This window comes from Meriones unguiculatus, chromosome 16 (assembly GCF_030254825.1).
Source record: "Meriones unguiculatus strain TT.TT164.6M chromosome 16, Bangor_MerUng_6.1, whole genome shotgun sequence".
NCBI classification, from domain to species: Eukaryota; Metazoa; Chordata; class Mammalia; order Rodentia; family Muridae; genus Meriones; species Meriones unguiculatus.
The window spans coordinates 59548809-59650565 of record NC_083363.1 but is presented as its reverse complement, the minus strand read 5'-3'; the positions used below and the strand labels follow the sequence as shown (position 1 = coordinate 59650565).

General features: G+C 39.8%; 1 protein-coding gene across 2 annotated transcripts; it reads left to right on the top strand.

The window, feature by feature from the left end:
- Positions 1-4642: 4642 nt before the first annotated feature.
- On the top strand, positions 4643-99735 carry Tsga10 (testis specific 10). Of its 2 annotated transcripts, none has more exons than XM_060369885.1 (20): positions 4643-4710; positions 16721-16849; positions 24320-24535; positions 30850-30915; positions 32391-32558; positions 33068-33226; positions 38886-39056; positions 39143-39220; positions 41683-41834; positions 56517-56632; positions 59945-60099; positions 65345-65400; positions 68615-68783; positions 70905-71015; positions 73260-73445; positions 83705-83914; positions 91839-92041; positions 93583-93687; positions 94019-94165; positions 99027-99735. In XM_060369885.1, the coding sequence occupies exons 5-20, from the start codon at positions 32508-32510 to the stop codon at positions 99049-99051; spliced, it is 2094 nt and encodes a 697-aa protein (XP_060225868.1). In that variant the 5' UTR covers positions 4643-4710; positions 16721-16849; positions 24320-24535; positions 30850-30915; positions 32391-32507; the 3' UTR covers positions 99052-99735. The 2 variants fall into 2 exon arrangements, with proteins under 2 accessions (XP_060225868.1, XP_060225867.1); XM_060369884.1 differs by lacking the exon at positions 4643-4710 and adding an exon at positions 4834-4987.
- The last annotated feature ends 2022 nt before the right edge of the window (positions 99736-101757 follow it).

The window sequence follows — 101757 nt, the reverse complement described above, 5'->3', positions numbered from 1 at the left end:
GTATTAGTGGTCTGGAAGCAGGAAGCAATGAATGCTAACACTCCTCTTGCTGTGTTTTTATTTGGTCTGGGATCCCAGCCCATAGAATGACACCACCCACATTCAGAATGGATCTTTCTGCCTCAAGTCAATTACCCCTTTCTACCTTTCTAGAAACTTCCTTATAGAGACACCCAGAGTTTGTCTCAATGACTGGATTCTGCCAAGATGCCTGTCAATGACAACTATCACAAAACAATGGATGATTTCTGCATTTTCCCCCCTCTTTTCTAAAGAATTATGTTCTGGGGTCTGGAGGGATGGATTAACAGTTAAGAGCACTGGTTCCTCTTCTAGAGGACCCAAGATCAATTCCCAGCACCCATATGGCAGTTCACAACTGTAACTCCATTCTGAGGACATCTGATGTCCTCTTCTGGCCTCAGTGGGCACTAGGCAGCTGCATAGGATAAAGGTATACATGCAGGCAGAACATTCATACAATAATTAAAATTAAAAATAAAAGGAGAGCTGGTTAAGTTTTGTCAACTTGACACAACCTACACATATCTGGAAGGGAGGGGATCTTGATTGTGGAATTGTTCATCAGACTGCTGTGAAGGTAGCCTGTGGGGCAGTTTCTTGATTAGAGATGGATGTAGGAGGGAGGGCCACTGTGGGCAGTGCCACTTCTGGCCAGGTAGTTCTGGGTTGTATAAGAAAGCAGGCTGAGCAAGCCAGTAAGTGGCCAAGGTTCCTGACTCTACTCCTGCTTGAGGGCCTGCCTTGACTTCCCCTAGTGATTGTGATCAAGATGGATAAGCCAAATGCGCCTTTTCATTCTCAAATTGCTTTTGGTCAGTGTTTAGCTCAGCAATAGAATGCAAACTAGAACTCTGTGGGAATTCACAGAGAAAGTATCAGGCCAGGACCCCCAAGACCAAGTTCTCAGCACAAAAGAGCTTTATCTGCCCCAGAGGGACAGAGGGCAGGCATATAAGGGACGAAGACAGGAGATAAGAGGATGAGGGAGAAGGGGAAGGGAACAAGGGGGGGGGGGGAGGAGAGAGGCATTTGTCCTAGAGGACAAAGGACTGCCTTGGGATAGCGGGGAGACAGAGGTGGCTCATAGGCAAATGGCAGTTTATAAAGGTAAAGGGGGAAACCCTGAGTTAGGATGAGGCGTTTAATTTTGATTGGGCATGTTCATTAGGTGAGCCAAAGGAGGCTTTCGATGCTGGGCTTCAATACTCTGGTAGCTGGACCTTGGTGGTCTGTCTCAGGAGGAGGAAGTGGCCAGATAAGGGAGGAGCCCTTGGTGGCCAGCTTTATCGATGGAATGTAACAGTGTTTAGCAAGGCAGAGGGAAAGGGAAAGAAGGGCAAGGCCTGCTGCAGCCGTGGTCACCACGCGCAAGCTGGCCAGAGTCCCTCCAGGAATTATGCTCCTACTCTAACATTAATTACTTCATTCTCTGTAGGTGCTAGTTTTAAACTCTACTTTATTTGGGTTCCTTAGTGTGTCTACCTCCCTTCCAGCATCCCACCCCCCCAACACCACCCTAGGTAGGAGAGAAAGGTTAGAAGGGAAAGGGGACATGGACCTCTTTACACTTAGTTCCAGCTGGTTAGGGTCATCGGGTTCTTTAAGAAAATACCAATTTCGGTGGTCAGGATATCCAGCAGTCCAGCAGCAGTGGAACCAACTGCCTCCTCCTCCGACTGTCTCCCAAAAGCCCTCCAGAATGTCTCTAAGTCTCTCTCTCTGCTCTCATATTTATATCCTCTCAGAGTCCTCCGAGTTTAACTCTCTATAGCTGGCAAAGGACCACACCCCCCCACACTAACTGGCACAGACCACTTGTGGCACAAGTCTCTTATCAGCTGTGGATAACTAAAAGCATCTTCATATCCCAATCTTGGGATTAAAACAAAAACATATTTACAACTGAGTTTTTAAAGAAACCAAAACTTCCACCATAATTCTATGCCCTCAAATCTTTAGCTTCAACCAAGTGTGGTTTTTATGGATCAAAAGCAGGTTTTCCCTAAGTGCGTATTCTACCATTGCTGCACTCAGGCTGAGAGGTTTGAAATTGGTACATTCTCCCAAGCTTTCAAAACTAGTCTAGATTCCTTAATTCAATTTACAGGTTACATATTATTTCCCCTAACTTTTCAGGGTGGTCTTTGGTAGCCCATGCTTCTTCATTACTTTTTTTTTTAATCAATTACTGTAATTTCAGAAGAAACATGCTCTCTGGGTCTTCTGTCCTTTTTATCTAAAATAATGAGGAGACTAAAATTAATTTTATAACATCTGGTTATGCTCATAAAGTATATAATTTATGAAAATAAATGGTGTAAAGTATATCATCGAAAGACAAGACAGTTATATTTCAGTGTACTTCCCTGAAAAAAATTAACAAATTTGCTTGCTTGTGACACTTTATGGAAACGTGAGTAGGAGAAACAAGAATTCTTATGATTTCTCAAACATGGCCTTACTTTTCAAATGCATAAGCTTAAACTACAGCATCAAAGACAGTTGTAAATTCTTGTATGGTCACCTGTAAGGAAAGACAGGGAAATGGGATCATGGACGCTCTCAGGTTCATTGTGTGAATTTAAAAAGCTTCTGCATGGTAATGAAAGCAGCCTAGTAAGAAGGCGTGTTCGCTACAGTGTGATTTTTGCCAGCTGTATTTCAGACAGGAGGCTAAAAGCTAAGATTTACAGGCTGGAGAGATGGCTCAGTGTTAGAGCGCAGTAACTCCTCTTCCCGAGAACGCAATTCAGTTCCCAGCTCGCACATAGCGGTGCACAGCCATACATAAGTACGGTTCCAGGGGCTCCAACTTCCTCTTCTGGCCTTTGTGAGCATCAGGCATGTATCTGGCACACAAACAAACACATGTGGACAAAACATCAGTATACATAAAATAATAAAAAGTTTAAAGCTAACATTTACAAAGATCTTTAAAAAAATTACACTCCCTAAGAGATTAAAATGCCAATCAATAAATGGGCTAATAAAATGGGCCACTCTTAAAAGAAGAAACATACAGGAGCAGTAAACGTTTTAAAAAGTGTTCAACAGCATTAGCCACTAGGGAAACGTAAATTAAAACTACTCTGCGGTTCTATCTGACCCTAATCAGAACAGCTATCATGACAAAAACAAGTAACAAGTGCTGGCGATGTGGAGGAGCCCTTTTACAGTGCCGGTGGGAGAGCAAACATGAAATCAGAGCGAAGGTTTCTCAAAAAGCCAAAAACAGAACTAGCTTAGGACTTTGCTATACCGAGGTCTCCACACGCTACCATGGGGACACTTGCACATCCATGTTTACTGCTGCTCTAGTCACCAAAGCCGGGAGGTGGATCCAACCCAGCCGTCCTGAACAGACGAATCAATAATGGAAACATCATTCACATTCCATACAATTTTACTCAAGCATAAAGAAAAGCGAAGTCATGAAATTTGCAGGAAAAGGGATGGATTTGGAAGTTGTTTTAAAGGAAGATAACCCAGACTCAGGAAGTCAAACACCACGTGTTCGTTCTTCCAGGCAGATTCTATCTTTAAATATACAAGTAGTAGGGAGCATGTAAGGGCGTGAGTGGGGATACATAGGTCACGAAGCTGCAAGGTGAGCAGGAAAGAGAGGTGTAGCGGGAACGGAACACTAGTGACATGAAAGCAGATAGGGGGGCCACTGGAGTGGGAAAAGAGGGGAGGGGATGGGGAGGAAAAGGGCAGGAGGAACAACAGAAACAAATTCCGAACTCAAATGCAGCCGTAAAACTCATTTGCTTTGCATTCTAGTAAAAACGAGAAAGAAAAAAAAACGGATTAAAAAAAACTTCCGGGCTAAGATGGGTATTAGAAGTACCCAGAAAGAGTAAAAAAGCAAAACAACCCTCTGCCCCCCCAAAAAAACCCCGCGGCATAGCACATGCTTATTTCTTTCCGCTTAAAAGATCCATTTCAAGATGCAATTTTAACGCAGCTTGACAGCCAAAAACACCACACTGGTTAAGAGAACGCGGCCAGATTGGGGTGAAAACTTAGACACAGTATTTAATATCTCGCGAGGCTCTAAATCCTTCCTTGCTTTTCCATCGCCAGTCTGCTGGAGAGGGGGCTTGGGGAGAAGAAACGCCAGCCTGGAGTGTGGGGGTTCATGGCTGGGTCCACACTTGCCAGTTCCATCCTCCCGGGACGGGCAGACCTGACCAGAGGCAGCGCTCAGCCGCCACACTCACCGGCACAGACCGGCTCCCCTGGGAGGCTGCAGCAGGGGACCCCATCTGAGGCTCCCACAGAACAGCGTCCCGGTTCGCTCGGCTGCGAACGCCGCTGGGCGACCCCGGCACCCCAACAGATGGGTCAGCGCGAAGGCCTGGCCGCCGCGCATGCGCGTTCCCGCAGCCTCCGCCGGGCGCGGGCTAGAGGATGGTTACTAGGAGACGGGACGCTCGGGGTCGGCCATCTCGGCGCTCCGTGGGCGTGCGCCTGCGCGGCGCGGATGGGCCAGGGAAAGGCCTCTGGTCGGAGCCCTGAGAGGCGGGCTGTACAGGTCGCTACGTGTTCGGGTGCGCGCGCACGACTCGTAGTCCCCGCGGGAGGGCGTGTCGAGCCAGGTACGCGTGCGCACGGGGGGCTGGGGGCGCGCCGGACGGAAGTGGAGCGGAGGCATCGGGGAGGTGGAAGGACAGCCCTCCTCAGGTACAGAGCGTGCGGGCGGGGCGCCGGCCAGCCCGGAGCTAACCGCTCCCGCCCTCTCCCCGGCTGCGGCCCGCCGAGCCCCCGCCTCCGTCTCCGCCTCCGCCGGGGCGGGGCCCGCGGCCTGGGAGGGAGGCGACGGGGCGGAGGATGGAGGCCGGGGCGGGCCTGGAGCTCCCGCCCGGCCCCCGGGCCCTCAGTAGCCGGGATGAGCGCCGGCGAGGACGACGGCCCGGGAGGCCGGGGGAGGGCTGCGGAGCTCTGGGGACAAGCGGCGGAGGTGCGCGGGGCCAGAAGAGAGCCGGCCCCGGGCGGCTGCAAGCGGATGGGGAGAGCCTGGCGGGGGCCCGGGTGGGCTCCGCTGCGTGAGCGGCTGCGTCGCGGGTGGGTGGGCGTCCCGGGGCAAACCTTCCCTTAGTTTCTGGTGAGTTGAGGGTTGAGCCCAGTTCCTATGGTGACCGCTTCGCTTCCTGCCTCGGCTTGGTTGTTGGGGGACTGTTTTGCTTAGAGACACTGTGAGGGGAAGCGAAGCTGAGGCATTTGGAAGCTCAACCTGTCTTTTCCTGAACCCCCTCGGTCTCCCCTCAGCCTCTTCCTTATAAACTGGGAGGCAGGCGAAGGCAGGGATTGAGGTTTTTGCATGAAAAACTCCCTCATCCTTAATTTAGAGTTTATGTAGAGGGACGGCAGAGTAGGCTGGCTTTGTTTGAAGAGTTATTTAAGTCTCTAATGGGCGTCTGTCGTGCACTTGTCAGCCCCAAACGCCGACGTGTATGTGTACATAAGCAGATATGTTCTTGTATATACTCCTCAGTCAAGGATTTAGACTTTTAAGGAAAGTTGGCACAAGCGACCTGTTCTCTGTTTTAGCCCCCGCAGATCTGCGTGTCCCACAGTAATCTTCGTTTTAGATTTATTCTTCTAGTCTTAAGGATTTCGAGTACATTTTGTTCACTCTCAGGAAATAGAGGCACAGTAATATCAAGGTAGAATAGTTTGTGAGTATAAAGGGAAGTTATCGCGTTTAACTCTGCTTTGAGAACAAGACAATTGTGTTTTAATTGAACAGTGAACTAAATCCTTCCAACTTAATTATTGAGAAAGAAATAAGGTAAATATTCCGTCAGTCCGTATTGCTTTTAAACCCCAAACCTTGCTTTTATTTATTGGCAGTTTCAAAAACTTTTTTTTTTTTAAGTTACTTTCCCAAGAAGAATCGCTGTTGGAGCCCAGAATATAACCAGGCAGAGAGATTTGGAGTTCTGCTTTCTCACGGGAATAAATAACATGCTGTTCTGTTCACTCCCCAGATTGACAATGTCTGTCATTTCCGTACTTTTTCTAATAGTTTCATTATCTGCTTATGTGAACACACACCTCACTGTCTGCCTTGTTATGGGGCTTTATGTAAGGGTAATTGGAACAGGTGTTTACATCTTTACTGACACTTAAACTTATTTCTAGTTAGTTTGCTGGTCAGTGTTCCATTGCAATAATACACCGCAGTTTACCCCTGGCGGACAGTAGGGTTTTAAAATTGTTTTTAGCAATATGCTTTGACAGGGTTATGGATATTAAAATATACACATCTCATTTTTTTTTAAAGATTTACTTACTATGTATACAGTATCCTGCTTGCATGTACACCTGCACACCAGAAGAGGGCACCAGATCTCATTATAGATGGTTGTGAGTCACCATGTGGTTGGTGGGAATGAACTCAGGACCTTTGGAAGAGCAGCCAGTGCTCTTAACCTCTGAGCCATCTCTCTAGCCTGCATCTCATGTTTTAAGGGGAGGCAATGTGAAAGGAAGTTCTTTTGTTTTGGTTACACTGTTAGTTTCAGTCTTGTATTACTAAATACCTTTGATCCAGAAAAGCCTTCAGGAAACAATTGAGCCATTTCTTACGTTTCTGAGAGGTCTGGATAGACACTGCCTGTCCATTGTTTCATGCTGTATTAAGGAGATAACTTGTTATTTAAAGACTGGATTATAGAAACAAGATGAGCTTAAAGTTTGAATTGGAGTGACTAGAAAAACTTTCTTTTGTTATTTTTTACCTTAACAGTTTGAATATGGCTTTAATACTTGGTTTGAAGTAAATACTTCATATTCAAAACGTACTCACTTTTTTTTATAAATATGACATTCATAACATTTTTTTTGTATGGTTATCCAGATCTCCTGGTAGGGAATTCTATCCTACTTTGAAGAGTCTGTAAATCTAAGCTTTTGGAGAGAATTGTAAGAAGAGAAAAGAAAGACTTAACCCTGTTTCAGCTTTGCAGAACTGAGTTTCAGAATTGAGTGGAAAATATTCCAGTTTTTTGTTTTGTTTTGTTTTGTTTTCCTCTAAGACAGGCTTTCTCTGTGTAGCTTTGGCTGCTCTGGACTCGCACTATAGACCAGGCTGGCCTTGAACTCACAGAGGTCCGCCTTCCTCTGCCTCCAAAGTGCTAAGATTAAAGAACTGTGCCACTGCCACCACCACCACCTGGCAATATTCCAGTGTTTTTAATTATTGTATGACTATCATAAATAGGCCCTTGCCAGATATATATTACGTGACTTCGTTTGCTTAAGAGCAGGGATACCTGGTGTGTATGTGTGTGCCGTGTATGTGTTATATACCTGTATACACGTGTGTGGAGGCCACAAACTGACATCGTTTTTTGTGGTGGTTGTTGTTTTTAACTCAGTCTCACTCTACCTTGTTTTTGAGGTTGCATCTCTCACTAAGCCTGGAGTTTGTCAGTTCAGCTAGTCTGGCTGACCAGCAAGCCCTAGTGATCCTTTAGTCCCTGCCTCAGTACTAGGATTACAGGCACCACTGCTACCGTTGTGCCGAGTCCTTTTTTACAAGGCTTTTGTGATCTGAACTCTGACTCTTATAGTTGTACGGGTACTTTCCTGACTCTGATGATATATTTTTAACTGGTTTTTAAAAGTTAGTGTACAAAACAGTCTGTTTCATGATTACATTTCATACACACTGTTGTATCTTGGTTTTAGATACCTTCCTTTCTCCCCCCACCTTTTGCTGATTTTTTTTTTAAACATATAATCTTAACTTCTATTTCACTGAAAATTAAAGTCCTATTAGATAGGACCTTTCTCAAGATTTTTATCTCTTAAAATTTCCCTTACCTTTGCTTTTCTCATTCTTGTGTCAGAGTACAGTACACATTTTTTATGGATTTTCTCATTTTATTCACCTTTTCCCCCCTCTACTAATAAACAGTAATTTATCTCCTAGTTGTTTCTCTGCTGTAGCACTTTGTCATCTGCAAAGACTGTTGGGAATCCCCCCTTTTTTTTCAAATTCATTTTGTGTGTGTGTGTGTGTGTGTGTGTGTGTGTCCGTCCGTGCATGCGCATGTGCCTGCCTGCCTGCTTGCCAGGGTGTGTCACAGTGCACACCAGGAGGTCAGAGGACAATATATGTGTGTGTGTGTGTGTGTGTGTGTATGCACACTTGCTCTCCAGGGTATGCCACAGTGCACATACAGAGATCAAAGAATAGCTTGTGATAATTGGTTCTGCTCTTTTACTGCCTGGGTCCTGGGGCTCAGACTCAGGCACAGTGTCTTTATCATTTAGGCCACCTCACTGGTGCTGGCCTGAGGAAATATTGAAGTGGTTTTGTATATACAGGTTTGATGTGACTCAGAAATGCTTACAATCAGAAGTGTTGCCATTTCAGAGTTTGGGGACTCTGGGACATTACATGTACATGCTACATCCCAGGGATTGGGGCTGAATGTAAACAAACAATCCATTAATGTGTTCTGTGAGCCATATGTGTATGATCAGAAGGTAATTTTCTGTAACACTTTTGGAGCCCTGGGGTTTGACTTTAGCCACTCGTGTGAGATCAGGTCAGGTATAGAAGTTTCCATTTGTAGCATCATGTACTTGCTCAGAACATTTTCGAATTGGGAGGATTTCAGATTAAATGTTCAGATTAAGGATGTACAGACTTTATTTGCATTTTTTTGAGAGACCCAGTTTTTGTTTAGTTCTGAAAGGGGTCTCTTAAAAAGAACTATGCATGCCTTTTTCCTCTAGGCAGTGAACCTTCCTTAACTTTAGTCTTCCTCTAACTTTTATTCTGCATCTTTGGCTCTTGCAGGTGATTCAAAGCTTACATTTTATATTTTTAATCCTTACTCATTTATTAGTCCTCTTTAGATTTTCTTTCATCCCACTACAGAAACTGCTTTGTTTAATCAAAATTCATTATTTTGAAAATGTCTTGACTCTAAATATTTCATTGAGTAAATATAGATGTTTCATAGAACAACTTTGTGGTGGACATTTTCCAAACATAGCAATGAGACAACAGCCTAGACATCTTGAAACTTATATTCCAATAGAAGGAAATAGACAGTAAACAGGTGGACAGATAATATAATTTCAAGTAGTGACAAGTGCAGTATCCTAAGTAGAGAGTCACCAAGACAGAACCTACTTTAAGTAGAAAATGAGGGAGAAAAGACGTTTTCTGTTTGAACCAAAGAGCTGATGTTAAGAAGATGTCAGTCAGATAAAAGGCTGAGGAGAGAATGTTCCCGGTAGGAGAAATGGGCAGAGAGTGTGAGTCAAATCAGAGTGGAGCATGTAGTTGTAACAAAACATCGTAAACAACAAATATTAAATTCTAACAGCTCTGGATGCTGGGAATTCTAAGATCATGGCAATAGAAGATTTAATTGTGTGTGTGGAGGGAGGTTCCTGGTTCTTAGATACCCTACTGTTGTTTCCTCATGATACAAAGCGAGAGAAGTCTAAGGCCTCTTCTATAAAGGTAATTAATTATGACCTAGTTTGTTTATTTTTTGGGGCTAGGAATTGAACCCAGGGCTTTAGAAATGCTAGGAATGTGTCCTGCTATCAGCTGACCCTGGTACCTCTTAATATCATTCCGGGGATTAGGGGTTCATTGTACAAACTCAAGGGATATACAATTTTTCAGGTCAGAGCAACACATTATAGGAACAGAAAGATAAACACTAAAGCTGATTGATAAATGAAGAAGGAATTACCAGATCTTTAAAGAGAAGACACCAACATATATGGGACCTTGAGAAGCTTAGATTTTATCCTAATTACAGTAGGAAGCCATTGAAGTGCTGTTGAGCAGCCTCTCAACAGTGTAAAGTGATTAATTTGCTTATAGGGTGAAGGTTAAGTTTTATGAAGCAAGGGAAGGAGAAGGAAAACCCATAGGAAACATACAGTAATCTGGGGGGTGGGGGGAAGGCACCTGAGTATAGGCACACCTGTAGAGTGTAGGAATGGGTGATGTTTTATTTTGGGTTTCTGTTACTATGAAGACCTACCGTGATCTTGGCAACTCTTATATAGGAAAACATTTAATTGGGGCTGGCTCAAAGTTCAGAGGTTTAGCTCATTATCAGTATGGTGGCACACAGGCAGACATGGTGCTAGAGAGGTAGTTGAGGTTCTAATCTAGAGCTCCAGGCAGCAGGAAGAGAGTGAGACACTGGGCCTGGCTTGAGTTTCTGAAACCTCAAGGCACCCCCAGTGACACACTTCTTCCAACAAGACCACACCTACTCCAACAAGGCCATACCTCCTAGTAGTGCCATTCTCTGTGGGCCTTCGGGGACCATTTTCATTCAAACCATCACATTCCACTCTCTGGCCTGCACAGGCTTGTAGCCATATCATAATGCAAAATGCATTTAGTTCCGCTTCAAGAGTCCCCGTAATCCACTGTTTAAGAGTTCAGTCTCTTCTGACTCTCTTAACTGTAGTCCCTTGAAAAATGAAAAAGCAGATCACATACTTCCAAAAATATAATGGCACAGGATATACATTACAATTTCAGAAGGGAGGAGAGGGAGCATATCGAGGAAATACTGGACCAAAGTAAAACCAAAGCCAATTTTGGGCAAACTCCAAACTCTGCACCTCCATGTCTGATGTCAGACACTCTTCAGATCTCCAGCTCCTTTGAGCTTTGTTGACTGCAATGCACTTTTTTCTCTGGGCTGGTTCCACTGCCTCTGGGCAGGTAGCTCACAAATCTGGCATCTCTAAGATCTTAGGGTCTCCAAGACAATTTAGGCTTTTTCTGGGCCTCCATGCAGGGACACCCCTGCTACATGCCTGGCCTTTTTTTTAATTGCAGAGGAAGAGTCTGTAGCTCCTTTCTTGACCAACCCTCCCAAGTTCTGCTGCTTGCTGGGGTTGGATCATAGCCTGTCATTTAAATACATTTTCACTAGCTTTCTGTTTTTGATGGTTCCTTCACTGTCTAAACTTGGTTGTCCTGAAACTCACTCTGTAGTCTAGGCTGGCCTTTTAACTCTGAAATCTATTTGCCTCTGCCCCGCCAAGTGCTGGGATTAAACGTGTGTGCCACTGCCCCCAACCCTAAGCTTTAATTCTTATTTGATTTTCTTTAATTCCTTTTCATAGGTTGGAAACTTAGCTGGATGGGACCTTGCTCCTTAACCCCATTTAATATCTTTAATCTATGTATCTCCTTTGAACACAAGATTTAACTCCATTCCATTTCCTGGTGCCCCTTTAATTCTTGAACCATACATTTTGTATTTTTCCTGTCTCAGCTTGCTACGTTTGATTAAAATGGTTTTCCTAATAATGAACTACAGTACAGAGTCAATGTTAGGCTGTTTTGAGATTTCCTTTGCCAATGAAATTAATCTAAATCTCTTCACCTTAGCCTCAAGCAGACAAAAGCAAATAGCAGTCACATTCTTTGACAAAATCTCACAAGAACAATCTCTAGAACACATACTAATATTCTTCTCTCCTGAAACCTTTTGAGCCAGGCCCCCACAGTTCAAATTACTTTCAGCACCATTGTCTTCCAAGTTCCTACTAGGATGGCTCATTAAGCCCCACTTAAATATCCAATCACTTTTCTAGTCCAAAGTCCCAGAGTGTTTCGTATTCCTTCAAATAAAAACACGGTCCAGTCTTTGGTACCAACTTTTGTCTTAATTTCTATTACTGTGAAGAGACACTATGACCACAACTCTTATATAGGAAACATTTAATTGGGGCTTACAGTTCAGAGATTTAGTCCATTATTGTAAAAGGCAAGAAGCATGGTGGCACTCGGGCTGACTATTGTGCTGGAGAGATGGCAGAGAGTTCTATGTCTATATTGGCAGGGAGCCTGTCAGGGCTGCTGGGAGCCTGGGTAGTCCCCTGAATGCAGCTGTCATCTGACATCCCCCTGCTGGGCGTGGCACAGGGTCTGCTGGGTTCCACCCCAGGCCTGAGTGCACCATGGCAGAGATCTAAGCTAGAGTGCTTTAGAGCAAGGCCTGTGGGCTAGGCCAGGGCAAGGAAAGAGTTTTACAGGGAGTGTTGCAGTTAGATCTTTTAGAATGAGATTGTCGGTATCAAAGGCAGTAGAAATTAGGGCATTCCAGAAGCCTGTGATGATACCTAAGTGTTACAACCCTTTGACTAAGTTGCTGTGTTAATAGCAGGGGTGCGGGTGAAAGCCAGTGCCTGGTGGTCTTGCAGCTGAAACACAGGCCTGGCAGGCTGGGAGGCAGGTCAGGTGAGATGCAGGCCTGGTGGGTTGCAGGTCAGTGGCTGCCGAAGCGAAGCAGTTCTGCCCCCAGTGAATGGCAGAAGCTGACTGTGGCTGGCATGTGGCTGAACAACTGACAGTCAAGCCTAGTCCAGAAACTCATGGCAGCTGGGCAGGCTCCAGCCAGCTTAGCTGGCGGCCAAGTCCTGGGAGTTCAGAATCTCCAGGGAGGAAAGGAGCTCTCCTTCCCCAGAATAATTGACAAATCTCAGGTGGTCATGGAAGGCTGATGGTATCATGCAGTGCACAGCACGCAGCACCCAGTACATTTCATGTGGAATCAGGGACTTAACAAACCTTGGGCAGTGAGGGAGGGATTTTGAGGATGAATGTGTTTGATTTGCCAGTGTCGTGGGTGCCAGGGATACTTAATCTACATGTACCAAAACAATCCTATCATGAGAGGGAAAAGGCAGTACTTATCCCTATGGGTTGGGGAAGAGCTCCAGGTAAAGTCAAAGGTCATTGATGGAAAATCAAGACACCAGGAATCTTATTTAGCATAGGGTGGGTATCTCCAGGAATACCCAGGTACTTGCTTATCAGGAAAGGGTCTGGCCTGTGATCTTTCTGTAAGGGCTATCCTTACAAGATCTTGAGTGTCCAGAGCAGGTGGAGAGAAAAGGGAGTCCACCATCATAGACTGAGTGTGGAAACTATCCAGAAATGTCAGACTTCAGCCTTGTCCATCAGAGTTCCACACAGGAATCCTGAGATGGCAACACTGGGCCTGGCTTGAGCTTCTGAAACCTCAAATTCACCTCCAGTGGCACACTTCCGACAAGGACACACCTACTGTAATAGGCTGTGGCACTTGTGCCTCCTCATAGTGGCACTCCCTGTGGACCTAGGGGGCATTTTTGTTCCAGCCACCACAGATGGATTTAGGATCTACATTGTAGAAGTGGAACCAATCTAACTTAATGGCATAGTAGATGAGAGTCAGGAAAAGATAAAAGTCAAAGATAACGCCCCCTTTTTATTTTACCTTGGGCATGTATACACTTGATTGCTCAACATGGAGAAGAACTGGAAAGAATGGGAGGCAAGGCTTAGAGTAAGGAGTAGTGAGAGATTTTAGAGGTTTGTTTCAAGACATCTTAAAGTTGCTATGGCAGTGAATGTCCAATAAAAGTGACACAGTGTTAAATTGTTAGGTTTTGGGGAGTGGAATGTAGTAGATTCTAAGCCTTTTGGGGAAAGTAGAAGTTGGAATTCCTATTTGCCTACACTCTCATACTATAGTGTATCACTATAGTACCCTGTAATGTTAGGGTACTAATACTGCTGTGATATACTTTATTTATGTGTTCTAGATGTCGTAGATTAATTGAAAGTTGAACTTACATGTTTTTTTTTCTGTGTTGTCCTCATACATGATCATTGCTTTTTAGTATGATTATATAAAAATTTGTGAATAGATATGACTATTATAGTCTGATACCATCAACTGAAGCTGATTGTGTATTCATGTATATGTGTAATATGTGTGTGTGTGTGTGTGTGTGTGTGTATATGAAGATATATTTGAGAAATGTTCTGGTGTAAAGGTTGGTAGAACTTTATGGCTGATTAGATCACTTGAATCAGTGGGAGGAATTAATAGTAATAATGTTTAGTGCTTACTCTGTGCCAGGCACTTTTTTAAGTCTTTATACATGTCATTTATATTAATTTAACCCTTATACTTCTATGAGGTCTAGGTACTATAATTATTATTATCCCTAGTTAATAGAGGAAGAAGCACTCTTCAGAGACGTAGTATGCTCATGGCCAGGCCTTTAAGAAGTAATGGAACTAAGATTATGGACAGAGGAAGTCTCACATTAAAATACTGTTACCACTGTGTCAGCTTACTTCCCAGTTGAGAATGAACATTTTATTTGTCTTCTCTGAGGTCTGTTCAAACACCAAATGCCATTTTGGTTGATAATAATATGTGAGATCACTGACATGTGGAGAGCAGTCATGTGGTATGGGATGTGGATATTGGCAGGCCCGCACTGAAGTTTCAGGTGAATGTTTCTCTTTGCTACCCACAGTCTTGCCTTGAAAGCTAGGGAGGGGTTGGTAGCAACTTTGGCATGAATTGTCAGGTAGGTTTTTCTCATTTAATTCCTCAACTAGCCTCATATCTAATTTTGTAGAATCCACACTTGAGTATTCATTTTACCAAAGTGAATAAAGAGAAATTTAATTTTGTTAGTGTAGCAGTATTCTGAGACACCTTCCTGTCAGATAAAGAGCTCTAGAGGCTGCAGAGATGGCTCAGTGACTGAGATGATAAAGACTTGAGTTTAGATCCTAAGAACCCAGTGTGTTCTAGTTAGATTTCTGTTGCTGTGATAAAATACCTTGACCAAAAGGAACTTGGAGAAGAAAGGATTTATTTCTGTTTAAAGTTTGTTTTAGTTACCTTTCTGTGGCTGTGATAAAATACCATGACCAAGACAACTTATAGAAAACAGTGTTTATTTGGAGTTTACAGATCCAGGGGGTTAGACTTGAAGACCACCATGGTAGGGAACATGACTGCAGACAAGCGAGCCTAGAACTGGAGCATCTGAGAGCTCCTATCTTGACCCATAAACAAGAAACAGAAAGCACGTGGCAGAGGCTTTTAAAACATTAAGCTCACCCCTAGTTTCACGCCCCCTCTAACAAGGTCACACTTCCTAATCCTTCTCAAGTATCCACCTACTGGGAACCAAGTATTCCAGTGCCTTAGACTTATGGGGGACATCTCATTCAAAACACCCCACACTGTCACAGTCATGAAGAGAAGCCAGGGTAGAAACCTGAGGCAAAAACTGAAGCAGAGACCATGGAGGTGTGTTGCTTACTGGCTCGATCCCCATGGCATGCTCAGGCTGCTTTCTTATACCGCCTGCAAAGAGTGGTTCCACCCAAAAGAGCTGGGTCCCTCCCACATCCAGAAAGTCCTACAGACTTGCCTACAAGCCAGTCTGATGGAAGCATTTTGTATTTGAAGTCTCATCACATGTGACCTTTGGCTTGTGTCAAGTTGACAAGAACCAACTAGCATGTCATGTAAATTTAGATGGTAGCATGTGTCTGTAATTGCAGATTCTGTGCAAGGATGGGTGGGAGAGATAGGTGAAACCCTGGAAGCTATGGGCCAGCTAGCCTGGCATATGCAGCAACAGACAATAGACCCTGTGTAAAGCAAGGTGGAAAGGCTTAGGCTGACACTTGAGATTGTCCTCTACACATGTGGACACACACAAACACACACATATACAGACTCTAGGCAGGCTGTTGGAGATATAACTTTCAGACATTGATTGTTTTTAAGGTTTAAGTAAATCTAAACAACATGAATACCTGAACTGTTATATATCTATATCTATATCTATCTATCTACCTATCTATCTATCCATCTATCCATCTATCCATCTATCTATCTATCTATCTATCTGTCTGTCTGTCTGTCTGTCTGTCTGTCTATCTATCTATCTATCTGTCTATCTATCTGTCTATCTATGTCTCATTGATGACATCATCACAGCATAAAAAACAGAAAAGATCTTGAGAATTTAGGGTTCAAACTGATCCTTAAAATGTTAGTGAAGAAGAGTATTTCTAGGTGTATGTATTAAGAAACTCCCTGATCCTCTCACTCTTACAATCTTTTTGCCCTCTCTTCTGCAATATTCCCTGAGCCTTATGTGAGGGAGTGTTTTGTAGATGTGTCCGTTGGGACTGGGCTCCACAGTTCTGCATATTGATTGGTTGTGGTCTTCTGTAGTGGTCTCCTTCTGTTGTAAAGGGAAGTTTCCCTGATGAGGGGTGAGGATTACATTTATCTTTTGGTTAAAAGCACAAACTTTTATAGATTATTGTTAGAGATTATGCTGGTTTAGAAAATTTGTAGTAGATTAATATTATTAGTAGATTCTCCTCCAATAACCATGATTTCACCAGCACTGATTAGAAATCTAGGTTTCCAGTGCCAGGCATGGAATCTTTCTTTTTGAACTATCTCTTTGTTCTGTCTTAAAAGATTTGTTTATTATTTGTGTGTGCGCATGTGCATTTTTGTATGTTCATGTGCACACATATGCATACATGGGAGCCCACAGAGGCTAAAAGGAAGCATCAGATCCATTGGAGCTGGAGGCATGTGTGAGCTGCCCCCTCAATTTCAATGCTGGGATCTGAACTCCAGTCCTCTGACTAAGCACTCTGAGACATCTCATCTCAGGCTTCATACTATAAAATCTGAAGAAAATATCGCTCAGTAAACTCCGCTTTCCTGATGGGAAAGTTAAAGAAATAGAAAATATGAATGTAATGGAATGCTACTAATTTCTAAAACTTAACTGATGTGAAGTCACAGCTCTGTTTTAAATGAAATGCCTCTCCATTATATTTCATTCTTTGTACTAGTTTACCACCAAAGAACATCAATTTGGTCTTGGGGCTCCAGTTTCTGAAGCTGGAAGAAAACAGAATACTCTCCAACTAGAACAAGAACTGAGAACCCAAGATAGAGACATCTCTACACTGAAATTACAGGTTGGGTTGGTCTTAGTTTATATATTAATAAATACTTCTCTTAATTAATTTGGCATGTGAATGTATTTTAAAAGAAGAAAACGGGAAGTAAATAAGTACTAATTCAGTGGTTGTTTAAACCTAATGATTCTTTTTCTTTTCTTTCTTTCTGTTTTTTTGTTTTGTTTTGTTTTTTTGTTTTTTTTTTTTGTGTGTGTGTGTGTTTTGTTTTTTGGTTTTTTTTTTTGAGACAGAGGTTCTCTGTATAGCCTTGGCTGTCCTGGAACTCACAGAGTACTGGGACTAAAGGCGTGCAGCACCATTGCCAGCATAAATCTAATGATTCTACAATCATTCACATTTTATAGCCACTTTGATATAATAGATTCAGAGTTCATGGGTTAAAACTATGTGTCATATGGTATCTTTTTTTCTTCAGGATCTCGGTACATAGCCCAGGTTGGCCTTCAACTCACAGCAGTCCTTTTGGGTTGGCCTCATAGATTGTTGGGTTGCAGTTAATGAGGCTGTGCTGGGCACATCAGCTGTTTTTAACGCAGACTCTCACTTAGCTATTCCCAACCAGGTGAAGTAGTGGTCATTTCTGTTGACATACATTGCTGTAAAATTCCAAGTGGCTAAAGAGTTAAGATATTTAATTAGGAAATGACGAATAGGATTTCTTTGAACTTCCAGGTTAGCAGACAGTTGAACATAGTGCCCTGTACTACAGGTTGGGACCATCTGTTCTCCTGGTGCCTGACACATGATACAATAAAGGCTCTCAAGACAGACCACCTAGGAGCTGGGGTTGTAGCCCAGTTGGTAGAGCACTTGCCTCACACCCACAGAGCCCAGTTTATGTGATCCCCAGCACCACATAAACTGGCCATATTAGAATGTGTCTGTAATCCTAAAACCAGGAGGTAGAGGCAGGAGGATTAGAAGTTCAAGGTCATCCTCAGGCCAGCCAGAGCTACAGGAGACTCTGTGCGGGAAGGGGGGGGCAGGAAAGCAGGGGCTTCCTGTTCCTCCTACTAAGTACTGCTTCACGCTGCACCCACTGTATATGACACAGCCCAGCCCTTTCTCCCTTTCATTAAACATAGAATATAATCTGAACAGTTTCCCCTCTGTTCCTTCACACCTCCTCTCATCCAGATTCACTTCCTTTCTGTCTGTCATTAGAAAAGAATAGGCTTCTAAGAGATAACAGCAACACATAAAAAAATAAATAAAACAGAATCCATCATATTGAAAGTTGGATAAACAAGCCATCAAAAGAATAAAAGAGCCCCAAGAACAGGCACAAAAATAAAAAAACCCACTCATTCACACATTCAGAGGTTCCATAAAAGTACTAACTGAAAGCTCTCTAATATGTGCTGGGGACCTGGTGCAGGTGTAGGCTCTGTGAGTTCATATGAGCTTTGCTCTGTTATTTTATTGTTTTTGTTTTTGAGGGACTTCTTTTCCTGGTGTCCTCCATCCCCCTTTCCTCCCTTACTCCTTCTGCCTCATCTTCCATGGAGTTCCCTGAGATCTGAAGGGAGGGATTTGATGATGAGTGACATCTTGTTTAGAGCTGTGTATTCCAAGGTGTGTGTGTGTGTGTGTTTGTGTGTATGTGTGTAATGTCTGGCTGTGGGTCTCTGTGTTTGTAGCAATTTGCTGTAGGAGAAAGCATCTCTGATGATAGCTAAATACAGCTCTGATCTCTGAGTGTATCAGAATGTCATCAGACACCATTTTATTGTTACTTTCCCACTGCACTAGGTTTCCGTACCACCCTCAAGCATCCTTCAATTTTCTCCTCATTACTTCCCTCAATTTCATCTCTCCTCTTCCCCTCATCCTTCCATTTTCATGCCCCCTCCGCTCCATTCAACTCATAAAATCTATTCTAGTTCCTTCTTCCAGGGAGATGCATGTGTCTCCCTTGTCCTCTCCTCTGTGTCTATACTCTATGGGTCTATGGATTGTAGCTTGGTTACTCAGTATATCCCAGAACTGGTAGGCTAGCAACTTGAATTGACCTTTGGCACTTGAAGTGACAGTAGGCACCTGCAAAAAAAAAAAAAATCTAGAAAGTCACAAGGCAGATGACTTTAAGATAGTAACTACCTGCTCTAAAATAAGCACATTAAAAGAAAACTAGACTTTCCCTGCCAGCATAGGCCAGCGTGTAGACTTTAATCCTTGTTAAGCTGTGACAAGGAGCCTCAGTTGTGCCTTGTCTTGACCTCTTTTCCTTACCTCTCTCCCCAACAAGAACTGGTATCAGAGAAAGTTGAGTAGGGAACCAAGACTTTCCTCTCCATCAAATAGTAGGGAGGTATGTGGTCGTCTGGTCAGCAGAGACCACAGGTGTGCCAAGACATCTGCTTCTGCCCTGTAGGAAGAGACCCTTCTTGCTAGGGAGTGTCAGGAGAGTTAGAGAGTTAGGACTTCACCTATAGCAAGGCCTCCCTTGTGATCTGAATCTGAATTGTTCCCCACAGGCTCTTGTTTTGATTGGTCAGTCTCCAGCTTGTGGCGCTATTTTAGAGGTGGAGCCTTTAGGAGGTGGGGCCTGGCTGGTGGAAGTAGCTCATTAGGGACTGGCCTTTGAAAATTGTAACTGTCCCTGGTTCCTCCAGTCTACACTCTGATTTCTGGTCCACCAAGATGTGAACCAGCCCATTCGGCCTGTGTCAGGATCATTTAAGTAAGGCTGAATTAAAAGGTAATGAACGAATTTATTTGGTGGAGGAAATTTCAAGTGTTGTTGTTTGTGTGGTGGGAATCAAGCTAGGGCCTTGAGCATGTTAGGCAAGCACACTAGTCACTGAGCTGTAGCCTCGGCTCTTGGAAGAGCATGTTTCTAGACTGCACAGTATTCAGGCTCCAGCATGACTATTATTTACTGCCTTCCGACAGCTTGAGAAAGAAGAACAGGAAGAGCAGGAAAATATGGGGAAAAAAATGTCATTTGGGAGCATGCAGTGTGTTTAAAACTGTAGCAAAAGTGTGAACAAAGTGGCTATAATTGTTAAAGAGATTAGCAGGATTGAGGAGAAGCCATTTACTTTGTTTGCACTGGTGCAATAGGAGCAGTACCTTGACAGGGAGACCCAACTCATGAAAGGCTTCAGGGTGTAAAACTGAAAACCTGCTTGAGAGATTTTTCTTTTAGAGAGTGCCTCAGGGGTGTCCTTTTAAGTAAGGTAACCCAGGGAAGGATCTTCAGTGCGCAGGACCCAAAGCTACTCGAACTCTTGTCCATGGGGTCCAGAGCTGGTAACACAACATAGAATCATCAACATGATACTGATTTTGGAGGCATGCAGAATGCAAGAATTCTAGTTATCTTGGAGGCTTACACCAGTATTTTTGACAAAAGTCTTCTGAGAAGCCAAGCAGTGTACAGCTGGCTCAGATCTCCTGCAGGGAGTCAGTCCTCCAGTGGGCGGGGCATGAAGCCTTGAGGGTGAAGTCCAAGTTGTGGTAGAGGACTCAGGATGTTGGAGACACGAAGAGCGTGAGATAGCTGCTGCAACGCGGAGTAGACTTTGCCAGAGTCCGCGCACTGCAGGCAGCCCGGCACGGGCGCAGAGCTACCGAAGCCTGTTGGAGCGCAGTGTGGTACACATACACACACTCCAGGCCCGGAGAAAGTACGTCTGTCATGAATTGAGTAAAAGCAGGGTTTAATAGCCAGGGTAGGCAGGCTATTCCTGTATTCACTGGGGGTCCATTTGTTTTATTTTCCCACTTAGCAATAAGTTGAGCATCATGTACAGAATATGTGATAATAATTCATGATTCATAAAGGAGTTCTTTGTGTTGCTTAGAAGTCAGTGGAAAGGACAGGTAAAGAAATGATTTTAATGCATCTTATAAAATACTAAGAAAAGGCTGAGAGGTTAACCCAGTGAAGTGTTTATACAAAGACCCGAGTTCAAACCACAGAACCTGTATGAAAAAGCCAGGCATGGTAAGGTTTGCTTGTAATTCCAGCTCTGGGAAGGTGGGCCCAGGCATATAACTGGGGTTCTCTCGCCATTAGAAGCCAAAGTGGATAGTGCTTACGGTATGACATTTGAGGTTGCCCCCCCCCACATACACACATGCATGCACATACAACCAAACACACATACACACAAATTCACAGCATAAAGTGTGGGTTGCTGAGGGTATTGCTCAGTAGGTGGAGGACTTGCTATGCAAGTGTGAGAAATGAAATTCAGATTCCCAGCACTCATGTAAGTAACTGCTGGCTAGGCTGGCAACCCTGCAGTTACCCTAGTGCTCAGGAAGTATGGTCAGGATCTGAGGAGCCAGTTGGCTAGCTAGATGAGGCAAACCTGGGAGCACTGAGTTAAACTGAGGGAGTCTGCCTCAGTATACATAAGGTGGAGAACAATTAAAGCAAACACTGTATCAACCCATGTCTTTCACATGCGTACCCATGTGCCCACTTACCCTTTTACCCCTGTCTGCTCATACGTGGGACTACATACACATTCACACACATGCACATGTACATATGCCCACCAGAAAACCCACACAACACAACCGTGAAGACAGATGGATTGGAATCTTTTACACTCGCATCGTTTGATTTATTAAGAAATGGCACACTATTGATCAAAGTAGCCGAGATAAGAAGGGGGACAATAAAGACATTAGTGTAATGGCTTGAATGGGAAATGCCCTCCATGGGCTGAAAGTTCTTGGGTACCAGGTCCCTGGCTGGGTACTGTTGTGAAACTTTTGGGAGGTGGGTTGAGTTTCAAAAGTGTGTGACTGTGAGCATGCCTTTAAGGTTAAACCTGCCTGAGTGCTCTGCTTCTTGGGATGGCCTTGATGTGCAGAACTCTGCCCTGTCCTTGGTAGACTCAGAAACTAGAGTCCCAAATAATTTCCACCCATAAGTTTCTTCTCTCAGGTAATTTGTCACAGTGACCAGTTTGATTTGTGAAGACCTGCTATGAAAGTGGTGAACAGAGAGTTCAGCACATGCTTCTGTTCAAGTGGGCTGTACATTTGGTTTAAAGGGAGCAGAAAGAAAGTATTAAATGCTCTTTGGCTAGTAGGCCAAGAATGAGCCAGCTCCTCAGAGAAGTGTGCTTTCCTACTGTGGAGGCCTAGAGAGATTTCCTGAGGCTTCTCCTGAAGAGGATTTTGTGACATATATAATATTATGCTGTAATACTTAAAATGTTCTAAAACCAGTGCAGAAACACTCTCCTACTGTGTCTGCAGCTTAGGTGCACACGCTGGTGACAGTGAAAACCAGGCTGGACAGATGAGAGGGGCTGGGGCCACAAATGGCAACTTGGCGTCACATTCTCAGTGACTTGGTGGCTTCCAATATATATTTTCAAAGAATTTCTTTTGAAATTAGAATAACTCTTTTGAAATTAGAATAGCTACATACACTATTTTATAGCAACTTAATGTACATTCAAATTTCATATGTGCATTCTTAGAGGTTCAAAGGACTTTCTTTAATTAGTATATGGCGGTAGGCCCAAAGAGAAAGGAATGGAAGATACTTCTGAAGTTTAGGCCAGTCATGATAAAAGATTGAACTAGGGAAATATTTTGTACATTTATAGATATTCTTCCTTTTTTTAAAAAAAAAGTTCATTATTTTTGTTTTCTGGTGTTGATAATGCATATTTTAAATCTGACCTGTTAGTATGTTTTACAAAGTATCATAGCAAAGGTTTTGATTACCGTAATGACTTCTTATGTTTCTTAATATGATTTATTTAGAATAATAAATGGCATTGTAACATATTTAGTTAAGATAATTCATTGTTGAATATGGTGATGCATACCTTAAATTCCAGCACTCAGGAGATAGAGGCAGATGGAGCTCTTAAGTTTGAGGGCACCATGGTCTACCTAATGAGTTCCCGGTTAGCAAAGGCTGTGTAGTGAGGCCGTGTCTCAAAAGAAAAATATCTATAGCTATAGCTATATGACCTATGGGGTAGTCTTCATAGAGGGACACACACAACTTATGTTTTAAAAGTCAACTGTCAGTTTTGAAATAAATTATTCTGTTATTACTTAAAATACTCAAGGTTAAGGCATGACTGACTAAAAACTAAGACTATGTATTTAGCAATTTTGGCTGCTGTTTAAAGGCTTAGACTGGATTTTTTTGGGGGGTGGGTAAGGGTTGCTTGTATTTCTTATTTAAATTGACTAATCTTCTGAAGAAGTCCATCATAGTATCTTGAATATACTATGTGTTCTATAGATAATTGTTAAATATGCTTAATTCACTTAACACATTGTATCTCTTCAAGTAAACAAATTCTCTGAGGCTAGGCACCAAGTCTATCCTTCGAATATTTGGAATTTAATGTACTTTCTGATGTTACTGTTGTTCAGTGACTTTCCTATGTGTGTGTGCATGTGCCTTTTAAAGGCATAGATACATGCTTTTTACACCCATTGATAGTTTGATACCGAGTTTGAAGAAAGTTATTGTCCTTATTAATCAGCAGATACTTGGTTGATGAGACATTTGGTTTAGGCAATTAAGTAATTGTATCTAAAAAGACTTTTCTAAAGAGTTAACATTTTTAAACAGCAGGTAGAAATTTGATTCTTGAGAAGCAAAGGTAATTAATTATTCAAATTAACTTTAATTTCCTTACTGCAGATAAATATTTGGCCTTTTTTTTCTTCTTGAAACAAGATCTCATTCTGTAGCCCGGGTTAGCCTTGAACTTATGATCCTCCTGCCTTAGCCTTCTGAGTGCCAAAATTATGGGCATAAGCTATTATGCTTGGTTATTTGGACTTTGTTTTTTAATAGTCTGATTACAAAGCAATAGTAAGGGGTAAGTGTGGAATCCAGGAGGAGTTGGGGAGGTTAGTGTGATTGAAATATATCGTATGCTTGTTTAAAATGCTCAAAAAATAACTTACAAGTATTTTTAAAAGCTATTTAAAGTACTAATTTTGTTTTGCTTTGTTTTGTTTTTCGAGGCAGGGCTTCTCTGTATAGCCCTGGCTGTCCTGAAACTCACTCTGTAGAGCAGGCTGGCCTCAAAATCAGAGATCGGCCTGCCTCTGCTTCCAGAGTGTGCCGCCATGCCAGGCTCAAAATACTGTTTTTAAAAATAGTATTTCTATTAAAAAAAAACCCTGAAATTTGACTTGATACAGTTAATTTTTTTATTATTATTATTATTAATTTGGTGGCTGGGAATGTGGCTTAGTAGTAAGCTGCTTGCCTGGCATGCATGGTGGCCTAGATGTGATTCTTACCAGACTGATTAGTTGTTTAATTAATATTTTCATTTAGTGTTTTTTCCAAATGGGTAACACATAGTGCAACATGAAGAAGACACAAAAGATTGTACCATCAGGTATTCTTGCCAGCAAAGCAAACGTGCCTTTCTGATTCTAATACCTAGTTGTCTTTTCTCAGAGGGAAGATAAGGGACCCTTTTAATGTGATTATTTTCTTTCTGATTATACCAGATTGAAGATCTCAAACAGACAAATCATGACTTGGAAGAATATGTTAGGAGACTGTTGGATAGCAAGGAGGTGGTGAGCAGTCAAGTAGAGGACCTAACCAGCCATAATGAGCACCTTTGTAAAGAGTTGATTAAGGTTGACCAACTAGCGGAACAGTTAGAGAGAGAGAAAAGGTTTGTTGTGGATACTGCCGACAAGGAACTTGAAGAAGCAAAGGTACTTCATTTACTACTGTAATATTTTAAGCATGTGATTGTAAAATTAGGTTGGAAAAGTGGAATTTTCACACCATTTGGAGGCTTTTTAGTTTGGCATATGTTAAGTTTATCATAAGGATTAAATTACATTTCTCTCACATTTTATTGTTTCACAATTTTTTGCTCATATTTCCCCCTTAGTTTTATGAGGCTTTTGTAAAATTTCAAAGCAACAATAAGTCTGTACACACAATATTGCTCTTCTTCCCCATTTTTCTCTGTGTGTTTCTACAGACAGATAAATTCCTCACCCTTTTTTTTAAAAAAAAAAAAAAAGAGTCTTGCTCCCTAGCCCAGGTCTACCTTGAACTCTGGGTCTTCTTGCCTCAGCTTTGTGAGTATAGGGGTTGCTGTGCGATGCCTGCCTCTATCTGTACTTTATACACAGTGGTTTAACATCTACTTTTAACAAGAATGAGAAAGTTGTTATGTTGTTAAGTTTCTTCATCCTGGTTGACTTAAGGGAGCATCATAACCATGTTGAGAGCTGTAAACGTATCTTCTGTGGTTTTCCTTTACATTTTCAGCATAAGGGTGTGTGCTGTACGTTTATAATTATTGATGACACACATCTTGTCTGGGTTTTGGGATAGAACTTGAAGTAGTTTCTAATTTGATTGTTGGAAAGGAATGCTTGTGTTCTTACAACATCCTCACATATTCTGATATGTACAAGTAGAATCAGGGGCTAGTGATAGGATTAACTTTATTTACTGAGAAGAATTTACTTTGGGTTGGTCATATTTTTAAATATTTATAAAATAATCTCTTCCATTTAACTGTTTTGAGTATTCACTATTGTGGTTTTTTTTTATTGTTATGCAACATGTTACTTCTGAAGTGAGTGATTTTCAACAACAAACTCTTACTTATATTTCAGGGTAGTTCTGGTTCATTGTCTCAGGAAATTGTAATAAAGGTGACGGTCAGATTGTAGTCATGTCCTAACTAGTACTAAAAGCATCTTCTAAGATGGCTTCCTGCAGATGGTAACTGGCTCTCAGCACAGCTCTTCTGCAGAGTGTCAGGCTGGCCACGTTCTAGATGGCCCATGAGCGATGACAAACTGGACTCCGCAGTGCACACTGTGAGCCAATCGAAGATACATTACAGCATTTCCACCATCTCTGCTTTTTAAAAAGACTCACTAAGCCTGGCATGGTGGCACATGCGTATAATCTCAGCATTGGAGAGGGCAAGGCAATAAGGTTGTAAGTTCATGGCAAGGCAGGGCTGCATAGAAAGACTGTCTTGAAAACACCCACGCTCAAGGGGAGGCTTGCATCTTTTAAAGCAGCAGCATTAGAATTTGAGCACACAGTAAAGTGCAGCTCTTCCTATGTCTTCACATCTTAAGTGACCACTCATACTCTAATACAGCACTTTCCCAGGCAGTTGAATATGATTTTCTGTAATGTGAAGAGCAGAATTACAATTCACTATTGTTAGTTTCTTATACTATATATGTTAGTATGTATGTGTGTGTGTGTGTGTATCTGTCTGTCTGTCTATCTATCTATCTATCTATCTATCTATCTATCTATCTATCTATCTCAGCTTTTCAGTAATAATGTTAAGGAAAAGTAACCTAAACCATACATCACTGAAAACTCACTAGCTATTATGATCAGTGGTATTTGCAATTAAACTGAACACAACTAAATTATGACTTTAATTAAAAAAGATTTTCTAGTGAAAAAATTTAATAAAAAATGAAAAGATTTTCTGAGATGGCATCAACATGTTTAAAATTTAATACATTGTATATGAGATATTGGAGTTATTAACATAAGAGCTCCTTTTTGTTGGCATATTTTTTAAGTCTATTTTATTGGATACTTATACCTTCCAACTCTTATTCCACCGTAATCCCTTCTAAACCCCTCGAAAGGGGGTATTGAGATCTTTTTAGACTACTTCCTGCTACTTAGGAGCTTTGAGTTCCTTGAGGCAAGTCCAATCTTCATTTCATCAGGATATCTCCAACTTCATGTCTCTTTTTCTCTGGACCACTTGACAAACCACCACCAGCAGCAGCAGCAGGAACCAAGAGGAGGAACAGCCACGCCTCCTCTCTTGGGACTCTGGTCTTTTTATACCTTCTCTAGAGTCTTCAGAATTAAACTATCTTCAGCTGGCAGAACAACACCCCCTGCCAGAGCATTCACGAGGCAAATAGTCCACTTCTGTGGACATCTGAAGCAACCCAGACCCCATACCTGAGATTAAAACAAACGTTTACGTAACATAACTGGGGTTTTAAAGACACCAAAATTCTCACTACACCTTTTTTATTTTAGAGTTATTTATTTTATGAATATGAGTGTTTTGCCTGCACATACATATGTACCACATGGGTACCACCTAGTACCTGCTAAGGTCAGAAGAGGGTATCAGATCTCCTGGAATTGGAATTACGGATGGTTGTAAACCACTATGTAGGTGCTGAGAATTGAATCCAGATCCTCTGCAAGAACAACAAATGCTCTTAGCCTCTGACTCATCTCTCTAGCCCCAGCAGGTGCACTTTAAAATATTTTAAATGTACTTTAAAATATCATATATGTATAAACTGTATTTCTATAATTTTCCCCCCTTTCTCCTACCCCTTCCATATGTCTCTCCATCCCAGTTACTTTCAAACTCATGTCTTCTTTGCCTTAGTTGTTATTATTATTACATATCGACATATACACAAACACACATACAGGAATAAATATATAAATACAATCTGAGTCCATTTAGTGTTGCTTATATGTACATATTTTTAGGGCTGACCATTTGGTATTGGGGAAAACTGATTTTCCCTAGTTGACATGGAACATTATTGAACTAGATCTCTGAAACCCTTCCATTATTATTATCTTTGCATGTGATTCAATTAGCCAAAATAATTGAATCTACCACACAGAAAATAGTGTATAAAACTTGATATTTAAATTTGTAAATTTTTTTGGATATATACATACCCTCCCTGTCCTGCTTTTGAAAATATATATATATATATTTAAAATTTATTTTATGTATATGAGTGTTTTGACTGAATGTGTGTCGATGTATCATGTGTGTTCCTTATACATCCAGTCACCTGGAACTGGAGTTACAAATGGTTGTGAGCCATCATGTGGGTGCAGAAAATCTAACCTAAGGATCTTATGGGAGCAAAACTCTTGACTGCTGAGCTATCTCTCCAGCAACCCCATCTGCCTTATTTATTTATTTATTTATTTATTTATTTATTTATTTATTCATTCATTCATTCATTTGTTTACATCTTTAGTGTGTAGCTCTTTCCCACACTGTTCTCCTCCTCTGCCTCAGCAGCACTACCGCCTTCCTGTTCACTGGTATGTACGTGTTAGACATTCTTTTGCCCTTGGACATTGACTATAACAGTATCTTTTTCCTGAAATGTTCACATAGATTATTTTTTGTGCCCTTTTCTTTAAACCTTGTTCAAAGGATGCCTTTCTGTGGCAACTCCCTGACAACTCTGTTTCAAATTTCAGTCTTGTTTTCCATAAACACAGTACCCTTAGCTCTGCTTTTCTTTGCCAGTGTAGTATATAATTTGATGTTTAACTAACTTATTTTAACTTAAAAATTGTCTGTCTTATTCAGTGTTCTGTTGCTGTGAAGAGACACCATTACCAAAGCAGCTCTTATGAAAGAAAGCATTTAGTTGGCTTGCTTACAGTTTCAGAGGCTCAGGCCAGTCCAGTTTCATGTTGGTGAGCACAGCAGCAGGTGTGGCCCTGGAGAAGCACATCCTGAGTTACATCCTGATCTGCAGGGGAGGGCCTGGTCCACAGGGACAGAGGAGACTGACCGTGTATGGCATGGGCTTTTTGAAACCTCAGAGTTCACCCCTAGTGACACACACTTGCTCCAACAAAATCATGCCTCCTAATGTTTTCAAATAGTCCCAGTCCTTGGTAGCTAAGCATTCAAATATATGAGCCTATGGGGGGGGGGGGTTTCATTCTTTGTGGATGGGTCATTCTTATTCAAACCATGACAGGCATCTCTCTCAGGGACAGAAATCTTTACCTGTTTTGTTCACGTAAAAAAAAAAAAATCTCTTGAGGGATGGAGAGATGGCTCGTGGTTAAGAGTACTGGCTGTTCTTCTAGAGTTTCTGACTTCAATTTCTAGCACCCACATGTTGTCTCACAGCTGTTTATAACTGTAGTCCTAAAAGATCCAGTGCCCTTTTCTATTGTGCAAATGTACATAAAGACAAAATACCCATATACATAAAATAAATAAATCTCACAATAAATTCAGATGCCTTAGAGTGATTATTATGTGGGGTTTTTTTTTGGGGGGGGGTGACATAGACAGTATTTGATATATGTTTTGACTATTTTTTGTCTTTCTTTTTTTGACTAGATTATAAACTCCCCAGGGCAGAAATTTGTGTTTTGTTGCATTCATTGTTTGCCAGCATGAATCAATATCACATTATCTGGCACACAATAAGCATCCATTTACCAGTTGTTAGGAAGGCGAGAAAATACTGGATTAACAATTGGTCCTTTGGGCCAGTATGTAATTATTTTTCAGGGTAGGGTTAGCACTTCTGTTATGGAAGGTCACATGTGTTTACTGTAGAAACGTCAAGTTGAAGGCTGTACTCGGTGGTAGAGTGCTTGCCTGGAAAGGCTCAACCCCTAACACCACATGCACAACAAGATTTCAGTTCACCTGAAAAGCCAGAAAGAAGGAACTCATGTCCACCACTGCCATACTTGTGTTTAGACTCACCCCTTCTTCTACTTGCATGTTCATGGTTGTGTTTTATCTGTAGCTAGGATATGAATGCTTTCACTTTTTGAGGAAGTATCACAGGATATTCTGTTTTACTGAGTTTTCATATTTAAGAACAAAAATCTTTACACTAGACTTATGCCTTTTTAGTGTCTGTACAGTAGCTGTATTAGTCAGGGTTTTCTTTTTTCTTTGTTTTTTTGAGACAGTAGTCAGGGTTCTCTAGAAGAACAGACCTAATAAAATGAATCTGTATTTAGAAAGGGGGATTTATTAGAGCGGCTGGCTGGCTGTGGTCCAGTCAGTCCAGTGATGGCTGTCTTCCAAGGCCAAGTCTAAGAACTCAGTAGCTGTTCAGTCCATGAGGCGGGATGATGCTTCAGCTGGTCTTCAGCATATGCCTGAATCCCCAAGAAGTAGGAAAGCAGAATCAAGGAATGCTTTGTTCTCCAGTGGCAGGCAGGGCAAGCTGGCAGAGAGCAAGTACTTCCTTCTTCCATGTCCTATAGAGAGGTAGCCACCAGGTGTGGCCCAGATTAACAGTGTATCTTCACATCTCAGGAGATCCAGATGTAGTGGGTCTTCCCACTTCACAAGATTTAAGTTGACAACCAAGGATACCCATCACATTAGCATAAAATAAAACATTGAAAATGAATAATTCAGAGTTGCACATAAGTTTATGCAAACTATAAGTTATGTTTCAAACCTTAGGACCTCTTAATATTTTATGAACTTCAGCATAACTTCTAGAGGAATCTTAGAAAGATAATAAAGAAAAATGGATTGTATTGAATTTTCCTGATGGAGTTCTTAATTAGTGTTTGTGAGGCCTGGGGCTTGGATCCTAGTAAAGATAATTATTCCATGAAATTCAGATTTAAAATGTAACATCAGTTCAGGATAATAAGATAATAATGAGAGGATTTAATGAATTACAGATATATTCATTAAACTAATTTGCTGACTTTAAGCAAAGAGCTTTACTATCTGTCAAAAAAAAGTCATTTGTTTTGAAACACAGTATAGATGTGTTACATACAGAGCTATGGAAGATTACTATAAAACTGAATATATGTACATGTCATAAAATTGATGGAAAAAGTGTTTTGGGGGTTGGGTGAAGTGAAGGCATTAAACTAGTTCAGCAGAGGAGACTGAATGGCCAATTTGAGTATGGTTTACTCCAGATTTTATATTACTTTTCTGTTGTAATCCTCAGAATTATGGTTAATCTCAACATTTTGGTTCAGTTAAATAATTTGGTACAATATAATAAATTAATATTTTATGAAAAATATTGGGTAAAGGAACCACTTCTTTTTCCACCTGGATTTTTTTTTTAACTGTTGAAAGAAGGTGAGTATAAGGGACAGGTTACCTTCTGCTTAAAGTACTTAGTCTGTGTGCTTTTATTTTTAAATGCATTTCTTCTTTATGTGCTTTCCAGGTAAATTAGTTTAAGCATCTTCAGTATAAATGACAGAATTTCTGATTTTTCAGATTGAACTCATTTGCCAGCAAAATAATATAACAGTACTAGAAGATACAATCAAAAGGCTTAAATACGTAAGTACATTTTTCATAAATACATGGTGAGCAGTCATTTTTATTTAGTAAGCTATTAAAAGAATTACATATACCCTTTGACTCATGCCTTTGTGAACAATTAAAACATTTCTGTTTTCTAAAATGAACACCCACTAAAAGATGTGGGTACCCTCATCTTAAGAGTGTGCCTTCTTTTTTTTTAATTTTTATTATTATACTTTATTCACTTTGTATCCCCCCATAAACTCCTCCCTCCTTCCCTCCCAATCCTACCCTCCCTTCCCCTTCTCCACGCATGCCCCTCCCCAAGTCTGCTGATAGGTGAGGTCTTCCTCTCCTTCCTTCTGATCCTAGTCTATCAGTTCTCATCAGAAGTGGCTGCATTGTCATCTTCTGTGACCTGGTAAGGCTGCTCCCCCCTCAGGGGGAGGTGATCAAAGAGAAGGCCAATCAGTTCATGTCAGAGGCAGTCCTTGTTCCCATTACTAGGGAACCCACTTGGACACTGAACTGCCATGGCCTACATCTGTGCAGGGGTTCTAGGTTATCTCCATGCATGGTCCTTGGTTGGAGTATGAGTCTCAGGAAAGACCCGTGTGCTCAAATTTTTTGGTTCTATTGCTCTCCTTGTGGTGCTCCTGTCCTCTCCACATCTTACTATTTCCCACTTCTTTCATAAGATTTCTTGTCTCCCTTTCATAACCACTTTCTTCTCCTAGAGGTTAACAATACTTTTGGTTGTTTTTAGCAAAGAGCTCTTTAGCTGTTACAAGCTCTAAAATGGTGGCTTCAGAATTTTTAATTTTCAACATTTAAGGTACATTCTTCTATACTTTAAATATTATGCTTTTTATAATTAATAATTTTAAGTTATAAATTATACTTAGCAGCAGTTGATGTTTTATTTATTTAACAATATGAAGTGAAAAATCTGTTTAAACATTTTAATCTGTCATTTAAAATGCTTAAAACACCATCTGAAACATGTCAACTTTTTCTCAGTATTCATAAATCAAATATAAAAGAAGTGTGTCTAAATATATCCATGTGAATGAGAGTTCATGGGAAGGCATTTAAATGTATGGACTGTCCAGGATTCATTAGTATCTCCATTTATGAACACACAGACAATGGGCCATGTGCTTTAATAGCATATAAAGATTTCCCCAGTCAGTCATTCTGTTTCCAAGATCTCTTTCAAGTCTGGATATTTCTAAAATCCCTAATTTTATATCTATCTATCTATCCGTCTAATTTTTATAATTTACATATACTATATTACACATAATATAATCATTAATTATATATTTATTATACTTTTATATTATATTAATTATATAACTATATATATAAAATTATGAGTAAGTTTTTAGCTGTTCTATTTTTGTACATATTAAATTTCATATTTTGAAGATTCCTTTGTGTTTTTATTTTAGAAAGGATGCTATAATTTAGTTTGAAATAATTGCTTAATTTTTTTCCTTCTTGGCAAGATAATTTTAGAGACTGAAAAAGCACAAAATAAATCTCCATCTAGACTTGATTCTTTTGTCAAGACTTTAGAAGCAGATAGAGATTATTATAAGACTGAAGCTCAGAGTTTGAGAAAAATGATCAGAAATAGATCTAAAAGTCCACGACGCCCATCTCCATCATCCCGGGTAGGTTTGTAGGAAATTCTTTAATCTTTTAGTTTGTTTATCAAGTACTGACTTTTATTGTTTGATTTATCTAATTTGGGAATAACTAATTGATTTTTTATGAATTACAGTATCAAAGAGGTTGAGATACAGGTCTCCAATAATATGGTGAACAATGAAGTTAGTTCTTTATTCCTAGAATAAGTTGTGGGTGGGAGATACTTAGGCCAGTTGAGTGCAGTTTGAGATGAAGTTGTAAAAGAGGTGATTGTTTGTTGTCTAGTTAGTTCACTTACGTGAGGCTGTGCTCTGCCAGCAGCTGGGTTCCATCAGTGCATAAGTGAGGGGACTTTAGGCCAGGCCTGCTGCTACACACCAGCACTGTCAGCAGTGGGAGGTGGGCAGAGGATCAGGAATGCAAGGCTAGCTCTAGCTTCACAGCGAGCTCAAGGCCAGCCTGAACTACATGAGACTGTCTCAAAAGCAAAAAATAAAACAAGAATTTGAGGTGTCTTAAATAATAATTCTAGGGTGCAAACTGTGATATAGACATTTTGAAGTCAACTACAAGAGACCGTGAAGAACTGAAGTGTATGCTGGAAAAATATGAGCGTCATTTGGCAGAAATCCAGGGCAATGTCAAGGTTCTTACATCTGAGAGAGACAAGACTTTCCTTCTTTATGAGCAGGTAAGTGTATACATACATGGATTGTATAAGGGATAGCAGTCACTTCTAGAGGTTTTCAGTTCTTTAGGTTTATCACTGCAAGTAAACATTCCAGTCAAATTAATATAACAATTATGTAAACAGATTACACTTTTTCCTAAGATATTCTTTTTCCTGTTCTTTTATTGTGGTGCTGGAAACTAAACCCAGGACCTTCTGCAGGTATTCTAATATCTACTGCTGAGCTGCATCCACAGTCCTGGTCTCAAGATACTCTTAATGCACGGTGACATAGTTCCAGTATGAGAAGTGCAAGCACACATATATGTTATTCTTAATAGCTCATAAAAGATTATATACATGCATAAAATGTTTGATTTGGGGGATAAGACATGAGAATGGGGCTAAAGTTGAAGCTTACTGATAGAGTGCTTGCGGGTATGAACAATACCCTAGGTTTCATTCCCTAACACCTAAAAACAATAAAACCAAAACAAAATGACAACAAAAACCTCAAAGAGAAACAAGTATCTCAAATGATAGGATGTGGTATGTTCAAAGGAAAACCTATAGGATTTTGTCGGGAGGGGGGAGGTTAAAAAAATTCTATTGTATTACTTTGGGAACTGCCATATGATTTGCTTCATAGTTTGTATCTACCTTCTACTTAACATTATATGTGTTTATTAATAAATTGCTTACCCAGCTACAATTATATGCTGTTTGTCAAAATATAATTTCTTTGATAAACAGCTACAATTTTATTTATTTATTTTAGAGATCATTTTTATTTTTTTAACTTAAATTTTTTATTTTTTTAATAATAGTTATAATTTATTAACTTTGTATCCCATCTGTAGCCCCCTTCTTATTCACTCCCAATCCTACCCTCCCTCCCTCATCTCCTCCTTGCCCCTTTCTAAGTCCACTGATAGGGGAGGTCCTCCTCCCCTTCCATCTGACCATAGCTTATCAGGTCTCTTCAGGACTGGTTGCAGTATCCTCCTCTGTGGCCTAGTAAGGCTTCTCCTCCCTCAGGGTCGGGGGAGAACCAGCCATTGAGTTCATGTCAGAAACAGTCCCTGTTTCCCTTACTAGGGAACCCACTTGGATACTGAGCTGTCATGGGCTACATCCGAGCAGGAGTTCTAGGTTATATCCATGTATGGTCCTTGGTTAGAGAAACAGTCTCAGAAAAGACCCTTGTGCCCAGATATATTTGGTCCTGTGGAGCTCCTGTCCTCTCCAGGTCATACTAACTCCCCCTTCTTTCATATGATTCCCTGCACTCTGTCCAAGGTTTGGTTATGAGTTGCAGCATCTGTTTTGATTCACTGCTAGGTAGAGTCTTTCAGAGGCCCTCTGTGGTGGGCTCCTATACAATTTAAAAGAGAATTATAGTTGCTATATTCAGGGCTCTTGAGTTCATGCTTTCAAACCACTGTATGGGTCACGACCCCATATGCATCACAGAATATGGGAGTGTAGAAGTTTTACTCGAGTGAAAATTTGCTGAATATACAGCCAAGAAATTAATTCAGAGTGAAGGGCGGAATGGATTTGAGATGTGGACCTGTGTTTCACTATTGGCTCTACAGACAGCACGTACACTTTGACCTCTGCACCCCTTTGTACTGTGGAACACTGATGCTGCTTCCTGAAACTGCACTCAGGTTTGACATCTTGTCCATGAGGAGTTGCAGTGTCTTACTGTGCACATAGTGTCCTGCTTCTATACAAACGTACTGCTTTAATTTCAAAAACAAGCACTTTCAATACTTTCCAGCTCTCATTCCTTAGCATCTCGTACCAAATTAGTGTAATTTTGAATTCTATTATATTAGAATGTTTGATTTTTGTTGTTGTTGTTTTTTGTTATTTGAGACAGGCTTTCTCTGTGTAGCCCTGGCTGCACTGGACTTGCTTTGTAGACCAGGCTGGCCTTGAACTCACAGAGATCTGCCTGCCTCTGCCTCTGCCTCCCAAGTGCTGGGATTAAAGACATATGCCACCATGCCCAGTTAGAATGTTTGATTTTCCTTCTGTCTGAGGCTGTGCGTTTTGGCATTGGCCTTTAATCTAGCACTTGGGAGTCAGAGGCAGATGGGTCTCTGTAAGTTTGAGGCTAGCCTGGTTTACATAGTTCCAGGCCAGCCTGAGCTACATAGTAAGACCCTGTCTTAAGAAGTAAAATAAAAAGAAAATAAGAATTATTTGAGTTGGTGACTTAAGTTTCACAAAAAAATATTGGTTTTGGCTTTGGATTTGTATAGAATTTATAACCATTTCTAAGATGGCTCTAAACATAGTTCTGTCATTTTGTACTGAATATGTTTATGCAAAGCAGCATCCTAAGCGTTGTCAGTGGTAACTCAAACCATCTCTGAAAACACTGAATGTGCTCTGCACCCTGAGGGATAAAGATTGAACTATTTACAAAGGCATAAACAAGGACCTCCATCTCATTGCAGATTTGCTCCCAATCTCTAATAAATTATATGTATGCCAAAAGAATTATTTTGAAATATATTTCTTGCTGATATATAATCAGGAAGTGTCTGGTTGGTATGCTATACTTATTTCATATACCCAGATACATGTAAATTTTTCTTAGGTGAAAGAAGTGAGTGGTAAAAGTTCCCAAACTCTAAGGGCTAGAAAAAAATTAAAGGAGAGGGTTTTTTTTCTCCATAATTTAATTTTTTTCATTAGTTACATTTTGTTAATTCTGTATCCCAGCTATATCCCTCATTCCCTCCCCAATCCCACCCTCCCTCCCTAATCTCCTCCCTGCCCCTTTCCAAGTCCACTAATAGGGGAGGACCTCCTCCCCTTTCATATGACTCGCTTTTGTCAGGTATTTTCCGGACTGGCTGCAAAGTCCTCCTCTGTGGCCTAACAGTACTGTTCCTCCCTTGGGAGGTGGGGAGGTCAAAGAGCCAGTCATTGAGTTCATGTTAGAAATAGTCTAAAGGAGAGCTTTTTTTCATTAGCATATAATATAGTTGGAGAGAAAAGGATAGCATCTTTTATTGTTTGTTTTTGTAACTATAAGCTATCTGCTTAAAATGCATTGTAAGAAATAAAAAAAGTTCTGGTGATCAAGGAAGTTTTGCCGGAGTATGTGGCACTTGAGTCCAGAATTGTGATTTGGGACTTCTGTTATTCAAAAGGGACAAGGAGGAGTATTTTGAAGGAATCGTGTGCGGCAGGGGAAGGTGGGAGATGGCAGCGGTAGACAGGCCACTTCAGAGTAGGACGGGCTGAGTGTGTCTGCGGGGCAAGGGCAGTGAAGGCTTGGAAGGTGGCTTGACCGAGGCAGAGTCTGCGCCTTGCTGTGTAAAAGGGTCCTGCAGCATCTGCAGCTCTGCAGGCCTTGTGGGCTCTGTGGCAGCTACTCAGTCCTGTTGCAGGATGAACATGGCCACTGACAATGCATAATATAACACATTACAGTAACCTTCATGCACTTGGACATTTGAATTTGATAGTAAGTTTATCACATTATGAAAAATTGTCCTCATTTTCTCTGATCGTTCAAGAGTATGAAAAATATTCTTAGCTTATCAATCTAAAAACCAAAGAAGAAGGATGGTTTTAACCTGTGAGTGCTGTGTAATTAGCAACTTTTGACCTTTCGTGATTCAGTGGTCCTAACTAGGGTCTCATACATTTGGATTTGTTTGTTTGTTTTTTGGATTTTTTTTTTATTTTTGGGACAGTGTTTCTTTGTGTAATCCTGGCTGTCCTGGAATTCACTTTGTAGACCAGGCTGGCCTCAAACTCAGAGGTCTGCTTGCCTCAGCCTCCTGAGTGCTTGGGATTAAAGGCGTGCACCACCATTGCCCGACACTTAATTTTTAAATAATGGGTAATTTATTATTTATTGCAGGCAGGAGAAATATAGCCAAAGTAGCTTTTTAAAAAAAAAATAATTTTGATCTGATGGCACATCTTACGTGATCTTTCTGTATTAGCATAGCATATTCTCCAAGAGAATAGAGGACAGGACCATGGATTCCTTAGAAAACTCTTATAGAGGTCCATGCATGAAGCAAAGGTATTCTCAGTGGAAATAAATACAGGAACAGATGCCAGATAGTGTTAAGGAAGATTTGACAGGATTTAGTTTAGGGAAAACAGGCAAATGGAAATGTTTGAAAATGTGTCTTGAATGACAGAGAATTATGGAAATAGAAAGAAGAGAAATAAGTCATTGAAAGTTTAAAGGAAAGTTGTGGGTTTGGTTCAGGATGCTAGAGTAAGATGTTACACATTCAGTGGGTACCTGCTCCCTAGCATAGAGATATTTAGAGCTGGAATAGGGGAAGAGGCAGGTACTGAATCTGCAGCTTTAGAAGTTACCTTCTTAGAGTTGAGTTCTGAGCCCTCAGAATAAATGAATTCTAAATGAGAAGGCACTGCAATAGAGCAGAGAAGTCAGGATATAATCCTCAGGAGGCAAGAAAGCTTTGAAAGATAGAGAACAAGGACACAAAGGGTGAACGGGAGCCTAAGAAGGAAGGTCCTGACCAGTGTGGGTGCTGCCACAAAATTAAGGGTAACAGGAACTGAGAAAAGACCATTACAGTTGGCAAACTCCTTAGCTCAGGTTTTGTAGTGGTGGCTGAAAAGAGGCAGCATGCCTTACAGGTAACAGTGTGAAAGGCAGCTGGCAATGTGTGTAGGTTGCCTTAGAAAACCTGCTGGAGGAGGAAGACACAGCCTAGGAGAGGGGCAGTAGCACTGGATAACAGGTTAGTAAGTGTGCTTCTCAGGCGAGGCTAGATAATTGAGAAACTGTCTCTCTTTCTCTCTCTCTCTCTCTCTCTCTTTTTTTTTTTTTGCAACTGAGAGACAAGCTGACTATATAATGTTCAAAACGGAGAGTCAGGAAGCACAGTGGGATATGAAATCATCTGTAGATGTGCAGCAGATCTGGGGCCTCAGGATTGTTGAACAAGTGTTCAGAGACCATGTTGGATTGTAGTTGGGTGTGCTAGAACACATAGTAACAGTAGCCGAGACATGGAAATAGCTTATGTAGAGATACAGTGAATATAGAGAAAGGTAAGCCCTGTGGAGTGGTCATTGGACAGGTATTCCGCCCGAGGTGTGCTGAATTCAAATTCGTATTTCCTTTAATGGAAACACATCGAATCTGTTTCTTAGCTACACACATACACTCATAATCATAAATACATTTACATTTATACATTTATACATATATAATCATAAATACATTTACATAAATACATATACATTTACATATATATCATTTGCTTGCACTTATTTGTGAACTCTTGCAAATAAAAATTCTACCATTTCCTTATTTCCTTGCTGCTTGCATATTATTTCAGGTTTCGGTTATTTTTTTTAACAAAGATTGTTTTTCTTGTTTATTTTTTAAAGATTTATTTATTTATCCATTGTGGGTATATGAGTGTCCTGTCTGCATGTATACCTGCATGCCAAAAGAGGGTATCAGATCCCAATAAGGATGGTCATCAGCACCATGTGATTGCTGGGAATTGAACTCCAGGACCTCTGGAAAAGCAGCCAGTGTTCTTAACTGCTGAGCTATTTCTCTAGCCCTCAGGCTTCAGTTTTAACCATCTGGATATACTGTATGTGTAATTTCAATTTTTCTTTTAAAAAATTGTGTGTATTTCTGTCATAGGCACAGGAAGAAATTGCTCGACTTCGACGAGAAATGATGAAAAACTGCAAGTCTCCCAAGTCAACTACAGCGCATGCCATCCTTCGTAGGGTAGAGACGGAAAGAGATGTTGCCTTCACTGATTTACGAAGAATGACCACAGAACGAGACAGCCTGAGGGAAAGGCTAAAGGTGTGCGAGGGTTTTGTCTGTCTCTGTTGGTTCAACACAAGTGCCCTTGACACTGAGTGCTTTGCTGTGTTTTGTGTCTTAAACAGATTGCCCAGGAGACAGCATTTAATGAGAAGGCTCACTTGGAACAAAGGATAGAGGAGCTGGAGTGTACAGTTCACAACGTAAAACAAAGCCTCTTTGGTTCTACTTCCCATAGTCTCTCCCTTTCTCTTTTTACTGTGTTAGGAGAATTCTTATTTTTCTAAGACTGTTTGTAGTCCTAAAATGCTTAAGGTGGTACGATGACATGCTGCTTTCACAATCCTCCGTTAACTTCTCTCACAATTATTTTACTCTAGAAACACGAGTGCAACTTTTTGTTTTTGGTGTGTTTGGTTGCAAAGCTTAACTTTTCCTTGTCCCTGAATCTTTTTTTAATATAATTTTTTTATTTATTATAATTTATTCTTTGTTTCCCAGCTGTAGCCCCCTCCCTCATTCCATCCCATCCCACTCTCCCTCTCACCCTCATCTCCTCCCATGCCCCTTCCCCAGTCCACTCTTAGGGGAGGACCTCCTCCTCTTTCATTTGACCCTCGCTTATCAGGTCTCATCAGTACTGTCTTTCATAGTCTTCCTTTGTAGCCTGGTAAGGTTGCCCCCTTCCCCCCCCCCCATCACTGGGAGGTGATCAAAGAGCCAGCCACTGAGTTCGTGTTAGAGACAACCCCTGTACCCCTTACTAGGGAGCTCATTTGGAGATTGACCTGCCATAGGCTACATTTGTGCAGGGGTTCTAGGTTATCTCCATAGTCCTTGGTTGGAGTATCAGTCTCAGAAAAGACCCCTGGGCCAGATTTTTAGGTTGTGTTGTTCTCCTTGTTGGAGCTCCAGACCCTTCCAGGTCTTTCTATCTCCCCCTTTTTTTCATAAGATTCCCTGCACTCTGCCCAAAGTTTGACTATGAGTCTCAGCATCTGCTTTAATAGAGTCTTTCAGAGGTCCTCTGTAGTAGGCTTTCACCTTCTTCTGATGTCTATCCCATTTGCCTTTCTGAATGAGGATTGAGCATTTTATTCAGGGTCCTCCTTTTTGCTTAGCTTCTTTAGGTGTGCAGATTTTAGTATGAATATCCTATGTTATATGTCTAATATCCACTTAGAAGTGAATATATACTATGTATGTCTTTCTGCTTCTGGGATAGCTCACTCAGGATGATCTTTTCTAGTTCCCACCATTTGCCTGCAAATTTCATGATTTTCTTGTTTTTAATTGCTGTGTAGTATTCCATTGTGTAAATGTACCACAATTTCTGTATCCATTCCTCAATTGAGGGACATCTGGGTTGTTTCCAGATTCTGGCTAATATGAATAAAGCTGCTATGAACATGGTTGAGCAAATGTCCTTGTTGTAGTGCTTGAGTGTATTTGGGATATATGCTGAGGAGTGGTATAGCTGGATCTTGAGGAAACACTATTCCTAATTTTCTGAGAAAATGCCAGATTGATTTCCAAAGTGGTTGTACAAGTTTACATTCCCATCAGCATAGGAGGAAGGTTCCCTTTTCTCCACATCCTCTCCAGCATGTGTTGTCACTTGAGTGTTTGATCTTAGCCATTCTGATGGGTGTGAGGTGAAATCTCAGGGTCATTTTGATTTATATTTTCCTGATAGTTAAGGGTGTTGAGCATTTCTTTTAAGTGTTTCTCTGCCATTCGATAGTCCTCTATTGAGAATTCTCTGTTTAGCTCTGTACCCCATTTTTTAATTAGATTACTTGATTTGTTGCTGTTTAACTTCTTGAGTTCTTTATATATTCTGGATATTAGCTATTTATATATCCTGGATATTAGTTGGTGAAGATTCTTTCTCAGTCTGTAGGCTGTCGTTTTGTTCTGACAACAGTGTCCTTTGCTTTACAGAAGCTTTTCAGTTTCACGAGGTCCCATTTATTGATTGTTGATCTTAGAGTCTGTGACAAAGCATTTTTGTTTTTTGTTAGGATGTAGCCTCAAGAGTTTTAATTTTAAATAATTTATTTATTTATGGAGCAGAGTATAGGGTATTATTATGTAGCCCAGGTTGCCCTTGAACCCATGGCTCTGCTGCTTCAGCCTTCTGAGTGTTGGCATTATAGTACCACTAAACTTGGCTAAATTTTCAGTTTTTTTCATCTCCCTGTTCTGTTAAAGATAATCTTGCCAAATATGACTATATCAAGCATTTGAGATGCTCCAGATTCATGTTTGCAGTGTTTCAGGTATGTAAACAGTTAAGGGTTTGAATGTACTGATGCATTCATTTGAGGTATTTTGCTATAATAAGTGAAAAACAAGCAAGAGAAAAGGACTTTTATTTTCATACTCCTACTTTATATGTAATGTACTAATCTTGGATAACAAATGAACCTTTTTGAAAATTCAGTATGTGTATAGTGAGATTGAAGGAGATTGAGAGAGGTAGGCAATACACTGAGACAGACAGGCGTTAGAGAAAAGCTGGTTATGACTTGTTTTTACCCTCTTAACATTTTGTCTATAAAGCCTTGTCCTGTGGTCTGTAGGAGTGTGTCCCACTGCTAAGACTAACTCGGCTGCTGAGTGACAGTGGTTAGTGGTTAACTCTGTCGCTCTGCTTGTGTAGCTTGATGATGAACGCATGGAGCAAATGTCAAATATGACTTTGATGAAGGAGACCATAACCACGGTGGAAAAGGAAATGAAATCATTAGCAAGAAAAGCAATGGATACCGAAAGTGAACTTGGCAGACAGAAAGCAGAGAATAATTCTTTGAGGTAAAAACTACATTGCCAATAAACAACCAACAGTTTGCTGTAGCTCACTACCCTGCTTTGTAGTGTATTTCATAATGAAAACTTAATTATTGTTATCTTCAGCTTATGAAAAGGTTTTTAGGAAGCAGTTGTAGAAACCTCAGCAACATGCAATGGTGTCCCCAAAATCACTTAGCCAGGACACACTCTTCCACTCATTTTAACCTTACATTAGCAACACATGCCAACTTTAATCAAGCAGTTTTGATACTCCGAGAACTGAGCTATTTAACCTCAGTATTTTATTCTTTAATGTACTTTTATAACTTTAAATTCTTTTCCAAGATCTGAACAGTTTAAGAAAGCCCAGACTTAAGAACTCAAGGAAAGGATGGTTTCTAACACAGGGTGAACTGATTAGCCCTTTGATTCCCCTGGGATAATGGTGCAGGGGTGGCCACTGGAGCAGGGTGTGAGCAGGAAGGCACCTCTGCCTGACGGATTTGCTAGTATGAGACAAAGCTACTCAGATTTCAAAGTCCAATTTCTCTTTCTCTGTAGACAAGAAAATTGTTGGTGTGAATGTAAAATATATCATCACATCTACAGATAACAATTGGGACACATCTGAATTCCCAGAGTCTCTTCTTGATCTTTCCAAGACCTGTGGCACATAGTAGGAATCACTTGTCAGGACAGATAATTGCTTAAACCCTCTTCTTTTCCTGGGAAAATCTCTTCCTTATAATACTATTATATCTTCACACAAAATGAAAGTGATACCAAAGCAAGAAAACAACAGCAAACCTTCGAAAATAAAAATAAGTACAGAAAGGTTAAAGCCACCTATAATTCTATAACCCATGAAAAAAGATTAGTGTAGAACTGCTTCCAGCCAGAAATATGTTCTTGTGTAGCATGGACGTGTCCTGTGTAGCTGAGCTCAGCCTGTGGCGATTTCTGTGCTGTTAGAAGTTCTTACAAATCTTTTTAGTGTCTGTAACATTTTCACAGAGAGATGTGACTAGTTTGGGTTGTAGTGGATGTTTGTTATTCCTTTGGTGCAAGATCTTGCTGTGTGCCTCTGCACTTTCACAGTACCCTGCTTCTGTAGGCTGGCATTGTGCACCCTGCCCAACAGTTTGGGGGGATTTTTTTGATGTATGCTTATTTGGAAACTTCTACTGATATATAACTGAAGCATATACACTAAAATGTCAAAATTTTATATATTAATGTTGGAAAATTTTGAACTTCAAAGCTATTACCTCAAGATTCTAGCTTATTCTGCACTCTCCTGTAATTTTTTCACATGCTCTGCTGATTCCCAGGTGACCATTGGTTTTATTTCAGGCATATAGGTATTTGGATTTTCTGTAAATTTAAACCAATAATATTGTATATGTTACTTAATCAGGCTGCTTTCCCTTAATGTGGTTATTTTAATATTTATTCTTCATGTATTCATATCGTGTATAATTTATGCTCTTTGTTGAGTTGTATTCTATTGTGTAGGTATGCGCATTGATAGTTCATTATTTCCAGTTTGGGTGTATAATAAATAAAACTACTAAGCTCTTTCCTATATAAGTCTTTGTGTGGAATATGTTTTATTTCTCAGATTATTATCTAGAGTAAATGGCTGAGTCATGGGATACACTTTCTTTCAGGAAAACCATGAAAGTCTTTCTCAGTGTGCCTTTCATGCTGTGCATTTGCTCTAGTAGTTACGCATCCTCACTGACGATTGGTATGCAGTTCTTTTTTTTTACACCAGCTCTTATTTGGTGTATAGTTTTATTTTAAAATTTTATAAAACAATGTTAGCTTTTTTGTAGATTAATACATATTATACATTTAAAGAATACAGTAGAATGTTTTGATACACATACGTTGTGAACTGATACTTTGTGCACTTATCTGCTGTATTCACTGCTTCACAGCTCCTGTTTATGTAGGTAAGTACCTAATTTTGCCATTTTGGCAGTTCTTTTCTGGCCCTTTGTTCCTTTCTTGTTCTTGTGAGCTAGTGGTTTTCTGTATTGAGGCCTCAGTTCCATTGTCTTTTGTGTATTTTATTTGGTCCTTTGTGGTTATCATGAGGTTTAAGGTTTACGACTATGTTTTATACTTATGACAGTCTTTTTAAACTGGTAACAATATCATTCACCTGGAAGTGCAGATGTCTGTTAGAGATGGGTATACTTCAGGTGCATATGCATGTAAGTGGCTTTGCTAGATCATTTTGGTAGCTATTATCCTTTAGTGTTTGAAGCACTTTTTTTAAAAAATGTAATGTATTGCACTCATAGATCAGTGTCAGAGAAGCTTCTTGCAGCAGATGGGAACAAACACAGACCCACAGCCAGATATCATTCAGAGAGTGAGAGACCTTGGAACACTCAGCCCTAAATGGGATGTCTCCATCAAATCCCTCCCCTCGGAGCTCAGGGCACCCAGTGGAAGAGGAGGCCGAGAGATTGTAAGAGCCAGAGGGGATTGAGGACACCAAGAAAACAAAACCCTCTAAATCGACATGAGCAAAGCTCCTATGAATTCAAAGACTAAAGCAGCATGCACAGGGTCTGCATGGGTCTGCGCCAGGTCCTCTGCAAGTATCTTAGGCTTCCAGTTTGGTGTTTGTTTGTTTGTTTGTTTGTTTTTATGGGACTCCCAAGTATGTGAACAAGTGGGTCTCTGACTCTGTACCTTCTATTGGACTTTTTTCCTTCTGTTGGTTTGTCTTGTCCAACTTCAATGTGATGGTTTTTATTTTATCTTATAATTTTATTTTGTTATAATTTAACATTATCTCTTAGAAGCTTGTTCTTTTCTAATGAGGGAAAGAAAGGGAGTGGATCTGGATGGAGGGCAAGTACGGAAGAACTGGGATAGGAGTAGAGGGAGGGGTTGAAAACAAGAAATAAAAAATAAAGAAATACATAAATAAAATGGTAGCTTTCCTTATAGGAGTGACATGGCATTGACGTTTTTGATGTGTATTGTGTAACACCATGCCTGCTTTTGCTAAAAGACTTTTGAACTTTATATGTAGATGTTTATGTATTTCCCCAGAAGTGGGGAGTTTTAGTCAGTGTTCGCCTCTTCTCTTCACCCCTGCAGGGGAACATTAGCTCTCCTGAGGGTCCTGTGGTCCTCTATTCCTCTTCACTCTTTTTCTTCTCTAGTAGTTTTTCTAAATGCCATGTCTTGTAGTTCACAAGTAATTTCTTCTGCTTTGTCACATCGGCTGCTAATGCTGTTTCACACACAGGTGTGCCAGCATAGGCTGAGGGTGTGTCCTCAGCAGCCACGGCTGTGGGCGTTGAGTGATGGTGAGGGCCAGTGCTGTTCTTGTGCTTGTTTTCTTCTGTCTGCGAGGAGAGATGATGAATGAGGTCATCTGTCTTGACACTAGTGGGGAATATGTGGCGCGCTTGGCCCCAGAGCTGAGGCCCAGACGTCGCTGTGCTGGGCTGCTTTTGCTCCAGGGATGGATTCTCAGCTATGTCTGCCGCAGCAGTGGTAGTGATCTTTTTGGGATGATTGGAACTCGGTGTAGAAGTCAGACATGTGAGTGACAGTGACTGTAGAGCTTAGGGCATCTGCTGGCTCACTTTGGTGAGATGCAAGGTGTTTGTGGAGCACTGGTGGAGTTAGAGTGTGTAGTGTAGGCATATGCACAACACATGGTGACAGGCCCGGGGCAGTATTAGCCTGCCCTGGAGGTGCGGTTTGGGGTATCTGAGCTGCCCAGGTCACTTACGGCTCTGTGGTTTCCAAACCACGTGTGGATTTTGGAGGAGTGATCACAGTCCAAGGGCAGCAGCATAACAATGGCTGCTTTCTGAAAGTAAGGTCCGAGCAGCTTCTTCCCACTTAGCCAGCCTGTGATGGGGATGGATGGTGGTCACCTTCATTGGGAAGTTGCTCATGTCTCAAAGTAGGCCAGAGGAGACCAAGGCAGCAGCCATGTGCTGATACTTGTTCTTGGTATTCTCCAGATATCCCAGGTATGCTTTCTCCCAAGAAACTCTGTCCCCCTTTCTAAATGGTCACGTGTGTGTGTGTGTGTGTGTGTGTGTGTGCGTGTGTTGTAGAAAGATAAAAGTTGGACTCTTCTGCCATATTGTCTTTGTCACTGTTTTTTCTGCCTCAGCCTTCTGATTTCTGGGATTATGTCACGCCGACCTGCCGTGCTATTAAAGTACTGTTTGTTTTTTTTATTTGAGAATGAAATTCTATCCTGGTTTTTTTATGTTGCTTTCTATTGTTGTAATAAAGGCCACAACCAAAAGTAACTTGGGGAAGAAAGGGTTTATTTGGCTCACATACCTTGGGTTACAGGCGCTGAGGGAAGTCAAGGCAGGAACTGAAGCAGAGCCCCTGGGAAATGCCGCTTACCGATTTGTTTCCCATGATTTGGTGATTTTTCTTACGTACCCATAATCACATGCCTAGAATGGCACTACCTACAGTGGGCTAGGCTCTCCCACAGTTCTGATTCTCTCTCCCAAGACATGTTTAGGTTTGTGTCAAGCTGACAAAACCCAACCAGTACACTGGCTTTCAGAGGGGCTCTGTCTTATTTTCACCCCAACAGTGTGCAAGGGGTTCAGTTTCTACACATTCATGCTAACATTTGTTGTTGTTGTTGTTTTTCTGTTGTTTTTGATGCTCATTTAACAGGTGTTAGGCATCGCATTGTGGTTTGGTTTTACATTTCCTTAATGAGTAATGATATTGAGCATAATTTCTTATGCATTTTGATTATTTGTATGTCTTCTTTGGAGAATTGTCTTATTTCAGTCCATCAACTCCCTCCCTTTTATTGACTTTTTTTCATTGCACATAATGTTAGGTTTAGTAAATATACTTTTATAAACATATATAATATATACTTTGACTGTGTTCCTTCCCCCACATATAGCCCTACTTTTCCTTTTTTGCTCTCCTCATTAGCCCCATTGTTCCACTAGGCAGTTTTGTTTCTACTCTCATATCATGTAGATTTTATGATTTTACATGATTTTATGTGTCTGTATAAAATCTAGGGTCTATAGATGAGAGAGAATATGCTATTTTTTTTCTGGGTCTAATAGTTCACTTAATATAATGATCTGCAGTTGATTCTATTTTCCTACAGGCAACATAGTTTCATTCTTCTTTATGACTCCATAAAAGTTTAGTGTGTATAGATACCATGTTTTCTTTCTCCATTTCTTTGTTGATGGGCACTTAATTGGTTCCATACTTTTCTTTAACTAATGTAAACAGTGCTTCAGTAAACATCAGTAGCAAGTATGTCTGTGATATGTCAACTTAGAGTTCCTGTGGTAAATACCCAAGAATCGTATAACTGGATAGTATGGGAGATTGATTTTAAATTTCCTTCTATTAATTTCCATACTGATTTCCAGGGTGGCTGGAACCTCCTTTTAATATGCTAATGTTACACGTTACTCTTTAGTATATCTTATGTTTTAAAATACAGCGTACTCAAGCAGGGTGTTGTGGCTCACTTCTTTAATCCCAGCACTTGGCGAGGTAGAGGCATAGGATCTCTGTGGGTTCAAGGCCAGCCTGGCCTACAAAGCAAGTCTTGGACATCCAAGGCTGTATAGACAAACCCTATCTCAAAAAACCAAAACCAAACCAAACCAACACCCCCCCAACATACTCAATATGCTTGCTTAATGTTGTAATTCCCTAGTATATATTTATGAATAATAACAAGAAAGTTACAGTTTGACAAAACTTTCTTTTTTTGTTGTTTTTGTTTTTTGAGTCAGCGTTTCTCTGATAGCCCTGACTGTCCAGGAAGTGGCTTGAGAGACCAGGCTGGCCTCAGACTCACAAAGATCCACCTGCTTCTGCTTTTTGACTGCTGGGATTAAAGACCATGGAAAATTTTTTAATGGATTATTAAGATCTTTCTGTATGGACTTATATACAGTCATTTTCTGGTCTTATGGGGATGGAGACTAAGAGTGACTACATGTGACTGGGATAATATGCTTTTTAGAAATATGGCTTATTTTTGCAACATAATGCTGTTTAGAGTCATCTGTGCCATTGTTTATGTAAGTGATTTAATCTTTTTATTTTAATTGCCAACTACTAAACTATATGTTGATTCTGCTGGTGAATGTTTGGATTTATTACTTTTTTTTCTTTACTGTAAGAAATGTCAGGTTTAATTATTTTTGTTTTTTATTTTTGTTTTGTGTATGGGTACATTGCCTCTCTGAAGGTAGAGTCACAGGCAGTTGTGTGCTTTCTGATCCGGGTGCTAGGAATGGAGCTGCTGATCCATTTTTCTAACCTCTGGTTGTTTCTAGTAGATTTGCATGCTGAAAATTGAACTATAGCCATTGAACAGGTCTCCCTTTCCCCTTACCGTTCTACTTTTTTCCCCCCTAAGGGTTAATTATTTTAGATAATACATCTAAGTTGAATCTTACAATATTTATATATTTATGACTGATTTGTTTTCTTCAGCATAATGTTTTAATGTCTTTGGAGTTCATCCATGTTACAGCAAATGACATAGAATCAATCATTTTTGCCCTTTCTTTCTCTTACTTTACCCCTCTAGTTAAGACCTTAAATTTTATTTTGTATTGAATAGAAGTATCAAGAGTAGACACCTTTGTCAGAGATGATGAGCCAATGCTTTAGAGGTTTTTCCCTCATTTAGTGTAATGTACCTTTAGGTTTGTTATTTATAACCTTTCTTATGTTGAGGTGTGTTTCTTCTATTCCTATTTTTTTCAGAGCTTTTATCATGAAGGGATGTTTAGCTTCCTCAGAGGCTTTTTTCTGTGTTTGCTGAGGTTACCATCTGATTTCTGTCCCTGAACCCATTTTTTATGTGCTGTGTTACATTTACTGATCTATCCTTACATCCCTGGAATGAAGCCAGTTGGATCATAGTATATGACCGCCTTCCTGGCAGACCAGTATTTGTTTTCAGGTTAAGCTCTTGGCTAGAGATGTAAGGTCATAGAAGCCAAATATAGTACGGGAGCCTCACAATTCTTGACCCTACAGCAGTGATAGAAGGCTCTAGAGCAGTGGTTCTCAGCCTTCCTGATGCTGTGACATTTAATACAGTTCCTCATGCTGTGATGACCCCCCAAGCATTAAATTGTTTCATTGCTACTATAATTTTGCTGCTGTTATGGACTGTAATGTAAATATGTGATATGCAGGATATCTGATGTGTATCATCTGTGGGGCCGAGGCCCACAGTTGAGAACCACTGCTCTAGAGGCTGTTCTACTCTCTGACCTCAGGCTGGGGATATAGCATTGCACGGTTATCCTCAGATGAGGGGCTCCTCTCCTAGCACAGAGTTAAGGCAGTGTTCTCCCGCACCCATTCTGTGAGGCCGTTGGGCTTGTGTGGCTAGTGGTTTTCTCTGCTGAGTCACCTGTCATATGTTTACAGAGCCTTCATGCATTCCACCTGGGGGTGTTGCAGCTCTGAGGTCCTTTCTGTTCTTCTGGAATGGTCTTGGGATTAAGTCTTCTGTCCAGGTTACACATAAATGAGGTTTAAAATTATATTTGTTGGTGATGATGATGATGAGTATGATGATAGTGATGGTGGTGATGATGATGGTGGTGGTGGTGACGATGATGACAACAATGATGATTGTGATGGTGATAATGGTGATGATGATGACGATGATGATGACGACGATGGCGAATGACAATGATAACTGGCATTTATGTGCATGAGCCATAGTGTATGCTTAGAGGTCAAATGCAGGTAAGTAGCCGGAGTGCTGAGTGCCTTTATCTGCTTGAGCCTCCTTGCTAGGTCAGTAGTTGTTTTTAATATGCAAACATTTGGGCATTTGAATAAATAGCATAATTGGTAGCTTAGCCAAACATCATGAGGGATTTTCTTTGGTGTATTTTCTGACATTTGAATCAGGAGATTCTGGAATAGTTTTTGGGTTTTGTTTTGTTTTGTTTTTTAATTTGAAAGTGTCTCATGTGGCTCAGGTTTGCACTTACTCTGAGTGGAGGGTGATCTTGAACTCCTGATCCTCCTGCCTTCCCCTCTCAAGGGGTGTAATTACAGGGATTTACTGACGTCCTACCTTTGAGTGCCTACTTTAAGATTTGATTTAGTTGTTAGTGATTTATTAATTTGACTATTTTGATGACTACATACAGTTCCCATTTTCTATTCTTAACATAGGTCACAAGTGTTCCATAGAGATCTTTTTATAAAAGAAAATATATGGTTGTAGTATAGCTTTAATAATGTAAGAATAGTTAATGTATGCAGCAATGTTTTACATATGTGTAAGTGTGGGAAATAACCAACCTTTTACTTTTTATAACATCTGTTTTGTCATATTTGGACCTTTATGCTTCTTGATGAAGTAAATGAAACTTTAGAACTTTTAGATTTATTTGTTTTATTTTATGTTTAGGTGTTTTGCCTGTGTGTATGTATTTGCAGTGTGCACCTGTGGTGTCTATAGAGGCTGTAAGAGGGTCTGACATCCCTGGATGTAACTTCCTGGAACCGGAATTACAGATGGTGTGAACCAAACTCAAGCAGTGTAGGAACCTAGAATAGGAGCTGATGCAGAGACCATGGAGGGGTGCTGCTCACTGGCTTGCTCCCCATGGCTTGCTCAGCCTGCTTTCTTATAAAACCAGGACTGTCACCTCAGGGTGTGGCCCCCATTCACAATGGACTGGGCCCTCCCACATCAATCACATAACAAGAAAATGCCCTACGTGCATGCCTACAGCAGAATCTTGTGGAAGCATTTTCTCAATTTAAGCTCCTTTCTAATGTGGGACTTTTTTTAATTTTGAGATGATAGTATAATAATATTTTCTTTTCCATTTCCTTTCTCTAAACCCTCCTGTATAACCCTCTTTTTTCACTAACTCTTATTGCATGCATATATGTATATACATATAATCTCTTTATTCTGTATAATGTTGCCTGTATGTATGCTTTCAGGGTTGACTGGTTAGCACTGGACAACAAATTGGTGTGCTCTTCCCTGGGGGAAGACCATCTCTCCAACTCCCAGTTTGCCTCAGTTGCCTCTAGTTCTTTATGTAGGATTGAGGTCTCATGGGCTTTCCCCTGTCCACTTTGGCATGTCTATTGGTGTTATACTTGTTCAGATCACACTTGGATGCTCATGTTGGTGAGGCTTTATAGGTGTAACGTCTGGTGTTATTGGGAGAAACAATTTCACATCCTGATCTTCTGGCTCTTAAATCTTTCCACCTCCTTTTCTGCAATGTTTCCTGAGTCTTAGGTGTGGGAGTGTTTTATAGATGTAACTTTGGGAACAACACTGCATTTTTATTGGTTGTGATTTTCTGTAATGGTCTCCACTGTTATAAAAGTGAACTTTCCATAATGATGGATGAAGTGTGGGTATAAGACAAATGTTTAAAAATTGTTAGGGGTCATAGTAAATCAGTCGCAGGTTCTCCTCTAATAACTGTGACTTCACTAGCACTGAGTAGTTAGCCACGTGTCCAGTACCAGCCATGGAATCTCTCTTGTTGAGTGGCTCTTAAGCCCAATTAAATTGCTGATGGTTGCCACCAAGCCATGTGTGTCACTAGGTTTATCGTGTCATGCTGGTCAATGATGTGGGTTACAGGCATCAGTGCTGTGTAGGACTATTGATTGTCTTTCTCCTTTGGGAGCTTGCTTGATGTCCTCAGGTACCATAAAGCTAGGAAGAACATTATGACTGCCTTCAGTTTGGGCCTATAAAAGTTGAAACATACTCATTTACTGTGATTATAACTTTGGCTTGATTCATTTATTTTAATTTTTGTTTCCTCCCTCTGTTTTCATTTCTTCTGACTTTAAGTGGGCTATTTGGTATTTAGAAAATTCCATTTTGGTGTGTGTGTGATATTTTTACTGTTTGTAAAGCAATTTTAGTGATTAGGTATTACTTGTCACATTTAACACTTTGAATAAAGTATAAAAATCTGGCTCCCTGTGAAGTTCTTTTTTACTTGAAATTTTCATATATATATATACATATACAATATGTATTAATATAATCTAATCTCCACTCCCTTCTACTAACTCTTCTGCTCCTTCCCCAATATATTTCCCTTCAAGTTTCAAGTCTCTCTCTTTCTCTCTCTCTCTATATATATATGTATAAATGTACAGATATATGTGTGTATGTATATATATGTCCTACACACACACACACACACACACACACATATATATACCCAGTCAGTGCTGTCCATTTGCACATGGCTATGGGGTTATCTACTAGGGGTATGGACCAGCTACCAATGGCCACCCCTTGAAAAAAAGTAACTCTTCCTCTCATATCAGAGATCGACTGGCAGTAAATCCTTGGCTAAGAGTTTGGCCTTGGGAGGCTCTCTCCCCACCCATGTTAGAATTTTTTTAAATAGTTTTTTTAAAAAGATTTATTTATTAATTATGTATACAATGTTTTGCCTGCATGTGTGCCTGTACACCAGAAGAGGGCACCAGATCTCATTATATAGATGGTTATGAGCCAACATGTGGTTGTTGGGAATTGAACTCAGGACTTCTGGAAGAACAGACAGTGCTCTTAACCTCTGAGCCGTCTCTCTGACCCCACAAGTTGGAATCTTTAACTGCCTTTATCTTGTGCAGGTAAGCATAGTTGTTGTGAGTTTGTATGTTCAACACTCACCTTATGTCCTGAGGACAACATTTTGTAGCACTCTTTTCCACCCTCTGGCTTGTACATTTTTCTACCTTCTCTTTCATGATGTTCCCTGAGCACTTAAAGTCAGTTATTCTCATCCCTTTGAACAAGTAGGAGTCTTTACATTAACTACTACCCTACTGCAGTAAGTTTCTCTGCCAAAGGTTCAAATCTATGGATAAAACCAAAAATATTTAGAAGGCATTTAGACAACATGATCATTTAGAAAATCAACACCAAGAGATTACTTCCTTGGGACTATCACTTTCCTAGCCATAGGTTTTAACCATGTCTATAGTACTAAAGCATGAAATTCCCCTCTGTGGAGCAGACCTCAGATCTAGTCAGGACAACAGTTGGTTACCCTGTAAGTAACCTTGCCACTATTGTATCATTGTGTACATCTTGCCCAGTAGGTCAGATATTTAACCTGCGTAAGACCATTCATGTCATTCCCCAACTCCACCAGAAGCCTGCATAGCATTGTTTAGTACTGTGAAAGCTAAGTCAGCAGGGAGACAAGTTGATTGTTGTGTCCTGCAACCAAAATATTTGGTATCTTCACTGCCTAGTTATGGTGGTCAATCAAAAAGTAATGACAATAGCCTGTATTGTTTGAGGTGTCTCTGGGGCAGTGGTTCTCAATCTGTGGATCATGGCCCCTTCTCAGGGGGTCATCTAAGACCACTGGAAAAGTCAGATATTTACAGTACAGTTCATAGCAGTAGCAAAATTAGTTATGAAGTAGCAACAAAAATAATTTAATGGTGGAATTCATTATAACATGAAGAACTGTATTAAAGGGTCATAGCAAGCTCTGGGGTATCCATAACAATTCATAGGGCATAACACAGAGATTTTCTTTTAATAACCCATGTCCTCTAGAGCATGTCTGTTCAGACGGGATACCTTAGTTCAAGATTCTTTTTTGTTGTTGGGATATTCTTTTTTTAAAAATATTAAGATTTTTATGTTTATTAGTGTTTTGTCTGCATTTATGCGAGTGTACCACATATGTGTCTGGTGCCCATGGAGGTCAAAGGAGGCTATCAGATCTCTGGAACTGGAATTACGTATGGAGGTGAACCACGTTTGGGTGCTGGGAACTTACCTTGAGTCCTCTGCAAGAGCAACAGTGTTTCTACCTCCGCAGCCCAGCTGTTATATTCTTAGCTCACTTTCAAGTGTGGTTTCATAATATTTGTATAGCCTTAGTTTTGCTTAATCTACCCCAGCTCTCCTTTCATTCTTTGAAGTTCTTTTACTTTTAGAGACTTGAAATTGCCTTAATAAAGTCAGATTAAAGCTTCCTTGTTCTAAGACTTCATCTTCTATTAGCCATTAGTCCTTTGAGCATTGCCTTTATTCTCTCCCTTTGATTTGACTTGGTAAATAACAGACCTTCTCATTTTCATCTTTATATCTCTTCCTCTGTCAGTTTCCCATCATCTTACCTGTGTTCTTGATAAGGGTGGTTTTCTCTGAGCTGTTTGTTACATTTTGCTAGTTGTCTCTTTAGCTTTATATGTTAGCTTGTCCATTGAACTTGTTGTTTTTAAAGTTTTAATGGTATTAGTTTAATTTTGTGATTATGTTTTTTAAAAGCTATTGTTTTTCTATTGATTTTGTCCTATTTTATTTTAAATGTATCTGTTTGAAAGTTTCTGTTCACTAGTGCTGTACTCTGAAATTTGAGATTATCTAATTCAGTTTTTATACTTTTGGTTTTAACCTCTTATTTGTATTGTTTCCTGATATAATTTGTGATTTGGAATGGGGGATCATTTTCTTTTTTAAAATTTTTTACAGTTTATTATATATCCCAATTGAGGCCCCCTCCCTTAACTACTCCGATCCCACCCTCCCTCTTCCCCCCATCCCCTTCCCCTAGTACACTGAAAGGGGGAGTTCTCTTCTTTTGCCATCTGCCCATAGCTTATAAAATCTTATCAGAACTGCCTGGATCTTCTTCCTCTGTTTTCCTGGTAAGACCGCATCGCCAGGGTTAAGTGATTAGAGAGGAGCAATCGAGTTCATGACCGAGGCAGCCCCTGCTTTCCTTACTCGGGAACCCATGGAGACTAAGCTACCAGTTGGCTACATCTGAGCAGGGGGTCTAGGTCCTCTCCATGTGTGGTCCTTGGTTGGTGCATCAGGCACCCCTGGACTCAGATTTTTAGCTTTGTTGGTCTCCTTCTGGGACTTCTGTCCTCTTCATGTCCCCCAATTCCCACTCTCCTCTTCTTCAATAAGACTCCCTGTGCTCTGCCCAAAGTTTGGCCATGATGAGTCTCCGCATCTGCTTCAGTCCTCTGTTGGGTGGAGCCGTTCAGAGGACCCTCTGTAGAAGGCTTGAAATGGGCATCATTTTCAGCCGGACTGTTTGAGCATTAGCTCTCGCCTTGGTTGAGAGTGTTGTCTCCAGAAAAGTTTGCCAGTGTCACGAGTTTATCTGTCCAATTTGGAACCAACTTTGACTTTTCATTTCTTTTAGTAATAAGAATTTTACTAGGAAGAATTTCCTGAGCGTTTTAACAACTGATGAGTTCTATAGGCTGATCTACTAGAGGCATAACTCAGTGGCCTTATGTGGGCTGTTTTAGTCTATTTTTTTTGTGATAAATTTGTCTGTGGTATCCTTTTTACTCTAGGCTGCTGAGACAGACAAACTCAACTATGATGACTGTAAGTGTCATGGCTTTGATTATGTGGCAGGAGAATCCCTTACAGATTACTGTACATTTTGTCATACATGTAAAATGGTGCTTTCCGGGTGGTGATGGCACATACCTTTAATCCCAGCACTCAGGAGGCAGAGGCAGGTGAATCTCTTGAGTTTGAGGTCAGCCTAGTATACAGAGCAAGTTCCAGGACAGCGCAAACTACATCAAGAGACCCTCTCTCACAAAACCAAAACAAGCAAATAATAAATAAAAATAAGGTGATGTCACACGTTATCTTTTTATCTTTTATCATTAAATACCTAAGTGTGATTTTGGTGAAAGGACTTTGGTATTTCTAGACATGGAAGTCTGTTTATTTACTTGTGGACTATGAACTTCCTGAGGGTATGGACAGTGCCAACTTAATTCACCATTGCTTCCTGGACACCTAGTGCTTACACATGCCAGACAGTAAATGTTTGTGGAGTGAATAAAATGCTGCTCATGAGAGATTTAATTATAAAAGTGAAACCCCAGAATAAATGTAAAATGTAATAGCAAGGAATCAGTGTATCTGCATAAAAGCAAATGATTTTTACTCATATGATACTTTTCAGCCAGAAAATCATGATCTAAGAGCTGCAGTATAAGATATTAGGTGTAGGTAAATGTGATTCAGTTTAACTTTATAGTATAACTGTAAAGTGTGCATAACAAAATACAATAAGGGGTTGGGGATTTAGCTCAGTGGTAGAGCACTTGCAAGGCCCTAGGTCCTCAACTCTGGAAAAAAAAAAAGGTAAAACACAATAAAGCAATAAACCTCGTGTGTGTTTGTGTGTGTGTGTGTGTGTGTGTGTGTGTGTGTGTGTGTTTGTAGACCAGAGGTCAACAGTGGGAGTCCTCCTGTTCCTTTCCATCTATTTTTGAGTTCCAGTCTTTCTCTTCCTGAATCTTGAGCTCACTGATTGGGTAGGTTGTCTGACCAGTGACCTCCAAGAATCTGCCCTTCTTTTCCCTCTCTCAGCCCCAGTGCTGGAATTACAAATGCATGCTTCTAGGCCAGCTTCTTATTCACACACTGGGGACCTGAACTCAGGTCCTCATGTTTGCACAGTGGGCATTTTACTGACCAAACTATTCTTCTAGCTCCTTATTTTGTAAATTCCCTGTGGTGTGTTTTTAAAATAATGACAGTATTAAAAGTGAAACATATATTAATGTCCTTAAAAGCTTTTAGATTTAAATATACTAAAAGTTAACAAAACATAAAAATTCCAGAATTAGTTTTTATTATTAAAATATTTGCAGACTTTTATATGAAAACACAGAAAAAGATCTTTCTGATACTCAGCGACATCTTGCTAAGAAAAAATATGAGCTACAGCTTACTCAGGAGAAAATTATGTGCCTGGATGAAAAAATTGGTAAGTTTTTTTTTTCCTGTCATTACCTTCTATTTTCCATAAGTCTGGTAGAAATACACATTTTTATTTTCTTTAGCTCACTTAGGGAGAGGCCCTTAGCCTTAAGTGATGGCTTGAATTTGTCAGTGAAGAGAGAGTTAAAATCACAACTTCTTTTTCTTGATGATAATTACTTGTAATACAATACAGTTTATATAACAGCTTACTCAGAGCTATTGAAAGGAATTGTAATGTATATGCATTTTAGTTTGGATAGAGAACAGTCACATATTCAGTCATATCTATAACAATGTTTGAGCTTAGAGAAAAAAATCACTTTGATAAAAATTCCCATTTATGTTGATGTGATCACAAGTTACTGTTCTTTGAAAGAACAGATAAGTTTTGTCAGGATTATAGAAGACCAAAGAAGAGGAAATGAAAAGCAGGTAGTGGTGGCACACCCTTTTAATCCCAGCAGAGGCAGAGGCTCTGGGAAGCAGAGGCAGGTGGGTCTCTAGGAGCTCAAAGCCAGCCTGGTCTACAGAGTGAGTTCCAGGGCTGCCAAGGCAGAAAACCCTATCTTGAAAAATGCCTCCCCACCAAGGAAAGTATTTATTTGGAATTCTCAGGAAAAAGTCTTTCCCAGAGAAGAGTCCACTACTTGATTATCCAATACCTAATAGCTAGCCCTAAAACATACATACAAGTAATACTGTATGGTCTGAGCAGGTTGTGTTTAAATGTTTACACACATACATATACATAACAATAGTTAAAGAAAAAGAATTTGAAACACAGCCAGGAAGCTACATGGGAGGGATTGGGGAAGGAAAGGTAAGGGGGGTGATGTAATTATATTATAATCTCAAAAAATTACTTCTGTTTAGTAAATGTTAGCATGAATAACTAGGTAGGTGGAATTGCTACAGATTGAGACAAGAAATACTTGAAGAGAAATATGAAATATAGTAAGATACCATATATAAATGACATTTTTAAAGCATGAAGTCACCTAGGGGGAGGGAAAAAAAAACAGAATAAGGAGAAGAGAAATCAAGCCAGAATAAGAAGAAACCAAAGAACTAGGAAGAAAAGCCAGACATGAATTTATTTGGTAGGGAAAAAGAAAGGGTGTTTTAAGTAGAGGGTGGGATCTCTTGTCAGATACTTTTGAAAAAATGGAATAATATGGGCTTAAAAATGGACATGAAATTTAGCATAGTGGCAGTTTTGGTAATAGCGACCAATCAAGCTCGGAGTGTTATTTGTTGAAGAGGAACAAATGAGAAGACAAAATATGTACACAACAAACGCATTCACAACAGGAGGTATGGTCAGAATCCATGAACGGAGGCCAGGACGAGGCCAGGTCTATGGGATGTCCACTGGTGGTAGTGGGTGTTGCGAAGTGCAGCCAGCCTGAGCCTTAGTGACACGCTGGGGAACGCACATGCCTACACACACGTATAGGGCTATGTAAAATAATGGGCTAGACTCTTGAGACCTTTTGTATTGGATAGCCAGTTGGTGTGTGCTTCCCTGGAGAATTCTATTTTTCCTGATAATTTCAGATGTTAGAAATAATTTCATCCTCCATAAGCCTAACAGAAATTTCCTGCTATTTCTAAGAGTAAGATGTGATGACATCAATGCACATAGGAGCGTTTATCCAACTGATTTTTTGTTGTTGTTGTTGTTTTTGTAATCCCAAACAATTAAACAACAACAAGAATCTAGCATGGTAGTTCATACTTACAGTCTCAGCACTTGGGAGGTTGAAGTAGGAGGATCATGAGTCCGGGCAGTCTGGGCTGCATAACAGATCCCAAGTCTGTGGGTTATGTTATGAGACACTGTCTCAAATCAAAAATACAAAATACAGTGAAATGAAAAGTAGCAAGATAGTAAAATAGTTTGAGTGAGGTACGAAGCTAAGGACTTGGATTTCTCGAGCTAAAACTCACTAGAATTCTAAAGAAGTGGGTATTTGTGGTTTTTCTCTCTGTTGCTGTGCTGAAGTACTCTGACAGAAGAAACTTAAGGGAGGAAGGGCTTATTCCTGTTCACAGTTCAGAGTGCCAGTCCATCATGGCAAGAAAGGACAGTGGGAACTTAAAACAGCTAGTCAAGATGTCTGCAGTCAGAAGAGAGCAGATACATGCTTGCTGCTCAGCTTGCTTTCTTTGCTGCCTAGATGTTCCCACTGGCAATTAAGGAATATCTTTCCACATCAAGACAATCTCATGTAGGTATGCCAAGAGACCGTTCTCCCAAGTGATCTTAGATTGTCATGTTGACAGCACCATGACACCTAGATGATAGATTGCTTGGTGTTCAGTGGAAATAGATTCAGATGTAAAAACAACAAAACTTGTGTTGCCTGAGAGTCATTACTACCTATGTGACATTGTTAAATCATGTATAATCTAATAGAATGGTCTTAATAAGGCTGCACTGAAATGGCTCTTGACAGGGATTAACTCTATAGGCAGTGTCTTAGAGGTCTGGTCTACCAGCGCTCTCCCTGTAGAGTACCAGAAGAGCAGTTCTCACACTCCCTAGAAGCTAACAAAGATCCCGAGAGACAGATTTGAAGCTTTGTGTCAGGTAATTCTGTTATCCTGGAGCACCTCTCTGTTCAGCAGTTCCCACCACTATGGATTGGAACCATTATGGAGTGTGGGGCATGGGGTACTTGCCAAAATACAAATTGCTTTGCCCACTACCAGAACTTTGGTTCAGCAGGACCATGAAAAGCCTACAAATCTATATTTCCTAGGTGGTTCTGACAGAGTTGGGTGACAAACCACAGTTTAACAACTTCTGCTTTGTACAAGTTAGTCATGCCTTCAATATTGACATCAATTTGTCAGAATTCTCATAAATAGAATACCATAGATGATTGTCTTCCTTAGCAATTGTAGAAAAATAAGGAAGAATCAAAATCTCTAAAACTGATTTAATTGAGTATTTTATTAAATTTTGTTGACAACTTTACATTCAACAGGCATTCTAGGCTAGAGGGGAGAGGAAGTTAATGGAGAAAGTCCACAGGTTGCTTTGGTACCCCACTTGCCTCATTCGTTCTTCTTGTAGGTCAGTCTGATCAGATGTTGATCTAGAGCTTTTCTTTGCTATAATTTTAAGACATTATTGTGCTTTTACATTTATGGGCATTTAGAACTTATGATTCCTTATTGTTTGTAATCACAAGCAAAAACAATTTATGATACTCTTAAGTGAGTCGATAAATAGTTGGAAAATATTTCAATCTGATGAACTGGAAAAAGACTTCATCTTGATTAAAATGACACCTTTATGATTATTTAGATAATTTTACGAGGCAAAGTATTGCACAACGAGAAGAAATCGGCATTCTTGGTGCAACCCTCAATGATCTGGCTAAGGAAAAGGAATGCCTGCAAGCATGCTTGGATAAAAAGTCTGAGAATATTGCATCCCTTGGAGAGAGTTTGGCAATGAAAGTATGTCCTGAGAACTGGTAGACAAGATATGCTTAAATGAGGTGTTTAAATATTAAACTGTAATTTAATGGTTCATTTAACTGAATAAAAGAATAAGATTTTCTCAGATTTTTCTAGAAAGCCAAAAGTTTAAAATCTGAAATGTTTGAAGACGAGTGCATACAAATCTACTAGCTAATGTTTTAAACTTACTTTTTAATCACGAATTAGTGACTATGTTCACTGATAATAATTAAATTCAGTATCAAAATAAAGTAGTAAGTGATTTTTTTTTCTTTCAAACATTTTAAGCCCATCACTTTGGAAGGTCATATGTTCATTCCATTAGAACTGCCTTTGTGAGCTGGTTATGGTGGTGGAGGAATGTAATCTCAGCACTCCAGGAGACAGGGGCAGGTGGAGCTCTGTGATTTTGAGGCCAACCTGGTCTACAAAGCAAGTCTAGGACAGCCAAGGCTATACAGAGAAATCCTATCTCGAAAAAAAACAAAAACCAAAAACAACAATAGCAACAACAACAAAACTGCCTTTGTGGTTGTAAACTATAAACATGCTTCACACTTTTCTTGTTTAGTTTTTTGAGACAGGTTTCACCATGTAGCCCTGGCTGGCCTCACACTCCCAGAGATCTGTTTGTCTCTGCCTCCCTAATGCTGGGATTAAAGGCGTGCACCACCAAGGCCCCTTATTGAAGGTATTTTGGGTACATGTTTTAATGCCATCATCAGTCTTTGAGAATGGACCATGTGTTGTTCCTTCACAAAGCTGGGTGATAATGGCAACCATGAATTTTTTTTCTTGTTAAACAATAACAAAAGATTTTACAAGGAAGACAGAAAGAAACAAAAGCCCCCTTAAGCCCATAAACTGATTGTGAAGGCAAGTCTAGTCTGTTCCTTACTAATGTTTTAAGCAAAGATTGTACTACTACTACTACTGTCTTTCTTCTAAGAGGACTAATTCATTAGCATAACCACCTGTCCATGCAGCTTTTCAGCAAGTATTTAGTGCTATGTACTCGGTGTTGTGTTAAAGGCTGAGGGTGAGTGGGGCCATGGACTGATTGGACAGGTAAGCACCATAGGGACGTAGGCCCCATGTGTTAACTGGAGTTTGGCAGAGGCACGGCTAATTCAGCCTGGGAGTTGGGCAGGAGAAAGATATAGGAAGTCTTCTAGAGAGTGACATGGCTAAGTTTTCATTAAAAAAAAAAAAAAAGACTAGAAATGCCAGAGAAGGACTTATGGGAAGAAGACAGTGGGAGTGTAATAGACAAGCAGAGCAGCTTACACTAGAGTCCACTGACTCTCATGGGAGAATTTCAGGACGGTTCCAGATAGTTTACCGTCAGAGCTGCAAAGAGCTGTGTAAGGACAAAGATACACGTGGGGTTGATTGCTGTGATAACGTTGAGTTCTGAAAGGCTGCAGCAGTATCTCTTTTAGAACAAATATTCTAGCAATTATAAATCTGCAGGAAAGATGGACTGTAAGGAGCCAAGACTAGAGATAAGGACTGGTAAGGAGTAAAATGATGAGACCTGTCTTCAGAAGCTGCAGAGCCATGAGAGAAACAGATGTGCTGAGGAAGCGGGACTGAGATGTGCTTTCTGCCTCATCAGTGTTCGTGTGCATGAAGAAGAAACGTAGGCAACAGAACACGCCTGGGAAGGTTGATCATTTACCAGCTGAGCTGGGATTGGCTTTGGGGACAGTGTAAATGTAATATTTGTGGGCTGCTGGAATTTTAGGTTTGGAGAGAAAATTGAAATTAATAGATGTGAAATCGTGAGCATAGTTGAAGTCATAAGGAAATGGTATGTGCTTTCTGAAAAATTATCTTTTAAAAATTTATGACTTTTTAGGCATGGTTTTGATTATCCTTATATTCAAAACAATAGCATTATTTTCTTTTAAAACACTTAACATTTAGAAATAACTTTTTGCCTCTTTCAGAATTTATTTTTCCTGCCATATATACCATTTCAAATTCCTCTGATTCTGTGAACAGCATTGCTTCCCTTACAAGGAAGACAGATGCAAGTGCATTTCAAAACCAGGAACTTTAAGTTAATTTTAGGAAATGTTTGTCCTCTGAAGGGAATAGTTTGTAAGACAGCATTGGAGAGCTAGAAGTGATTGCCAAGCATGCTGGCACCTGCCTATAATCCTGCAGAGGCAGAGGCAGGAAGATGGCTGTGAGCTTAAGGGCAGCCTGTTCTACATAGCAAGCTACAGGCTAGCTAGAGAAACATACTCTGTCTCACAAAACTCCAAACGAACAAAAGAGATAATATTCTCTGTAGTGACATTTTAGAACTGAAGTAAGAAATGTCCATAAGTAGAAAGCAAGACATTGGTCTAAGGTGGAGATACAGGGGTGTGCTAAGCTAGAAAGCTCTGCATTAGAGTGAATAAGGCCATTTTCCCTCTGGTAACCTTAGCCATTATTTTAAAGGTTTTATTTTTATTTATGTGTGTTGTATGGCTTAAGGAGTCCAGAACTCCTCTAGAACTGGAGCTACACAGTTAGTTGTGAGCCATTTGACATACATGCTGGTAATCAAACTCTGGTCCTCTGGAAGACTAGCAAGTGCTCTTAACTGTTGAGCAAAATCTCCAGTCTTGGTAGTCCTAGTTTAAAGAAATGTTTTGCTACTTGGTGTCAATTAATATTAGAAGATTGTAGCAAGATTATAGATTTTTGAGTACCAAGGAGAGCAACAGAACCAAAAAAATCTGGATGTGGGGGTCTTTTCTGAGACTGATACTCCAACCAAGGACCATTCATGGAGATAACCCCTGCACAGATGTAGCCCATGGCAGCTCAGTGTCCAAGTGCATACCCTAGTAAGGGAACAGGGACTGTCTCTGACATGAACTCAGTGGCTGGCTCTTTGTACCTCCCCCTGGTGGGGGAGCAGCCTTACCAGGCCACAGAGGAAGACAATTCAGCCAGTCCTGATGAGACCTGATAGGCTAGGGTCAGAGGGAAGGGGAGGAAGACCTCCTCTATCAGTGGATTCGGAGAGGGGTATGAGAGGGGATGAAGGAGGGAGTGCAGGATTGGGAGGGAATGAGAGAGGGCCTACAGCAGGGATACAAAGTGAATAAACTATAATTTATTAAAAAAAAGAAAAGAAAAGCTAGAATTGGAAAGTTTTAGGGTTTTTTTTGTTTGTTTGTTTATTTTTTGAGACAGGATTTTTTTTGTATAGTGGTCTTGAGTGTCTTGGACTCCCTTTGTAGACCAAGCTGGCCTCAGACTTACAGTGATCCATCTGCTTCTGCCTCCCTGAGTGCTGGGACTAAAGGCATGTGCCACCATATCTGACGTAGGTTTTTGTTGTTGTAGTGTATTTTTTTTAAATAACTGTTTTAACAGTTCACATGAATATATGTCCCTCACTGGAAAAACATTCAGGTTGTACAAGGAATATTAAAATTTCTTTTTAAAAATAATAAATTTTCTAATGTTAGTAGGTTTGAAAATTGGTGGTATTACGGTTCTACTAAAAGAAAACTTGTCTGAGAGAATATATTACTGAGTTCTAGTCAATAATTTTTGCCCTGATTATTTTATAATGTTCCTACAGCATCTCACATTTTTATCCCTTTGATTAATAAAAAAAGCCCTGTTTAGGGTTATAAAGTATATTCTGTGCTTAACCATATAATGACTTTTAAGGCACTAGACAGGGAAGCTTTCAAAATCCATTTTTTTTTATTTTTTTATGTCCTGCCTGCATGTACACCTGCATGGCAGAAGAGGGCACCAGATCCCATTACAGATGGTTGTGAGCCGCCCTGTGGTTGCTGGGAATTGAACTCAGGACCTCTGGGAGTGCAGGTAGTGGTCTTAGCCATTGAGCCATCTCTCCAGCCCCCAAATCCATTTCTAAATGTATGACATCATTCCTTAATTAAAAGCGTGTAAAAACTGCTTTGTTTTACTTTTTAAAAATTAAAATTGTGTGTGTATTTGTGTGGTATGTGTACACCTTAGGTTTTGATCTTCTCACTGAACCCAGAGCAACAGATTTGGCTAGGATGGTTGGTTGTCCAGCCTCAGGGATCACCCTGTGTTCACACCGCAGAGCTGGGGTTACAGGTGTGCACTTGCCATGGCTGCTGGTCCACAATCATGGTCCTCATGCACATGTAGCTCATGCTTTACAGAGTGAGCTGCCTTGCCAGTCTCCAGATTCCCCACTTTAGTGTGTATGTGGGGGGTGGGTGGGGGGTATCTTCAGTGAGTTTGTTCTTTAAGGGATGAACTGTTTTGTTAATGGATGTTTTAATCATACTCTGTCCAAGTATTTTTGGTCACACACTCACATATAGTCTTCATTATTCTAACCAAGAGTGAAGCTGAAAAGACCCTAGAGTGGGGCACATGAATAACAGATAGTGCATGTTTACTGAGAGTTTTAAAAGTATGATAATAGTATCAAAGACAATATATTCAAATACATTCAGCCTCAACTGATTCCACTATTTCTATTTTTTTTCATAAAAGCTCTGAAATATATTGGGACAGATGTTTGAAGTTTATATTGCTAATATAAATACACTCAGTTATTTTTTTCTAAGAAATAAACTTAGTTGCCTACAGTTCTCTATAGGATTAAGGCAAGAGGTTATCCAATACCAAATATCAGCCTTGAAAACATACATGCAGATACCATTATACAGACTGAGCAGTTATTATTTATGTGTTTAGGAATATATGTGTGTATACACATACATACATGTATGTGACAAAAATTTTAAAAAGAAGTCCATGAATTTGAAAGAGAGCCATGGGAAAGTTTGGAGGGAGGACAGGTAAGGGAAAATGACACAAATATATTGTATTATAATCTCAAAAAATAATTAAAAAGAAATGAATTTAGTTATATATTTATTTTACCAAGTTTTATAACATGAGGAACCTGTGGAGATAAATTAGTACAATTTACTGTAGAATATTTCATTGCGAAACCATGGCAGTTACGGAAGTCTTATATAGCTGGATGATCACACAAATCTTTTAAGACATTATTAGTTATGTGATCTCATGAATATATATTAACCTCACCCAGTACAAATGTGCACACTGATGATAGGCTCTAAAGTATGGAAAAGAATATGGCATAAATGTTTAAAACCAAATGAATATTATGGGGCAATTTATTTTTATTTGTTCAGCTTTGGTAGAAGTGAGTTTTAAACAATTTTAACTTAATATTTGTGTTAATTTTAAGGAAAAGACCATTTCAGGCATGAAGAATATCATTGCTGAGATGGAACAGGCATCAAGGTAAATCATTCAAGACTATTTGAGCACTTACTGGAGGTAAAACACTATTTATGTGTGATACAAGGGGACTGAAAATCAAGGGGTTTATGTTATATACCAGATGGTCATTCTGATGTCCAACAGAGGCTTAGGCTGGCTCAGGGAGTAAAGGAAAGTATAGCTTTCACCAAGTGAAATAAAGGGCAGGGCTTCCAATAGAAATAATAGGAAGGACCACAGCTTGTTCAAAAGCCCCTGGAACTACACGTGGGTGAGTGTTGTTGGGCCCTCAAGTGAAGAAAAAAATTGTTGATGATGACAGATTTTAGGGAAATGTCAGGCTGCCAGGTCCCCATTGCACATGACAGGAGGAGTGTTCAGAGAAAGATGACTTGCTTCTGAATTTAAAGAGCCTTTGAGAGAACTGTTGTAGACACGACCAGGAAGGAGTCTGCAGTGTTGACAGGAGCTAGTCCTGCAGACAGCGAGTCTGTGGCTCCTTGGAACTAGGACCTATGTCAGGTTCTCTAGAGGAACAGTACTCTGTTAGCAGCCGTGTGCACGCTACAGGAGCAGAGAACTCCACAGCTGCCCAGTCCACACAGATGAATGCCTCAGCAGCCTGAAGCCAGTGTTGGGGACCCAGAGCTCCGTGCAGAGCTTCTGCTGTTCTGTCTACACTGAAGGACCGAAGAAGCTGGCAGCAGAAGACAGCAGCAGCAGCTGTCCATTCAAGATGGGCAGGGGCCAGACAACACTGCCTCTTCCTGGAAGAGCCATTTAGAGGGTGCTGCCCACTGTGAGAGTCGGCTTTCCCCAGTCAGCTAAGCTTAGAAACACTGTCACACATTTCCCGAGGTGTGTTTCCTAGGGTGTTTAAGTGTCATCAAGTTGATAAGACTGGCTGTAACCACTCTACCTCTTCACAGCTTGACACACATATCTAATGTCTTTCTTAATTTTTAAATGAATATTGTAACAAGGTCATATTTGAAATGATGTGAAATAACTATCCCATGTCCAACTGAAAATGCACTAATTCTTCCTTCAGGAAAATAGCACAAAGGCCCTTGAGGAATGCTTGTTGTGATAACTCATGAGCTAAGTTTGATAATATAGATATAATGGCACAAAGTACTGAGAGCAACTCAGTGTATTTTATGTGAAAGCTATAAGACAAGAAAGAAAAACAAATCTGCTTAATGAATATGTATGTCCATGTGTGCACATGCGCACATGTGCGGACACGCACACACACAAAGTCAGGAAATAAGTGTGACAATTAACAATCCTGGTTTCACTGAAATGTGGCTGTAGCTGATAATGTACCACTCATTCTACATTTTCTCTGCCTTCAAAAAACAAAAACAAAAAAACCACCTGAGTAAATCCGGATTCTTTCCATTTGAGTCATGACCTATGCCTTCGCTCCTGAAGGATGTAGGCTTTCATCATCCTGCCTGGGTTGAGTTGTAGTTTCCCCTTTACTTTAATCAAAGGGCATTGTAACATTAAGAGATGCCCTAGAGGATCTGCATTTCAGACATGCTTTTATTTTCCTTCATTGTAGGGTAGCAGTCAATCTAGTCAGTCTCCCCCTGGTAGTCTTAATCACTCCTAATACTTTAATTCCTTTCTTAGCATGTTGACTCAGGAACCCAAAGTGACCAGGGAGCTGCCTTAGCTTTCAGATCAGTTGAATGGCTCTTGTATCTCCTGTTTGAAACACTCTCCCCTCTCTCAACCCAAAGCTTGTAGGGCAACTGAGCATAATTGTTGTGGGAATAGGAAGTAAACATCCTTTAGTGTGTCATTAGGGGTGATGGTGAGTGGTGTCATTCTCATTTACATTTCTTAATTTTGGACCATGAATGCTCCCTAGGGGGAAATAGTACCATACATTGGACATTGATTCAGAACATGTACAGCCTTTTGAAAAATCCTGCTCTAGCCCTTGGGCTGTTGCTACATATTTGCTGCTATAACTTCATCTTTTAAAGGTTTTTCCACTGTTTTGTCAATCAGCTGCTTTGGGATGGTCGGGAACAAGGTAAGACCAGTGGATTCCATGAGCATAAGCTCCCTGTTGGATTTCTTTGGCTAGGAAATAAGTTTTCTGGTCAGAAGAATTCCTGTGTAATACCATGACAGAGGATATGCTATTTCGTAAGCATTATGTGCAGGAGAAGCAAATCTACAACCAGATATGTATATGTTCCAGTAGGACACAGTCCTGGTCTTTCTGTGATGTGATACAACATAGTAAGAGCCAGCTCCAGGTATCACCAAGCCAGTTAAGGACATTCGTTGCCATGGTTCTGTTTCTTTACACCCATTTCTGGCACAAACTCTTTATCAGGCAGGATTCTTTAGGGAACATAACCAATAGAATGTATATATGTATATTAAAGGGGAATTGCCTCACAGGCCAGGAGCTAGGTATCCAGCAGTGTGACTATGCTTACCAGAAAGGCATGGAACTTGGTAGCTCCCCATCCCAAGAAACTGGATGCCTCAGCTGTTCCAAGTTGGTGCTGGAGGGCTGGAGCTCCCTGTGGAGCCATTTATGATCAGATTATATTGTGAAAGGCCAAAAAAATGAGTGTGATAGCGGTAGAGCAGGGGGGCAGCAGGCATGAATGCACATTTAGAGGGACAGCTAGTGTGTTGCACCAGCTTTCCTTCAGGTGACACTGAAGCCAGTTGGAAGGGGTCGTCCACTTTGAAAATGAGTCTTACCCAATCACCTAGTTGTCTCTGGGGCCACTCTCACAGACACAAGGGCAGGTGTGTCTCCTATCATTTAATTCTCTGTAGAGTTGAAAATTAAGACTTGGAGGAGTCATGGACATGACAGAGCATACTCTGAGAAGTAGGACTCAAGGGAGAAGAATGGACTGTGTGCCCTGAAAAGCAGCTTTTAAGAGCACAGAGGAAGAGAACTCCGCAGGCAGAGTCAACTACAGTAGCTAGAAGTATGGTGAAGGCCTTCCTGTGCACATGGGACGTTTTGAGATGTGGCTGAATCGCCTTGTGTCTGTTTAGAATACTCTTCATATTGAAATGATGGGACTGCTAGAGAAACTGTAAAGGTCGTCTTTGCAGTGTTTGTTCCTTCAAGTTCAAACGTTTTAACTGTTTTCATTCTAACTGTCCCACCTTTTGTCTTGTGAGAATTTGTTATTCTATTTCAGTAAAATATCTCTTCTTATGTATTATTTGATTTGTGGAATAGACAGTCTACTGAAGCCTTAATTATGTGCGAACAAGATATTTCCAGAATGCGCCGGCAGTTGGATGAAACAAATGATGAGCTGGCTCAGATTGCCAGGGAAAGAGACATCTTGGCTCACGAGAATGATGCTCTTCAAGATCAGTTTAACAAAGCCAAACAAGAAAACCAGGTATGCTTGTTCCCAGCATCTCTTTCTAAAGAAAAAAATGATTTCTTCAGAGGCACAGCCCTCAGTTCATTTTGTAGAAAAGCTCAGACATTGTAACTAGCAACACTCTTGTTTTTTACTTTCATAACAGATTATGTCATGTAATTTCTAGATGAAATTCTCAGACATAAGTATTAGCTATTAAAGAGAAAGGAATGGGATGTAATGGATTTGTTTTAAACCTTAGAAAAACTGCCGTACCAAAGGGTGAGTGTTTGAAGAACAAAACAAACAAGGATTAAAAGCAATGAGAAAATTTAAAGCAGGGCCTTATTTATGGTGGACTACATATTACTGCGTTTAAATATTATGTATGAACTATGGTATATTTTTGGACCTTTTTAAACACTATGATGCTTTTTAAAGGCAATTCTAATATTTACTCTGTAAGCCAATATATTTCAGTCTGACAGTGTTTGGTTCTAATAACATTATTTAAATTTGAACGTTAAAGCATTCTAATTTTTGAAAAAAAAAATAAAACAAACAAAAGAAGCTGATGATCTCTCTCAGTCAGGAGGTACTTGTTAAGCAGGTGTGAGTCCCTGAGTTTGAAGCCCACACCATATATGGTGTGGTGCTGGAGACCCTAGTCCCCGTAGTCAGGAGGTAGAAGCAGGACCAGGAGGTCAAGGTCACCCTTGGCTACAAACCAGTTTGAGGACATTCTGGGATAGTTGAGGGAACAGCTACTATTGATATGCAACATATATTCTGCTTATTTCATACAATTATACAATTCAAATTATTAATACTGTTACTTTCTATTACTGTGGTGAAACGCCATGGACAAGGCAGCTTATAAAAGGAATTGTTTAATTGCGGGCTTGCTTGCAGCCTCAGAGGGTTAGTTCATGATTATCATGGTGGAGAGTATGGTTCCAGACAGGCATGGTCCTGGAGCATTAGTTAAGAGCTTCCATCCTGCTTGTAGGTAGCAGGCAGAGAGAAAAAGCCTGGACCTGGCAGGGGCTTTTAAAACCCAACAGCTCATCCCCACTTACACACCTCCCTCAGCAAGGCCACACCTTCTGATACACACACTTGCTAAATGTAGGTGGAACACAAACTGCCTTTTCTCTGTGAGGAGGCAACAGAAGCACTTATTTAAGACTGACAGGGTTGGCCATCACTGCTAGGCTTTGTTATCATGTATTTTAAATTCTAAGAATCTCATCATATGTAAAAATAGATGATAAATGAAACATTTACTATAGAGTCCACGTTGCTACTTACTAGCTTACCACAATATAAATTTCTTCCTCTCCTTGAACTGCATATTCAAAGAAAACTGACATTGTAAGAGTTTTCATATGTGCCAGGGTAGTGTTCTTCTTCCCTTACGTCATGTAAGAGCGGCATTTCTGTAAACCACAGGCTTAGAACAACACTGTAAAAATTTTGGAAAATGGAAACCTTAGAAAGTTTTATCCTTAATATCACACCTTTGAACAGAAATCTAAGTTTATTATAGAACTTTTCTAAAGAAGGTAAGAAAAAAGAATTATCTCCTGATGTCTTTACCATCTAGTTACTGTCATGTTAGCTTTTAGCTTGTGTTTTTACTGGTTTCATAGCCGTTTACAATTTTAAAGATTTTAAATAGAGTATTTTATATTTCACATATGGAGAATGTCTATCGTCTTTATGAGTATTTGAAAATGTCGCAGTCCATCTCTCTGATAACAGTTCACAGAGTTTCTTTGTGAAAAATTTTGTTTTCAGTAAACAATTGTATTGTTTACTGTATTGTTTGAGTATACAATACAATTGTTTACCACAGTTGAAACTCTCTTCACTAATTTGGTAGGCAGAATACTATTTTGTTGTCTTAATTAGCATACGTTTGGTTACTAGTAAAGTTTAATTTAGTGTCACTAACACTAAAGTAAGCCATCATTCATGATGACCTGTCTGTGTGGGTCCATTGCTGTTTTCTGTTGGGCTTATTTCTTTACCACTTTCACATGGGTTTTTATGTGGTTGTTCTATTTTTTGAGATATTTACAGTTTACTTTAGGTGTTTTCACATTGAGAAATTTTTATTTATTACAGTCAAATCTAGCTAATTTTTTTCCATAGGTACTGTCCAAAAAATTGAATGATACTCATAATGAACTTAATGATATAAAACAGAAGGTCCAGGATACGAATTTGGAAGTTAACAAGCTGAAGAATATATTAAAGGCTGAGGTACATGTATACATTTTTTCCTTGCTCATGATACCTACAGGTTTTCATAAGACAATTTAGTCATCTATTATACTCACCAGAATAGTGAATCAAGTCTTTCTTTAATCAGATATTGCAGCTTTGACTGTGGCAGGTTGTGTACATTTAAACTCACCAGTGCCCAAAAAGATGGCCCAAGAGCATGTTTTCATGTTTTCTTTCAGTTTTCTAAATTCAGAGTTTACTTCCTAGGCAAGTAGGTTCTTCCTAACTGAAGAACGAGGGGCACACATTTTCTGTTATAAAGTTGTGAAGTGGCTCTTCCTGACTGTTGGGCAGGGCAGAATGGATCACACTGTTATTAGACCATCTGTTCCTAAGAGCTAGTAGGTTGTTACCATTTGCACATCTCTGTTAGCCACTATTTGACCAGTCATGTGTGTGTGTGTGTGTGTGTGTGTGTGTGTGTGTGTGTGTTGTGACTTCAGAGGTTTCTGATTGTGAATGTGTGTATGTCAGTTCTGTAATATACAGCTTATCTCAGGACAATAGAGATGTACTTAGGTAGAATATCTAAAATAGAGTAATAGATCATTATCATAGGTATGGTGTTACCTACATAAGACTCACAGCATCAGTGGGAACTTTACCTCCCTCAGCTGTGTATTTTATTTAACATATCATTCGATATCCTTATACAGACCTATTTTGAACATTTGTTTATAGTGCACATAATAACATTTTTAAGGACTGGGAGAGGTCAGGCATTCTTAGAACTCCTAGATTATACCTGTTGCCTTCAGCAGCTTTGGAACTGCAAGTCTTGAGAAGCAACATTTTTGCATGTGCTTAGTTTAATAGACAGGGTAACGGTCTACATCTAAGGCCACAAGATGGCAATATTACAGTAATTTTAACTGGGAGAACACACATTTGATTAGAAAGGGTGGGGTGTTAATTTGTTGTATTTTGGTTGTTTTATTTAGCTCAGGATTTCTGATAGAGAAATGTGCTGTTATCAGGAAGGAGAGTGTTCCTGACATTAGTGAAATCATAACTGAAGTTTAAAGAAAAGTTGAGCAGATGACAGTACTAAGGCTTTTTTCTTTCTGTGCATGTGTGTTCTGTGTAAATGTGTGTGTCTGTCTGCATGTGAGTACAGATGTCTGCAGAAGCTAGATCCCCCTGGAGCCGGAGCTACAGGAAGTTGTGAGCTGCCCAACAGAGTTGCTGGACCCAAGCTTGAGTCTTTTACAAGAGCAGTCTGAGTGCTGAGCCATCTCTCCAACCACTAAGATAAAATGTGATTTTGAAGTAGCCAGCAATGGTTATTTAATATAGTGTATTATTTATGGAACTCAATTTTCCCTGTAGAAAGCAGGTCCCACTTAAACTAATTCATGTATGGTATTACTTTGAAGATTTAAAATATATGGTTCCCACAGGGGTTGCATTCAGCTCAGTGGTAAAGGACTTGCCTATATGTGCAAGGCCCTGAATTCAGTCCCCTGCACTGCCAAAAGTAAATCTGCGTCTGTACTGTATGGACAGCTTATACATAAGTACATATTATTAGCATACATTTAACATTTTGTTTTTAAGCAATTTCTGACAACTTAGTAGAAGAAAGCCCAGAAGAGATTATAGTATGTGACCAATAAAATTACACCTCAGAGTCTGGGGACTTGGCTTAGTGGTAAAAAGCACTCCCGTAGAGGACTCTCAACTTCATCGCTCAGAACCCAAGTCAACTCTAGCAGACCCCAACTCCAGGAGACCTCTGGTCTCTAAGGGCGACAGCACTCAACATGCATACACACCCCCCCAGACAAAAATAATAAAATAAATCTTATCAGAAAATGACACTTACGATATGAAAGTATGCACAAAGTCTTTGGCCAGTGCAGCTCAATAAAATGGTCGGGAAGAAGGGAATGCTAATGAGAAGGTTAGCAGCTCAGGCCAGCAAGGCCAGTAAATAATCACGGGAGAAAGGCTCTCATAAAAAGAGACACAAGAATGTGCTAGTCCAGGTCCTCAAGACAGATGTGATCTCTGGAGTGGGTAACTGACTCAGCAGGTTGGGTCATACTTCTTTCTGGTCCTTACAGGATGGCCATCTTTCTAGGTTAAGAGGGGAGCTGGGGTTTCTTTAAGGTTACCTTGCAAGGGATTTCCCAGTGGCCCAGATAACACTGCTCCATGTGCACTTTATGTTAAGTGTTTCTAAAGCTTTAAAGCAGTAACACAACACTTGCTTTTTAGGAATCTGAGAACCGGCAAATAATGGATCAACTCCGAAAAGCCAATGAAGATGCTGAAAACTGGGAAAATAAGGCCCGCCAATTAGAGGCAGATAACAACACCCTCAAATTGGAACTTCTCACTGCTGAAGCAGAGGCCAACAGATTAAAAGAAAAAGTTGATGCCCTTAACAGAGAGGTTGAGCAGGTAAGTTTGTAGATTTGTGTTTATAGTACATCTTGTATCATATTTAAGTGAGCTTTTCTTGACTTTTCATAGATTTAGTGTGTTGATAGTTGAATTATATAAATGCACTGTAAATTATAGCCTCTTAATTATTCGCCTATCCATTTTGGTCCTTTTAGATACATACAACCAGAATAATCATCAACTTTTTTTTTCTTAAGTTGGGAAATGTTTCAAAAAATTTTTTTTAAATATAATAAATCAGATCTATTCCTATCCTACAATATAAGAACTTTAGTGTGTTGCCACATTTATTTTTGTTTAAAGAAACAAAACATCAGAGTTGGGAGCAGTGGCTCAGTGGTTAAGAGTTCTTGCTGATCTTCCAGAGGACCTGAGTTCTATTCCCAGCCACAAGGTATGGCTCTGACCGCCTATAATGCCAGCTCCAGTAGATTGACTCCCTCTTCTGGTCTCTATGGATACCAGCACTCATGTGGTACACGCACATGTGCACGCACACACACACACACACACACACACACAATTAATACGTTAAATTAAATGAAACCAAACATTAAAACTATAACTTCTCAGGCTGGAGAGATGGCTCAGCAGTTAAGAGCACTGGCTGTTCTTCGAGAGGTCCGGAGTTCAATTCCCAGCAACCACATGGCAGCTGTACTCCCATGGGATCCCACACCTTTCTTGTGTGCAATAGCAAGTGTACATGGAGATAAAACACCTATATAAACTAAATAAATAAATCTTTAAAAAAATCTGTAACTTCTCACCCACATGTTGGGTGCCTATGGCTTTCACATTGTTCTAGCTCCTTTTCATGAGTTCATACTCCTGTGCATCTCCCACCCACCAATGGTATATGGTGTTTTCTCTTTTCAGGTCAGTTTTGTGCATGTGTGCATATGTCATGTGGGTGGCATGCATCTACACAGGTTGACGTTGACATCTGACGTCTTCTTCAATCGTTTTCTACCTTATTTGTATTTTGAGACAGGGTCTCTCAGTGAATCTGGAGCTTGACAGTTCAGCAGGCCCCGGGACCCCCTGGCTCTGCTTTTCTAGTATTGGGATTACAGGTGTGCTCAACCATGCCTGGCTTTTTTTTTTCTCCCTGAGACAGGGTTTCTCTGTATACCTTTGGCTGTCCTCTACTCGATCTGTAGATCAGGCTGGCCTCAAACTCAAAACATTTTTTAAAACAATTTCTAAGTTGACCTGCTGTCAAACTCAGGTCTCCATGTTTGCATTGCAAGCGTTTTACTGACTGAGCTATCTTCCTAGACCTACACCTGATGATGTGTGTGTGTTTATTTTTAATTATATGTGTATATGTGTATGCATATGTGAGAAGGAGGGAGTGGAAGAGTATTTGTGCATGTGCGTGTATGTCCGTGGACACAAGAAGAGGGTGTTGGATCTTAGAATGGAGTACCGTGGTTGCCAGCATCTGACTTGGGTACTGGGAATCAGACTTCTGTCTGACAACGCAGTGCGCTCTCAATCACTGAGTCGTCTCTCCAGTCCCTGCCATCGAGTTTCTATTTGTTAGGGCTTGGGATCTGGTTAAGTATCAGGCACTTGTCTAGAATATCAGAAGGCCTGAATTCATCCCTGGCACTAAATAATTTTATCTAAGTAATAGTAAAATACTAGTTATCTGTTTGCAACTAGCCTTTTTAAGGTCAGCAGCAATTTTTAAAATTCATCTGTTTTGTTACACACATACCTCAAACAGTGGCTTATATTCATTGCATAAATATTGTCTTGCTTAAATTATCCCCATATTAGAAGGAATATAATTTTTTCCCTTTTCTGTAGTAAAGTTTCCTGTAACAAACATTCATTTGTTGGCTCTGTATCTTTGGGCTTATATCTGGAAGTGAGTGCCTAATCTAAGACACAAACAGTTTCACTTAGTTCAACACATTTCTTTCTAAAAGTTTGAAACCAAGAGTTATAAATTTGCCTAAATACTGTATGCAATACTATCAATTTTTTCCACAGTTGTTTTGTGTTTCCTAAATTAAAAGCGAAAGTGAATATCTTTTAATGCTTCTTTTAAAAAACTACAACCTAATCTTTAATAAAATGATGAGTATGACTTTTAACACAACAAAAATTACACAAAAAAACACACAAAACTCTCAGGAGAACAGATAAAGCATCAAAAATTAATCTGAAAAAATGTCTTTCCATATATTGTTAGCAAAGTACTTTTCTGTTATTTTTGATTGTTTTGTTTTGTTTTTTTGTTTTTTGAGACAGGTTTTACTGTGCAGCCCTGCACAGTGAGTTCCTATCCTGGAACTCACTCTGTAGACTAGGCTGTCCTGGAACTCAGAGATCCACCTGCCTCTGCCTCCCAAGTGCTGGCATTAAAGGTGTGCACCACTACCACAAAGTATTTCTAGAATAAGCTTCTTCTGTGCTAAAAGGATTGTGTGTTCCAAAGGATTTTATGTTGATGGACATGTAGGACCTCTTTAATGAGCTATTTCCAAATATGGCTAAGCTGTTTGAGGCGTTTCCTTCAGCAGTAGTGAAACCACTTCTGGAAGTCCAGTACCAGGAAGCTGGGAATTCCTGGCAGAAGACTGATTGACACTTGCCTGTTTCAAATTTTGTCAACAGCAGGTGGCACACATCTGGTGAAGAAACAAGTTATAGGATTTAGTGTTTTTTGACTACTCAAAGTCCCTCTTGGTTTTTTCTTTAATTTCTTTTGAATGGATTAAAAAAGATATTTTGTGTGCGTGAGTGTCTGCCTGGATGTACGTGTACATGGGCCCCATGGAGGCCAGAAGAGGGGCATCAAATTTTCTAGACAGCCATGCGGGTGTTAGGGACCAGACCCTAGTCCTCTGCAAGAGCAGGAAGTGCTGTCAGCCACCGAGACATTTCCCCAGACCACTGAATGAATTTCTTTTAAAGGTGTATGCTTTTTGTTTTGTTTCTTTCGAGACAGGGTTTCTCTGTTGTAGCCTTGTCTGTCCTCAGCTTGCTTTGTAGACTAGCCTTGAACTCAGAGGAATCAGCCTGCCTCTGCCTCCCAGAATGCTGGGATTAGAGGCGTTCTCCACCATATTTACATTTTTCTATTCAGTGTGTGTCTGTCTGTCTGTTTGTTTGTTTTGTTTTTTGAAGACATGATTTTTGTGTAGCTATTATCCTGGAACTTGCTCTATAGACAAGGCTGCCCTTAAATTCTCAGAGACTGGCCTGCCTCTGTCTCCTGAGTACTGAGATTAAAGGCATGAGCCACCACCACCAAGCTTTATATTTTTCATATTAAGTGGCAGGAGTCCTCTATATTTTTTATTACAACCTTTTTGGAGATTTAACAGTTAACTTGTCTTTTCATTTACTTGCAAGATAAGGAGACGTTAATCCCAGATGCACTTAGAATTGTTATTAATCTTTTCTCATATTATTTATGATCTTATGTTTTCTTTAAGGAATTCCTTAATGTCCTGTAGCCTGGAAGGTCTTTTCCTATATTTTTACTTAAACTTATATAAAAGCTGAGGAGAAAGGAAGAATAGAGAAAATGTGGGTAATTGTTACCAAAGTACACTCAAGGGAGAGAGAATGTTTATAATATTCCTTAGTTTTCTAGGTTAATAGAGTTCAAAGCAGTGATTGACTGCTGTTTGATATCAGAAATTAATATCAAAGGAGATACATCTGCTGATACCCTGATTTGATCATTGCATATTGTAGGACTATATTATATTCCATAAATATGTCAATTTAAAAGCAAAAGTTACTCTAAAATATAAGTCTGTAGAGTATTTTCTAAGTGTATATTTGAGGGAGGGCTGTAGTCTATATGTCCCGTTTATGGGGGAGCATTCCAGACATTTATTCTTTGCATTTTGATCATTGTAAGTTTTACATTAACAACTATCCACTGTACAAATACACTTCTCTGATGAGGATCAAAACTGCACCAGTCTGTGGGTAGAGATAAATATTTAGAAGGCAGTTTTATGTTCTGTCCATTTAGCAAAATAATTGCAGACTCACCCCAGAACCTGTGATCTCTCTAGCCATTCGTTCTTGCCCAGATTTCCAATACTAGGCATGAATTTCCTCATGTGTGGTGGACCATAAATCTGATGAGAAAATAGTTAGTTGTCCTTATAGCATTCATAGCACTATTACCTCCATGGTGTATCTTTCCATGCCAATTGTTAGAGCTTGCAGGGTTAATACTGTTATTAAGACTTGACCTCGGGTAAGACTATTGATGACTCCCCACCACCAGGAGCTTATAGCACCTTCCAGTAATATTGCTTCCAGTTCAGTTCAGCTTGAGTTTTTTCATGTCATGTGATCAAAGTATGTGGTGTCTTCAGCTACAGAGTCTTATCATCATTTTTTTCCCTTTGTGATAGGATGTCAGTGTGTAGCCCAAGCTGACCTTGAACTCATGATATGCCTGCTTATGTCTCCTAGATTATAGGCGTGTGCCACTACACCAGGTTTGTAACCTTGCACATTTTCAAGTTACTGCTTTTGTAATATCTTTATTGAGAATGGTTCCTAGTCATACAGTGTGCCTATTGAAAGCATCTCACTGGTATTTGGAGTATTGAGAGTTATGGCCCTGCAAAAATGAGCACTGTTGAACATTTTCATCATCCTTAAAAGAAACAGTGTACTCATTAGCTATCACAAACTGCTACCCCACTTTCTTTCGTGTCTTTGACCCATGCTGGGTTAAATTGTATACATGGAATTAAGTACAATTTTGCATCCCTAAGATAAATACTACTTGGTCATTATATGTAATTACTATTCTTTTTGTGTGTGTGTGCTGGATTTGGTTTTCTAGTAATTTTTGTTGAAGTTTTTTCTTATAACAGCCTGTATGGTTTTAGTATCCAAGTGATACTGACTTCATATAATAACTTGGAAATGTTATTTTTGCTTCTAGTTTTTTAAGAGTTTGTATATAATTGCTGCCAATTCTTTAAAGGTTTGGTAGAATTGAAAGCTGACGCCATCTGAACCTATTTTTTTTTTGAAAGTTTTAAAATTGCTAGTCAGAATCATTTTGTTATAGACCTGTTCTATTTATCTTGTATTCAATTTTAATAGTTTATGATTTTTAGGAATTTGTCAATTTCATGGAAGTTAATTTAATGACACAGTATATCTTTATAATCCTAAGAAGTCATATCTTTGACCATTATTTACTCAAGGGTTCTTTTTCTCCCTTGCCTTTTCTCTAAGATTCTAGAATTTAAAGTACAAATGTACGAGCCACTTGATACTATTCCACAGATTATGAAGGCTCTGTATATTTTCCCAGTTTTTTCTTCTTTGTGCCCTGTTACTGCATAGTTGCTATTTTTGTGTGTTGTGTGTTTTGTGATAAATACATATGAGCACATTTGTGCCTTTAAACAATGTCATAATTCATTGAATAATAACAATACATTCACAAGCTAAATAAGTTTTATTAGTTGCTATTTGCCCAGTAATAGCAATTTTGCTTTATAGCTAGCTGTTGGCAACCATAGGTTCTTTAATTCCATTATTTACTAATCAGCACTTAGTACTTTATACTTTACATAATGTATTTATGTATGTGGGTAATAGAACGTCCAGAAAGAGTTTAAAACACTACAGAGTTTAGAATGTCTGTCCTGAGGATGAAAGTAGAGACCTGAGCCAGGTGCAAAAGCATCTACAGGGGTCCAAATAGGATGCCATCTGAGCCCACAGGGGCAGAGCTGCTGGGGCAGTTTTCAGGTTCAGGCCAGGGATAGAGACGGGAGTCTTTTGCCATGAGAGTTTTCCCAGAGAAGGCACTGACTAGTCAGAGGACTTGCCAACATTTGGTCTTGGAGAGCTTCTTCTAAAGTCCCAGGTAAGGTTATATTTGCTTTGATTGATATGCTCAGGCATCAGTTTTTCTGATAAGGTTTGGTCTGTTTGCTGTTGTCATTGTTTATTGGCACGGTCCTTGGAGCTCATTGGCCCTTCAGTTTAGCTGAATCGGTGAGCTCCAGGTTCAGTGAGAGACTCCATCTTAACAAGTAATGTGGAAAGTGACTAAAGACAACACTGGATGTTGACCTCTGGCCTGCACACACACACACACACACACAGACACATGTTGCTCTGTGAGATGAAGTCCTTGAAAGCTACTGTCCATACAGCCACACAGCACAGACTCTGCCAGAGCAGGCCCTGTGTGTTTTCTGTTGTCTTCTAGTACTGTCATCTCAGCAATTTTGCATCTGTTTACACTGACTGATGTTCATTCTGGTTGTGGGTCCAATTTTTCTGACATTTTACATGTCTAGCATATTGTATTTGTACTCATTTGTTAGTTTTATTTTCTAAGAGTTTCGATGTGCACAAGCTTGCCTTGAATTTGCTGTAGCCTTGAATTTCCTTTCATGTGTGCATGTTACCATTGACAAGACTAGACAATACTCTCCCACTGATGCATCCCCTAGTCCTTCTCTTTCTTTTTCTTTTGAGAGAGCCTCGTGAAGTTGTGCAGACAAGCCTTGAACTTTGGACCTTTCTGCCTCTGAAGTACCTTGGATTACAGGCCTGTGTGACCAAGTACAGTTTAACTGATTTTTTTTTTTTATTAAAAATCTGTAATATCTTTCTATTAACTGACAAGTTTTTACTTCGCTGGTAAATTTAGTTTCACTGTTGCTTGTTTCACGCTTTCTATGTGTCATGATTGTGTTGTTTCTTTCTATTTTTCCATCTTACATATTTGTTTTCCTTACACATTTCTGGCTGCCACAGCTCATCAATATGGAGGTTCCATGTTCTACATTTTTTTCCTTAGATGTTAAGGAAAATAATAGTTAAACCAGCAACTCCCTAAGGGCATTTGACTGATGAGCATCACGCCCTGCTCACTAGCACACACTTGTGCTTTCTCTGTCACACCTCCACACTTTCCTCATCTTATCAGGCACTGTTTTAGTTTCACACTGTCGTTTTGTGCGCCACTAGGTAATTGCGGTTGTTCTTGTACTCAGTACTGTCTGTATTTACTATGGGTTTATAAAACCTTCGTCCACTTGCTTCTCATGTTCTGTTTCTTCCTTACTCAGCTTTCTTTTCTGCCCTTCTTCTTGCAGAAACCAGTATTTTCATTTTTCCATCTCTTTGAAAATGACTAGCATACCTGTAGTCTTGAGAATTAGTTTAGCTGAGTGTGGAATTCTACATTGGGAAGTTTTCTTTTGCTAACTTTAAAAATAACCTGGTAGGGATTGGAGAGTTGACTCAGTGGTTAAGAATGCATACTGCTTTTGCAGAGGACCTGAGCTAAGGGTCCTCTACCCACATTTGGCAACTCACAACGGCCTTTAATGCTGTCTCCAGGGTATTTGATGCCTTCCTCCAACTTCCAGCATGCTCGTAGTGTACACATATACGCTTACATAAATAAAAACAGAAATAAATCTGTAAAACAGTAACCCCTGTCTTCTTTGTTGGAAGATCAGTTTTCTGTCTAGTGACTCCTTGGTCATCTGCCTTCATCATTGGTTCGTATTATAGTCTTATCTTTCTCCTTGTTGAATTTTACTGCTACGTGCCTACGTTTGTTTTCTTTACATTTTTCTTCCTCTGTTTTCTTCAGAGTACATGTACCTTTTATTAGTTCTGGAAATTTTTCACATATTACTTCCGGAACATTACTGCTTTCAATTCAGTCTACTGTCTCCACAACTTAAGTATTTTGAATCATTTCCCCTTATTGACTGGTGTTTGCATAGTTTCTGCATGTTTGTGTTCTATACTTTGTCTTCCAGTTCACTCTTCCCTTTTCATTTGCTGTAGTCTGTTCTTGATATATTTATTAAGACTTCCATTACAGAGAGTACTTTTCTTTCTAGAAGTTCTAGTCAATTATTTTTCAAATGTGCCTTTTTTTATGTGTTACTCTTTTCTTTTCAGATTCCTTCCTTAATGTCTTTGTACTTTCCAGCATATTTTGCCATGCCAATGAAAATATTTTGCTCAGTAACATGGATTTCTGGAAGTGAGGTCTTGCTCTGTTGCTCTGACTCTCCTTCAAGGTGGAATTCGACCTCCTACACTCACAAGCTTTTCTTAAGCAGAATCCTCCATCTCATAGAATCATGTGTGGTCTTGGTATGGTGCTGTCCCTTCAGGAAGGTGGGTTTGCTCTTGTAAAGTGGTTCTAGGTTATTACCAATAGGGGACAAACCTTATGTTAACATTTAAAAATAGAGACGAGGAAAGTAGCATTCCAAAATTAAGTTAACATTTATGTTTATCATAGAAGAAATTGTGTTCCTATCCAGTTATCAGGTCCTGATCAGCTTTTAGTTTTTTCTATGTGGCTAAATAGACTTCCTTATTTCATTTATAGCACATCATTCAAGAATCTCAGGTTATGTAGAAGTTGTGGTTCTTTTTATTTGGCATTTGTGAGTGTGTGGTTTGTGTGGTTTTTTTTATTTGGTGTTTGTGTGTGTGTGTCCGGGGGGGGGTATGTGTGTGTTTTACTGACAATTAAACCCAGTGTCTCATGTTTGCTAGGAATGGTGCTGTATCCCTGACCTGCAAACACTAAACCCTTCTCTTGCTTTGCTTCCTGTAGAGAAATGGGAATTTCTTTCTTTTCTGTAAGCTAAGATGTGAAATTAATAAAAATGTTTTGTTGCAGGGCGTGGTGGCATTTGAGAAGCAGAGTCAGGAGGAACTCTCTGATTTCAAGGCCAGCCTGGTCTATGTCTGGTCTACATAGTGAGTTCCAAGCCAGCCAGGCTACATAGTGAAACCCTGTATCAAAACAAAATGTTTTCTTGCTCAGTTTTATATTGAGACTTTCCCACTTAGCTTAATCAGTCATTTTAGTAGAGCCTACAACCTCCAGACTGATCTTCCAAAACGCTAGAAGTCTAACCACTTCACTTCACCCTTGAGGATCACAGCCTTACTAGGTTTTGTGCATCTCCTATTATTTTTCTGTGAGCACTAAGCTCCACTCACAGCAGCTTTTTCTAAGTTCTTTGAGTGTGTTATTCTTATTGCATCCAAATAGAGCTATGGCACTTTGCATTTTTTTCAGCTTGAAATGCCTCTTCCTGCTGTTTGTCTACTCACTGTTCAGTCATTTATTTTGGGAAGCCTTTCCTGACTTTCTGATTCTTTCAGCATAGGTCAGTTTTTTTTTTTTTTGATTGCTAACTTTTCCCAAAAATATGTTCTTAATATGCTTATACATTCATCTGTAATATGTTTGATTGCTAGAGGACTCCCTCTGTAGCAGAATTTTGTGAGAGCAGAGGTAATTTTGCTTCCCTGTGAACTGGTCTCTAGGCACAGGAATTGCAGCACACACAGATTCTGTGAAGATGTGCTGGGTAGTAGGTGGATGGTAGATAGTAGCAGCTGATGTGAAGAATGAGGAGGAATGGCTGCAGAAGGGATATCAAGAGGGCAAAGGGGACATTGAATTATGCCCAAATAGCATGTGCCAGGAACTCTTTTTAGTGCTTTATACTTGCAACGGCACACACAGTCTTTGTTTCCCAGTTGTTACCTTCACATTTGTAGCAAACAAATACTTCTCTGTAGGTGGCAGTGCACTTACATAAGCATCGTGCTGGGAGGGAAAAGGTGTGGAGAGTGGAATTATTTTGAACAGTTGAAAGTGTTTATGTAACTTGAATCTCATGGCTTTTAAAATATGCATTTTCCATAATTGGTTGTGCTTAATTTGTACTTGATCAGAGCTTTTTCCCTCAGAAGTATTGGTATTAGAACATTATCAGGGGTTGGGGATTTAACCCAGCGGTAGAACCTAGAAGTGCAAGGCCCTGGATTCGGTTCTCAGCTCTGGAAAAAAAATTATCAATCTTCATTTTATGATAATTTGACTGATATAAACATGTCAGTCAAGAATTGAAGAATTCTCTGAATGAAGCAGTGGCTAGCAATTGTAGACCATGTAAACTGTGCAAATACAGATACAACTAAAAACCAAACTTCATATATCACACTGGCATTTAACCTGCAGGTATTTTAGGAGGAAACAGATTTTTCCTAGTTGCATCTTTTAAACTAGTCAGAGGATTTGTTTAAAGAAACCTAAAACCTCAGCTTATCTCTCTGAGAACGTTTTGTGTATCCCATCAGTATCTCGATCATCTAAGGTTTGCCCCATTTTGTTATCCACGTTGACTTTCTTATGGCTAAAACCTTATACATCTGCGTAAACTATCATCTTGTCCTTGCAGCATTTGAATGCAGAGCGCTCTTACAAATCCCAGATAGCAACTTTACACAAGTCTCTTGTAAAGATGGAGGAGGAGCTTCAGAAGGTTCAGTTTGAAAAGGTGTCTGCACTTGCCGATTTGTCTTCCACAAGGGAACTTTGTATTAAACTCGACTCGAGCAAAGAACTGCTTAATCGACAGCTGGTTGCCAAAGATCAGGAAATAGAAATGGTATGTAAGATGTTTAGAATTGGTGTTACACCTTTTTGCTTTAAGTTTTGTTTTTATTATACTTTCTGAATTTTATTTTTAAAGTTTAAAAGGTTAGTTTATGACAGCTGTGTTCTAAAGAATTCAAGAATATTAAAAGAAAAAACCAAAATTTTCCTTTGAACTTGTAGTTTGCAATTATGTTTAACTAGAATTATAAAACACATTGACAGAGCCATGAGTGAAGAACCACATCTAAATTATAACCTTAGTGACATTCTTACAGCTAAAGTTATCTAATAATTGGATGAGTTCTTTTAAGTTGTAATGCATTTTATTGTATATACTTTTTGCCTACACTATGGATATAATATTCAAACCACACAGGCTCATGCTCACCAGGCATATAAATAATTTGAGATGAAGAGAGAAATAGGAGAAATCCATAGAGAATTACTGCTGAATGTGGGTGGGTGGGCATCCCACATAGGCAGTGGTGTAGAGGTCCATGTGGATTCTTGAATGAAAATCAGTTTTTTTTTTTGTGGCCAGTGTGATGTGTTTGGGAAGAACTAACCAGGAGTAAATCTGGAGAGATGGAACCCAGCTCTTAGAGTATAGATATTGTACAGTGTAACTGAAATAGCAGCACATCTTGATCACCATAGTTATTGATTATTATTAAAGTTTATTAAACTTTTTATTTTGATAATCCACCCTTTATGATGCATTTAAGAATCATGTATCTAGTTTATTTTATAAGAATCTACTATTAATCTTTTAATGAAGTACTATCAGCCCAAATCACCACTCTTTCTTAATTTTTTAAATTTCATCATGAACTTTTTAAAGATTAATTTGCTACTGTAAAAATTTGAAAAAATGTTTTATTAAAAATTTATTTGGTGTTTGTTTGTTTGTTTATTCACTTTATATGCCAACCACAGCCCCCTTCCTCGTCTCCTCCTACTCCTACCCTTTCTCCCTTTTCGTCCTGTTCTCTCCCCCTTCCTCCTCAGATAAGGGGAGCTCCCACCAACTCACACCAGCACAATGATGTTTTCTAGTTGGAAAAGTCTTTGCATGTTACTGTAACAACTGAAATGATGTAAAATCTAAGTATCAATAGTTATAATCTCATAGTTTATAAAAATTAGCATGCCACGTGGAAGGAGAGTACAGTTTTAAAGTAATCTTAAACTTTCAAATCATAGTCCTCAGCAGTATATAAGGTTTGTAACAATTTAATTGAAAAAACATTTACTCTAAGTTTTGTAGCTTCTTCTTCTTGAGCTTTTCAAAATTACTTCTGACACTAACTACTGTGACACTGAACTATTTATGTTTGTGTCTTAATTTCTTTTGTAAGCTGTGATATCAAATGTCAGGATCATTTTTTTCTTTTCTTTTCTTTCTTTTTTTTCTTTTTCTTTTTTCTTTTTCTTTTTTTTTTTTTTTTTTTTGTACCTCTTAAGTTATTGAAGACATTGAGATTAAAAAAAAATCCTGTGGTAGTTTAAATGAGAGGGGCCACCATAGACTCATGTGTTTGAATGCTTTCAAGAACTGTTTGGGAAGATTTAGGAGGTGTTGCCTTGCTAGAAAAGGTATGCCACTGAAGCTGGGCTTTGAGGTATCAAAAGCCCACACCATTCGCAGTTAGCAGTCTTTCTGGCCCCTACTTGTGAATACGGAGGTAAGCTCCTTCAGCACCATGCTATCCACCTGCTGGCATGCTCCCTGCCAGCTCACCTTCTGAAACTGTGAGCCCCTAGTAAATATTTTCTTCTTTACGCTGCCTTGATCATGGTATTTTATCACAGCAGCAAAAAGGTAACTAAGACAGCTTGTGGTTTTAAAGTACTAGACTAGCATCTAATAAATTATATGAGCAGTACCTGTTATCTAGTTTCCCTTAATGACTACACTTTGCAAAATGATTACACTATAGTCTGATATAATTATAGTATTAACATTGATCCAAGCAAATAAGAGGCTTTCCACTGAAGAGTTTATCAAGTTTCCTTTTTGCAGATTTATATGATTTTCTACTGTAGCCTATCTGCATGTCCTTAACCTCTGCCTACCATTAACCTGTTCCCCACTTCTGTGAGCTTGTCATTTCAAGAACCAGCAAGAATACGGAAAGACAATGAAAGAGGACAGTTGGGAGCATAAATGACAACAAAGGATCTATCTATCTAAATACTCTACTTTGTATGCCAACTAAAAGTAACTTAAAAGAATGTTAATATATATGAAATCACATGATACATATTTTTGAGGACTGTTTTTGTTTTTTGTTTTTTCCTTCTTAGCCTAAATCTCTCACTTTTTACTGTTGAATTTCTGTGCTTTTGGTGAAACAGTTTAGCTCTTCACCCACTGAAGATCATCTGGGTTGTTTTCAGATTGGAACTTTTGAAAATAAAGCTACCATAAACATCTGTAAGCAGTTTCAGTTGTTTTATTTGCCTTTTGAGGCAAGGTGTCACTGTGTAATTTGGTTGTATGAGCATAAGTCTTCATTTCTCTGCACATGCTCACAAATGCTATTTTTAAGTGATATCTTAATTTTATGATTACTTTTTCAGAAGAGTTCCAAGCAGGTTTTCTTAAGTAGTTGTATCATTTTTCTTGTCTCTTAATGATGGAGTGATCTAGTTTCTCCACATTCTTGTTCAAATTTGTTGTTGTGATGTAAAATTTTTTCTTGAGCATTCTTATGTATATACAGTGCTGTATGAGGGTGATTTAAATATGCATTTACCTACTGGATTGCAAAGTTGAACTTTTCTTCATGTTGTTGTTTGCCACCTGCATGTCTTTGTTTGCTGTGTCATATCTTCTGCTATTTGTTCATATTCTCATTGGATTGTTTGCTTTAAACTGATTTAAGTAAAAGCAGAAAACCTGGATAAACCTCTAAACAAATATAGAACTTGAAATAGTAATTTGAAAACTTCCGGAAAGTAAATTGAGGCCTCATGTTGATGCAGGAGGAGCTGGGAGTTCTGTGCCTTGATCTGCAGGTAGCCAAAGGGACTGTAAGCCACACTGGGCATAGCTTGAGCATATGAGACCTCAACGCCCACCCCATAGTGACACACTTCCTCCAGCAAGGCCACACCTCCCAATAGTACTTCTCCCTGTGGACTAAGTGTTCACACAGGTGCATCTGTCGGGGATATACCTATTCAAAGCACCACAGTGAGGAACCCTGTCTCCAAAGAGTAAGGTAGAAGACCCCCGAGATGACCTGTGACCTCTGTACACACATGCAGGCATGTGTGCAGGCACACCCCCGTACATGTGAACATACATGCACAACATGTACAGGCACGCCCCCACACATGTGAACATAAATGCACACCTCTTTTTTTGAATTCAACAGTCTAGAAAATAAATACTAGTCAAATGGGAGTTGACCTATGAATGTAGGACTGGTTTATACCTGAAACCAAGCAATGTAAAACATATGAATAGAAAAAGAATTTGACAAATCAATACCTTTATGTAAGCAAGGATAACTATAATCTGGGAATACAAGGAAACTTTTTCAGTTGTATAAAAAGCATCTGAGTGACTGCTGTGGTTGATGATGAACAGCAAATGTTTCCTCCATAGTGCCAGATATGCTCAGCACGCCATCTTGAGCCTTCTAATGGAGGGTCTAGCCAGAGCAGCAAAGCAAGAAAGAGAAACAACAAGCATTCAAACTGAAACAGACATAAAGCCATCTCTGCAGGTGATAGGGTTGTCTATATAGAGAAGAGAAAATAACTTTTCTGAACCATCTTGCCAGCTCAGGAGTCACAGATGGTTGTAAGCCACTGTGTGGGTTCTGGGAGTTGAGCCGAGATCCTCTATAGGAATAACAAGTACTCTAAACACGGGGCCATCTCTCCAGACCCCCTAATATATTTTTAATTAATTTTGGGGAATTTCATATGTAAATACTGTGTTTACATGAGTTTTCTTTTTTCTTTTCTCCCTCTAACTCCTTTCATGTTCTTCCCGCTCCCTCAAATTCCTGACTTTTTATTCTTTAATTATTATTGTTATATATATATATATATATATATATAAATACAACGTGCTGGGCCTGTTTAGTGTTGCTGATATCTACACATGCCTATGGATGACCACTTGAGCTGGGATGACCTATCAGTGGCTTGTCCCTTGGAGAAAAAGGGGTTCTCCTTCTGTGGGAGCCACATTTCTTCATCTAGGGATGGGGCCTTGTGAGATTTCCCCCCATCCACACTGGCATGTCAGCTAGTGTTGTGATTGTGCAAATCTTGTTAAAGAACTGTACTTTTGAGATTTCATGGTTATTTCCCCCCCCCCCCCAAGGATAAAAGTTTTCTTATAGATTTTTGGCAATGACTAATACTTGGTAATACTAATATGTTAGAAGTTATTGGATGCTTTAATTGCATGAGTTGCATGCCATATTAATTATACCCCAATAAAGCTGCTGTCAAAGAAAGTGCTGTCTCATTTTGTAGTCCTGCCAATAGGAGACCATCCTCATCCTTTTTGTGTTGTCAGCATACGCTAACACAGTCACCAGTTTGACAGATTGAACAGTGTCTGGTTGGATTTAAGCTCAGCTGCAGAACACTTAGTAATATCTAGATACATTTTTGAGTTGTTCTCACCTGAGTAGAGGAATGCTGTTGGCATCTAGTGAGTAGTGGTTAGGGATAGTCTGCATCCTGTAGTGTTGGAACATCTCCATAAGCAAAGAGTGTGACTGCCAGGGTAAGAAACTCTGGGCTAGAAGTAGCACCTTGTTTTATTTCACATCTGTCTGATTGCTAACAAGGCATCCTGCTTTGCTTTGTTGCCGCTGTACCAAATACCATAACCAAAAGCAATTTAGGGGAGGAAAGAGTTGGGTTTTTTTCTTACACTTCCAAGTTACAATCCATCATAGAGGGAAGTCAGGAAAGGAACTCAAAGGCAGGAACCTGAACCAGAAACTATGAAGGAACACTGCTTACTGCATTGTTTTGTTTTTGTTTTTCTGCTCATTCTCAGCTAGCTTTCTTTCTTTGATTCTTTTTTTAAATTGTTTTTATTTTGTATGTATTTGTGTTGTGATTTGAATGAGAATGGCCTCTATAGGCCCATATAGTTCAGCATTTGGTTCCTGGTTGATGGAATGTTGAAGAGGAAGTGTGTCACTGGGGTTGGGTCTTGACCTTTCAAAAGGCCACAGCAGGCCCAGAGTCCCCTGCCACTATCGTGTGTATCAGAATACGTTCTCCGCTGCTGCTTTGGTGCCATGCCTGCCTTCCTGCCACCATACTCCCCACCACGATGGTCACAAACTAATCCTCTGAAGGGGTGAGCAACTCTCCAGTTTTATTAATTAAGTGCTTTTAATTAAATGCTTTCTTTTATAAATTGCCTTGGTTGTGGTATCTCTTCACAGCAATACAACAGTAACTTAGACAGGTGTTTTGCCTGCATGTATATCTGTGTGTACCCCTTTCATGCCTGATGCTTGTAGAGGTCAGAAGAAGGTACTGGATCCCCTAGAACTGGAGTGACAGATAGTATGAGCTGCCATGTGGGTGCTGGGAATCAAATCCAGGTCCTCTGGAAGAGCGGCCCCTGCGCTTAACTACTAAGCCATCTCCTCAGCTAGCTTTCTAATGCACTAAAGCCCACCTAGCAATGGTGCTACCTACAGTGGGATGGGCCCTTGCATATCAATCATTAGTCCATGTGATTGTTCATAGATCAGTCTGATTGAGACGGTTCTTAAATTGATGTTCCTTCTTGCCAGTTGGCACTAGGTTAGGTAAAGTTGGCAATAAAAACTACCCAGCACAATCTATCCTAAGCATAGACACGTCACTGTTTAACTGTAATCTTTCCTTGCTTTGTCTTCAGGATTGTGTGATATTAGTAGCATAAGACAAAACAGAGTCCAACTTTTAGAAGTCCCACGGTCTTTAAAAATGTCAGTACTTTTAAAGCCTAAGTCTTTTTAAGAATTCAAAGTATCTTGTTTATGGGCTGCTATAAAATTAAAAAAAACAAACAAACATGTTAACTACTTATTGTTCCAAAAGAGGAGAGTCAGGGCTTAAGAACAGTTAGATTAAAGTCCCAAATCACCAACGTAAATAAAATCCTGTAGCCTTGTTGTTCAGCATCCTGGACTTACACATAATTTTCTGAGCTCTTGGAGGGCTTGGACAGGCAGTATCTCCAGCTTGGCCACCCTCAAAACAGTTGTCTCCAAGGCCCAAGATGGCTGGCTCTACTGCACAATTGACACTCTGCTTGGCAGGTGCTCCTTGGCCCTGGTCTCCATTGCCACTTAGGCTTCACCTTCACCAGAAGCCTCTCTTTGGGGACTGTGATGCTAGCACACTGTTTGAAGCCTTAGTTTCTCTTTGTGACCCTTGCAAGTCTGGGTTTTGTTTTTTTTTTGTTGGAACTGAAGCTACACCTTGACCAATGGCTTCTTCTAGCTTCTCTGAATGGAGAATCCAACCCTGTCACACAATGCCAAGCCCCAGCTGCTGTTCATGACACCTTCACACCTACAAAACTAGTGCCATGTCAGTGATTCTTGCACATTGCCAAGATCAGCATCCGTCTTGAGACGTGTCCTTGATCTCCTTGTACTGCAGTTTATGTTTATTGACTCTGAGGAAATATATTTCTCTTCACAGGAGGTGTCACCTTGATGATGCTGATCTGTTATTGAGCACAGATATTCTTCAGCTCCAGATCACCAGCATCCATTGTCCTACTAAAGCACAGGTTTCTCTTGCACAGACTTCTAGTTCCAAAACATCACATGACTGGCCCACATAGGGTCTTTGCTTCCCTCTGAAACTTCACAACCCAAGCACTCCAGTTAGTGTTGATTGTCACCTTGGGACAACCTACAGTCTCCTGGGAGGAGGGCACTTCAACTGAAGAATTGCCTGGACCAGCTTGGCCTGCCTGTAAGACATTGTCTTGACTAATTAGTGATGCAGGAGGGCCCAGCCCGCTGTAGGTGGTGATGCTCCTTGGCGTGTGGTCCTGGACTGTGTAAGGAAGCTGGCTGAGCGTGAACAGGAAAGAGCCTGTAAACAGCGCTCCTCCACGGTTTCTGTGCTCACTCCTTGCAGTAACAGACTGCCACCTGCCACAGCAGCTGGATGAATCCTCTCCGGGTTGTTTCTGGCCCTGGTGTTCATCACAGCAACAGAAAGAAAGCTAGAACAGAGGTTACCCCACCCCCGAAGTTTGCTGTTTAATTGTATTTCTTCTTTTGAAAAATTTGTGATCATAGTATTATTTTTATTTCTTCTTGGTTTATGTGAATTCATTTATCTAACTCAGAAAGTTCGTTTCTGTCCTCTGTGGTACTTGCCCCTCCCCTAGTAATTTCATTTTTATTCGTTTCTTTATTACTAGCTTTTAAAATTTATCTTTCATAAGTAGCTTTTTAAATGCATATATAAGTTATTATAACCCATATTACAGGATAAGAAATCATGTTTTTTACTGATAATCCTCCTTTTGAAGAAATATTTAGCTTACTGAGAACATTTTAAGCTCAGAATACCTTCAAAATGGCAAGTTTTCCCTAGGTTTCTGTTTGCGAGGAGTGTATGTCTACCCCTCACTCTTCCCTGTTGAGTACAATGCTAAGGCACCTAGATGCAACTCAGCCAGCTCAAGACAATGGCAGGGTCACAGGCACCGTGCTGTCAGTTGTGCAGAGCTATATAAAAAGGTATCAAAACTGGAGGCGGAAACTAGTTGCAGTTTGAGACTGATTGGCTGAGGGGTGGGGAAAGTGGCACCATGTGCGCATTGTTAACAGGAACAGCGTCACGGTGCACTCCACAAAAACCCCTGAGTTCCTGACATGTCGGCTAAGTGGATGGATGGGAGTAAGTATGGCTGTCTTCCTGTCACACAGATGGAGAATGAGCTGGACTCCGCGCGCTCCGAAATAGAGCTGCTCAGAAGCCAGATGACGAATGAGAGGATCTCCATGCAGAACCTCGAGGCTCTGCTGGTGGCCAACCGAGACAAAGAGTACCAGTCTCAGATAGCACTGCAGGAGAAGGAGTCTGAGATCCAGCTGCTGAAGGAGCACCTCTGCCTGGCTGAGAACAAGATGTGAGCTGCCCAGCACTGTTGTCACACTGCGGCAACACACTGAGGGAGCCCACAGCGTGACATTAACTGAACTCAGAATCCAGAATGTTAGAATTTGCCTAAGATTTAATACCACAGTCTAAATTTTCTAATCTAAGATTTTTAAATGTAACAGTCTCTGCTGATTGTTTTGAACCCACAGTTTTGAATATAGTGAGAGCCTGATCTAAGACACTGCCATTAGGATATGTAAAGCAAGCACCATGAAGCCACGAGGACTTTTACATTTATGGGCTGCCTGGTATTACTGTCTATCTGCCTGTTTGCCACATCTTAGCTCCCTGTGTCTGTAGGAGTATATACTGGATACCCAGAAGAACTGAGTCCCCAAAACACTAAGCACACCTTTAAATTTTTATCTTAGCATGTTTTTTTAACCCCAGTAACACTAACCTTTAATTTGAAGACCCTTAGTTTGCTATTTGAGTGTAACTGCTTGCCTGGGTAGTGAAAGCTTATTAAAATTGGCCACTAATGGCCTCTGCTTCCCTGTGGCCCATCCATAGGACTTCTCCTTCCCCCTCTCACAGCTGAGCCTGGCCCCTGGGCAGGCATGGTGAGCACTTTCCCAACAGTCAGCCACTCCTAGGAGCCCCTGGCCATCAAGGAGCCCCAAGCCATGGCCAGTTTCCTTGACAATACTCTTGGGTCCTCTTGGCTGCAACTGAGTCATTTTTATCCATTGAGGCTGCTGTGAACCTTTAGCTGGTCCCTCGGCTAAAGGGTCCCTTTCTCAGACAGGTGGGAGGAAGTCCACCTTAGCAAAGAAGCAGAACTCCTACCATAAGGGTAAACTCTGTTTCAGACTGCTGCTAGGTACTGTGACACCGAGCTGGCAAATTTTTATAAAAAGGATATTTATAAAGAACATTTGCATAAATGAATAATATTTTTATGATATATAGTATTGCCCCATGGGTGTGCACAGACATGGAGACAAGAACTGTTGATTGAGTGAACTAGGGTTGCTGAGGCTTTGCAAGTAATCAAGTTTGTATTTGAATATATTTAAAATATGCCAGGAAATTTGCGAACACAAATCAGTGTGTAGCTGAGGTCACAGCTCAGTCAGTAAGGTGTCTGCTGTGCAAACATAAGGATCCAGGTTTTTTGATCTCCAGAATCCATGTGAAAGCCGAGAGCAGCAGCACATGACTAACCCCAGCACTGGGGTATGGTATAGGGCCATGAAATCCACTGGCCAAACAGCATAGCCAGATGGATAAATTCCAGGTTCAGTTGGAGACCCTCTAAAAAACAGTGGACAGTGAGTGAGCAAAATACCTAAGTCAGCCTCTGACCTCCACACACTCATGTGCATGCACGCACAAACAGGAGCCTGTGTACGCACACACAGGCACATGCACCTATGAAATCAACTTGCAAAAATCACAGTGTAGCTTGGATCTAGCTAAGATGCCATTGCAAGTTTGGCTTAGTATAGTCTTAGAGTTACAGCCATGTTTAGAGTTTAATCGATGTCACTCTTGCCTTATGCACAGGGCCATCCAGAGTAGAGATGTGGCCCAGTTCAGAAATGTTGTGACACAGCTGGAAGCCGATTTGGACATTACTAAAAGACAACTAGGGACGGAGCGATTTGAAAGGTAAGTTAGTCTCTGCGCAGCATGCAGGCTGCGCAGGCTGCTTCTTAGCTAGCAGTAGGTTGATTTTAGTGGATTCTCTGTGCACATAGTGTTATTTGTTTTTTGTTTTTGTTTGAAATAAGGTTTCACTCTAGCCCAGGATAGCCTCAAACTGCTGATCCTTCTGCCTCAGCCTCCAGAGTACTAGTGTTGTAAGATTTCTCCCGGCTCAGTGAAGACTTCATTATTTCATAGTGGGTGGATTCTAAAGTTTGGATTGAGCTATAATCCTGTGACAGGTTTAACAATACCACTGAATGTAAACATTAAAAGCATCACTGTTTTGCTGTAGGGAAAGGGCTGTCCAGGAACTTCGCCGCCAGAATTACTCAAGTAATGCTTATCATTTGAGTTCAGTGAAGCCAAGTACAAAATGCCACTCACCAGAACGTTCTCTCCATCGATCTCCTGACCGAGGCCTCGACCGATCATTAGAAGAGTAAGTGTTCACAGTGACAGCTGAGGGAGCAAGAAATGATCTAAACTGATGACTTAAGACATGGTGATGTAAGAGTAAAGGGGTTTCATCTACAGCGTGAGTTTATACGAACATTGTACTAAGATGAAATAAGTCTAAGGTTTATCTAATATAAACATATGTCCACGGTGTTTCATGCCTTTTCTTTCTTGTAATACTCAGAATCATAGGGCCGCGTACATGCATGACAAGCACATTGAAGCGCGGCTCCAGCCTGCATGCTCTATGGTCAGAGCCTGAATCCCTTTTACTTCTGTACTATTCTTCATGTACATTTATTACAAAATGTGGGTTAATTGCTATTGCACTGTAGAATATATATGCAGTAGGAGAGTATTTACTAGTTTTATTTTACTTACTGTTACATTTCACAAATGTTTAAAAAATTTATTTGGGAATAATTTAAAATTGTATGAAGTCACAAAAGTAAAAATACCTCTCACTCTGCTCACTATTGTTAAAACTTGGTCCCATTTGTTTTATTGCATAAAGAAATCTCTTGTGTACCCACACTACTTTGAATTTCCCTGTCACCTCTCTCTCTATGCCTCTGTCTGTCTGCCTGTCTCTTAAAAAGCGACAGTGCCTCCAACTCTAAAGCATCATCGCAAGCTTCTATCTTGTCTTGCCTCATTTTGTATTTGTATATTTTTCTGTCCCCATGAGAGCCGAAGCTCAACAGACAGTGTAATCACTGCTCCTGACTCGCTCGCTCACCCCAGAATGCGTCTGAAACGGTCTTTGGATTTCTGCAACATCATCAGTTCAGTAAATAGTTAAATAAATAGCTCAAGATCAGTTTGCAGGTCATCGTTCTTGCCCTTGTATCCTATGTTTTCCAAGAGCATTTAGCCAAATACCAAGTTCATGAGAGGCTTAAATTCATTCTTTCACTCCTGCATGATCCACTGATATCTGTTTTTTGACCAGTTATGGTCATAATATGTTTTTTATAATAGTCAAAAATATCAAAAATGAAATATTAAAAACTCCCTGATTTTAAAAGTATATCAATCCATATATTAAAAGTATGTTATACATATACATAAATATATACACTCATATATAGATACATATCTATCTATCTATCTATCTATCTATCTATCTATCTATCTATCTATCTATCTATCTATCTGTCTATCTATCTATCTATCTTTGTTGTATGTCTGTGCAGCAGTTGTGTGCCTGATGCCTGCAGAGGCCAGAAGGAGGGTCATCAGGCCCTGGAACTGGAGAAGGTTGGGAGCCACAGTGTGGAATCAAACCCCAGGCCTCTGGAAGAACACCCAGCAACCACTAGTCACCGAGTTTTCTCTAGCTTTCCCAGCCTCAGAAGTTTAATGTACTAGTTTTTATTTCTTTTTCTCGTATTAATTTCTGTTCTTTTTATTATTTCCCTGTGTTGTTTTTCACTGTGTTGGAGATTTCTCCTAGCTTTCTGGTTGGGAATTAATGAACTTACTGCTATTCTTTGTTTAATTGGCAGAGCTATTTAGGACTCTTCATTTTCCTCTGTTGCTGTTTTGAATGATCTCAAGGTATTCTTAAATTTTCCTTTTCTTTTAATTAGTTTGTAAAACTCTGTGATTTCTTTTCTTTTCACTTTTACCAAAGGATTGATGAGAAATCTTGAAGTTTCCAGTTAGAAGAGCGCTTGTTTCCAATTTTGGTTTTTATTTCTACTCTTTGCATCATGACTAGAAAATATTATCTTTATCACTTCTGTTTCATGAGTTGTGTGGTCTGCATGCCTTACACATGACTAGGTGTTTACAAATGTATGCACTTGAGGAGGTATGCTTCTTTTCACAGTGTGGTATTAGATTTATAAAGCACTGAGCTTGTGTTTTTGTGGTCATCTTTTAAATAGATCTGATTACCTTTTGTACACTTGGCCTGGCTTGTATTGTGAGTAGTATTTTAAAGTCTCCCGTATGTTTTCATTTCTTGCATCTCCTATGTTTTAAGGTGCACAATTTTCTGTCTATTTTCAGACATAGAACAATACCCATTAACATCAATTCTCTTAAAAATCTATAGTGATATAATTAGGGGTTGAAATAAAATGAGTACTTATAGTAACAGGAACAAAGTATATTAGCACATACAACAAGATTTTGGAATAAAAACTATCAGTATCTAATATTAATCTACCTGAAACACCAAACAAAACAAAATTTCAAAAAGGCAAGTTTTCAGCAGGATCAAATCCTGGGGATTTTAATCTAACATTCTTTCTAGGTAGTCATAAGACATCAGGATGAGAAGTCGCACAAAGATAGTGTTCAGGAGGCAGCAGCACACGGCCGGAGCCTGCTTTCTTAGAAGCCGTGCTTTCCTCCACTTGCTTCTGGGTTAAGAAGAGACTCTGGGTTTTGAAGAATCATTTTCTCTGTGTGTAGGGGCAGGCATGTACATGTCTGTGTATATGCAAACAGAGGCCAGAGGTCAACTTTGGCTGTTCTTTCTCAGGCACTGTCCATCTATTTTGTTTATTTTGAGACAGTATCTCTCACTTGCCTGAAACTCCACCTGGCCTAGCCGAGGCTGGCTGTCTAGTCGGCCATAGGAGCCCTGTCTCTGCCTACCACAGCACTGGGGTTACAAGCATAAACCACCATGCTCAGCCTTTTTTGAGTTCTAAGGATCAAACTCGAGTCTTTATAATTACAAGGCAAGCACTTTACTGTCATTACATCTGAATAGCCAGTTCCTGCTGATCACCTTCCAGGTCAGGCTCCTGAACTTGGAAGATGCTCTCTCATCTTTCTTTTGGACGAATACAACATCTATCTGCCAGGCAGTCACAGGTCGAGCCTGGTGAACACATCATTGGTTATCTCTCTTCTCTGCTTTTGCTTCTTGTTCTAGCACCAGTATTTATAACTCACATTGGCACAATGCTAACACAGACAGCTTTTTATATTATTTTGTATTTCATATTCATTATTTCATACATAGTTTATTGTCATTTGCTGCACCGGCACTCTGAGCTCTCATCCTTCCTTGTGGCATGTAACTTTTATGAGGTGTTCTTTTCTGAAACGTTTACATTCTTTGTTTGATCTCATGTCTAGTACTGTTTATTCAAGTTGCTGATCTGATCCTGTCTCTTACTGTCTCCATTTTCCTGGTATTACCTTTACTTAGCTGTTTGTGGATCTCTCTGTCTCACCATATCTCTTTTATGAAGTATTGATTTGAATTTTGCTTTATATGCCATCAAAAAAATTTTTTAACTAAAGTTAAAAATAGTGGGGCCAGAGAGATGGCTCAGCAGTTAAGAGCACTGGCTACTCTTCTAGAGGTCCTGAGTTCAATTCCCAGCAACCACATGGTGGCTCACAACCATCCATAGTTAGATCTGGTGCCCTCTTCTGGCTTGCAGATAGAGCACTCATACAAAAAAAAATCTTTAAAAAATAGTTTAATAGAGGTAAAATTTTTTAACACTGTTGCTGTAATGGTTACATTTGGTTTCAAATCTGATACAATATCTCATGTGTGCTGTTTGTGTTATATTGTGTCCTAGATTGGTTTTCTTTCTTTTAAAAAAAAAATCAAATTTCTTATAACATTTAGAAAGGTTTGTATTTTATCTGTTACTTTTGTTATTAATATGCCCTTAGCTCCCTTTTAAACATCATCTCTCACTGTCAACTTAAAGTGTTATCCCTGAGGCTAGAGAGATGGCTAGGTAGTTAGAAGTGCTCGCTGCTTTTCCAGAGGATCCAAGTGCAGGTCCATTTCCTCTGCCTCTAGTTTTCTCTCTTCCGGGTTGTCAAAGAGTGGTATTAGTATCATAGAGCATGTAGCCTCTGGCACTGGCTTAAGCTCAGCATTATATATTTTGAGTCTTATCCAGAGTCTTACATAGCTCCTCTAACTTCTATTATACGTCCATCATATTACTGGGTGAGCCACAAGTAGTTTAATGGCTCTTGTCTTAGAGGTAGTTGTAAAGACAGTGCAGAGGATCCAAGAGACCTTTTCCACTTCTTGTATTATCAACACCTTGCACAACAGGAAATCAGCACTGGTACAGCTCAGTGCACAGGCTTCATTAATATTTTCCTAACTTTTCACACACATTTATTTGTATGTGTGCATGCACGTGCAGTCTCTGTATATACCACTTACTAATAACTGAATTGTCCCATCAGCACCGAAGAACTTAGGGGGCGATCTGAAGAAAGGGTATAATGGAACACATGTGACATGAAAACAGAAAGGGCAACTATTATGGGATAGAGAGACCAGAAGATGGGGAAAGAGGGGATGGGGGAAAGAGGGGATGGGTAGGGCACTGAGACAGGGGTGCAAATAGGAAAATGGGTAATAACATATATATATATATATATATATATATATATATATATATATATATATGAATGTGCCCATTACTAACTTAAAGACATTGATTGTAAGAGAAAATCCTGTGGCACCCATCCCTTTAGAGTTAGAATCTGTATCTTCTGTGTCCCTACCATGTGGTCACTAACTATAGTTCTCTCTGTTTGAGGATCCTACGCAAATCCAGTCATGCACAGAACACAACCTTTGAGACTGACTTTTTTCATTCATCCTAATATTCATGACAACCATCAAAGTTGTACATCTCAGTACTTCATTCTTTTTAAGTTAAAGTAGTATTCCATGGCACGAATCCATGGTTTATGAACAAATTCACTGTATTGTTTCCCTTCACAGAAGCAGAGGGGGAAAACCCCAAGGACTGCTAAAGTAATTCATAATATATCCTTTTTACACATGCTAAAGTTATTTCATTTAAAATCTTAATCTGTTTTTTTTTCTATTATAGGAATCTTTGCTATAGAGATTTCTGACATGTGAAAAGATTCTCCACAGCCTTGGAAAGGTCAAAGATACAAACGGAATTTTTTTTTTTTGCTATATGATTGCATTTATCTTTTGAATGCTTGACAGTGTTAAATGTATTTATTGACTTTGTGCCTCTGAGTCTGTTCTCGAGTGCCATATCACAGTGATCTGGGATGACGCATGTAGACAAACATGCAAATGGTTCTTTCTATCCACACAGTAATAGTGAGTGTAAAGTCTGCTTACTTCACTATTGAGCGCTGTTTTGTTAACTATCCGGAGTAAATAAAGAAGCTTAAAAAAGAGGGAAAAGCGTTTTTACAAAACTGATTTCCTTTCCTTTCTTGCTGTCTCAAATGACTGGTTGGTGACATTTTTTTTTTCTTTGTGATTTATATTCTCATGGCTGGAGAAGCTGTGCCATGATGGACACAGCCAGCAGCACTGGCCTGGGACCCAGTATCACATTTTGGAACCAACCTAACATAACTTCCATGCAACAGTAGGAGTGTGCTAGGGCTTTCATTGTACACTGTTGGAGCCCTCAGCCAGGCACCAGGCATTTGCACAGTTGTGTTTGCTCCTACTGTTCTTAGAAAGGTAGGCAATGGGCCATCTATCCAAAATGTAAGATTTTTAATATGTATTTTTAATGACTTTTCTTCAAAACATTAAAGTACTGCAATGAACTTAATTGCCATTTTATTATTATTTTTTTTGCCTGTGGCAGCTGTCTGATGTTTCCCCTCACCTGCAGCTCTTACGTCTCTTTTCTGTCCATAGGCTTTGGTTTAATGTTGATATTAGAGCTGGAATGCTACTGTATTTTACTGATATAAACTATTTGTATTCTTACATTTTAATAAAAAAGCAAGCCCTTCATTAATAGTACTTATATGATGGACAATTTCTCATTGTATCTAGTCATTATTTGATATGGCAGTAGTGACAAGGATAGTGGCCTTTTGAGATCTTATTTCATCATGATATAATCACTAGTACTCTGATACTTTATTATAAATTCATGTCATATACTCACTTTAGTCTGGTCTTCCAAAACCTTCAGGCTTATTCATCCAGTGTTAGGTAATTGTTACAGACTGGCTAAAGGATGGATAAAATAAGGTACTGCTCATAAATGATTTAAAGAATAATATGCAAAATAACCTGTCTTGCTTATATAAAATAATGTAGTGATTTACATATTGCAGAATTAACTAGGTGACCCAGTGTCCTTGGCACTAGAGCATCACAGCATTAATATTAATCTGTTCACCTAGAAGACCAACACGAGCTGAGTGTTACCTCTGGTAAACACTTGCCAGGTCATATGTAGAGCGCAGGGTGTTAGGAGAGGGGCATGGGAAGAAAGTGTGTAAGAAAGCATTTTCATACTCGATTAAAATTATTTGGTACTTGGCCTGTGCCATTAGTTATGAACTGTTTCAAAGGAAAATTATATGTTACATGCAAAGGGACCACTGGTATCCAAAGGCAAGAGAAACCTTGCCAATGTTCTATATCGAAACTTCAGAGATAAGACTTTTTTATTAAGGTAATATTTAAGAATATTTGTTCAAAATGGGATTCTAATTGTTTGATATAAATACAGTAGCCTGTTGATGTGGCAGAGCCTGACATACCAAACATTCTTTCGTGGATAACAACAACAACAAAAACCCTCCTGGAAAGGGTTCTAAGCTCAGAATGTTATGCTCAATATAAAGTATCTACTGCTCCCCAAAAGAGTCTGTTTATAAAGAGAATTGTTAATTCACTGGGAAATTTAAAAGAAATTTTGAGCTGGCCATGCCTATAATCCTAGGACTTGGAAGTAGAGGCAGGAGGATTGCCAAAGGTTTAAGACCATCCTGTATTATGTGGTGACTTTTAGGCTAGTTGGAGCTACAAAGAATCTACTTAAAAACACTGTTCCATAAAAAGCCCATTTTAAAATTCCAGGCACCCTTGGAATTCTTTAGTTAATATCAGCCGTGGTCCATTTTCCTTAAGAATTAGAAGGCATTACTGTAACAATCTGTGCTGAAGTTCAAAAGATAGAGTCTCAAAAGAGATGGGTCTTACCTTTTTGAACTTTAGAATATAATTATTAGAGGTTTTGGATGTGGCTCAATGGTAGAGCTTGCCTTGCATGTCCAAAGGCACAGGTTCCACCCCCAGCTTTAAAAATCATCAAGGAGTTCATATCCCTTATTAGAGTTTAACAATAGGATTGATGAAGTAATCATTTTCAGACAGTATCAACTATATAACACATAGGCAGCAATTGACTAAAATGTTATTTTAAGTCATGAAAATTGGTGCTTTCAGAGTACTGCTCAGTGTCTCTCTCTCTACTGCCTTCAGCGCATCTCCCTGGACACTCTTGCTGCAATGGTAATAGAGTCTCCTTGGCTAACCTAGATGTTGTGCTCAAAGTTGCATTTCCTGTCTGTTCACCAACAGTTTATAACCAAACTGATGAGGCTCATTATTACTTTAAGATCAGACAAGAGCCGCCATTGAAAACAAGCCCTCGGGCCCATCCACCTGCAGTCCTGTCGTCCTGTACTCCTAGAAAACCAGGAGGTCATCTGGTGGCATAATACAAATCATAAAACTATCAGAATGTAACTTTTTAAACCTTTGTCTTAGTCTGAGTTTCAAGATGTGAGGAACATACCACAAAACAGAAACACTTTGAGATAACT

Coding starts and splice junctions, on each gene's coding strand:
- Tsga10 (XM_060369884.1), top strand. CDS start 4,916: ATGAGCGCCGGCGAGGACGACGGCCCGGGAGGCCGGGGGAGGGCTGCG. Junction 32,559..33,067: donor GCCCATCTCCATCATCCCGG/GTAGGTTTGTAG, acceptor TAATAATTCTAG/GGTGCAAACTGTGATATAGA. Junction 60,100..65,344: donor GAGAGAGTTTGGCAATGAAA/GTATGTCCTGAG, acceptor GTTAATTTTAAG/GAAAAGACCATTTCAGGCAT.